Genomic DNA, 111,524 nt, shown 5'->3' with positions numbered 1-111,524 from the left:
CCCTGAGAAGTGCTTTGTCAAATGTGTTCCCAACGCTGGTGACTTTGGGGATGGGTTCTGTGAGGCAACCTGCAGCAAGCACACCACCAAACAATGCAACTGGAAGAAGGCCTTTGGCGGTAAGAACAAATGTTGGAAATAAACTGTGGTCCTGGCATGTGCATTCGGAAAGTATTCAGACCCCTTGACTTTTCCCACATTTTGTGACATTACAGCCTTATTCTAAAATGGATTGGAAAAAAATAGCTTTGCAGACATTTTTGCAAATGTATAAAACAAAAATAATGGAAATATCACATTCTATATGTTTTCAGACCCTTTACTCAGTACTTTGTTGAAGCACATTTGGCAGCGATTACAGCCTGGAGTCTTCTTGGGTATGACGCTGCAAGCTTGGCACACCTGTATTTGGGGAGTTTCCGATAGTTTTTTTGTGATCACTGGTCAGGTCTCATCGGGTCAGGAAAAACTCTGGGCCCTAATCATAATGGAATTTGAATAACTTTTTTTTTTTTGGGGGGGGGGGGTATTTTTGATTAAATACATGGTATTTCTTTCTAGCTAGAGGTGAAATAAACACACACCTATTAGGCCAGGTGCTGGCTAGCGGAGTGGAACACTTGAAAATAAAGGAGAGCCGCACACTCTAGGAGCTCAGATGCAAAAATGTAATGTCCAACATTTCGACAGACAAGCTGTCTTCATCAGGGTATTATGACAAACACTGACTCGTTTATATAGTGCCAAAAGACACACACGTGTCTGTAATCATGGCCGGGTGTGGCCTGATATCATTGGTTAATTCTCATATATTAAAATAGCATACAAAAACATAAATGGATAGTGTACGATCATAGATACAACTTGGCTACATAAGTCTACAAACATTTACAATATCAAAATCACAAGAATCACAAGGATGGTTTCAGATCAAAGTCTACGTTGAGACCGAAGAGAGCAAGGGTCTTTAAATTAAAGATCCAGGCAGCCTCTCGTTTTCACAGTAAATTATCGAGGTCACCCCTTCTTCTAGGGAGGGTGACATGTTCGATGCCAATAAAACGTAGAGACAGAATCGAGTGGTTTGCTTCCAAAAAGTGGGCTTCAACTGGGTAAGTTGAGTTTTCCCACCTAATGGTGCTACGATGCTCAGAGATTCGTACTTTTAATTTGCGCTTTGTTTTAGCCACATAATTTTTACCACAAGGACAAGTTATAAGATAAATACCTGCTCTAGTGGAGCACTTGATAACACCTTTGATTGGGATCTGTTTCCCTGTTTGGGGGTGTTCAAAGGATCTACATTTATAAGTGCCATTGCATTGAGCACAGCCATTACACCTGTAGTTTACATCCAGTAGGGGCGCAAATAGACGTTGTGCAGGGATATCTTGGGGTGGTAAATCAGAGTTTACTAATTGATCGCTGAGATTTCTGCCCAGCAAGAATAAGACCAAGTAGTCTAGCTGACTGCAAGTACAGGTTCACCAACTGGGGAGAGTATGACACAAACACCGGCACCAAGAGCCGGTCAGGAACCCTGAAGAAAGACCTGTTCAAGTTAGAGTTAGTTCAAGTTAGGCCACCATCTAGGTGACCAAGCCCTGCTCCTCCAGGCCGAAAGGGAAGGGAGGAAAAGGTAGGTTGGATCTCAATAGAGATCGGTAGCTTTCCACCTCGGGGGTGGTGATGGAATGTGACCGCATTAAGGCCGTGCGTAATTGGCCGACTCTGACCACGGTAAAGGAGGTGCAGAGGTTTTTGGGTTTTGCCAACTACTACCGGAGGTTTATCCAGGGTTTTGGCCAGGTAGCAGGTACCTCACTGCTGAAGGGGGACCCAGTGCGTTTGCGGTGGTCAGCAGAGGCGGACAGAGCTTTCAACAGGTTGAGGGCGCTGTTCATGGATGCACCCGTGTTGGCGCACCCGCACCCCTCTCTAGCATTTATAATGGAGGCTGATGCGTCCGAGGCTGGGGTGGGCGCCATGCTATCACAGCGCTCGGTACACCACCAAAACTCCGCCCCTGCGCTTTCTTTTCGAGGAAGCTCAGTCCAGCGGAGCGTAACTATGATGTGGGGGACCGGGAGTTGTAGCGGTGGTCAGGGCTCTGAAGGTGTGGAGACACTGGCTTGAGGGGCTAAGCACCCCTTTCTCATCTGGACCGACCACCAGAATCTGGAGTATATTCGGGCAGCTAGGAGACTGAACCCACGTCAGGCAAGGTGGGCCATGTTCTTCACCCGATTCCGTTTTACGTTGTCATATAGACCGGGCTCCCAGAACGTAAAGGCTGACGCACTGTCCCGCCTTTACGACACGAAGGATCGGTCCACCGAGCCTACTCCCATCCTTCCCGCCTCGAGGCTGATGGCACCAGTGGTATGGGAGGTGGACTCCGACATCGATCGGGTGTTACAGGCGGAGCCCGCGCCTCCTCAGTGTCCGGCTGTACGGAAGTACGTGCCACTTGGTGTCCGGGACCAACTGATTCGGTGGGATCACGTCCTACCCTCCTCGGGTCACCCTAGGGTGGCAAGGACAGTGGGGAGCCTCCGGGAGAGGTATTGGTGGCCCACCTTGGCTACGTTAGGGTTTATGTCTCTTCCTTTTCGGTATGCGCCCAGAGTAAGGCTCCTAGGCACCTTCCTAGAGGGAAGTTACAACCCCTCCCCGTTCCACAACAGCCATGGTCTCACCTATCCGTAGGTTTCCTGACCGATCTCCCCCGTCTCAGGGGAACAATACGGTTTTGGTGATTGTGGATCAGTTCTCTAAGTCCTGCCGTCTCCTCCCGCTTCCCGGTCTCCCTACAGCCCTACAAACTGCGGAGGCATTATTCACCCACGTATTGCCAGGACCGGCCAGGGGAGTGGGCGAGATACATCCCCTGGGCTGAGATGGCCCAGAACTCACTCCCCTACTCTTCTACTAACGTGTTCCCATTTCAGTGTGTGTCGGGGTACCAGCCAGTCCTGGCACCATGGCATCCGAGCCAGACCGAGGCTCCTGCGGTGGAGGAATGCGTGCAGTGCTCCAAGGAGACCTGGAGGGCCGTCCAGGAATCCCTCCAACAAGCCAGTGGACGGCAGAAAAGGAGTGCTGACCGCCACAGCAGTGAGGCTCTCGTGTTTGTACCGGAGGACAGGTTCTGGCTCTCGACCCGAAACCTACCCCTCCGCTTGCCCTGCCGGAAGCTGGGGCCGCAGTGTGTAGGGCCCTTCAAAGTCCTGAAGAGAATAAACGAGCTGTGTTATCAATTACAACTCCCTTCCTATTATCGTATTAACCCCTCGATTCATTCAGGCCGGTGGTAGCTGATCCCCTGCCCTCCTCCCCCTCTGGACATCGAGGGGTCCCCGGCATACACGATACGGGCCATTCTGGACTCGAGACGCCGGGTGAGGGGCATGCAGTACCTCGTGGACTGGGAGGGGTATGGTCCGGAGGAGAGGTGCTGGGTATTTTGGATCCGTCAATGTTGAGGGATTTCCATCACCTCCATCCGGATCGCCCTGCGCCTCACCCTCCAGGTCGACCTCGAGGCCGGTGTTGGCGCGCAGCTGGAGTCGGGGGGGGGTACTGTCACGACTCCTACCGAAGGTGGCTCCCCTTCCCGTTCGGGTGGCGCCCGGCGGTCGTTGTCGCCGGCCTACTAGCTGCCACTGATTCTTTCCTCCCCCTCCTTGTCTGTTTATTGGTTACACCTGTTATGTGTTGTGGTGATTAGTTGGGCTTTATTAGCCAGCCGGCCCGCCTGTTCTTTGTGCGGGATTGTTTGTGTGACATTTGTGCATGTTTGAGACAAACTTGTTTTTTCCTGTTCGTGGGTTTTGCTGGACTGTTTTAGTCCCCGTGTTTGGGGCATTTGTTTTTGTGAGCGCCCAGTGTCTCGTGGGGTGGCCTATGTTCACCGTGTGTGCATTAAAAAGCACTACCTTGAACTCTCTGTGTCCTGCGCCTGACTTCGCACCCACTACACCCAGATCGTTACACAAGCAAGACATTCATCAGCATTTCTCTGATTACGTTCCTCAATTGAGTCAAAAAATATATATATTCCAGGAGGACCATGAGCTATTGTTATCGATAAGTTGTCTGATTCATAATTTTCACTTCGAATGGAAGTAGAGGGACTTTTGTCAGAGGTTGCTTGTTGTGAGCGCTGAGGAAACTTTATGGACTTGGCCAGATAATTCTGCATCTTTGTTGCATTCTTCACATATGATTTGGCACAATATTTGCAAATGTACACAGCTTCTCCTTCTACATTAGCTGCAGTGAAATGTCTCTACACATCAGATAGTGCCCGAGCTGCAGAGTTCCTCTGTGGAGATGGGAGAATCTTCCAGAAGAACAACCATCTCTGCAGCACTCCAGCAATTATGCCTTTATGGTAGAGTGGCCAGATGGAAGCCACTCCTCAGTAAAAGGCACATGACAGCCTGCTTGGACCATGATAAATAAGATTCTCTGGTCTGATGAAACCAAGATTGAACTCTTTGGCCTGAATGCCAAGCGTCACATCTGGAGGAAACCTGACACCATCCCTAGGATGAAGTATGGTGATGGCAGCATCATATAGTGGGGAAGTTTTTCAGAGGCAGGGACTGGGAGACTAGTCAGGATCAAGGGAAAGAGGGAAAGATGAACGGAGAAAAGTACAGAGGGATCATTGATGTTGATGAAAACCTGCTCCAGAGCACTCAGGACCTCATACTGGGGTGAAAGTTCACCTTCCAACAGGACAACGACTCTAAGCACACAGCCAAGACAATGCAGGAGTGGCTTCGGGACAAGTCTCTGAATGTCTTTGAGTGGCCCAGCCAGAGCCCGGTCTTGATTCTGATTGAACATCTCTGGAGAGACCTGAAAATAGCTGTCCAGAGGTGCTCCCCATCCAACCTGACCAAGCTTGAGAGGATCTGCAGAGAAGAATGGGAGAAACTCTCCAAATACAGGTGTAACAAGCTTGTAGTGTCATACCCAATAACTCAAATCAAATCAAATTTTATTTGTCACATACACATGGTTAGCAGATGTTAATGCGAGTTTAGCGCAATGCTTGTGCTTCTAGTTCCGACCATGCAGTAATATCTAACAAGTAATCTAACCTAACAATTTCACAACAACTACCTTATACACACAAGTGTAAAGGAATGAATAAGAATATGTACATAATGAATGAGCGATGGCCGAACGGCATAGGCAAGATGCAGTAGATGGTATAGAGTACAGTATATACATATGAGATGAGTAATGTAGGGTATGTAAACATTATATAACGTGGCATTGTTTAAAGTGGCTAGTGATACATTTATTACATAAATGTTTTCATTATTAAAGTGGCTAGAGATGAGTCAGTATGTTGGCAGCAGCCACTCAATGTTAGTGATGGCTGTTTAACAGTCTGAAGGCCTTGAGATAGCTGTTTTTCAGTCTCTAGGTCAGTCTCTTGGTCCCCGCTTTGATGCACCTGTACTGACCTCGCCTTCAGGATGATAGAAGGGTGAACAGGCAGTGGCTCGGGTGATTGTTGTCACATGTTGTTCTTTTTTTTTACGGCCTTTCAAATTTTTCCTGTTTGCCAGGTTCTGAACAAAGGGATGCAAGGTCCTGAACAGTAGCGGCATTCCTTGGTATCAATCCAATCCCTCTCTCAATCTCAAGGATAGATTTATCCATTCCACAACTGATAATGATTTTAGTCATGTCTACTCTTCTTTAAATTTTATGGAATTTATTTTAAAAGGTTAAGGGTTATCTTATATATTTTTTTGTATACTGAATAAAAATATAAATGCAAGTGTTGGTCCCATGTTTCTTGAGCTAAAATAAAAGATCCCAGAAATGTTCCTTACACATAAAAAGCTTATTTCTCTCAAATGTTTTGCACAAATTTGTTTATATCCCTGTTAGTGAGCTTTTCTGCTAAACTATGATAATCCATACACCTGACAGGTGTGGCATATTAAGAAGCTGATTAAACAGCATATTCATTACACAGGTGCACCTTGCGCTGGGAACAATAAAAGGCCAAAATGCGCAGTTTTACCACACAACACAATGCCACAGATGTCGCAATTGTTGAGGGAGCGTACAATTGGCATTCTAACTGCAGGAATGTCCACCAGACCTGTTGCCAGAGAATTGAATGTTAATTTCTCTACCATAAGCCGTCTTCAAAGTCATTTTAGAGAATTTGGCAATACGTCCAATCGGTCTCACAACCGCAAACCACCAGCCTAGAACCTCCACATCTGGTTTCTTCACCTGCAGTATCGTCTGAGACAGCTGATGAAACTGTGGGTTTGCACAACGGAAGAATTTCTGCACAAACTGTCAGAAACAGTGAGGATATCCTGAGGCCCATTGTCATGCCATTCATCTGCCACCATCACCTCATGTTTCAGAATGATAATGCATGGCCCCATATCGCAAGGATCTGTACACAATTCCTGAAAGCTGAAAATGTCCCATGGCCTGCATACTCACCAGACATGTCACCCATTGAGCATATTTGGGATGGTGCCAGAGGGGTGTTTCCTCCCATCGTACCAGTCCCTCTCTGTGATGCCACCCCCTACAGGTTTGAGACACTCAATGCAGAGTCTGGCTGCTGCCTGTTTGTAGATATTGATGAGTGAATATCTGTCATCTGCCATCGATGACCACTAAGGGCGGAAGAGGACCTGGTGGTAAGGACTTGCACTTCCTCATCCTCTTCTGCTGCCTGGAGGAGGATGAGGACAATGACAGGTCTCCCTCCCCTTTCCCTGAAAGAGTGGGTGAAGGTCCTCAGGGTAGCCATCCAAAATGTTGGCCCATGAGGTCTCCCCACATGGCATGCAAATGAGATATCTCTGTATTTAATTTTCTACAAATTTGCTAAAATATCTACAAACATGTTTTCACTTTGTCATTATGGGGTATTGAGTGTAGATGGGTTAGAAACTAAATCAAATGAATCCACTTTGAATTGAGACTGATTGCAGCTGAGGTTGCTCGATCTGATGTTGGCCTACAGCACCGTTTGCAGTGATTTGAGTGAACATTCCATAATCTAGTATCAGTAATTCATGATTTTATATTTTGTAAGAAATGGCAGTATATCTTCATCACAATATTACATCATCACAAACAAAAGCAAGAGGCATATAGAATTGTCAGCAGACAGAGGAACGGCATTATTTTAACATTATACAGTTGTTACAAAGGATTGGCTTAGTACAGCTTAGGCTTTGGATGTCATACCTTTTAATGTGCTGCTTTGAAACATTTTATTCAATTTTTGATACTATTTTACATAGACAATTATCTTCGTAGTCCATCAATCAAATGCATCTTCCTTAAATAATCAAATGTTCTATTACATATTATAATAGATTAGCTCACATCATCCTCACTTCAACACCTGTGTTTCTGTACTGACACCTCAGTAGGTTCTTGAAGGTCTTTCTGAAGGTGACATTACACAGTGCATAGCACGCTGGGTTGACTGTGCTGTTGATATAACACAGCCAGTAGCCCATGGTCCACGCTGTGTCTGGGACGCAGAAGTGACAGTAGGTGCCAATGATGGCCATGACGCTATAAGGAGTCCAGGTGAGAATGAAGGCCAGGAGAATAGCAAAAATAGTCTTGGTCACTTTCCTCTCCCTCGCTACAAACCTTCTCCTCTTCACCTGGGTCTTACTGAAGCTGGGAAATGGGGAAAACATTTTTCTGAGCTGACTAGTTGTATTGGAGCCATTAAGGATAGAGCTTGGCTGGGAGACCTTGGTAGCAGAGCTGTTCTTATCCCCTGTGCGATTGAACGTGACCCTACTGTTGGACCATCTGCAGTCTTGGTTAATCTCACTAGGTAATTGGTCTAGAGCGGGGGTAACATCTGAAGTGGGGATGACATTATTGTTGGCCTGCTCTGTAGAGTCTTTCAGGGCCTTGATAATCCCCTGCTTAGCGCAGACACTCGTCTCTGCTTCGATGGAAATGGCCAAGTCGCTCTTTGGCTCAGTGTCTGTCTGGGTTGAGACGCAGCTCCTCTTCAGATGGCAGCTTTGTTTCGGTCGTCCACTAGAGGTCCTCGCTCTGCTACTATGCAGCTCTGCAGTGAGGCGACTGCGGCTGGCAAAGGAGATCCGGGTGTACAGGACAATCATGATGACCGCTGGCAGGTAGAATGCAGATAGCGTCATCCCCAGTGTAACCGAGGGTTTGGACAGGAGCTGGATGTAGCACTCCCCATCAGGGACGATCCGTTTGCCGACGAAGGACTGCCAGAAGAGGATGGCCGGGGCCCAAAGGAACAGAGACAGGAGCCAGGCTGCTGCGATCATCAGCCCAGCCAGTCTGGTGGTCCGCCTGGATGGGTAGGTCAATGGTCGGGTCACGCAGAAGTAGCGGTCGAAGCAGATGATCAGGAGGTTCATAACCGAAGCGTTGCTGACCACGTAGTCCAAGGCCAACCACAGGTCACAGATGACCGCACCCAGGGGCCAGTAGCCCTTGACGATATAGAGGGTGTAGAGGTTCATGGAGAGCAGACCGATGATGAGGTCAGCACACGCCAGGCTGAACAGGAAGTAGTTGTTGACTGTCTGGAGGTGGCGATTGACTTTGATTGACAGCATCACCAGGACGTTGCCCAGGACAGTGATGAAGCTGAGCGAGCCGGTCACTATGACGATGAGGATCAGTTCAGCAGTGGTGTAACGGTAGCCTGGTCTCCCATAAGCTCCATAGGAGTGGTTGCCGTAGGGATGGACCCAGCTGACGTTGTTTTCCATATCAGATGAAGACACTTGATGAAAACAAATAAACAAAAAATTGAATACCTAAGGTTGCATTTGAAGATTTTTGATCAAATATCTTATCCGAAAAATGGTTACAATGTCCTCTATTCAATTTTAATTGCCCATCCAGAATTTTCACAAAGCAACACCTTTTGTACTTGTAATTCTTAGATTAATAATAATTAATAGATTATCCTCAAAAGGAAGGGAATTGCATTGTAATATACACTGCTATGTATTTTTATTCTATGGTCTATGTTGAGATATAAATATATAACCTATGCCTATCAAAAGCTAATGTGGAGAAATGTTTTACGCATTGCTAAAGGGGAATTCAAATGTAATTTTCCAAGTTGGATCAGGTGAAGTATGCTTGCCGAATGAAAAACAAACTTGTGCATTAGAAGTTGTCATACTGTTTGTATTCATGAGGGTTACATATTTTACAGGAATTAACTGATGAACTTACCCCTCAAATTAGAAGAAAGACTCTCGAAATCTTCAGTGTAATTTAAAGCAAATGTCCAGTCCTAACAAAAATCACACAGACTTAAATTACAAATTGGGCTGCCTGTAGTCCCACCGTCCCAGTCTGCAAGCATCTTCCCAACCAATCCACAAGTGATTTACACACAGCATTAGCATCTTCACGAACATCTGTATGGTCTACCAGCCTTATGGCTGATGTTCTCAATTAGGTCCACTCAAGTCTCCTTGCAGTAAAAGACTGGCAACACCTAGTAACGTCACAGATCTCGACATGTTTCCATGCAATAAGGATGGGCCTCCCCTCGAAGCCGGATTCATCTTGAGGTGTCTTCCTTTCAGGGAGTGTTTCCTGGTCACTGTTCATCTCTGCTTCTGTTCGCTCTAGGCCAGGTCACTGTACAAGCACTTTTTGTGACAACTGCTGATTTAAAGGGTTTTACATTTAATTGATTGAATAACACCACAGTATAGAGACAGTACAAATGTTTTCTGTTTCTTCTAGTGCAGCCTGTTTTCTGAATTTCAGCACAACCTTCAATGGATAGCTACACAATATAGTCACTGCAAATGACATCATGGATGTATTTACTAATCAACGCAATGGTCCAAACCAACTACCAGATCCCTGAATAACACACGCCTTAGTGAAGTTTTTCATTTTCATTTGCCTTTTTTCATTGTCAACATTACATAGGATCTTCGGTGTTCCCATATGTGATATATAGCGCTTATTGGATTTGCACTGTAATCTCAATACATTTTAAAAGAACAGAAAATCTTCATCACGTCAGAAACATTTGAGACAATTGATAAGAGGTTAGGGGGAGAGACAGCAGTCAAGACTATATCCAAAGTCAAATCATACAGATAGATACTACAGTAGATACTGCACCTTATCTGGTATCCTTTTCTTCACCATTACTGACCTGAGGACTGTTAAGAGAAACAGTATAGAGAAAACCTAGAGTCCTTTCACTGGTCAGTGGTCATGAAAGAAAGAAGATAAGGAATGTATGTTTATTAAGTATTGCGACAGCAACTGTATGCCATCAACCCTCCACATTAGCCTCCTGGACAATTGAATACTGTCCTCAATATACTGTAGTTATGCGTGATGTTTCGACCAAGCTTAGTTTGTTTCTAGTTTTAATATGCAGCATAGGTCTTCTGTGAAAGAAGTTGAACAAGTAGCTGATTGAAGAAGCACAGGTGGACATTTTTGACATATAACAAAAATGTATATCAAATCTATATTAAATCAACCATCCAAACATAGGAAGATAAGCTTAAGTAGGGTGTCCAATCATTGTCGCTATCAAAATCTGTTCAAAAGTTATAGGGTTTTTATCCTTGTAGGATGGCCAAGATTAGGGTGACAAAAATCAATGGATGCCAGAGGAAAAAATGAGTAGTTAAAAAAAATCTGGAAAACAGCATTGCGTTAGCTAGGCTGAATGCCGTGCGACAATTACTGCAAACTGACAGGCTCATGGCTGATCTTATCATCTTTCTTCTCGAATCCGGAGGACATAAAACAATATTGAGGTAAGATTAATCGATTTTAAGACATGTAGTATTTTCATATTTTAACATACTCTTTTCATATTAACACGAAATTTGTTTTTTTCCCAAAAAATGTATCAGAAAAACAACCGTATCTCTGTGAAATGTCAACAAAGCACTGTATCGCAAACTTTAGATTTTCAATTTGTGTCATGTTAATTTTGCGACCCGCGGAAACAACTGCAGAAGACCACCACAACACTTCAAAAGTCGCTGCCAGAAGCGGCACCGCTGTTCGTGCTCCGTGTTTATTAAAGGTTGTATTAATTTACCAAATGTTAATATATTTGAAAAAAAAAACCCACTGAACGATTCAGAACATGAATAATAGTATTTGTCTTGGTAAAATGTATTTTATAACGTAATTGATATTTCATCAGCAAAGCCTGTTTTCACCCACTCTGGGTAAGGAATAAGACTGATAATTCGTCATTGACAGCAAGTATGACAGAGTATGTCATATGACAGCAAGTCACAGTTTGACTACATACTAGCAACAACAGTTTTAGTAGATTAAGAATAAGTAGTAGCAGGAACTATTGTAAACCATATCTGCACTGAGCTCTGACTCACATGGTTTAAAAACAATCAAAACGAGGCTCACAAACAGCCTAGAGACTGTGAAATACAGTGGCCCCAAGGTTGTGAAAGACAAATTGATCGAAAACCAAGGCCTACATATTAAACATGCTTGGGACAATGCTGTTATCACTGTCAAGCAAAATATATTTTATCTGTGGGAAAAACTGGGTTTGTATCTGTATGTTTCACACAAACTGCATATCAGAGACCACTCCACACGTGCCTTAACACGAAGACTATGGATAGTAAAAAATGATAATATTCATAATATACACTGAACAAATATATAAACACAATGTGTAAAGTCTTGGTCCCAAGTTTCATGAGCTGAAATAAACGATCCTAGAAATTTTCCATATGCAACAAAAAGCTTAATTTCTCTAATTTTGTGCACAAATTTGTTTACACCCCTGTTGAGAATGTATCCTTTGCCAAAATAATCCATCCACCTGACAAGTGTGCTATATCAAGAAGCTGATTAAAGAGCATGATCATTACACAGGTGCACCTTGTGCTGGGGACACTAAAATGTGCAGTTTTGTCACACAACGCCACAGGTGTCAAGTTTTGAGGGAGTGTGCAATTGGCATGCTGACTGCAGGAATGGCCAACAGAGCTGTTGCCAGATAATTGAATGTTCATTTCTCTACCATAAGTTGCCTCCAATGTCATTTTAGAGAATTTGGCAGTACATCCAACCAGCCTCACAACCGCAGACCACGTGTATGGTGTTGTGTGGGTGAGCGGTTTGCTGATGTCAATGTTGTGAACAGAGTGCCCCATGGTGGCGGTGGGGTTATGGTAAAGGCAGCCATAAGCTACAGACAACAAACACAGCATTTTATTTATGGCAATTTAAAAGCACAGAGATACCGTTACAAGATCTTGAGGCCCATTTTCATACCATTCATCCTCCACCATCACCCATTGAGCATGTTTTGGATGCTCTGGATCGAGATGTACAACAGCGTGTTCCAGTTCCTGCCAATATCCAGCAATTTCACACAGCCATTGAATGGGAGTGGGACAACATTCCACAGGCCACAATCAGCAGCCTGATCAACTGTATGCGAAGGAGATGTCGCGCTGCTCGAGGCAAATGGTGGTCACACCAGGTACTGACAGGTTTTCCTGATCCACACCCCTACCTTTCAGGTACAGTATCGGTGACCAAGAAACTCATATCTGTATTCCTATTCATGTGAAATGGGCCTAATGAATTTTTCTATTGACTAATTTCCTTAAATGAACTGTAACTCAGTAAAATCTTTGAAATGGTTGCATTTATATTTTGGTTCAGTATAAATACAAAACAAGTAGAGGGACCATTGCAGACTGCATTCTTCCTTTTAGTTGTGAGGAATGCAATCCGTCACTTTAAAAAGGCATAAACTCCCTCAAGATCCAATGTGGTGCTCCACAGGGAACGATTCTTTGACCTCCACTTCGAGTTGAAATGAATGCTCTACCAAACACAAGTGGTACAGAGGGACCATTGCACTTGTTAAGCTTAAATCAGCAGTATTTCCCCACTTATAAACATGCATCTCTGCAGTCTGGATGATGAAAACTTGATTTGTTTGAAGAAACACTCGCAGCTAAAAGGTAGCGCCATGTATCAAACGAGTTCATACTAATGCTATGTTAGATACACTTGAATTCCACAGAAATCAAACCTCCTTGCCATATAAGAGATGTAGAATTATCGATTCACTTTAAGAATAGGATTTGTTCACTGTGGGTAAAGCACACAATGAACCTATAGATGACACTGGTTATTTTAGGTATTCAATACCGCAGGTCATAGCTATGGAACTTACCTGTAGTTTTTTCATTAAAGAAATAATACGATTTCCATCTCTTCACAGAACTGTTACATGTTTTGTCAACAAATCTCTTTAATTACACCACAGAAAAGTCAAAGCCAATGAAGTGAACAAACTTGATAGTTTGATATAGTTGTTTTGTAATATTAGGCGAGACAGTTTACCTTTGTATACCATTGATTTGCACTGTTAAATGTGTAGTTGTGGACCTACAGCATGTGTGTCATTCAGGGTGAGGGACATATGGGAGAAGTGATGCTCTTTCACACAAAACAGACACATGAACAGACAACTTTTGTTTCTTCTTTTTAAATCTTCTCTAATCAAGTAAAGCCAGGAGGAGCATTCAGATAGTTCAACAGTTATTTTTCACCTGCCAGGCAATTTGACTTTTTTCTAATCAGTAAGACAGTTTTCATACATGCAACAAACAGCTTGCTTAGAGCCGCACACAGCAAAAAAACAAAAAAAAACAGGGCACTCTCCATTCGCTCCTTTCATTAGGTCCTGTACTCTCAATATGGCATTTTCAGCTAATGTTCATTAACCCCTTCTCCCCTCCCCCCAAGAAATCCAAATCCCACCAACTTAAACTATCAATATAAGAACCCTACAAAGCGATACAAAATGTGAATAGCTAAGCATTATGGGTCATTTTAAAAATAAAAGTTAAATGGGCCATTCTTTCTCTCGCCTTTAAGCACCCGACGCGGTCATGGGGCTTTAGTGAAATGATATGCTAAGGACACTGCCTGTCACAATAGGCCAGATGTACCTCTGACGACATTACAGTACAAAACCATTAAAAATGAATGGTGATCAAGAAGTCAAGTTCAAAATAAAAAAATGACTGGTTCAGCAGGGGGACAGGTTGAGATTACAATCGAAAGCTCTCGACCCTGACGTACCAAACCACACCATAAGGGCAGAGTAACTAAGAGAGATTCTACATATACCAGCCTTCTGGCCCACACATACATACAGACACACACAGAACAGCTCTTCTTCAATGCTTCTGAAGCACTGGGTGTGTCGGTGCTGGGGTTTGACTGAAGACGCTCAGTGAAGACACTCCTCATTGACAGACAGCTATGGATAAGCCAATCCAGCTAGCCCCCTGCTCTCTCCCCCTCAGAGTCTTTGTGGGAAGGGGAGGGTCACTGTGCGTAATTCAAGTCAACAGTCAGGTTTGTTTTACTGAATCCTAAATGGTAACTACTCGTCTCTCACGGGGTCCCTGGAGCAACAGTGGCAAGTGCAGGCGACAGGGGGCTCTAGGTCTGGTCTGGTTCCGGGGGATGGTCTCCATCACACTTTTAGGCCGGAGGGGTGGGGGTTTGTGGAGTGTGTGACCAGGGAACAGATAGTAAACAAGTCCTGACCCGAACCTCACCGCTCACCATACACACCTCGACACCAAACAGTCACTCTAGTGCAACAGGAGAGGAATGACGGTGCTGCTTTTCAGCATGACAAGCCAGGCAAGATGGCTGGCTAATGCTTCCCCAAACAGATGTGGGAGTTTGAGTTTGTTTGTCCTTCAATGCTGATTTGTCTGTATTTTGCTAGACTTTTGTACTGATGGCGTTCCCTTTTTTTGTCAGGAAACAATGCAGCATTATTGAAAACATGCAGTAGAATAGTACAGTATCAATAGTCAGAAATGATCGATTAGACATTAACATTACATCCACCATTTTGTATACATCCACCATATCCTGCTTGAACTTGAAGCAATAGGGGAGTCTTAACTTTGAATCAGATGCTCTGTACACTTGGGGCCTGATGGGTAATATGGACAACAATTCTTTTGAGGGGACCTCTCTGACATAGTCAATCTACACTGAACAAAAATATAAACGCAACATGTAAAGTGTTGGTCCCATGTTTCATGAGGTGAACTAAATCCCAGAAATGTTCCATATGCACAAATATCATATTGCTCTCAAATATTGTACACAAATGTGTTTATATCCATGGAAGTGACCATTTCTCCTTTGTCAAGATAATCTATCCACCTGACAGATGTGGCATATCAAGAAGCTGATTAAACAGCATGATCATTACACAGGTGCGCCTTGAGCTGGGGACAATGAAAGTCCACTAAAATGTGCAGTTGTCACACAACACAATGCCACAGATGTCTCAAGTTGAGGGAGTGTGCAATTGGCACGCTGACTAAAGGAATGTCAACCAAAACTGTTGCCAGAGAATATAATGTTAATTTCTCTACCATAAGCTGTCGCCAATGTCGTTTTAGAGAATTTCGCAGTACGTCCAATCGGCCTCGCAACCACGCCAGCTCAGAACCTTCACATTCAGCTTTTTCCCCTGTGGGATCGTCTCAGGGGGTGGGGTACTGAGGAGTCTCTCTTTGTAATAAAGCCCTTTGGTGGGGAAAAACTCATTCTGATTGGCTGGGCCTAGCTGCCAAGTGGGTGGGCCTATGCCCTCCCAGGCCCACTCATGGCTGCGCCCCTGCACAGTCATGTGAAATCCATAGATTTGGGCCTAATTTATTTCAAGTGACTGATTTCCTTATATGAACTGTAACTCAGTAAAATATTTGACATTTTTGTATGTTGCATTTATATTTTTGTTCAGTATATAATAATAATAATAAAAAAAAACAGGCAGCTGAAGATTCTCTTGAAAGGCATGGCTTTAGTTATGCCACACGCATCTCATGATTCATACAACAATATGATTCTTTCCTCGCTATGCATTATCATCAAATTACAAATACACGTCCTACAACTTGGCAGCAAAAAGAAAAAAAAAGAAAAGAAAAAAAGCTTCCAAATATAGCAAACGCTATTTCACATCAAATCACATGGCACCAGAACGCTGCACACAGTGGAGAAACTGCCTGTTTCTTGTTGTTGTTTACAATTACCCTTACATGGCACTTTGAATGGAGTAACCTTGTCTATCGGTCACACCTATGCAAAGAGAAAGGACTGTAAAAAAAATCTCAGCATCGGTACCCCGGTGCTGGCACAATTCAAGTAAAAGCCTTTCTGACATGGAATGATCATACAACTAAGGTCCATTTTAAGTGCAGTGGAAGTGCACACCAATGCAGGGGGATCACAATGCCACTGATGGGTGCAGCATGGGGAGGGGGGGGGGGGGAGAGAGGAGGAGCTTATGTCCCTTATGTTCAGGGCTGGATACCCTGCCGAGTCTGAGCACCCATTCTTTGTGAGATAAGGCTTTGAGGAGAAGCGCACCAGCAAGACAGGGCCATACTGTTCCTTTATGCCGGGCGTACACTACACAACTTTCAACATCCAAACATCGCTGAGCCGCTCACATTGAACTACCGTCTTACCTGTAGTTTGTCTTGCCAACGTAGTGGTGCGCACACTAAACGATGTGGTACAAGACAAGATTCTTCACTTAGTCGTGAGGATTCTCGATACCACGCTGTCTGGCGAAAACAAGGTGATGTGATTAGATTGTTAACGCTGCTAGAACGAGCTGTGGCTCAAAGCATCCTCAAAGTTTATAGTCAGACATCCACGCTTGCCATAGAGTTGAAATATCTAGCCAATACATTTTGCTTGTGAACTTCATAGCGGTAACCATTTGACACTTTGGCTTTTAAGGCAAGTACAAACGCATACTAGCTAGCTAGTAGTAGTCGTCGTCGCTCCTGTTCGAGAATCTACACATTATGGTTGATGTGATACATCATCTCACTGGCTTCTACTCTGGCGAGCTCACATTGCCCTTTGCCGATCACCGTCCTCAAAACGCGTCATTACATATCACACTACAAGAGCATTACACAGTGCCAATAAAATCAAACATGTTTGAAAATATTGGGACGTCTTGGACAGTTCGAGTTGGCAACAACATGGTGATTTTGTCTCCGATCTCAAAAACTTGTCTGCGACAGCTAAATCGGGGGCCAAAAATCGTGTAGTGTACAACTCGGCTTTAGGGTTCGTGATACACCGTCTGTCGACCCAAAGCACTCACCCACTATCTGAGGGATTCTCTCCCTCTCCTGGGCAATAAGGGCCAAGTCACACAGAACTCTACCTGCTGTAAGGGTCACCTGGGTAACTATCTCTGTTGTTACTGCCGTTGTTGTTGTTATTATTGTTGCCATTTCTGCCGGTGCCAGAGGGGTAAGAGCCGCGAGAGGAAGAAGAGGAGGAGAAGAGCAGGGAGGAAGAGGGGCCTGGCTCAGAATCGTCCATTCGGCCGGCTCCTTCAAACACGTTGTCGATGTCCATGGCCATTGAGAGACTGGCCCCCTCACCCTCTGAGGCTAGGCCAGGGGGTTGTGGTTGAGAGAGGGAGGGCAGACCCCACACCTGGCCTGGGCGAGGCTCTGCGGGAGCAGGGGGGTGCTCCAGGCTGAGACACAGGGAGTTGAGGGGGCAAGCGGAAGGGGAGGCTGTAGAGGGGCCAGGGTCGGCCAGAATAGGGTCACTGCTGCTCGGCCGCTTGGCTGCAGCACCCGCCCCAGTCTGGGAGCCGCGGTGGATGCGGTGGCTGACAATAATGTTGTTGCCAAACCCACCCATGGAAGCCATGGTGGTGCTCTGCTCCCGCTGGACCACCGCCGTCATTCCGCCCTCTGCGATGAGCCGGCGGATCCGCGCCAGGGCGTCCTCTCCCGGGGCGTACTCTGGGGCCTCACCTGGGACAGAGGGAGGGAGGGAACGAGAGAAGATTGAGCGATGATAATTCATGCTTTCAAGCTGCAGATTGTGTGGCACGTCACCAAAAAAACGATGTAATGTAATGAAAACTTAATTAGCTCCAGGGAGGAAGTTAATATGTCAGTCTGCTGTTATTCCTTGAAAGCCCAGTGTTCAGTTCAGCTGGTTGGTGGAAGAGGGCGGTTATGAGGAAACGATGGAAACCATCGAGGGCCATAGGAAATGACTCCAAGAGGGGAGAAATTCAATTATGCCTGCCGAAATGTAATTTTGTCCCAGTTCCTAAACCCCTTTGACTCACTGTTGGACTGTCTGTCAAAGTGCGTACCTCTCTCACTCAGGGAGAGCGAGGTAGAGCTAGAGCTAGAGCTACGATTGTGAGATATGGCATATACATTTTATGTGATAAATTTGGGTCACCGGTTCCAATTTGATCTTTTCTGAGATCTCTGCCAACCAAGGAGGAAAGGAGCCAACCAAATCCCGCATCCCACTTTCAACGCAATTTGACATCATTCTACCTGGTGTGATCAGATCATTATGGAAAAATAGATCTACTAAAATGAGGGAAAGAGTGAGTCCACTTCATAGGATGACACATATGGGCTAAAAGGCTAATTAATTTAACAAATGTTTCATTAGAATGTAACTTTCTTACAGTAGCTAGTGAACATAACCTACATTTCTGTTGCACATATAATAGAAACCTGTACCAAGGCTATCGATTTATGCGCACTTTCCAATTTTTTATTGGGGTAGATCAAATATGCTATTATTACATTTATTATTTGCCTACATTTGCAAAATCGGTAGACTAATGACAATTTCATAAAATGATGCAGGGGATTTCGTTTGAAAGCCAGGGCCAAATTGCCTTCTCTCGAGTGAGCAAGACAATGTCTAATTTTATAAAATGAAAATGTTTGCAGCCAATATTCTTGCATCAAATACCCAACTCTGTGAAAGTTGTGTATTGATCGATCACACACACTCTACATAGGCGTACAGAGGCCCATTATCAGCAACCATCACTCCGGTATTCCAATGGCACATTGTGTTAGATAATCCAAGTTTATCATTTTAAAAGGCTAATTGATCATTAGAAAACCCTTATGCAATTATGTTAGCACAGCTGAAAACTGTTTTCCTGATTAAAGAAGCAATAAATTTGGCCTTTAGACTAGTTGAGTATCTGGAGCATCAGCATTTATGGGTTCGATTAAAGGCTCAAAATGGCCAGAAACTAGCACTTTCTTCTGAAACTCGTCAGTCTATTCTTGTTCTGAGAAATGAAGGCTATTCCATGCAAGAAATTGCTAAGAAACTGAAGATCTCGTTTAACGCTGTGCACTACTTCCTTCACAGAACAGCGCAAACTGGCTCTAACCAGACTAGAAAGAGGAGTGGGAAGCTCCGGTGCACAATCTAGCAAGAGGACAAGTACATTAGAAGCAGACGCCTCACAAGTCCTCAACTGGCAGCTTCATTAAGTAGTACCCGCAAAACACCAGTCTCAACATCAACAGTGAAGAGCCGTCTCTGGGATGCTGCCTTCTAGGCAGAGTTGCAAAGAAAATGCCATATATCTGACTGGCCAATAAAAAGAAAAGATTAAGATGGGCAAAAGAATACAGACACTGGACAGAGGAACTCTGCCTAAAAGGCCAGCATCCCAGAGTCGCCTCTTCACACACACACGCATATATATATTTTTATACATTTCCTTTATTACCCTCCAACCCACCACCAATTGGAGAAAACCCGTGAACAACAACACGTTAGGCCTGTAATTCCAGTTTATACATACATTTTATGGACACAGTCTATTTTAAAATAGTTATATTTTGTTTGTTTTTACTCCTGTTCTTCCCCTACCCTCAACCACTCCCATCTATTTCTGATGTCCATCTGATTTGATTTCTGTTTGCCATATCTTTCAAACTGTGCTCTTTCCCAAAACGTTCTTAATCTATATACACTACCGGTCAAAAATGTTAGACCGCCTACTCATTCAAGGGTTTTTCTTAATTTGTACTATTTTATACATTTTAGAATAATATTGAAGACATTACAACTATGAAACAACATATGGAATCATGTAGTAACCAAAAAAAGTGTTAAATCAAAATTTATTTGAGATTTTTCAAAGTAGCCATCCTTTGACTTGATGAAACTCTTGGCATACTCTCAACCAGCTTCACATGGAACGCTTTTCCAACAGTATTGAAGGAGTTCCCACATGTGCTGAGCACTTGTTGACTGCTTTTCCCTCACTCTGCAGACTCATCCCAAACCATCTCAATTTGGTTGAGGTCGGGGGATTGTGGAGGCCATGCCATCCGATGCAGCACTCCATCATTCTCTTTATTGGTCAAATAGCCCTTATATAGCCGGTAGGTGTTGGGTCATTGTCCTGTTAAAAAACAAATGATAGTCCCACTAAGCACAAACCAGATGGGATGACGTAACGCTGCAGAATGCTGTGTTAACCAGGCTGGTTAAGTGTGCCTTAAATTCTAAATAAATCAGTGTCACCAGCAAAGCACCCCCACACCATAACATCTCCTCCATGCTTTACGGTGAGAAATACACATGCAGAGATCATCTGTTCACCCACACCCATCTCACAAAGACAAAAAAATCTCACATTTGCACTCATCAGACCAAAGGACAAAATGTTACTTGACCTCAGTGAAGCATTTATTTGGACAGTAATTTCTGGGGGTGGTAACTAATGAACTTATCCTCTGCAGCAGAGGTAACTCTGGTCTTCCATTCCTGTGGCGGTCCTCATGAGAACCAGTTTCATCATAGCACTTGATGGTTTTTGTAACTGCACTTGAAGAAACAAACGTTTTTGAAATGTTCCTTATTGACTGACCTTCATGTCTTAAAGTAATGGACTGTCGTTTCTCTTTGCTTATTTGAGTTGTTCTTGCCATAATATGGACCTGGTCTTTGACCAAATAGGGATATCTTCTGTAAATTGTTTCAAGCTTCTATTCTGAAAAATGAGAGAGTAAGACGACTCTGAATGAGTAGACCCCAATGTGTCCCAGAGGTTTTTCATGCGCACGACCGAGAGCGCGCCTTTCTTGTTTACCTTTTATATTGACAAAGCTATTGTCCGGTTGAAATATGATCAATTATTTAGGCTAAAAACAACCTGAGGATTGATTATAAACATCGTTTGAAATGTTTCTACGAAATTTACGGATACTATTTGGATTTTTCATCTGCCTGTTGTGACTGCGTTTGAGCCTGTGGATTACTGAACAAAACGTGCGAACAGGGACTTTATCGAACAAAAAACATTTATTGAGTAAATGGGAGTCTTGTGAGTGCAACCATATGAAAATTATCAAAAGGTAAGTGATTAATTTTCTCTCTATTTCTGACTTGTGTAACTCCTCTATTCGGCTGGTAACTGTTTGTAATGATTTGTCTGCTGGGCGCTGTTCTCAGATAATCGCATGGTATGCTTTCACCGTAAAGCCTTTTTGAAATCTGACACCGTGGTTAACAAGAAGTTTATCTTTAAACCGATGTATAACACTTGTATGTTTTATGAATTTTTACAACAAGTATTTCTGTTTTTGAATTTGTGCAATTTCACTGGATGTTGGCCAAGTGGGACGAGTGAGGTTAATTGAAATGCATTCCAGGTGACTATCTCATGAAGCTGGTTGAAAGAATGCCAAGTGTACACAAAGCTGTCTTCAAGGCAAAGGGTGGCTATTTGAAGAATCTCAAATATAAAATGTATTTAGATTTGTTTAATACTTTTTTGGTTACTACATGATTCCATGTGTTATTTCGTAGTTGAGGTCTTCACTATTATTCTACAATGTAGAAAATAATAAAAAAAGAAAACCCTTGAATGAGTAGGTGTTCTAAAACTTTTGACTGGTAGTGTATGTTTTACATTAGTCTTGTTAGTGGTTATTTGTCCCAACCTTTAGCTCCATTCAACCCCTCCCGTCTCTCTCTTATCACCATTCATATTGGATTTCTATTTGCCATATATTTTTCAACTGTGCTGTTTCACAAAAAAACTATTTTGTCATTGTTTCTATAGATGGAAATTGAAAATGCTTTTTTTTATCTAAACATATATTATTGATCAATTCACTATGGACTTCTCAGATCGCCCAGTAGTGCTATCTGCAGGGTTAGCTCCGGCTAAATATTGCAATTCAGCTATTCCTGGACCTGTGACCAAAAACAAGCGACATATTTTTTTTAAATTTTACCTTTATTTAACCAGGCAAGTCAGTTAAGAACAAATTCTTATTTTCAATGACGGCCTGGGAACAGTGGGTTAACTGCCTGTTCAAGGGCAGAACGACAGATTTGTACCAAATTAACTAATGATTCGGCCTCTTCGCAGCAAAATCTGCAGAGCTGTGAATGTCCACCGTGTAAATAACATTCTATTGGTTGAAAGAATTTTGTATAATAATTTAAAATGTAAAAATTCAAAGTTTTGAATCTGGCGTTGTTTTGCATATCATTTCAAGTTCAAATCCCCGAGCTGACACGGTACAAATATGTCGTTCTGCCCCTGAACAGGCAGTTAAACCACTGTTCCTAGGCCGTCATTGAAAATAAGAATTTGTTCTTAACTGACTTGCCTGGTTAAATAAAAGGTTAAAAAAAATAATAAATAACTATGCACCATGGAATCAGTATGTTAAAAACCTCTTCCCAACTATTTTGCAATCTATATGGCACGGCTGTCATTTTTTGGGTCCTTAAATGAAACAGGTATACTTTTTATTATTCATCACAATTTTCATTAACCAATTATAGTATTTAATGCAGCACCAACAAACATGTTGATGGATGTGATTTTGACGCCTTTTCCGGTCACAACTTGCAGACTTGTTTACGTGTCGCTGTGCATTTTGTTGTGCCAACCTTACTTTGCTACCTGACAACTTTACGGTTTTTACTTTTTATATTTTTGTTTTTTCCCCTCAACTTTTTTACTCTGGACGCTTTATCTGGACATGGTTCGTCAGGACCTCCACCAGCCAACCAGTAGTAACATTAACATGATGCTTTATCTGGACATGGTTCGTCAGGACCTCCACCAGCCAACCAGTAGTAACATTAACATGATGCTTTATCTGGACGTGGTTCTACATGACCTCCACTAGCCAACCAGTAGTAACATTAACATGATGCTTTATCTGGACATGGTTTGTCAGGACCTCCACCAGCCAACCAGTAGTAGCATTAACATGATGCTTTATCTGGACGTGGTTCATCAGGACCTCCACCAGCCAACCAGTAGTAACATTAACATGATGCTTTATCTGGACATGGTTCATCAGGACCTCCACCAGCCGAAGCAAAGTAGTAACATTAACATGATGCTTTATCTGGACATGGTTCGTCAGGACCTCCAACAGCCAACCAGTAGTAACATTAACATGATGCTTTATCTGGACATGGTTCGTCAGGACCTCCAACAGCCAACCAGTAGTAACATAGACATGATGCTTTATCTGGACACGGTTCATCAGGACCTCCACCAGCCAACCAGTAGTAACATTAACATGATGCTTTATCTGGACGTGGTTCGTCAGGACCTCCACCAGCCAACCAGTAGTAACATTAACATGATGCTTTATCTGGACATGGTTCGTCAGGACCTCCAACAGCCGGAGCTAAGTAGTAACATTAACATGATGCTTCATCTGGACGTGGTTCTACAGGACCTCCACCAGCCAACCAGTAGTAACATTAACATGATGCTTTATCTGGACATGGTTCTACAGGACCTCCACCAGCCAACCAGTAGAAACATTAACATGATGCTTTATCTGGACATGGTTCGTCAGGACCTCCAACAGCTGAAGCAAAGTAGTAACATTAACATGATGCTTTATCTGGACATGGTTCGTCAGGACCTCCACCAGCCAACCAGTAGTAACATTAACATGATGCTTTATCTGGACATGGTTCGTCAGGACCTCCACCAGCCAACCAGTAGTAACATTAACATGATGCTTTATCTGGACATGGTTCGTCAGGACCTCCACCAGCCAACCAGTAGTAACATTAACATGATGCTTTATCTGGACATGGTTCGTCAGGACCTCCACCAGCCAACCAGTAGTAACATTAACATGATGCTTTATCTGGACATGGTTCATCAGGACCTCCACCAGCATTAACATGAATCTGGACAAAGTAGTAACATTAACATGATGCTTTATCTGGACATGGTTCATCAGGACCTCCACCAGCCAACCAGTAGTAACATTAACATGATGCTTTATCTGGACGTGGTTCATCAGGACCTCCACCAGCCAACCAGTAGTAACATTAACATGATGCTTTATCTGGACATGGTTCGTCAGGACCTCCACCAGCCAACCAGTAGTAACATTAACATGATGCTTTATCTGGACATGGTTCGTCAGGACCTCCACCAGCCAACCAGTAGTAACATTAACATGATGCTTTATCTGGACATGGTTCATCAGGACCTCCAACAGCCGAAGCAAAGTAGTAACATTAACATGATGCTTTATCTGGACGTGGTTCTACAGGACCTCCACCAGCCAACCAGTAGTAACATTAACATGATGCTTTATCTGGACATGGTTCTACAGGACCTCCACCAGCCAACCAGTTAGTAACATTAACATGATGCTTTATCTGGACATGGTTCGTCAGGACCTCCAACAGCCGAAGCAAAGTAGTAACATTAACATGATGCTTTATCTGGACATGGTTCGTCAGGACCTCCACCAGACAACCAGTAGTAACATTAACATGATGCTTTATCTGGACATGGTTCGTCAGGACCTGCTTTATCTGGACCACCAGCCAACCAGTAGTAACATTAACATGATGCTTTATCTGGACATGGTTCGTCAGGACCTCCACCAGACAACCAGTAGTAACATTAACATGATGCTTTATCTGGACATGGTTCGTCAGGACCTCCACCAGCCAACCAGTAGTAACATTAACATGATGCTTTATCTGGACATGGTTCGTCAGGACCTCCAACAGCCGAAGCTAAGTAGTAACATTAACATGATGCTTCATCTGGACGTGGTTCTACAGGACCTCCACCAGCCAACCAGTAGTAACATTAACATGATGCTTTATCTGGACATGGTTCGTCAGGACCTCCACCAGCCAACCAGTAGTAACATTAACATGATGCTTTATCTGGACATGGTTCATCAGGACCTCCACCAGCCGAAGCAAAGTAGTAACATTAACATGATGCTTTATCTGGACATGGTTCATCAGGACCTCCACCAGCCAACCAGTAGTAACATTAACATGATGCTTTATCTGGACCTGGTTCGTCAGGACCTGGTTCATAGACATGATGCTTTAGGACCTCAGGACCTCCACCAGCCAACCAGTAGTAACATTAACATGATGCTTTATCTGGACATGGTTCTACAGGACCTCCACCAGCCAACCAGTAGTAACATAGACATGATGCTTTATCTGGACATGGTTCATCAGGACCTCCACCAGCCAACCAGTAGTAACATTAACATGATGCTTTATCTGGACATGGTTCTCAGGACCTCCACCAGCCAACCAGTTAGTAACATTAACATGATGCTTTATCTGGACATGGTTCGTCAGGACCTCCAACAGCCGAAGCAAAGTAGTAACATTAACATGATGCTTTATCTGGACATGGTTCGTCAGGACCTCCACCAGCCAACCAGTAGTAACATTAACATGATGCTTTATCTGGACATGGTTCGTCAGGACCTCCACCAGCCAACCAGTAGTAACATTAACATGATGCTTTATCTGGACATGGTTCAGGACCTCCACCAGTCAGGACCATTAACATGATGCCTGGACATGGTTCGTCAGCCAACCAGTAGTAACATTAACATGATGCTTTATCTGGACATGGTTCGTCAGGACCTCCAACAGCCGAAGCTAAGTAGTAACATTAACATGATGCTTCATCTGGACGTGGTTCTACAGGACCTCCACCAGCCAACCAGTAGTAACATTAACATGATGCTTTATCTGGACCTGGTTCGTCAGGACCTCCACCAGCCAACCAGTAGTAACATTAACATGATGCTTTATCTGGACGTGGTTCTACAGGACCTCCACCAGCCAACCAGTAGTAACATTAACATGATGCTTTATCTGGACATGGTTCATCAGGACCTCCACCAGCCAACCAGTAGTAACATTAACATGATGCTTTATCTGGACATGGTTCGTCAGGACCTCCACCAGCCAACCAGTTAGTAACATTAACATGATGCTTTATCTGGACATGGTTCGTCAAGACCTCCAACAGCCGAAGCAAAGTAGTAACATTAACATGATGCTTTATCTGGACATGGTTCGTCAGGACCTCCACCAGCCAACCAGTAGTAACATTAACATGATGCTTTATCTGGACATGGTTCGTCAGGACCTCCACCAGCCAACCAGTAGTAACATTAACATGATGCTTTATCTGGACATGGTTCGTCAGGACCTCCACCAGCCAACCAGTAGTAACATTAACATGATGCTTTATCTGGACATGGTTTGTCAGGACCTCCAACAGCCGAAGCTAAGTAGTAACATTAACATGATGCTTCATCTGGACGTGGTTCTACAGGACCTCCACCAGCCAACCAGTAGTAACATTAACATGATGCTTTATCTGGACATGGTTCATCAGGACCTCCAACAGCCGAAGCAAAGTAGTAACATTAACATGTTGCCTTCTAATTGCAGTCGCTGTACTCCTAATATACAGGAGAACGATCGCCTTACGGCGAGGATAGCTGTGCTACTAGCCCAGCTTCAGACGCAATCGTTAGGCAAGGGTCATTTCAGTGTAGGAAAGGATGAAACGGCGTCTGTGCCACCAGAAAGTACAGATAGTAACGTTAGTATAAATCCCCTCGCACGGTCCCCGCAGCCGGACAACTTTCTCACGGTTTCTGGAGGGAAATGCTGTAGGAATGCTCAACCGGTGTCGCTCATTCAGCCGACAGAAACTTTCAACTGGTTTTCCCCATTAAGCAACGAGTAGGAGTCAGAGGCCGAGCCTTCTCTTGTCTCTACTCCTCTCGTTACGGGTTCTGAGACGCCGAAGCTTCCCACCATTAGCTCTGACAAACTGAAAACTCTGGTCATTGGCGACACCGTTACCCGCAGTATTAGACTTAAAACGAAACATCCAGCGATCATACACTGTTTACCAGGGGGCAGGGCTACCGACGTCAAGGCTAATCTGAAGATGGTGCTGGCTAAAGCTAAAACTGGCGAGTGTAGACAGTATAGAGATATTGTTATCCACGTCGGCACCAACGATGTTAGGATGAAACAGTCAGATCACCAAGCGCAACATAGCTTCAGCGTGTAAATCAGCTAGAAAAATGTGTCGGCATCGAGTAATTGTCTCTGGCCCCCTCCCAGTTATGGGGAGTGATGAGCTCTACAGCAGTCTCACAACTCAATCGCTGGTTGAAAACGGTTTTCTGCCCCTCCCAAAAGATAGAATTTGTAGATAATTGGCCCCCTTTCTGGGACTCACCCACAAACAGGACCAAGCCTGACCTGCTGAGGAGTGACGGACTCCATCCTAGCTGGAGGGGTGCTCTCATCTTATCTACCAACATAGACAGGGCTCTAACTCCTCTAGCTCCACAATGAAATAGGGTGCAGGCCAGGCAGCAGGCTGTTAGCCAGCCTGCCAGCATAGTGGATTCTGCCACTAGCACAGTCAGTGTAGTCAGCTCAGCTATCCCCATTGAGACCATGTCTAGGTTGGCAATTATAGGCAATGAACTAATCACTCATCATAATCTTGATGTGATTGGCCTGACTGAAACATAGCTTAAGCCTGATGAATTTACTGTGTTAACTGAGGCCTCACCTCCTGGCTACACTAGTGACCATATCCCCCGTGCTTCCCGCAAAGGCGGAGGTGTTGCTAACATTTACAATAGCAAATTTCAATTTACATTTTTTTTTAAATGATGTTTTAATCTTTTGAGCTTCTAGTCATGAAATCTATGCAGCCTAATCAATCGCTTTTTATAGCTACTGTTTATAGGCCTCCTGGGCCATATACAGCGTTCCTCATTGAGTTCCCCGAATTCCTATTGGACCTTGTAGTCATAGCAGATAATATTCTAATCTTTGGTGATTTTAATATTCACATGGAAAAGTCCACAGACCCACTCCAAAAGGCTTTCGGAGCCATCATCGACTCAGTGGGTTTTGTCCAACATGTCTCTGGACCTACTCACTGTCACAGTCATACTCTGGACCTAGTTTTGTCTCATGGAATAAATGTTGTGGATCTTAATGTTTTTCCTCATAATCCTGGACTATCGGACCACCATTTTATTACGTTTGCAATTGCAACAAATAATCTGCTCAGACCCCAACCAAGGAACATCAAAAGTGATGCTATAAATAGATTCCTTGATGTCCTTCCAGACTCCCTCTGTCTACCCAAGGACAAAAATCAGTTAACCACCTAACTGAGGAACTTAATTTAACCTTGCGCAATACCCTAGATGCAGTTGCACCCCTAAAAAACTAAAAACATTTCTCATAAGAAACTAGCTCCCTGGTACACAGAAAATACCCGAGCTCTGAAGCAAGCTTCCAGATAATTGGAACGGAAATGGTGCCACACCAAACTGGAAGTCTTCCGACTAGCTTGGAAAGACAGTACCGTGCAGTAACGAAGAGCCCTTACTGCTGCTCGATCATCCTATTTTTCCAAGTTAATTGAGGAAAATAAGAACAATCCGAAATTCCTTTTTGATATGTCGCAAAGCTAACTAAAAAGCAGCATTCCCCAAGAGAGGATGGCTTTCACTTCAGCAGTAAAAAATTCATGAACTTCTTTGAGGAAAAGATCATGATTATTAGAAAGCAAATTACAGACTCCTCTTTAAATCTGCGTATTCCTTCAAAGCTCAGTTGTCATGAGTCTGCACAACACTGCCAGGACCTAGGATTAAGAGAGACACTCAAGTGTTTTAGCACTATATCTCTTGACACAATGATGGAAACAATCATGGCCTCTAAACCTTCAAGCTGCATACTGGACCCTATTCCAACTAAAGCACTGAAAGAGCTGCTTCCTGTGCTTGGCCCTCCTATGTTGAACATAATAAATGGCTCTCTATCCACCGGATGTGTACCAAACTCACTAAAAGTGGCAGTAATAAAGCCTCTCTTGAAAAAGCCAAACCTTGACCCAGAAAATATAAAAAACTAAAAATCGGCCTATATCGAATCTTCCATTCCTCTCAAAAATTTTAGAAAAGGCTGTTGCGCAGCAACTCACTGCCTTCCTGAAGACAATGTATCAGTCTGGTTTTAGACCCCATCATAGTACAGACTGAACTTGTGAAGGTGGTAAATGACCTTTTAATGGCATGAGACCATGTTAACTTTCACTGCTATGTGGATGACACACAGCTGTACATTTCAATGAAACATGGTGAAGCCCCAAAATTGCCCTCGCTAAAAGCATGTGTTTCAGACATAAGGAAGTGGACTGCTGCAAACTTTCTACTTTTAAACTCGGACAAAACAGAGATGCTTGTTCTAGGTCCCAAGAAACAAAGAGATCTTCTGTTGAATCTGACAATTACTCTTAATGGTTGTACAGTCATCTCAAATAAAACTGAAGGACCTCGGCGTTACTCTGGACCCTGATCTCTCTTTTGAAGAACATATCAAGACTGTTACAAGGACAGCTTTTTCCCCATCTACATAACATTGCAAAAATCAGAAACTTTCTGTCCAAAAATGCAGAAAAATGAATCCATGCTTTTGTCACTTCTAGGTTAGACTACTGCAATGCTTTACTTTCCGGCTACCCGGATAAAGCACTAAATAAACTTCAGTTAGTGCTAAATACGGCTGCTGGAATCCTGACTAGAACCTAAACATTTGATCATATTACTCCAGTGCTAGCCTCCCTACACTGGCTTCCTGTCAAGGCAAGGGCTGATTTCAAGGTTTTACTGCTAACCTACAAAGCATTACATGGGCTTGCTCCTACCTCTCTCTCTGATTAAATCCTGCTGTACATACCTACACATACCTAGACGCAGGCCTCCTAATTGTCCTTAGAATTTCTAAGCAAACAGCTCGAGACAGGGCTTTGTCCTATAGAGCTCCATTTTTATGGAATGGTCTGCCTACCCATGTGAGAGACGCAAACTCGGTCTCAACCTTTAAGTCTTTACTGAAGACTCATTTCTTCAGTGGGTCATATGATTGAGTGTAGTCTGGCCCAGGAGTGTGAAGGTGAACGGAAAGGCTCTGGAGCAAGGAACCGCCCTTGCTGTCTCTGCCTGGCCGGTTCCCCTCTTTCCACTGGGATTCTCTGCTTCTAACCCTATTACAGGGGCTGAGTCACTGGCTTACTGGTGCTCTTTCATGCCGTCCCTAGGAGGGGTGCGCCACTTGAGTGGGTTGAGTCACTGATGTGATCTTCCTGTCTGGGTTGGCGCCCCCCCTTGGGTTGTGCCGTGGCGAAGATCTTTGTGGGCTATACTCGGCCTCGTCTCAGGATGGTAAGTTGGTGGTTGAAGATATCCCTCTAGTGGTGTGGGGGCTGTGCTTTGGCAAAGTGGGTGGGGTTATATCCTTCCTGTTTGGCCCAGTCCGGGGTTGTCATCGGATGGGGCCACAGTGTCTCCTGACCCCTCCTGTCTCAGCCTCCAGTATTTATGCTGCAGTAGTTTGTGTCGGGGGGCTAGGGTCAGTTTGTTATATCTGGAGTACTTCTCCTGTCCTATCCGGTGTCCTGTGTGAATTTAAGTACTCACTCACTCACTCACTCACTCACTCACTCACTCACTCACTCACTCACTCACTCGACCTGAGCCGTAGGACCATGCCTCAGGACTACCTGACATGATGACTCCTTGCTGTCCCCAGTCCACCTGGCCGTGCTGCTGCTCCAGTTTCAACTGTTCTGCCTGTGATTATTATTATTTGACCATGCTGGTCATTTATGAACATTTGAACATCTTGGCCATGTTCTGTTATAATCTCCACCCTGCACAGCCAGAAGAGGACTGGCCACCCCACATAGCCTGGTTCCTCTCTAGGTTCCTTCCTAGGTTTTGGCCTTTCTAGGGAGTTTTTCCTAGCCACCGTGCTTCTACACCCGCATTGCTTGCTGTTTGGGGTTTTAGGCTGGGTTTCTGTACAGCACTTTGAGATATCAGCTGATGTACGAAGGGCTTTATAAATAAATTTGATTTGATGTTCCATATTTTTCCCCCCTTCCACTTTTGTGGTAATGCTGCAGTAAGTTGGTTGTAATTTTGGGTAGAGCAGACATTTCCATATGTTTTTGTTAGCTGCATGTGTGACATAACTCCACCAGTCATATTTATAATATAATTTACGAAGATAACCTTTCATTTTTCAAAAAAATAAATATATTTAGTATATTTGAGGTTTACCACAATATTTGTTGTATTGTTTGTTCTGTCTTTTCTGATGGATTAAATTAAAATTGCAACCAAGCCATTTGTTTTAAAAATAGCGATATTTGGGAGATGATTTCCTTTTCAAATAACTTAAAAAGTGATCTTTGTAATCTGAATAAAGGGAAAATGGCCTTTCTTGAACATAGGGTTAGACATTCTTACTAATTTGCTAGAGAACCAGTTCATATTTAAGTATACATTCTGTATGACTGAAGCCATTAGTGAGAGGTCTAATGCTTTTACAGTTAATCATTTCTGCCCTCCGAATTCATATTCATTATATAAATAGGCCTGTTGAATTTCTGGCTTACCGTTCCAAATAAAATATATTTTTTTCTCAATAAAAAAAAAACGGTTTGCTAGGTATAGGCAAGACCATAAGCAAAGAGGTAAACTGGGATATGACTAAAGAGTATTTACCTTTCCATGATAGTAAGATCTAATGTATTTCTATTGAAATGTATTGGAGTGAGATCATCTCTCTCTTTCGGTATGTATACCCGAGTATGTCCACATCCCAATCAGAAAAAGTTATTGGTAAAATACACAGTAATGTAAAAGTTGTATTTATTAGTGATCCAATACATAATATAGTAAGTACACTTCTCATAATTTGGTTGTAATCCAGAGAGTTTAGAAAAAATATTTTGATCCTCTATGAGGCTGTGGAGGTATCCAAGTTGTGGATTTAAAAGGAAAAAAATGAATCAGCGTACAATGACACCTTTGTTTTTAAGCCCCGTCTTTCTAATCCCTTGATAGTGTTGGATCTGATTTTAATAACTAACATTTCGATGGCCATAATAAATAGATATGCCAATAGTAGACAACCTTGTTTTACTCCAACAGTTTAATACTTTGAGAAGTAGCCATTAATTTACACCTAGGGTTACTGTACATGATTTGAACCCATTTTAGAAGATATTCTAAAATCTTTTAGAAGATATTCTCCAAAATTGGAATGTTTACATACAATAAGTTGACTGTGCCTTTAAACAGCTTGTAAAATTCCAGAAAATGGTGTTATGGCTTTAGAGGCTTCTGATAGGCTAATTGACATCATTTGAGTCAATTGGAGGTGTACCTGTGGATGTATTTCACGGCCTACCTTCAAACTCAGGGCCTCTTTGCTTGACATCATGGGAAAATCAAAAGAAAATCAGCCAAGACCTCATAAAACAAATTGTAGACCACAAGTAGAGTGAGAGGCCTTGAAATACATCCACAGGTACACCTCCAATTGACTCAAATTATGTCAATTAGCCTATCAGAAGCTGGAATTGTGATAAAGTGAATTACAAGTGAAATAATCTGTCTGTTAACAATTGCTGGAAAAAGGACTTGTGTCATGCACAAATGAGATGTCCTAACCGACTTGCCAAAACTATAGTTTGTTAACAAGACATTTGTGGAGTGGTTGAAAAACGAGTTTTAATGACGCCAACGTAAGTGTATGTAAACTTCCGACTTCACCTGTATGAGTCTTTCTATCTATCTGCAGTCGTACTTTATCAAAAGCCTTTGAGTAAACTATTAAAAGCAGGTCTGGTTTCCCAGATTTTGCATAGTGTTCCATTGTTTCCAGTACTTGCCATATTATCATCCATGTATCGTCCATTTAAAAAACCTGTCTGATAAGAATGAATAATCTCCGACAATACCTTTTTAATTCTATGCGCTATACATTTTGCATCACAACACTGAAGGGTAAGGAGCCTCCAATTTAAAAAAAAATGGACAGGATCTTTATATATCCCACTTGTATCCTGTTTCAGTAATAATGAAATCAGACCTTGTTGAGTGTCTGATAACCACTCCTATGTAAATGGTAGACTAAAACATTCTAATAACAGTCATCTGAGTATATCAAGAAAGGCTTGATATACCTCAACTGGTATGCCATCCAGCCCTGGAGTTTAAGGCTTTAATTGCATCTAGAAGATCCTCCTCTGTAATTTGGCCTTCGCCTGAGTCTTTCTGTATGGCTGTTAACTTTACATTATTAATATGAAAACAAATCCATACAATTAGCTTCGGTTAGAGGAGATGGAGGAGAAACAAAAACATATGCTTAAAGTACTTTGCTTCCTCTTTCAAAATATACATTTGGTGAATCTTGGGTGGCTCCATCATTTGTAACAAGTTTCAGTAAATTATTTTTGGTAGCATTTCTATGTTAAAGATCAAACAATAATTTGGTGCACCTTTCCCCATATTCTATCAGGTTTGCTTTATTATTATAATATATTACACTTGATCTTTGTTGAATAAGTTCCACCATTTCTTTTTCCTCTAAACTATTCTGAGCCTTTTTATTGCTATCCGTTTTCTTCGACCTTCTATTTCCTTTGTTAATATAGACTCCTTTATAGACTCCTTTGCCTAAATTGCTTTCATTTTAGAGACGAGTACTGAATTGCATGGCCTCTAAAAACACATTTTAAAGTGCCCCATACAATAAGCGGATTTGCTGTACCTATGTTCGATTTTTTTTTTTTTTTATAGAAATATCTCTGTCCTAGTTAAAAAGAAGTTATCATCCAATAAGCTTTAATTACATTTCCAATATCCTCGCCCACGTGGAAATGTAGTAATGTATGTGCCAATTATCGGATGGTCCGACCGCATTCTATCCCCTATCAACACTAACTTTTGGTGCCAACGAGAATGACATAAGAAAGTAGTCAAGACGACTAGCTGAATTGAGCCTCCGCTATGTATATCTCATTAGGTCAGGATATTAAACCTCCTCCATGTATATCTCACTAGGTCAGGATATTAAACCTCCTCCATGTATATCTCACTAGGTCAGGATATTAAACCTCCTCCATGTATATCTCACTAGGTCAGGATATTAAACCCCCTCCATGTATATCACACTAGGTCAGGGTATTAAACCTCCTCCATGTACATCTCACTAGGTCAGTGTATTAAACCTCCATGTACATCTCACTAGGTCAGGATATTAAACCTCAATGTATACCTCAACACGGTCAGGATATTAAACCTCCATTTATATCTCACTAGGTCAGGATATTAAACCTCCTCCATGTATATCTCACTTGGTCAGGGTATTAAACCTCCTCCATGTACATCTCACTAGGTCAGGATATTAAACCTCGATGTATACCTCACAAGGTCAGGATATTAAACCTCCATTTATATCTCACTAGGTCAGGATATTAAACCTCCTCCATGTATATATCTCACTATGTCAGAATATTTAAGCTTCCATATATCCACTAGTTCCAATATATCCATGACATTGATGATTTCATTAAGTGCCTCAGGGTGATAGTTTGTAGTGCGATTTCCTTTACGGTCCATTGAGGTATTTAAAACAGTATTATAATAAAAGTCTTGTATTTCTTGCAGGGTTGATCATTTATTATATACATTTTCAAAGAAGCGTGGATCATCAATATTTGGTCCATAAAGGTTCATGGGCCATCTCTGTTTATGGTCCAATAACATATTTAAATCATCCATCTACAGAGGCTTGCAAAAGTATTCACCCCCCTTGGCATTTTTCCTATTTTGTTGCCTTATAACCTGGAATTAAAAAAAAAATTGTGTGGGGGGGGAGGAGGATATAAAACAGGTTTCCCCTCAAGAATTTCACTGTATTTAGAGCCATCCATCATTCCTTCAATTCTGACCAGTTTCCCAGTCCCTGCCGATGGGAAAAACATCCCCATGATGCTGCCACCATGCTTCACTGTGTTTTCAGGTTAATGAGAAGAGTTGTGTTTGTGCCATATAGTGTTTTCCTTGATAGCCAAAAAGCTCAATTTTAGTCTCATCGGACCAGAGTATCTTTTTCCATATGTTTGGGAATTCTCCCACATGCCTTTTGGCGAACACCAAACGTGTTTGCTCATTTTTTTCTTTAAGCAATGGCTTTTTTCTGGCCACTCTTCTGTAAAGCCCAGCTCTTTGGAGTGTACAGCTTAAAGTGGTCCTATGGACAGATACTCCAATCTCCGCTGTGGAGCTTTGCCGGTCCTTCAGGGTTATCTTTGGTCTCTTTGTTGTCTCTCTGATTAATGCCCTCCTTGCCTGGTCCCTGAGTTTTGGTGGGCGGCCCTCTCTTGGCAGGTGCCGTATTCTATCCACTTTGTCCCTGACCTGTTTGGAGAGCTCCTTGGTCTTCATGGTGCCGCTTGCTTGGTGGTGCCACGTGCTTAGTGGTGTTGTAGACTCTGGGGCCTTTCAGAACAGGTGTATATATACACTGAGATCATGTAACAGATCATGTGACACTTAAATAAAATCCACTTGTGTGCAATCTAACTAATTATGTGACTTCTGAAGGTAATTGGTTGCACCAGATCTTATTTAGGGGCTTCATAGCAAAGGGGGTAAATACATATGCACGTACCACTTTTCCGTTTTATAATTTTTTGAAGTAATTTTTAAAATTTCACTTCACCAATTTGGACTATTTTGTGTATGTCCATTACATGAAATACAAATAAAAATCCATTTAAATTACAGGTTGTAATGCAACAAAATTGGGGAAAAAACAGCAAAGCTGTGTGAATACTTTTGCAAAGCACTACCATAAGGATCGGTTTGGACAATTTGCACATTCGAATCAAAATTACTTACTTAATTTGGAGTTTCTTTGCCCATGGGAGAAGTATATTTTACCCCCCAGTCCACACAACTTTATCTAAAATTGTTGAATTAGTTTCCTGTAAACAATAGATATTACTTTCCTTCTCTTTGAGCCAGGTAAATATTATTATTCTTTTCTTATTATCTGTTAAGCCGTCACAATTATTTATTTATTATTATTTAAAAACGGTTTTACCCATTTTTCTCCCCAATTTTGTGGTATCCAATCGGTCGTAACAGCCTTGTCCCGTCGCTGCAACTCCCGTACGGACTCGGGAGAGGCGAAGATCGATAGCCGCACGCCTCCGAAACACGACCCAGCCAAGCCGCACTGCTTCTTGACACAATGCCCGCTCAACCCGGAAGCCAGCCGCACCATTGTGTCAGAAGAAACACCGTACACCTGGCGACTGTGTCAGGTAGCCATGACAGCATTTATAATAAGAACGCTTGTGACCACACACACACATCTAAATATTGCACTTGGGGAAAAAACATCAGAGTAGAATGAAACAAACAGGCATTCTATTTTTGCTTTATTATCGTGGCCACTATAGTAGACATCGATCAAGTCGATCAAGCACAAGGCTACGTGTGCAAAAATAACATTCACTGTGTAAAAAAATGGAATAATCTCCCCTCACTCACACAAGTGTTAATGTCAAGTTCAACACAACAAAAGCAGTATATTTGGGCTACACTGCACATTATTACATTGTACACTTTCTGCCTGTGGATATCTGTTCTACAATGTGCCAGCAGAGCTTGATACCCTTTGTTGACATAATTGGTTTCTTTGAGGCAGAGAGTACGCCTGGCATATCCCTTTTTATTCATCGTGGGTTCTTCTCCATTATCGCAGCTCCTTTGTCACTCATTTCAAGGTTCTCCTTCAACTCCTTTATATCCTTACTGACTAATTCAAGTATGCCCAGTTTGTCATCTATCAACTTCAACAGATCGCGTTACACACTTACCAGACCCAGTGGTGAAAAGCATAAATGGTTTGTGTTTTTTGGAGATTGAGTCCCCACGCCATGTTTGAGTGTTGCTAGTTTTCGTAATTTTTGTCGACACATTTCTCTAGCCTTCGGATTAGTTTTGTGTTATTATCCAGATTAAATGTTATTACCAATCAGTATATGAAGTGCTAATATTTAAGTCTAACTTACTGATATTGAATATTACGTTCTTATCTTAAGGCGACTTGCACCGCTGTGTTCAGTACGCCATCTGATACTATTGTATTTGTTGCACGAGCAGTAACTCCATGGTCTGATGTTTCCTCCTTGCTTGGCAGAGAGCTCAGAAAATATCCAAATTGCGAACCCACGACCCAAATGTATCACACGTTAAAAAAAGAAGGTATATGCCATATATCACAATCGATTGGGCTTCCTGAATTAGTCTTATTTTCAGAGTTGCACTATTCCACTGGGGGGCTGCAAAACCTGGTGACGTAGCTCTCGCTGTACCGCGCACTTTGACAGACCACCCAACAATGAGTCGCCGTTATTCCCCATTTACATCAAATTAACACCCCATCATGCTTAGGGTCATGTATAAAAATCCTAGTTGCACATTATTTTGGCTACCTTGGCTAGAACAGATCTCAGTGAAAGAGGGGTCTCGAAGAAGCATAGGGGGTTTAAAAGGGTGTGTGTCTCAGTCACTAGATCTCAACCCTATTGAACTCTAATGGGAGATTCTGGAGAGGCACCTGAGTGTTTTCCACCACCATCAACAAAACACCAAATTATAGAATTTGTGGAAGAACTGTGCTGCACCCCCCCCCCAATAGAGTTCCAGACACTTGCAAACTCTATGCTAAGGTGTACTGAAGCTGTTCTGGGGGCTCATGGCTGCCCAACGCCCTATAAAGACACTATTGGCGTGTCATTTATTTTGGCAGTTACCTGTGATGGATTCTGGGTACTAACGCCTAAACTCTGGATAGGGTTAATTATCAGGTATCCTATTGAAATATTGGGTGCTTGGGTTTAGAAGGTCTACACCAGAAGTTAATGGTTATCTGTAGGAGGAAGGTATATAGTGTGTGCAATTAAGCTTGGAATGTACTGAGTGTAGGGAAAGTGATCACACGTGGCAGGTATTGATAAGAGATCAGGTCACGTTAAGGGAGAAATAAAACTATGGCCCGTTTCTCTTTGTGTCCTGCCTAGCAGTAAAGACAAAATGTTTGTTCAGATGTGTAGGAGGAGACTCAGCCTTGGAGGAAGGGTTAAATATCAGTGCTTGTGTGAAAAGGTTGTATCGATCCTCTGGGAAGAATAAACTTGGTTGAGCTTTCAAAGTGTCCGTTGAGTTTTTACTCAATTAGAATTAGAACCTAACGACTGTGTCTTTCACGGATTCTCTCCTCTGCAAAACAGACAGTTGAGACAGCCCTTCCTGACCATGTACCGTCATTAGTCATATAAAAACTAGAGGGCCTTTGCACCCCGCCTGGAGATCATTGTAGTGGAAAACATGCTGTAAAACCATATAGAAGGTACAATAAGAGGCATTGTGACAGGGTTGGAGTCAATTCCATTTCAATTCAGGAAGTACACTGAAATTCCAATTCCTTATGCTTTTCAATGAGTAACATTTCGAATTGGGTTTACTTTCTGAATTGGCTGGAATTGACCCCAACCCTGCTTTATGGCATTATAAAAAGTGAGGGTAGTAGGTGGGACTGGGAGGATTACCGGTATTAGCGGTAGAGGTGCCGGCTTCTGTTGAGGCGTCCCCCAGGGAACTGTCCTCGATCTGGCTGGTTTGTGGCTGCTCGAGGCTCCCTTTGGCCTCGCGGCTCGTGGACGGGAGCTCTTGGCGGACTTCTGAGATAGTGAGAGAGAAAACATTGATACATTAACATTTCATCAAAAAAACTGCAACACGAAACTGCACAGTAAGTTAGATGAGACATACATTGGTTGAAGGTTAATATCTATGTTAAATACAAAATAATACTTTACAGCTGACTCTTAATTGAATGTAAATGGGTCTTTGAGAACGATCTGATTGGATCTCAGTGTTTCTTTGTCACACATGGAGCCAATGAGAAGTCGGCGGCAGGTGGCCTAGCGGTTAGAACATTGAGCCAGTAACCAAAAGTTTGCTAGTTCGAATCCCTAAGCCGACAAGGTGAAAACTCTGTCGATGTGCCCTTGAGCAAGGCACCCTTATTGCTCCAGGGTTCCTGTTGGGTGTATCTGAGGGAGATGGGAAATGCAAAACAAACATTCCATACGTGTGTATAATACACACTTGAAACAGAACAAATATAGGCACCCACCTAATGATTATTATTAGAGCCTGACCAATATATTTTTGGGTCCGATACAGACTACGGAGAAAGTCAGAGTTCTAATTTAGCTAGCTAGCTACTCATCTCATCATGGATGATAGACTGTCTTGATTTTTGCAGATTGCATATTTGAAAAGAAACAAAATAACCCCACTAGCTAACATAATAGGCCCAGACAGTGACATATATATTTTTGTATCAAGGACGAGTGTTCACTTTGGCGCATGTCCAGTGTTAACACACAAGTAGAACATAATGCTAGCTAGCTAAGCTAACTGCCTTGCTGGCTAGATAACTAAACTCACTACCCTGCTGCTGGCTTGCTTGTCATCTAACGTTAACTACGTGAGAATGTGATGAGGACAAGGCTGCTTGCTTGGTGAAGCGTACTTCTGATTATTTACTTACTCAAATGCACTGCCTGTGGCAAGCTACTCACCGTCAAAGCACCATAAATACTCTTGCTCACATTGCGACATAAGGTTGAATGATGTTCAGGTAACGATTTCAATTTTTTTCTTTTAATTACTGCAAAAGGGCGGATTTATTTTATTTAACCCTTATTTTATCAGGTAAGTTGACTGAGAACACATTCTCATTTACAGCAAAGACTTGGGGAATAGTTACATGGAAGAGGGGGTATGAATGAGCCAATTGTAAGCTGGTAACTACATGCCTAGAATGATCAGAGATCAAATTACAGTCCATTTGGGAAAGTATTTAATTATCCCCCCATAACGACAAAGCAAAAACAGTATATTTTTTTTAAATGTCACATTTACATACAGTACCAGTCAAAAGTTGACAAACCTACTTATTCTAGGGTTTCTTAATGTTTTTACTATTTTCTACATTGTAGAATAGTGAAGACTTTCACAACTATGAAATAACATATCGAATCATGTAGTAACCAAAAATATGTTAAACAAATTAACATACATTTTACATTTGAGATTCTTCAAATAGCCACCTTTTGCCTTGGTGACAGTGTCGCACACTCTTGGCATTCTTTCAACCAGCTTCATGAGGAATGCTTTTCCAACAGTCTTGGAGTTCCCGCACATGCTTGACTCCTACTCTGCATCTCACAAAGACACAGCGTTTGGAAGGAAAAAATCTCAAATTTAAACTCAGACAAAAAGGATAGATTCCCACCGGTCTAATGTCAATTGCTTGTGTTGCTTGGCCCAAGCAAGTCTCTTGTTATTGGTCTCCTTTAGTAGTGGTTTCTTTGCAGAAATTCAACCATGAAGGCCTGATTCACACAGTCTCCTCTGAACAGTTGATGTTGAGATGTGTCTGTTACTTGAACTCTGTGAAGCATTTGTTTGGGCTGCAATTTCTGAGGCTGGTAACTCTAATGAACTTATCCTCTGCAGCAGAGGTAACTCTGGGTCTTCCATTCCTGTGGCAGTCCTAATGAGAGACAGTTTCATTATAGCGTTCAATGGTTTTTGTGACTGCGCTTTTAAAGTTCTTGAAATTTTCCGTATTTACAGACGTTCATGTCTTAAAGTAATGATGGATTGTCATTTCCCTTTGTTTATTTGAGCTGTTCTTGCCATAATATGGACATGGTCTTTTATCAAATAGGGCCATCTTCTGTATACCGCCCTGTCTTATCACAACGGATTGGTTCAAATGCATTGAGGAAAGAAATTCCAGAAATTAACAAGGCACACCTGTTAATTGAACTGCATTCCAGGTGACTACCTTGTGAAGCTGGTTGAGAGAATGCCAACAGTATGCAAAGCTGTCATCAAAGCAAAGGGTAGCTATTTGAAGAATCTCAAATATAAAATGTATTTTGATGTATTTAACACTTCTTTGGTTACTACAGGATTCCACATGGGTTATTTCATATTATTGATGTCTTCACTATTATTCAACAATGTAGAAAATAGTAAAAATAAAGAAAAACCCTTGAATGAGTAAGTGTATCCAAACTTATGACTGGTACTGTAAGTATTCAGACCCTTTACTCAGTACTTTGTTGAAGCACCTTTGACAGCAATTACAGCCTCGAGTCTTCATGGGTATAACACTTGGCACACCTGTATTTGGGGATTTTCTCCCATTCTTCTCTGCAGATCCTCAAGTCCTGTCAGGTTGGATGGGGCGTGTTGCGGAACAGCTATTTTCAGGTCTCACCAGAGACAGATTTGCTCTGAAGCCACTCCTGCGTTGTCTTGGCTGTGTGCTTAAGGTCTCTGTCCTGTTGGAAGGTGAACCTTCGCCCCCAGTCTGAGGTCCTGAGTGCTCTGGAGCAGGTTTTCATCAAGGATCTCTCCGTACATCTTTCCCTCGATCCTGACTAGTCTCCCAGTCCCCGCCACTGAAAAACATCCTCACAGGATGATAATGCCACTACCATGCTTCACTGTAGGAATGATGGCAGTTTTCCTCCAGTCATGACGCTTGGCATTCGGCCAAAGAGTTCAATCATGGTTTCATCAGACCAGAGACAATCTTCAGGTGCCTTTTGGCAAACTAAGCGGGCTGTTATGTGCCTTCTACGGAGGAGTTGCTTCTATCTGGCTACTATACCATAAAGGCCTGATTGGTGGAGTGCTACAGAGATGGTTGTCCTTCTGGAAGGTTCTACCATCTCCACAACTCTGGAGCTCTGTCAGAGTGACCTTCTGTTTTTTCGTCACCACCTTGACCAAGGCCCTTCTCCCCCGATTGCTCAGTTTGGCTGGGCAGCCAGCTCTAGGAAGAGGCTCGGTGGTTCCAAACGTCTTCCATTTAAGAATGATGGAGGCCACTGTGTTCTTGGGGACCTTCAATGCTGCAGACACATTTTGGTACCCTTCCCCCAGATCTGTGCCTTGACACAATCCTGCCTTGGAGCTCTACAGACAATTCCTTTGACCTCATGGCTTGGTTTCTGCTCTGACATGCACTGTCAACTGTGGGACCTTATATAGACAGGTGCGTGCCTTTCCAAATAATGTCAAATCAATTGAATTTACCACAGGTGGACTCCAATCAAGTTGTAGAAACATCAAGGATGATCAATGGAAACAGGGTATGCCTGAGCTCAATTTCAAGTCTCATAGCAAAAAGGGCTGAATACTTATGTAAACAAGGCATATGTATTTTTAATACATTTTCAAAGATATCTTTATAACCTGTTTTCAATGTCATTATGTAGTATTGTGTGTAGATTGATGAGGAACTACATTTTGGATTAAGGCGGTAACGTAACAAAATTAGGAAAAGGTCAATGGGTCTGAATACTTTCCGAATGCACTGTATTTGTTCATTCTAGGTATATAATATTGACGCTTTATCTGTGGAATGAAGACATACATTTACACTGCCGTTCAAAAGTTTGGGGTCACTTAGAAATGTCCTTGTTTTTGAAAGAAAAGCAAATTTTTTTGTCCATTAAAATAACATCAAATTGATCGGGAGTACAGTGTAGAAATGGTTAATGTTGTAAATGACTATTTTAGCTGGAAACGGCTACACTTTCCAGTCTACACTGTATTTCTGATTGATTGATGATATTTTAAATGGACAAAATAATTAGCTTTTCTTTCACAAACAAGAACATCTCTAAGTGACCCCAAACTTTTGAGCAGGAGTGTATTTCTGGGAAAGGCTAATATCGGCCTATAATATCAGTCAACAGATTTATCGGTTGGGCTCTAATTATTATTACTATGTCTCCTACCATAAGCAGCAGCGTGGGAGGTGCTGGGCCTGGGGAGGTCCCTCTCTGTCTGCGTCTCTGCGTTCTGCAGCTGGACGATGGGCGTTTGAGTGCCCTGTGAGTTCACAGAGGGGGCGGGGTGTCGGGGCTGGAGGCCAATGGCGTTCATGAGACCCATGTCTCTGTCAAGTCTCCAGCTGGAACGACTGGGGGCCCTTGGAGAAGACAAACACCACAGAGAAGATTGGCTGGACACTCATAACAGTTATGGGTTGTAAATTCTGGAACCTTCCCCCAAATTCCCCGGTTTTAAAATTTGAGGATTTCTGGAAAACCTGGGGATTTGGGATAAGTTTCCGAATTTTGCCACAGTTCAGTGCACACAGCGAGCAGGGTAAGAGAAAGGTGTCAACAACTCCTTCTGGGTCCTAGATTCCTCACCCTGGTCGATCTGTACTGCGGGTTCTGCTGGTTCCACCACTGCTGTTGACTGTGAATATGGGCTCTGAGCTTGCTTCGGCCGGGCTCTCTCCATCACTACGGTAGAACCTAGAGAACAGACAACATTTATCATCGGCGACGATGTCGTCATAATTGGATCTCTCCATAATGCTTTCACCATCGTTTCCTATGACCTAAAAGAGCTTATGGACATGAATAATGAATCGCCTCTACCCTCTGTTATATTGGTGAATGCACAATTGCTGGAAAATAAACTGGATGAGCTCCGTTCGAGACTATCCTATCAATGGGACATTAAGAACTGTAATATACTCTGCTTCTCCGAGTCATGACTGAACAGGGACATGGATAACACAAATCTAGCTGTTTTTTCCCCAATGCATCGCCAGGACAGAACGTCAGAGTCCGCTAAAATGGTGGGGTCTCTCTAACAACAGCTGGTGCGCAATCTCTAATATATAATCTCTATAATAGGAAGTCATGAAGTTCTGCTCGCCCAAGTTAGAATCCCTAATGATAAGCTGTAGACCATACTATTTACTAGGGCTGTCTCGGACCAAAAAAAATAATCTTAGTCAACCCGAAAGTAGTCGCTTTGTTTATAAAAGGTGTAGCCTATTTTTCCATTTATAGACACACCCTGTGTTTTAATAACATCAACTATATATGTATTGAGCTAGTCTGATGCATTCAGCTTACTGTTGGATGAAATAAGACAAATTACTCGAGAGCCAGAGATCAAGATACCCAGAAAAAAAAAACTACTGGCTTTGTCAGATTCTGACATTACTCTCCTGAAGTTGCTGGAAATAGGCTACACGCGGAGTTGGCAAGTTCTCATGTGGAATGCCAATGTATCTTACCATATCTACCATGCTTGACAATTATGTTTTTCATATACACATTTTATTGAAAGTTTAATTTGATTTATAATAACGTCTTCGTATCTCAAAACCATTGTCACGTGGTTAATCAAAATTCCATCCAATTCTAAATGAATATGATACAAACCTAAAAATATACAAACCTGACTTCTATTTCCATTGCCAACTATGTAAAAATATCCTATAAGGCCAACAAATAAAAACATTGCAGCCTGAAGGTAAATATCCTATAAATCACATTGGCTACGCATGGCCTGTCTGAAATCAATTTAAAACATTGCATCAACTATTAACTTGGGTCCGGCCTGAAGCTCCTTGCAACATATTCTGGGCCCTCAGCGTTTCCTGTGCCAGTGAGCTCGGGACAGACACAGCTGTAGGCTATTTGCACAAGGGATAACAAGTAATGAGGTAGGCCTATTTTATGACATTTCTACTGGATCAGAGCAAGACATTTTTCCCTTTCACGCTGAGTGGTTATCGAAAGGGAGAGAGCTGGAAAGATTTTTCAAAATCATTGAGAATGACTAACTCAATGTGATGTAAAAAAAAAAAAAAAACTGGTTTGCTTGCCGTTTGAGGTGAAGAAAACATTACTTAGAGAAGTTTCACAGCTCATTAGTGATGGCGCATTAACCAATCAGAAAAACTATAAAATCCTCAAATCAGCACATTTATATTCCTACATTTGAGGGCAGGCCAGGTAGCCTATAGGCCATCTTCTAGTGGGCGCTCTTACTCAACATTGACAGGAGTACTCGAAAGGAAAGACCATGACTATATTCACCAAACTTGGAAATGGAATAAAATAAGACCTTTCACAAGTGTAGCATAGGTTGTGCGCTCTGCAAACAACGTGTCCACTCCGACAATGAGAACAGTAAAATATTATTATTCCAGCCTATTGAATGAATTAACAAACAGTAACGTAACCAAACAAACATTGTAGATTATACATTATAGGAATTAACAGTAAAATATACTACTGGTAATATTTACTACATGACCAAAAGAATGTGGACACCTGCTCGAACATCTCATTCTGAAATCATAAGTATTAATATGGAGTTGGCCCCCCTTTGCTGCTATAACAGCCTCCACTCTTCTGGTAAGGCTTTCCACTAGATGTTGGAACATTGCCACATGGACTTGCTTCCATTAAGCAACAAGAGCATTAGTGAGGTTGGGCACGGATGTTAGGCAATTAGGCCAGGCTCGCAGTCTGTGTTCCAATTCATCCCAAAGGTGTTCGATGGGTTTGAAATCACACCGATTTCCACCGATGTTCAGTGGGTTCTTCCACACCGATTTCGACAAACCATTTCTGTATGGACCTCGCTTTGTGCATGGGGGGGGCATTGTCATGCTGAAACAGGGAAAGGGCCTTCCCCAAACTGCTGCCACAAAGTTGGAAGCACAGAATCATCTAGAATGCCAATGTATGCTGTAGCGTTAAGATTTCTCTTCACCCTAACTAGCCCGAACCACTGCTTCAGAGTCCAATGAATGGAGACGAGCTTCACACGGGTCCTGCCGACGCTTGGCATGGCGATTGTAGGCTTGTGTACGGCTGCTCGTCCATGGAAACCCATTTCAGGAACTCCCGACGAACAGTTCTTGTGCTTACGTTGCTTCCAGAGAAAGTTTGGAACTTGGTAGTGAGTGTTGCAACCAAAAACAGATCATTTTTACGTGCTACGCGCTTCAGCACTCGGCAGTCTCTTTCTGTGAGCTTGTGTGGCCTACCACTTCACAGCTGAGCCGTTGTTGAAACGTCTAGGAGCAACTTCACAATAACACCACTTACGGTTGACCAGGGAAGTTCTAGCAGGAAGAACTGACTTTTTGGAAAAAGGTGGCATCCTATGACGATGCCATGTTAAAAAGTCACTGAGCTCTTCAGTTAAACATTGGCAGTAGAATGGCCTGTCTATGGAGATTTCATGGTGGTGTGCTCAATTTTAAACACCTGTCTACCAGCATGTCACCTGTGCAACTACAGCAGGAATGGGCAACACCAGTCCTCCGGAGCCTGATAGGTATCACTCTTTTGCCCAAGCACCTGCTAACACACCTGACTCCAATAATCAACTAACCATGATCTTCAGTTTACAATACAATTAGTTTAAAATCAGCTGTGGTTGCTAGGGATGGGGAAAAGTATGACATCACTCTGGCCCCCGAGGACTGGAGTTGACCATAGAGGGACAAAAACTATAGATCACCTTTACTCCACACACAAACAAAGCTCTCCCCCACCCTCCATTTGGCAAATCAAACCATAACTTAATCCATCCGATTCCTGCTTACAAGCAAAAACTCAAAATTTGACGTACCAGTGACGTGCTCACCACAGAATTGGTCCGATGAAGCGGATGCTAAGCTATAGGACTGTTTCACTAGCACAGACTGGAATATGTTCCCGGGATTCATCCGACGGCATTGGAGTTTACCACATCAGTCACCGGCTTCATTAATAAGTGCATAGACGACGTTGTCCCAACAGTGACCATAAGTACATATCCCAGCCAGAAGGAATGGATTATAGGAAATATCTGCATTGAGCTAAAGGCTGGAGCTGCCTCTTTCAATGCGCAGGACGCGTATATGAAATCCAGCTACGCCCTACAATTAACCATCAAACAGGCAAAGCGTCAATACAGTACTAAGATGAATCCTACAGTACCGGCTCTGACGCTCGTCGGATGTGGCAGGGCTTGCAAACTATCCCGGATTGCGAAAGGGAAAACCAGCCGAGAGCTGCCCAGTGACGCGAGCCTACCAGACAAGCTAAATGCCTTCTATGTTCACTTTGAGGCAAGCAATACTGAACCATACGTGAGAGCACAAGCTGTTCTGGATGACTGTGACCACGCTCACCATAACCGATGTGAGTAAGACCTTTAAAACATTCACAAGGCCGCAGGGCCAGACTGATTAATAAGACGCGTACTCAAGAGCATGCGCTGACCAGCAGGCAAGTGTCTTCACTGGAATGTTCAACCTCTCTCTGATCCAGTCTGTAATACCTACATGTTTAAAGCAAACTACCATAGGTATTGTGCCTAAAACACAAAGGGACCCCGTCTAAATGACTACTGCTCCGTAGCACTCACATTTGCAGCCATGAAATATTTTGAAAGGCTGGTCATGTCTCACAACACCATCATCCCAGAAATCCTGGACCCACTCCCAATTCGCATACCGCCCCAACAGATCCGAACACAACCCCATTCACATCGATGAGTCTATAGTAGAGCAGGTCGAGAGCTTGAAGTTCCTCAGCATCCTCATCACTAAGGATCTATCATGGTCCAAACACACCAACACAGTCATGAAGAGGGCACGAAAACACCTCTTCCTTCTCGGTAAGCTGAAAAGATTTGGCAAGGGCCCTTAGATCCTCAAAAGATTGACTAGATGCATTTACTGCTTGGTATGGCAACTGCTCAGCATGCAACCGCAAGGCACTAGAGGGTAGTGCGTACGGCCAAGTAGATCACTGGGGCAGAACCCCCTGCCATCCAGGAACTCTATACCAGGTGGTGTCAGAGGAATGCACAAAAATTTGTCAAAGACTCCAGCCACCCAAGTCATAGTGTGTTCTCTCTTGTACCACATGGCAAGCAGCACCGGAGCGCCAAGTCTGTGACCAAAAAGCACCTGAACAGCTTCTACGCTGAAGCGATAAGACTGCTGAACAGTTAAATGGCTGCCAGGACAATTTATTATTTGTTTATCCATCCATCCTAATTGTTTTGCACTGATTGCCTTGCACTGGCTCGATGCCAGCATTTCCCAAACTCAGTCACTTGCACACCAAGGGGCACACATTTTGTTTTTTGCCCTAACACAACACAGCTGATTCAAATAATCATCAAGCTTTGATTATTTTAAATCAGCTGTGTAGTACTACAGCAAAAACAAAAATGTGCATCCCTTGGGGCCCAAATGACAGAGCTTGGGAAACGCTGCTCTACGGTACACCCACTAGACTCTAGCCACACACACACACTTTACATAGTTCTTTCTGAAAGTTTTCAGACCTCTCGCTATGAGGTGGAAGGAATTATCCACAGAGCTCAGAGACAGGATTGCGTCGAGGAACAGATCTGAGGAAGGTTACCAAAAAATATGTCTGCAGCATTGAAGGTCCCAAAGAACACAGTGGCCTCCATCATTCTTCAATAGAAGACATTTGAAACCACCAAGACTCTTCCTAGAACTGGCCGCCAAGCCAAACACCGCAATATGGGGAGAAGGGCCTTGGTCAGGGAGGTGACCAAGAACCCAATGGTCACTGACAGAGCTCTAGAGTACGTCTGTGGAGATGGGAAAAACTTCCAGAAGGACAACCATCTCTGCAGCACTCCACCAATCAGGCCTATATGGTAGAATGGCCAGACGGAAGCCACTCCTCAGTAAAAGGCACATGACAGCCCACTTGGAGTTTGCCAAAAGGCACCTGAAGACTCTCAGACCATGAGAAACAAGATTCTCTGGCCTGATGAAACCACTCTGTCCTGAATGCCAAGCGTCATGTCTGGAGAGAGCGTGGCATCATCCCTATGGTGAAGCATAGTGGTGGCAGCATCATGCTGTGGGGATGTTTATCAGCGACTGGGAGACTAGTCAGGATCGAGGGAAAGATGAACGGAGCAAAGCACCGAGTGATCCTTGATGAAAACCTGCTCCAGAGCGCTCAGGGCCTTAGACTGGGGTGATGATTCACCTTCCAACAGGACAACGACCCTAAGCACACAAACAAGACAACACAGGAGTGGCTTCGGGACAAGTCTCTGAATGTCCTTGAGCGGCCCAGCCAGAGCCCGGACTTGAACCCGATTGAGCATCTCTGGAGAGACCTGAAAATAGCTGTGCAGCAATGCTTCGCATCCAACCTGACAGAGGTTGAGAGGATCTGCAGAGAAGAATAGGAGAAACTCCCCAAATAGAGGTGTTCCAAGCTTGTAGTGTCATACACAAGAAGGCGTGAGGCTGTAAACGCTGTCAAAGGTACCTCAACATAGTACTAAGGATCTGAAAACCTGTACATTTGATTTATTAAAAACAATATATATATATATTAAATTAGCAATAATGTCTAAAAAAATGTTTTTGCTTTGACATTATGGGGTATAGTGTGTAGACTGATGAGGAATAAAAGCAATTTAAATCAACTTCAGAATAAGACTATCGTAACAGTGGAAAAAGTCAAGGGGTATGAATACTTTCCAAAGGCACTGTAAACTGCTGTTACTGTGTTAATTATAAATCCTGATTGCCTAGTCACTTTAAAACCTTACCCACATGTACAGAACCAGTCAAAAGTTTGGACACCTACTCATTCAAGGGATTTTCCAAATATTTAGTATATTGTAGAATAATAGTGAAGACATCACAACTATGAAATAACACATATGGAATCAGGTAGTAACAAAAAGTGTTCAATCAAAATATGTTATATTTGACATTCTTCAAAGTAGCCACCCATTGCCTTGACAGCTTTGCACACTCTTGGCATTCGCTCAACCAGCTTCACCTCAAATGCTTTTCCAACAGTCTTGGAGTTCACACATATGCTGATCACTTGTTGGCTGCTAAGCCCTTCACTCTGCGGTCCAACTCATCCAAAAACAATCTCAATTGGTAAGGTCGGGGGATTATGAAGGCCAGGTCATCTGATGCAGTACTCCATCACTCTCCTTCGTGGTCAAATAGCCCTTACACAGCCTGAAGGGTGGGATGGGTCATTGTCCTGTTGAAAAACAAGTGATCGGTGGGGCTAAGCGCAAAGCAGATGGGATGGCATATCGCTGCAGAATGCTGTGGTAGCCATGCTGGTTAAGTGTGCTTTGAATTAAAAAAAGAAATCAAAATCATGGACCGTGTCACCAGCAAAGCACCCCCACACCACACCTCCATTCTTCACGGTGGGAACCACACATGCGGAGATCATCCATTCACCTACTCCGCGTCTCACGAAGACCCGCGGTTGGAACCAAAAATCTCCAATTTGGACTCCAATCAGACCAAAAAGGACAGATTTCCACCGGTCTAATGTCAATTGCTCATGTTCCTTGGTGTCCTTTAGTAGTGGTTTCTTTGCAGCAATTTGACCATGAAGGCCTGATTCAGGCAGTCTCAACTGAACAGTTGATGTTGAGATGTGTCGGTTAAATGAACTCTTTGGAGCTTTTATTTGGGCTGCAATTTCTGAGGGTAGTAACTCTAAATGAACTTGTCCTCTGCAGCAGAGGTAACTCTGGGTCTTCCTTTCCTGTGGCGGTCCTCATGAGTGCCAGTTTCATCATCGCGCTTGATGGTTTTTGCGACTGCACTTGAAGGTGCTTTCAAAGTTCTTGAAATGTTCCGGATTGACTGACCTTCAAGTCGTAAAACTATTTGAGCCGTTCTTGCCATAATATGGACTTGGTATTTTATCAAATAGGGCCATCTTCTGTATATCACCCCTACCATGTCATAACACAACTGACTGGCTCAAACGCAAGGAAATACATTCTACAAATTTGCTTTTAAACAAAGCACACCTGTTAATTGAAATCGATTCCTGGTAACTACCTCATGAAGCTGGTTGAGAGAATGCTAAGAGTGTGCAAAGCTGTCAAGGCAAAGGGTGGCTACTTTGAAGCATCTGAAATATAACATTTATTTTGATTTGTTTAACCTCTTGAAACTCTGGGGGCGCTATTTCATTTTTGGATGAAAAGACGTGCCCGTTTTAAACAAGATATTTTGTCACAAAAAGATGCTCGACTATGCATATAATTGATAGCTTTGGAAAGAAAACACTGACGTTTCCAGAACTGCAAAGATATTCTCTGTGCGTGCCCTAGAACATGAGCTACAGGCAAAACCAAGATGAAACGGCATCCAGGAAATCAGCAGGATTTTTGAGGCTCCGTTTTCCATTGTCTCCTTATATGGCTGTGAATGCGAGAGGAATGAGCCTGCCCTTTCTGTCGTTTCCCCAAGGTGTCTGCAGCATTGTGACGTATTTGTAGGCATATCATTGGAAGATTGACCATAAGAGACCACATTTACCAGGTGTCCGCCCGGTGTCCTGCGCCGAAATTGGTGCGCAAACCTCAGCTGCAAGTATTTTTCCATGGAATTCTGAGAAGAAAGCAGGCTTCCACGAACGATATATCAATGAAGAGATATGTGAAAAAACACCTTGAGGATTGATTCCAAACAACGTTTGCCATGTTTCGGTCGATATTATGGAGTTAATTCGGAAAAAGTTTGACGTTGTTGGTGAATTTTCGGTTCGTTTCGGTAGCCAAATGTGATGTATAAAACGGAGCAATTTCTCCTACACAAAGACTTTCAGGAAAAACTGAACATTTGCTATGTAACTGAGAGTCTCCTCATTGAAAACATCCGAAGCTCTTCAAAGGTAAATGATTTTATTTATTTGGTTATCTGGTTTTTGTGAAAATGTTGCGTGCTAAATGCTACTCAAAATGCTAAGCTAGCTTAGCATACTCTTACACAAATTAGTGAATTGCTATGGTTCAAAAGCATATTTTGAAAATCTGAGATGACAGTGTTGTTAAGAAAAGGCTAAGCTTGAGAGCAGGCGCATTATTTTCATTTTATTTGCGATTTTCAGAAATCGTTAACGTTGCGTTATGCTAATGAGCCTGAGGCTTTATTCACGATCCCGGATCCGGGATGGGGAGTATCAAGAGGTTCTTTATGGTTACTAATAAAGAATACTAATAGAAAAAACCCCTGGAATGAGTAGGTGTCCAAACTTTTCACATTGACTCGGTACTGGAACTCCTTGTGAATAGCCTCGTTTGACTGTTTCACAGTTTTTAAACAAATATTTTTCTTTTTAACTCTGCACTGTTGAGAATGGGCTCTTAATGTTTTTCCTCATAGTCCTGGACTATCGGACCACCATTTTATTACGTTTGCAATTGCAACAAATAATCTGCTCAGACCCCAACCAAGGAACATCAAAAGTCGTGCTATAAATTCACAGACAACACAAAGATTCCTTGATGTCCTTCCAAACTCCCTCTGTCTATCCAATGACGCCAGAGGACAAAAATCAGTTAACCACCTAACTGAGGAACTCAATTTAACCTTGCGCAATACCCTAGATGCAGTTGCACCCCTAAAAACTAAAAACATTTCTCATAAGAAACTAGCTCCCTGGTACACAGAAAATACCCGAGCTCTGAAGCAAGCTTCCAGAAAATTGGAACGGAAATGGCGCCACACCAAACTGGAAGTCTTCCGACTAGCTTGGAAAGACAGTACCGTGCAGTAACGAAGAGCCCTTACTGCTGCTCGATCATCCTATTTTTCTAACTTAATTGAGGAAAATAAGAACAATCCGAAATTCCTTTTTGATACTGTCGCAAAACTAACTAAAAAGCAGCATTCCCCAAGAGAGGAAGACTTTCACTTTAGCAGTGATAAATTCATGAACTTCTTTGAGGAAAAAATTATGATTATTAGAAAGCAAATTACAGACTCCTCCTTAAATCAGCGTATTCCTTCAAAGCTCAGTTGTCTTTAGTCTGCACAACTCTGCCAGGACCTAGGATCAAGAGAGACGCTCAAGTGTTTTAGTACTATATCTCTTGACACAATGATGAAAATAATCATGGCCTCTAAACCTTCAAGCTGCATACTGGACCCTATTCCAACTAAACTACTGAAAGAGCTGCTTCCTGTGCTTGGCCCTCCTATGTTGAACATAATAAACGGCTCTCTATCCACCGGATGTGTACCAAACTCACTAAAAGTGACAGTAATAAAGCCTCTCTTGAAAAAGCCAAACCTTGACCCAGAAAATATAAAAAACTAAAATCGGCCTATATCGAATCTTCCATTCCTCTAAATTCTTTTAGAAAAGGCTGTTGCGCAGCAACTCACTGCCTTCCTGAAGACAAACAATGTATACGAAATGCTTCAGTCTGGTTTTAGACCCCATCATAGCACTGAGACGGCACTTGTGAAGGTGGTAAATAACATTTTAATGGCATCGGACCAAGGCTCTGCATCTGTCCTCGTGCTCCTAGACCTTAGTGCTGCTTTTGATCTCTAATAAAACTGTGAAGGACCTCGGCGTTACTCTGGACCCTGATCTCTCTTTTGAAGAACATATCAAGACCATTTCAAGGACAGCTTTTTTCCATCTATGTAACATTGCAAAAATCAGAAACTTTCTGTCCAAAAATGATGCAGAAAAATGAATCCATGCTTTTGTCACTTCTAGGTTAGACTACTGCAATGCTCTACTTTCCGGCTACCCGGATAAAGTACTAAATAAACTTCAGTTAGTGCTAAATACGGCTGCTAGAATCCTGACTAGAACCAACAAATTTGATCATATTACTCCAGTGCTAGCCTCCCTACACTGGCTTGCTGTCAAAGCAAGGGCTGATTTCAAGGTTTTACTGCTAACCTACAAAGCATTACATGGGCTTGCTCCTACCTATCTCTCTGATTTGGTCCTGCCGTACATACCTACACGTACGCTACGGTCACAAGACGCAGGCCTCCTAATTGCCCCTAGAATTTCTAAGCAAACAGCTGGAGGCAGGGCTTTGTCCTATAGAGCTCCATTTTTATGGAACGGTCTGCCTACCCATGTCAGAGACGCAAACTCGGTCTCAACCTTTAAGTCTTTACTGAAGACTCATCTCTTCAGTGGGTCATATGATTGAGTGTAGTCTGGCCCAGGAGTGGGAAGGTGAACGGAAAGGCTCTGGAGCAACGAACCGCCCTTGCTGTCTCTGCCTGGCCGGTTCCCCTCTTTCCACTGGGATTCTCTGCCTCTAACCCTATTACAGGGGAGAGTCACTGGCTTACTGGGGCACTCTCATGCCGTCCCTGGAAGGGGTGTGTCACCTGAGTGGGTTGATTCACTGATGTGGTCATCCTGTCTGGGTTGGCGCCCCCCCTTGGGTTGTGCCATGGCGGAGATCTTTGTGGGCTATACTCAGCTTTGTCTCAGGATGGTAAGTTGGTGGTTGAAGATATCCCTCTAGTGGTGTGGGGGCTGTGCTTTGGCAAAGTGGGTGGGGTTATATCCTTCCTGTTTGGCCCTGTCCGGGGGTGTCCTCGGATGGGGCCACAGTGTCTCCTGACCCCTCCTGTCTCAGCCTCCAGTATTTATGCTGCAGTAGTTTGTGTCGGGGGCTGGGGTCAGTTTGTTATATCTGGAGTACTTCTCCTGTCCAATTCGGTGTCCTGTGTGAATCTAAGTGTGCGTTCTCTAATTCTCTCCTTCTCTCTCTCTTTCTCAGAGGACCTGAGCCCTAGGACCATGCCCCAGTACTACCTGACATGATGACTCCTTGCTGTCCCCAGTCCACCTGGCTGTGCTGCTGCTCCAGTTTCAACTGTTCTGCCTTATTATTATTCGACCATGCTGGTCATTTATGAACATTTGAACATCTTGGCCATGTTCTGTTATAATCTCTACCCGGCACAGCCAGAAGTGGACTGGCCACCCCACATAGCCTGGTTCCTCTCTAGGTTTCTTCCTAGGTTTTGGCCTTTCTAGGGAGTTTTTCCTAACCACCGTGCTTCTACACCTGCATTGCTTGCTGTTTGGGGTTTTAGGCTGGGTTTCTGTACAGCACTTTGAGATTTCAGCTGATGTACGAAGGGCTATATAAATAAATTTGATTTGATCTTAAGTAAGCATTTCACTGTAAAGTCTACACCTGTTGTATTCGACGCATGTGACCAATAACATTTTATTTTGATCTCCACTGAGGGATTCCTTCATGTAATCACAGACAATGACCTCATTACAGACCAATAATTGACCCGCTCCAATCCAGAGGCTTCCTGTTTACACTGGCTATTAGAATAATCGAATCAAGAGACCAATCAAATTCAATTCGCCACCAGTGTTGGAGGTGGTGGTATGGAATACACTGAACTCATGATACCAGGAACACAAAGTGTATATTGAGGACTACAAAAACAAACAAGTCACCAATGCACCACCCCGATATCAGATATAAGATTTACAAAATGGTCACAGAGGAGCACTACTCACACGGGCCTGCAGATGACCAGGTCTCCTTTGTTGGTCCCGTAGGCCAGGCCCATCCCCGGGTCTGGAAGCCATCTGGCTGAATTGATGCTGACGTGCCGCCGCTGGTCCGGAGCCATAGGGTAAACCACGTTGAACACCATCTAGGGAACAATTGGAGAACCCAGACAAACAATCATAAACGTCCAACATCACTCCAGTGTCCCTGCACATTGTAAATATGGTATTGTAATTGGAACGGACACTGTATATAGTATCCTTACTTATTGTATTCATATTTCGTATGTTTTTTACATTTTTATACCAGAATGACTTTGTTATTGCATTGTTGGGTTTTGAGTTGGCAAGAAAGACATTTCACTGTACTTGTGACATTAAAACTTGAAACTAAACAAATGCACAATAAAGTGAACCCTTTGGGTATGGGTAAAAGCCATGTCCGCTAGTCGCGCTCCAAGTCCCTCTACAAACCTGGGTTGTGTTCATTAGACACCAAATAGACAAACGGGGAGGGATTACCTGGACTCATTTAATAATTTTCCAAAGGTTGCCATAGTGACCACCACCCCGGTAGTATCAATCTGTGGTACTACCCTTCTCCCTCACTGTTGACCTTCACGAACATACGTTCACATGTAACCAGCGAGCTGGTCTTTTCCCTGCATTAGGGGGGGTCTTTCTGTCTGTCTCACCCTGATGGAGGTCTCTCCACCGTGGGGCTGTTGCAGCCGGAACACTTGCGCCACCATGTGGTCGGTGGAGGGATGCAGCAGGATCCTGCGGGAGGCCAAGCCCACCATCACGTAACAGCCCATGGGAGACAGGCTCACCGAGATGGCATTGGGACCTGTGGGAGGATGGAAGACAAACGTTAAGACTGACAAGGTTTGGCAAGACTCTCCTAGGATATTATTGTACTGTAGTTACGGTTCACCATCTATAATATTCTGTTTAGTGCACCAATTTTACTAGATTCAATGTTTTAGATTCTCTAGTTCAGTTGTTTCCCAAACCTCTCCTCGACTACCTCCTACAGTTCGACTCATTTGATGTAGTCCACAACTAGCACAACCTTATTCAACGAATGAGATGATTAGGTTGACCAACTGAATCAAGTCTGCCATCACTGGATTACCTCAAATAAGTGGATTGGCCGGGGGCACTAAGGGGAGAGGTTTGGGAAACACTGCTATAGCTGTATCCTGAAGGTCAAGTCCCTGGCTGCAAGATGTCCTCTACTACGTGACAAGACTTACCAAATCTTTTGGTGTAGAGCACCTCCCCCAGGTTGTGAGGTGCCAAGGAGTACACAGCCAAGATGCCCTCATCAGGGAAGCCCCGCTGGCTGCTGGGTATGAACACGGCCAGGAGCTGCCCGTCCGCTGAGATGTCACAACTGGCATCGTTGTAGATCTTACAATTTGGCACCAGCACATTCACAGAGGCTGGAGGGGTGGCAACAGATATACACGACCAGGCAAACGTACACAATGTCAATAATACAGTAGACCTCTAAAGTAAACGCAATCAGAGCGGCAAACATAGCTGTTCAAACAATAGGAGAGCAGGGACCGGTTTAGGAGGATCTAAGGTTACAGAACTTTCAGACAGAAATGTATTGTGTGGAAATGATAAGATCGTCTGTCAGATAGAATAGGGAATTGTGTCGGCGTTGCAATGTTCTGAATGTTTTACATACCGTTGCTGATCTCAGGTAGATCGAACTTGGTGAAGTCCCACCACTGCAGCCGATAGGTGGTGTTGGCTATGTTGCTGGCCACCGCCGACTGGCCGTCCCCGATTGAGGCACCTGAGAGAAATTTGGTCAGTGGATAGGCTATTGGATGTGAAAGAGGAGTAGTGTCTACCACTATTGCAAATAACACAATAAAATGGATAACATTGAGATGTATGAGAGCAATCAAGTAGTTAGTTGTTGCCCACTTGAACTGTACTGGCTTGGATATTCTATTTTACACCTTGGTTCCACCAACAAAAATGGATGGGTAAATCAGGCCAGCGAAATACAGCAGTAGAGTGAAAAGGGCATTGCAGCGTACTCCTTTTACAGTGATCACATCCATACAGGACAATTCAACCACACTAAGCAGAGTGTACTCTAGTGAAACAATCTTGGTTAGTACCTGCTAGGACCCTGTTGACAGAAGAGTGGGTGGCCAGGCCAGGCTGTCCCCTCTCGTGGAAGATTCCAGCGTAGGGCAGGTACTCAGGCAAAAGAAACCGCCGAGGAACGAATCGCCCCAGTGAAGGCGCAGACATCCTGGCGTTGCGTGGTGTTCGGTGCCTCGTCCTGTCTCCGTTGTCACTGTTAAAACACACACAGCAGTTATTGGGAGAAAAAGAGGCTGTTGGGTGAAATGTGTGGTGAAGCTGAATGTTCAATGTAGGATGATTGTAATCCAGGCCTGGGCAATTATTTTCCATGGAGGGCCACAGAATATATTTTTGCCATCACAGGCCAGAATCACAGTACAGGATTATACATAATGTATATGACTGATAGATACATCTATCTGTGAATCATTATTAAACAATCAGCACCACTGAAATAACTCTTGTTAAAGGGTATGCACAAAAACACAAGAGAGAGAGAGATATTACATTTAAACTACTCAATCAGCGTGAGGAGTGAAGTCTCTGATGGGCATTGACTAGAGCAGTGAAGTCAGGTATAGTTTCTGACGTCGCTATGCACAGGATTGCTGAGAGTCAGTAAGAGATGATCTGTGCCTTGACTTGTTATGTTTCACCAGTGAAAATGCCTGTTCACCTACATAGGTTGACCCAAACAGTACAAACATCTGAGCATGACTCATAATCTTTGGAGAGTTTTGTTCATAGAGATGCATAGAACCGTGTCAGTGACATTGGAGAACTATTCAAAACAATCACTGCATCAGACTGAAGATCGATAAGCTCAAGTTGCATGTCAGTGGGAGCGTTATCCACGTTGAAGGTGAAAGGAGAGGAAACCAACAGCATGTCATTTTCCAACACTTTGAAATCCTCAAAACGACGAGAACTCACCGTTCAAAGCACACAGCAGCGATGTATACTTCTCCCGCTGGTCATCTGATAGGGAACAGACTAGTAGTGTCGGAAGGCGAGTGAGGTTGTTGACTTCTACTTGGCGGGTCAGGAGGGGTAATTTTCCCTTGAAGGCTTTGACAAGGCTGTACATCTGATGCAAAAAGGCCCTTCCCTTGTAGTTTGGAATTCAGTTCATTCACGAGGGACATGATGTCCACGGTGAAGGCAAAAATCAGCCAACCATTCTTTATCTTGCAGTTGAGGGAAATCCACATATTTTCATTTCATTTACAAAAACTCTTGACTTCAGGTTCCACACCCTTTTAAGCACCTTCCAACCTCAGCCATCTCACGTTTGTGTGGAAGGGGAAACCTGCTTGACCGACTCTCTTCAGACAGTGAGACAAACTGCCTGTGGTTTAAAGTCTTATGAAGTTTACCACTTTAGTGACTGTATCCACAAGGCTCATTTTCAGAACACATTTAGAGTACCTCCTGGTGAATAATCCAATGCAGGAAAATCATTTTCTGATCTGGTTTCAGCTCAGCTACTTGACTGCACTGAAGCAAGCTCCTCTGTAATTACAAAGTCTGGGATTATGTCTTGTAAAAATATCAACTGTGCCGTGTCACACGCATCACTGCTCTCATCCAGGGCCAAGGAGAAATAGGTGAAATCCTTTACCTTGTCTTTCAACTGTTGTTCCATATTCTCTGTGAGGTTCTCAACAAGCCACACCACTGTTCGTCTAGACAGGGAAACATTTTCAAAGAACTCTTTCTTGTCGAGGCAAAGTATTGCTGCAAAGTCAATTAAACATTCTTTAATGAAGCGGTGGGAGTTAAATCACTACACAAAGGCGAGTATTCATTGGGCTTTTAAGTTGAATAACAAATACAGAGTTCCTCTGTCCAGTGTCTGTGTTCTTTTGCCCATCTTAACCTTTTATTTTTATTGTCCAGTCTGAGATATGGCTTTTTCTTTGCAACTCTGCCTAGAAGGCCAGCATCCCGGAGTCGCCTCTTCACTGTTGACGTTGAGACAGGTGTTTTGCGGGTACTACTTAATGAAGCTGCCAGTTGAGGACTTGTGAGGTGTCTGCTTCTCAAACTAGACACTAATGTACTTGTCCTCTTGCTCAGTTGTGCACCAGGGCATCCCACTCTTTCTATTCTAGTTAGAGCCAGTATGCACTGTTCTGTGAAGGGAGTAGCACACAGCGATGTACGAGATCTTCAGTTTCTTGGAAATTTCTCACATGGAATAGCCTTCATTTCTCAGAACAAGAATAGACTGATGAGTTTCAGAAGAAAGGTCTTTGTTTCTGGCCATTTTGAGCCTGCAATCGAACCCACAAATGCTGATGATCCAGATACTCAACTAGTCTAAAGAAGGCCAGTTCTATTGCTTCTTTAAGCAGGGACAACAGTTTTCAGCTGTGCTAACAGCGATGATTGTTGATAATGGGCCTCTGAAAGCTTATGTAGATATTCCATTAAAAAAATATGAATATTATTATAAATATTTTTTTTAAATCAGCCGCTTCCAGCTACAATAGTCATTTACAACATTAACAATGTCTCCACTGTATTTCTGATCAATTTTAAAATCAATAAAAATGTTTTGCTTTTCTTTCAAAAACAAGGACATTTCTGAGTGACCCCAAACTTTTGAACGGTAGTGTATATATAGTGTAAGTCCACATCACACACCATTGGTTGTGTAGATCCACAAAAAAAAAATTCCTAAAAGGATGGCTTGGGACATCTCCTTATCCAATTATCTCAACAGAAATAAAAAAAATCCAAAAATTGGACAACCTCTACGGGATGGGTGTCCCTAAACCGGGACAGTTGTTGCTAACGTGCGCTAATGTGACAAGAATGACGTACACAACAGCCAACTTTCCGGGACATAGACCTGTCTTATATGGGCAAAAAGCTTAAATTCTTGTTAATGTAACTGCAGTGTCCAATTAACAGTAGCTATTACAGTGAAAAAATACCATGCTATTGTTTGAGGAGCACACTAAACATTTGTTTTTTATACATTCACCTCTGAAGGTAAATAATGTACTTTGTGTAATCTTGCTCTGATTTGTCATCCTGAGGGTCCCAGAGATAAAATGTAGCATAGTTTTGTTTGATAAAAAACATTTTTATATTCAAATGTAGGAACTCGGGTCTACAGTTTAACCGCACTGCTGTTTCTGGCTCCATACCCACCCCGCCAGGCCATCGAGATTTGTGAAAGTTAGTGTATAAGCTAATGATCCATCATGTATGACATTCCCTGGGAGCGTGTAAATTTTCATTTTTTATAACCATAGTATTTTTGTATGTTCTCTATAGTTATGTACTTGAAAATGTATCAATTGACCAATTCGGCACATTTCGGCAAACTCCTTGCAGACTTGATACAAAATAATGTAAGAGTAATGTAATTCTTCACTGGATCAGTCTGAAACTTTGCACACACTGCTGCCATCTGATGGTCAACATCTAAATTACACCTAGACTCCTATCCCAAAGTATGGCCTGTCCCTTGCATTTTTTTTTGTATCATCTTTTACCAGATCTAATATGTTATATTCTCCTACATTCATTTCACATTTCCACAAACTTGAAAGTGTTTCCTTTCAAAATAGTATCAAGAACAGAGCTACAGGCAGTTAGATTTGGGTTTGTCATTTTAGGTGAAGATTGAAAAAAAAAGGGTAAGATCCTTAAGAGTTTTTTAAGAGTAACTAATATCCCATTAAGGGGCCAGGATGGTTTGCACCAACTCACTCTAGCTCTTCAAAGTCCACATCACTGTTCTCCATTGCGGCCGAGGGGTTGCCGGCCGGGCTGTCCGAAGAGGAGGAGAGGGTCCTCAGGCGGTTCTGCTGGTAGCGCAGCGAACGCTGGCGGATACTGTCCCGCCTCGACAGGTACTGGATCATTCTCTGCGCGTAGTACGCAGCCGGGGACAACCTGCAGGAGAAACAGCTCTAGGGTTCATACTATACTGAACAAAACGCAACATGAAACAATTTCAAAGATTTTACTGACTTACAATTCATATATGGAAATCAGTCAATTTAAATAAAATAACTAGGTTCTAATCTATGGATTTCACATGACTGGGAATACAGATATGCATCTGTTGGACAGATACCTAAAAAAAAAAAAAAGTAGGGACATGGATATGCAAACCAGTCAGTATCTGGTGTGACCACCATTTGCCTCATGCAGCTCGACATCTCCTTCGCATAGAGTTGATCAGGCTGTTGATTGTGGCCTGTGGAATGTTGTCCTGTGTGAAGTTGCTGGATATTGGCGGGAACTGGATCACGCTGGCGTACACGTCGATCCAGAGCATCCTAAATATGCTCAGAGTTTACCACGGAGCACTCTGTTTACAACGTTGACATCAGCAAACCGCTCACCCAGACGACGCCATACACGTGGGTTGTGAGGCCGGTTGGACATCCTGCTTATTCTCTAAAACAACGTTGGAGGCGGCTTATGGTAGAGAAATTAACATTCAATTCTCTGGCAACAGCTCTGGTAGACATTCCTGCAGTCAGCATGCCAATTACACGCTCCCTCAAAACTTGCGAGATTGTGTGACAAAACTGCACATTTCCGAGTGGCCTTTTATTGTCCCTAGCACAAGGTGCACCTGTGTAATGATCATGCCGTTTAAAATCAGATGCTTGATAGGACACACCTGTCAAGTGGATGTATTATCTTAGCCTAACAGGGATGTAAACAAGATTTAAGAGAAATAAGGTTTGTGTGTACGGAAGATATCTGGGATCTTTTATTTCAGCTCATGAAACCAACACTACTTGTTCCGTTTATATATTTTTCAGTGTAGGTTGGCAAAATTACATGAACTTTCTCAAAATTCCTGAGTTTAAGAAATCCTCTAACTTGTATGTTTTGTTAAACCAGTGAACTTTTGGGAAAATATCTGGGATTTTCTCAACCTTACTTTAAACCGTCAACTTTGTTTCGACATAACCTCTAAGAAAACGGTGCACCTGGAGGGGTTTTATCCTGTCAAACACAGTACAAGTTCATTAGAGGTGAGATTGGTTTGGGGGCTTGTACCTGGCAGGGTCTGGGTAGATGGGGTGGTCTCTGGATCCTCCCATGTCGTAGCGGGAGAGAGAGAGGAGGGAGGACTCCAACAGCCTCCTGTGAACAAACACACCAAACAATGGATCAGCGTTTAATCTCCTCTACAAAAGGGAGTCCATTTGTTTTATACAACTATTTGGACAATATACAGTACCAGTCAAAAGTTAGGACATTCAAGGGTTTCTTTATTTTTTACTATTTTCTACATTGTAGAATAGTGAAGACATCCAAATAATAAAATAACACATACGGAATAATGAAGTAACCAAAAAAAAGTGTTCAAAATATATTTTATGAGATTCTTCAAAAGCAGCCCCCCTTTGCCTTGACAGATTTGCACTCTTGGCATTCTCTCCACCAGCTTCATGAGGAATGCTTTCCAACAGTCTTGAAGGAGTTTCCACATATGCTGATCACTTGTTGGCTGCTTTTCCTTCACTTTGCGGTCCAACTCATCCCAAACCACCTCAATTGGGTTGAGGTCGGGTTATTGTGTCGGCCAGATCGTCTGATACAGCACTACATCACTATCCATCCTTCTTGGTCAAATAGCTCTTACACAGTCTGGAGGTGTGTTGGGTCATTTTCCTGTTGAAATACAAATGATAGTCCCACTAAACGCAAACCAGATGGGATGGCGTATCGCTGCAGAATGCTGTTGTAGCTTTGCAGGTTAAGTGTGCTTTGAACTCTAAATAAATCAAAGACAGTGTTGCCAGCAAAGCACCCCCACACCATCACACCTCCATGCTTCACAGTGGGAACTACACATGTAGAGATCATGTGTTTACCTACTCTGCGTCTCATAAAGACACGGCTGTCGGAACCCAAAATCTCAAATGTGGACTCAACAGACCAAAGGACAGATTTCCACCTGTCTAATGTCCATTGCTCGTGTTTCTTGGCTCAAGCAAGTCTCTTCTTATTGGTGTCCTTTAGTAGTGGTTTCTTAGCAGCAATTCGACCATGAAGGCCTGATTCACGCAGTCTCCTCAACAGTTGATGTTGAGATGGGTCTGTTTCTTGAACTCTGTTAAGCATTTATTTGGGCTGCAATTTCTGAGTTAACTCTAATGAACTTATCCTTTGCACCAGAGGTAACTCTGGGTTTTCCTTTCCTGTGGTGGTCCTCACGAGAGCCAGTTTCATCATAGCGCTTGATGGTTTTTGCGACTGCACTTGAAGGTGCTTTCAAAGTTCTTGAAATGTTCCGGATTGACTGAACTTCATGTCTTAAAATGTATTTGTGCCGATCTTGCCATAATATGGACTTAGTATTTTATCAAATAGGGCCATCTTCTGTATACCACCCCTACCATGTCACAACACAACTAATTGGCTCAAATGCATTAATGAAAGAATTAACAAGGCACACCTGTTAATTGAAATGCATTCCAGGTGACTACCTCATGAAGCTGGCTGAGAGAATACCAAGAGTATTCAAAGCTGTCAAGGCAAAGGGTGGCTACTTTGAAGAATCTCAAATATAAACACTTTTTTGGTTACTACATGATTCCATGTGTTATTTAATAGTTTTTACTTATTATTTAACAATGTAGAAAACAGTAAAAATAAAGAATAACCTTGGAATGAGTAGGAAATACTGAGAAAAGCAGACCAGTAGTTACTTGCTGTAATGTTCTTATGTCAGAGAGGATCACTAGCTAAAGTGAGCAGAGTTGTGTTCAGTAGATAAAACTGAAAACTGTTTGAAACAGCGAGATACGATCCAAGCTCGTTCAATAAGAAACGTTCATTTTAAAACATATTGCTACGGTGTGCACTACTGACTACGACCCTGGACTGAGCAAAAAACACCCACTGTAGAGACTACCAAGGACTTTCTCATAACTCTACCTCCTCAGAGAGTCCTCGTCTGGGTTATCCACAGGCATTTCCTGGCTTAAGGCCTCTGGCGGTGCATCGGCAACGGTGGAGCGGCTGGAGGCGGCCTGGCGGTAGACGCGCTCCCACTGGCCCGTCTCCTGGTTGTACACCAGGCCCACCGTCTGCTCACCGGGCTGGGCAGTGGACGACGCAATGGTGGGGAAGGGCATGGCCGCACCATGAGGGCCTGGGGAGGGCTGCCGCTCGCTGGGCTCCGGGGGCTGGGTTACCCTCCTCTCCCTCTCTGGTGGCTGGGGTTGGGGCTCCCGCCTCTGTGGTGACACATGGGTCTCTTCATAGGCAGGGCTGGTTGGCTGCTGCCAGGGAGAGCTGGAGCCCTCCTGGGTGGAGACAGCGGAGGTGGACGAGGCTGGGCTGGTACGCTCCCAGCGTTGGGAGTCGTGGTTGAAGGTGAGCAAGTTGTGGCAGGCCCGGCAGCGGTTCAGTTGGCCCCGAGAGGAGTGAGACGCACTGGAGGGAGGGGGGTTGTTCTCGGCTGGGGTTGGTGGGGGCAGCTGGGGCTGATAGTGGGAGGAGGAAGGCCTGGGTCTCTCCGGGTCCATGTTGTTGTTGAGCAGCTCCTGCGTCTGCTCCTGGCCGCCCTCCCCTCCCCCGACGCCCCCCAGCGGCGACTCCAGGTCCTGCATGCGGTCAAACTCCATGAAGTAGCGGCTCAGGTTGCACTGGAGCACGTTGCGGAACGAGGTCGGGTTGCTGCGCGTGCCGTCCCAGAAAGGGTGGTGCCCGCTGCTGGTGCCCGCCCCTCCACCACCTCGCTGATTGGCCACGGGGCCAGAGCCCGGTTCAGAGCTTGACTGCGTGGGGAAACCCCGTCCCTCTGTGGCGGAAGTGTAGACAGGGGACTGGGAGGAGCCGTCCTGCTGCCGGAGCACTGACAGCAGGCTGACGGAGGACGAGCTTGTTCGGGGGGGCAGCATCCCACCCCCGACACCACCTACCCCGCTCACCCCACCTTCACTCCCTCCTGTTCTGCTCTCTGAGCCTCTCATGTTCAGCAGGCTGCGTGTCCAATCGGGTCCGGGCAGTGGGCGGGAGAGGGGTGGGTGGCTGGTGGGTGGTGGCGGAGGCTGCTGACTCAGGGGCGGGCTGGCCACGTGGGCGGTAGGCACGGCACGGTGCAGGGAGCTGCCGGCACTATAGTAGACCGTTGTGAAGGCAGAGGGCCGCTGTTGGGCCCCACTGGGCTCTGAAGGCTGTCGGGGCTCCGTACGGGCTGAGGAAAAGGTTGAGGCATGGGGGGCCGGCTGAGGGTGCTCAGGGAGGACCACAGGCCTGGAGGAGGGCCCCTCGCCCAGAGAGGGGCTGCGGTTGGCTGTGCAGCGGCTGCATAGGCACACCATGCCCAGGTGCTGGGTGCAGCCTGGGAAGGGCAGTCCACGGTCCTGAGAGGCTGGGTACTGGCCCAAAGGCATGCTGGGGGGCTCGCCGCTGCTCTCCCCGCCAGGGCGGGACGCATCCCCTCCGGCCTGCGCTCCCGAGGAGCGTGAGGAAAGGATGTGCAGGAAGTTGTGGAGGATCGGCGTGCGGCGTACAGGCTGGGAGGGCAGGAAGGAGCGCTGGCGGAAGTGGGGCATCTCTACACTGTCCATGGGGACCTCTGAGTCATCATCATTCTACAGGACATAATATGTTAGATATGAGGGTAGACATGTTGAATGTTTTAGTGTACAGTCATGTTTAAAAGGCTTTGAGAAGATTTCATTTCTAGACAGAAAACTATACGGTGTAGTGCAATTTTGTTGTGATAGGAGAAAAGAACTCACCTGCTGGTTGGAGGGGTTCACAGTAGCAGTCAGAAGATTGTGCCCCAAAGGATCAAATCTCACCAACCTAAAAGAGAAAACAGCAGAGCTTTCCATCAACTCAAATATATTCTAATCATAGCAATATCATATTATAATGACAACATTTACGTTACTGTGAAATTGTTCCATGTGAAAAAGAAAAATTGTTTCAACAATATTTTTTCCTGAAATCCAAATTATAGGAGGAAGGGAGGACCATCCTACTCAGTGAAAGTATATATATAAATAAAAGTTATCGTTTAGGTAAACTAAACTAAATATATTCAAATCACCAAATACCTGATTATTATTATTATTTTTAACTGTTTTTTTGGTCTAGCAGGAGGACAGCCATTTTTTCCATTCTCCTCTGGCTACATCGACTTCAATACAAAACCTAGGAGGCTCGTGCTCCTCACCCCCTTCCATTGACCTACATGGTAATTATGACGACTTCCGGAGGACCTCAAACCAATCAAAGTTTAGCAGTATGACTAACATGTCCATCCAATCAAAGGATCAGTGAATTAAACTAGTACTAGGGGTTGTGATTTTGAAGCTTAGGGAGTTGAGACAGTTTATAGTTGAGCGTTTTGGATTATTCCATTCAACTTTTGTGCATCTAGACCCGTCTTTTTGATGCGATCTTCATATTCTGATAGCAGAAGTTGCATTTAAGTCAAGTGTAGACTAGGTTTTCCAATGCCTCTCAAAGAAGGGCACTTATTGGTAAATGGGTCAAAATAAATTGAATATCCGTTTGAGCATGGTGAAGTTATTAACTACACTTTGGATGGTGTATTAATACACCCAGTCACTACAAAGATACAGGCGTCCTTCCTAACTCAGTTGCCGAGGAGGAAGGAAACCTCTCAGGGATTTCACCATGAGGCCAATGGTTACATTAAAACAGTAACAGAGTTTAATGGCTGTGATAGGAGAAATCTGAGGATGATCAACAATATTGTAGTTACTCCACAAGAATAACCTAAATGACAGTGTGAAAAGGAGGAAGCTTGTACATGGTCTACTTATTAGCTGCTCAACAAGACCTAGACTATCTGAATCAGATATGCTAAATTAGGGTTGAACTGAAAACCTACAGGACAGTAGATCTCCAGGAAGAGGGTTGGGCAGCCCTGTTGTACAGAATGCATCCTGTTTGCAATAAGCTACTAAAGTAAAACTGCCAAAAACAAAATAAATTATGTCTTGAATACAAAGCGTTATGTTCATATTTTCAAGCACAGCCGTGGCTGCATCAGGTTATGGTAATGCTTGTTATGGTAATGCCTGTCATTAGCAAGGACTAAGGATGCTTTTTGTATTATTAATTATACAAAAAGAAACAGAATAGTGCTAAGCACAGGCAATATACTAGAGGAAAACCTGGTTCAGTCAGACTACCAACAGCCTACATTCAAGTAGGACAATAACCTAAAACACAAGACCAAATATACACACGTTGCTTACCAAGACGACATTGAAAGTTCCTGAGTGGCCTAGTTACATTTTTAACTTCAATTGGGTTGAAAATCTATGGCAAGACATGCAATGAGCAACAACTTAACAGACAAATGTGCAAATATTGTATAATCCAGGTGTGCAAAGCTCTTATACACTTACCAAGACAAACATCACAGCTGTAATCTCCGCCAAAGGTGATTCTAAAAATGTATTGACTAAGGGGTGAGAATACCTATGTAAAATTTGATCTGTATTTCATTTTTCAAATAAATGCACACATTTCTAAAAACCATGTTTTCACTGTCATTATGGGATATTGTGTGCATATGGGTAAAAAAATACAAATTTAATTCAGGCTGTAACAAAATGTGGAATAAGTCAAGGGGTATGAATACTTTCTGAAGGCACTTTATATACATTGCATTCAGAAATTATTCCGACATTACGTTACAGCCTTATTCTAAAACGTAAAAATCCTGTCAATCTACACACAATAACAAAGGCAAAAAAAAAGCACCTTGAAGCACCTTTGACAGCGATTACAGCCTGGAGTTTTTTTTAGGTATAACACTACAAGCTTGGCACACCAGTATTTGGGGAGTTTCTCCCATTCTTCTCTGCAGATCCTCTCAAGCTCAGTCAGATTGGATGGGAAGCGTTGCTGCACAGCTATTTTCAGGTCTCCAGAGATGTTAGATCGGGTTCAAGTCCAGACTCTGGCTGGGCCACTCAAGGACATTGAGACTTGTCCCAAAGCCACTCCTGCATCGTCTTGGCTGCGTGCTTAGGGTCGTTGTCCTGTTGGAAGGTCACAGTCTGAGATCCTGAGCGCTCTGGAGAAGGTTTTTATCAAGTACCTCTGTACTTGCCCCATTCATCTTTCCATCGATCCTGACTGGTCTGCAGGCCCTGCCGCTAAAAAATCCCCACATCATGATGCTGCAACCCCACTTCACCATAGGGATGGTGCAAGGTTTCATCCAGACGTGACACTTGGCATTCAGGCCAAATAGTTCAATCTTGGTTTCATCAGATCAGAGAATCTTGTTTCTCATGGTCTGAGAGTCCTTTAGGTGCCTTTTGGCAAACTCCAGGCAGGCTGTCATGTGCCTTTTACTGAGGACTGGGTTCTGTCTGGCCATCCTACCACAAAGGCCTGATTGGTGGAGTGCTGTAGAGATGGTTGTCCTTCTGGAAGTTTCTCCCATGTCCACAGAGGAACTCTGGAGCTCTGTTAGAGCGACCATCAGGATCTTGCCCAGTTTGGCCAAGCGGCCAGCTCTAAGAAGAGTCTTGGTGGTTCCAAACTTGTTCCATTGAAGAATGATGGAGGGCACTATGTTCTTGGGGACCTTCAATGTTCCTCGGTGCTCAACGGACAATTCCTACGGACAATTCCAACTCATGGCTTGGTTTTCGCGCTGACATGCACTGTCAACCATGGGACCTTATATAAACAGATGTGTACCGTTCCAAATCATGTCCAATAAATTGAATTTCCTATAGGTGTACTCCAATCAAGTTGTAGAAACATCTAGGATGATCAATGGAAACAGGATGCACCAGAATATAAGAGAGTCTAGTAGCAAAGGGTCTGAATGCTTATGTAATTAAAGGCATGCTGTACATTTGCAAACATGTCTAAAAAACGCTTTCACCTTGTCATTATAGGGAATCGTGTGTAGATTGATCAATTTTAGAATAAGGCTGTAACTCAACAAAAATATGGGTCTGAATACTTTCCGAATGCTCTGTATGTATATACAGTTGAAGTCGGAAGTTTACTTACACTTAGGTTGGAGTCATTAAAACTTGTTTTTCAACCACTCCACAAAATGTTTTTGAACAAACTATTATTTGGGCAAGTCGGTTAGGACATCTACTTTGTGCATGACACAAGCAATTCTTCCAACAATTGTTTACAGACAGATTATTTCACTGTATCACAATTGCAGTGGGTCAGAAGTGTACATACACTAGGTTGACTGTGCCTTTAAACAGCTTGGGAAATTCCCGAAAATTATGTCATGGCTTTAGAAGCTTCTGATAGGCAAACTGACATCATTTGAGTCAATTGGAGGTGTACCTGTGGATGTATTTCAAGGCCTACCTTCAAACTCAGTGCCTCTTTGCTTGACATTATGGGAAAATCAAAATAAATCAGAAAAATACCTCCAGAAGTGTGGTTCATCCTTGGGAGCAATTTCCAAATGCCTGAAGGTACCATGTTCATCTGTATGAACAGTATACAGCCGTCATACCACTAAGGAAGGAGACGCATTCTGTCTCCTAGAGATGAATGTACTTTGATGCGAAAAAGTGCAAATCAATCCCAGAACAACATCAAAGGACATTGTGAAGATGCTGGAGGAAACAGGTACAAAATCTATATCCACAGTAAAGCGAGTCCTATATCGACATAACCTGAAAGGCCGCTCAGCAAGGAAGAAGCCACTGCTCCAAAACCGCCATTAAAAAAACAGACTACGGTTTGCAACTGCACATGGGGACAAAGATCGTACTTTTTGGAGAAATGTCCTCTGATCTGATGAAACAAAATTAGAACTGTTTGGCCATAATGACCATCGTTATGCTTGCAAGCCGAAGAACACCATCCCAACCAAGAAGCACAGGGGTGGCATCATCATGTTGTGGGTGTGCTTTGTTGCAGGAGGGACTGGTGCACTTCACAAAATAGATGGCATCATGAGGAAGGAAAATTATGTGGATATATTGAAGCAACATCTCAAGAAATCAGTCAGGAAGTTCAAGCTTGTTCGCAAATGGGTCTTCCAAATGGACAATGACCCCAAGCATACTTCCAAAGTTGCGGCAAAATGGCTTAAGGACAACAAAGTCAAAGTCAAGGAGTGGCCATCACAAATCCCTGGTCTCAATCCTATAGAAGTTGTGTTGGCAGAACTGAAAAAGCATGTGCGAGCAAAGAGGCCTACCAACCTGACTCAGTTTGACTCAAGTTAAACAATTTAAAGGCAATGCTACCAAATACTAATTGAGTCTATGTAAACTTCTGACCCACTGGGAATGTGATGAAAGAAATAAAAGCTAAAATAAATTATTCTGACATTTCACATTCCTAAGACAGGGAATTTTTACTAGGATTAAAATGTCAGGAATTGTGAAATATTGAGTTTAAATGTATTTGGCTAAGGTTTATGTAAACTTCCGACTTCAACTGTATCAGTGTTTCCGTTAGGAAAATGTGGCGCCAGACATTTGACCTGCAGCATGTTAATTTACTGAATCTATATGCATTGGGTGAGTAACCCGATTAGGGCGTCCACCCATGGTACTCAGAATGACAGCAAACATATAGATGATGGTAATTCATCTTAACAGCACATGCAACATCTTACCGAATACTGATGAGCAGTTTTAAGATGTTACAATAACTTTCCACGTTTACTTTCTCAGCCAGCAAGAGATTAATAAACAGCAAAACCACTACCCTATGTCAATCTGGTATCCCCAATAGTAGAAATGTTTACCTATTCTATTAGTCAGCTTGTGGAATGATAGAACCCAAATTCATACAACCAGTATACGAAACAAGTAAATAAAACGCAATGAGGCTGATGCAGCAGATCAGAAGGTTTAGATTAAAAATGTTGATAAACTATCTTCTTCACATTATATGCGCAGCAATGCGCATAAAGCAGTAAGCTAAGCACGATTGTTTGTTCCATTATGCAATTTGCTGGAAAACGCTGTTGTCAAAAGTGCACTGCACATGCAAGAGTTTTCATGTGACCTTTAAAATGTCAATATTTTCATCTACGGAAGATCTAAAGATGCAACAATTAGCATGGGTTGCTAATATGACTAGGATTGTGCCTTTGGCTACTTGATAATGAAAGGAAGTTGAAATCCAATATAACATGGAACAAACATGAGAGAAATAGGCTACTTGTTTCAATGACATATGGAGGTCTTTATAAAAATAAATTGCCTCAAAGTTGATAGAAATGGATTTTGGCTATAGGCTACTTTGAAGCAAGGTAAAACATGCCTCACAAAATGAAGTAAAACATTCCGGTTCCACACAATTAAGTATATATTTTCAAAATGCGTACTGCCTCCAGTTCACATTGCAAAGTGTGACGCGCTGAAGCCTACCGTTGCCTCATGCCTATGCACTTGAATGGCAAGCACACTTCGATTACCAGTTGAGAAATAAAAATAGTAGCTCTTTAAATTGTGGCCATCAACTGTTTTTAACATGTGATTGCATTTAGAGTGGTGCGCAATGACTGGGCACATAAAAGCATATTTCACTCCAGCAGCAACAGGAGCAGCAGCTCTCTCGCTGGCTGACAGATTTTCACTCAAACTAGGCTCTTTATCTGTATGCTGTACGCCTGTGATAAATAAGAATCATAAACGACCAAACAAAAACACACAAGCACCAATTTAATTATGCAAATTAACCTATAGAACAGAAAAGCATGACCGATCAAATGCATTTACATCGACTAACTGATATTTCTATCAATTAATAGGCTAAAAAGCATTATATTGTAATGGGCTTTTGTTATTCACCAGGACAATTGGCCGGCGCCAATTTTATTTATTGGCTTTTTATTCGTTTTTAAAATCACCCAAAAGCCAGCTATTACGGGCTAACTGCAACCCAGAGAGAGAGAGCAAAAGTATGTAGTATATATCCAGCCCTACATCAATCTCTATGGTCTCTCACCTGACTCTTTCAGTCTCGCTGCCGGTTTTGACCACGGCAAAGGGCTCGGGCCGGCTCCAGTCCCAGAAGTGGAGCTCGTTATTGGTGGCGATGAGGAGGAGCTGGGCAGTGGGGTGGAAGGCTAGCGAGGCAATGGCCACGTTGCTTTCCGTGAACCAGCTCTCACTGCCACCCTGCAGAAACAAACACAGGGGGATTTAATACAGAAAGAAACAAGTAGGATACGGAAACAGTGGATTCCTGTCAAATGGGTTTATCAACTAGACTACCAATAGCAACACAATGAAGATAGAAAAGTTTCCTTATGATGCCTGGAGTTGGACAGTGCCCTGGGGGACACCTCAACATTTACTTCTGGCGAAGACTGTGCTGTGTATACAAGTCTTACAATCTAACATAGTAAAAGAATATACCTATGCAACTTGGCAAGCGGACACCTGAAACTTGGGTCCTATTTATTTTAATAGGGGTCTGTCTGTGTTTAAGAGAAGGGACCACTTACATGCAGGTCCCAGATGCGGACCTCTCCGTCAAGGCACCCGGAGGCCACCAGACCTGGGATGGTAGGGTGAAAGGTCACGCACCAGGGCGTGCGGCGGTGGCCTACCAGCGAATGCAAGCACTTTCCAGTCTTCACCTCTGTGATGTAGATGTTGTGATTGACATGAGTGGAAGCCATGAGGGTCCTATCAAATTGGAGATAAGGGGGGTAGAGTAAATGTTACAGCTGCTATGCCGCTTAAGGAAGCCCAGCCTCAAATGCTCTCATGAATCCATTTGTGCGGCCGGGTCAGTTGAGTTCCTTACCGGTCTGGGCTGAAGGCCAACAGGAACGTCGAGCGAGGGCTGTCTGGCAGCTCCACTTTCTGTGTAAGGGCAACAAACATTGCTTAACGCCTTACATGGAGGCAGCACGCGCATTATTAAATGCACTAATCATAGTATAATTACATAAGTAAAAACAAATGTATTTTTGAATATAAGACTTGAGTGAAATTGTGATCATCAACTGCATATTATTAGGGATTTTAAAGAACAACTCCCAAAATAGACTATAAAGATAAGCACAGGGCATTGTTTCCATGGTGATGAGTTAAAAGCAATGGTATATTGACCCAGATCAAAATGCCTACTGCAGCAGGTGGGCAGTGAAAGTAGTGAGAGATTGATAGCCTACTACTACTCCATATCTGTTGAAACCAAAGCAGTTTTGACTAATCCTTTAACTGGGTTAGTGTGCTTCTTTGGCTTTTACCTGACTCTGCCATTTCATCCAGCGGACCTTCTCCTCCACCAGCTGCTGCAGCAGGCGCTTGGAGCCAAAGGCCTGTGAGCCGCGCTCCCGGCTGGACAGGATCCGCACAGAGTTCCTCTGATGACGAGAGGCCATGGTGGTTCTCCTCCCGTACGGGGCCGGGGCCACACCACCACTCTGCCACAGGCCTCTCTGGCTGGTCTAGAGACAGTCACTTCAGCTGCCGCCACTTGCTCGCCATGCAGACTCTAGGCTGGGGAGGAGAAAGAGAAAATGGGAAGAGAGGGCCAAGAACAGAAGATAGTAGTTTAGTTTTGGTTGGCATAGGTTTTGCACATGGAAGTAGTTCATGGTTGAAAAATGAGTTTCACAGATTACATTGAGGATCATGAGGGTGTGCTGTGTTGGCCTAGACATGATATAATCTGACAGCTAGAAGCAGCACTACCAGTGAGTGTTATAGAACTACACTGAACAAAAATATAAAATGCAGGACCTGCACAGCCAGCTTCTTCATCTGCGGGATTGTCTGAAACCAGCCACCTGGACAGCTGATGAAACTGAGGAGTATTTTTGTTTGTAATAAAGCCCATTTATGGGGAAAAACTGATTCTGATTGGCTGGGCCTGGTCCCCCGTGGCTGCACCCTTGCCTAATCGTGAAATCCATACATTAGGGCCTAATGAATACATTGAAATTGACCAATTTCCTTATATGAACTAAAACTCAGTAAAATCTTTGAAGTTGTTGCATGTTGTGTTTATATTTTTCTTAAGTACATTTAGGGGATCGGTACTAAAATATCCGTGTCCTTAAATAAGAACATCTAAGCTTGCAGCTCTCTGGCTGGCCTACATGTGCAGCCAAAGTCAAGATCTCACATCTGGAAGGTTGCCAAAAATGTTGCACTCTTAAAATGTAGTCATATTTTGGTCACAAATTGGCAAAACACCACAGGCAATGCAAAACAGCACTGCTTTGCACCCTCTTAACAAGCCTTGTTTAACTTGGGCTTGGATAACCAAAGGCATTTTAAACGAGGGGAAAATTTCTCCAACACTCGAGTGGGCGATTTTCCAGTAAACAAAGATGACCAACAAGAGTCATATTAGAAACACACAATACTTGGCAGGCAGGTGCCACATTATTTTAAACCATGACGGATGGGCCTAATTGCAATTCTAAGTAAGACAGACGTCCAAACCGGATTCAAACACGGATCATCACTGCGGTATGCAATTTTCATCAAGTTGCTTTCCAGAACGCCAATGAGTGGTGTTTCATAAGCTGTCCCTGTGGCTTGACTTAGCTCTACATTACAATCTAAGAAGAAACTGAGTGTAAGTCTATGGTGCAGAGTCACAAAGAGACTCTGAAAAGCCTGTATGTTGTCAAAAAGTACCCGAATACACAACACCACAAGCACATTATTATGCAACTATGTTATTGCAACTCCAATGCTGTTATTCTAAGAATGCAAAGTGATAACAACCATGTCATATTCATAGAACTATTTATTGAATTAGCTGTGTAGTGGGCAAAAATGTGCACCCCTTGGGGTCCCCAAGAACAAGTTTGGGAAACGTTGATTAGGTTAACACTCAGGTGCACAAAGCATTAGGAACACCTGCTCTTTCCATGACAGACTGACCAGGTGAATGCCATGATCCCTTATTGATGTCACCTGTTAAATCCACCTCAATCAGTGTAGATGAAGGAGAGGAGACAGGTTAAAGGATTGTGTATCATTCAGTTCAGAGGGTGAATAGACAAGACAAAATATTTAAATGCCTTTGAACGGGGTATGGTAGTGTCTGCCAGGCGCACCGATGTGTGTGTCAAGAACTGCTGGATTTTTCAGGCTCAACAGCTTCCCGTGTGTATCAAGAATGGTCCACCACCCAAAGGACATCCAGCCAACTTGACAACTGTGGGAAGCATTGGAGTCAACATTCCTGTGGAACGCTTTCGATACATTGGGGCATGGACTCTACCTCGAATTGCGTCTGTTCTGAGGGCAAAGGTGTTCCTCATGTTTTGTACACTCAGTGTATGTCCATATTCATAGACTGCTGAAATTAAGTCATACTAGGTGGCTGACAAACAGCTTGAGTTTACCATACAATGTTACCTAGCTACGATAACTTCAAATAAGAAATAGGATTTTGGCAAACTGATTAATATAGCTAGTTAGCTAAAACCACTGCCTTACAGGTTAACAGGTTAAGTAAATAACGTTAGCTTGATAGCTAACTCAAGAAAATGCGTCTGAAACAGCTACGACTAATCAGCTGGCTAGTTAACATTAGCGAATTGGCAAGCTAGTTAACCAGCTAACGTTAGCCAAATAAACATGTAGCCAACATTAGCTCACATTTGCTAGTAACGTTAGTAGCTATCTATAAAACTACGTAGCTAACGTTAACATTCGGTAGGCAAACCACCAAGAACCAACCAGAAACCCAGCTAATGGTACCGGCAAATGTTTTCATAGCTATAGTAACGTTGGTTAATTTGTCAGTGTAGCTACCCAACGAACCCCGATAGCTTGCTAGGTTATCCCGCTAAACTTGGTAACTAGCCAATAGAAAAAAACTTGCTATTAAGTTGGTTAATGTTAGTTATTTGGAAAATCGCTAATCCTTGCAGCCAGTCCCGGATACTGTATTAGCATAACTAGTGCGCTAACTAGCTACTGTATAGAACAAAGCCGACGATACAACGTTAGATATGAGACATAACAAAAAACAAACTGCTTATATTCTGCAGAATCAGCTAACGACTGAGTCAAGAGGCCATTGCCTACCTTTCTTTCTTGTATTCTTGTTGAAATGTGTCATCATAGGCGTAGCTAACTGTTAGCGTAGCAAGCAAAAATGTACGGCAAGTACGAGCTTGCTACACTTGTCTTAGCCTTGACACATTAATGAATTGACCAATATCAATCTATGATAATTGCGATTGAACACATTCATATCCTCTAAATCTATTTCATCATATTATCGTGGCATAGAGCAAATTCATTGTGCTAGCTATCCGTCTACTGCGTAGCTAGCTTCCCAGAGATGTGTGTCGTGAACAACATTTTAGCGTGAGCAACAATAGTGGAATCTGTGGTTCGCCTTCAATTTAAAAGTCCCCCATTGAAACGGATAAAAAGAATAGAGGAATCATGCCACTGTTGTACTAGATTAATCAGATCTTTCCAGCCCTGTTCATGGGGAGCTACCATCCAGTAGGTTTTCACTCCATCCCTAACTAACCGGATTCAGCTCATCAACCAGCTAACTATAGCAATTGGGTGCTCTAGATTAGGGTTGGAGCAAAAACCTACAGGACAATAGCTCTCCAGCAACAGGGTTAGAGAGCCCTAGACAAAATAATGATCTGTTGAATATAAACAATAATGGTCAAAAATATAAACGCAACATGAAACAATTAATGATTTTACTGAGTTACAGTTCATATAAGGAAATCAGTCAATTGAAATACATTTATTAGGCCTTAATCTATGTATTTCACATGACTGGGCATAGGCCCATCCAATTGGGTGCCATGCCCACCCACTGGAGAGCCAGGCCCAGCCAATCAGAATGAGTTTTTCCCCATAAAAGGGCTTTCTTACAGACAGAAATACTCCTCAGTTGTCCAGGTGGCTGGTTTCAGACGATCCCGCAGGTGAAGAAGCTGGATGTGAAGATCCTGGGCTGGTGTGGTTACACATGGTCGGCAGTTGTGAGGCTGGTTGGGCATACTGCCAAATTCTCAAAAATGACGTTGGAGGCGGCTTATGGTAGAGAAATGAGCATTCAATTCTCTGGCAACAGCTCTGGTGGACATTCCTGCAGTCAGAATGCCAATTGCACACTCCCTCAAACTTGAAACATCTGTGGCATTGTGTTGTGTGACAAAACTGCACATTTGAGTGGTGGTTTATTGTCCCCAGCACAAGGTGTACCTGTGTAATGATCACGCTGTTTAATCAGCTTCTTAATATGCCACACTTGTCAGGTGGATGGATGATCTTGGCAAAGGAGAAATGCTCACTAAAAGGGAAGTAAACACATCTGTGGACACCATTTCACAGAAATAAGCTTTTTGGGCATATGGGACATTTCTGGGATCTTTAATTTAATCTCATGAAACATGGGACCAACACTTTACATGTTGCATTTATAGATTTTTTTCAGTATAGATAAGCATCTGTTGAAATCACACAATGGATGTATTAGACTTCAGAATTGCTTTGGTGGCATAGGCTACTCAGGCCTAGAGCTCTGGTCAGCTGATTGTTCACCCGCACCCGCCCACAATTGCTAATAACCCACCCGTAACTGCCAGACTAGGCCCATATGTGATAAAGTGACAATCTGAGGCCCACACCCGAACCTAACCCCGCAAATATAGAAATGCGGTGTAGGCCACAGTCAGAGACAGTGGAATACTTTTTTGACAGGGGGTGCAGGATTCTTCTGCTGCTGCCTGATTTAGATATGTTTCTGCTTTATAATTTCCAACATTTTGGTAGGCTATTTGTTAGTCAACTTGTCCTTAATTAGATACATGCAGCTTCTCTTCTGTCATTAGGCTTATATGTTGCCCTAGAACAGTGTTTCCCACACTTTTTATAGTCCCGTACCCCTTCAAACATTCAACCTCCAGCTGCGTACTCTCTCTAGCACCAGGGTCAGCGCACTTTCAAATGTTGTTTTTTGCCATCATTGTAAGCCTGCCACACACACACTATACAATACATTTATTAATCATAAGAATGAGTGTTAGTTTTTGTCACTACCTGGCTCGTGGGAAGTGACAAAGAGCACTTATAGGACCAGGACACAAATAATAATAATCAATCATTTTGCTCTTTAGTTAACCATCTTACATATAGAACCTTTTTGTTCATTGAAAATTGTGAATAACTCACCACAGGTTAATGAGAAGGGTGTGCTTGAAAGGATGCACTTAACTCTGCAGTGTTGGGTTATATTGGAGAGAGTCTCAGTCTTAAATCATTTTCCACACACAGTCTGTGCCTGTATTTAGTTTTCATGCTAGTGGGGCCGAGAATTCACTCTCACATAGGTACGTGGTTGCAAAGGGCATCAGTGTCTTAGCGTGATTTGCCAAGGCAGGATACTCTAAAAGCAGCCCAATCCAGAAATCTGGCAGTGGCTTCTGATTAAATTACATTTTCACAGAACTGCTTGTTGCAATTTCATTGGAGCTCTGTTGTTCAGATATCGGTAAGTGGACTGGAGGCAGGGCATGAAAGGGATAACGAATCCAATTGTTTGTGTCATCCATTTCAGGAAAGTACCTGTGTAATTGCGCACCCAACTCACTCATGTGCTTCGCTATATCACATTTGACATTGTCCGTAAGCTTGAGTTCATTTGCACACAAAAAAATCATACAATGATGGAAAGACCTGTGTGTCGTCCTTGTTAATGCAGACAGAAAAGAGCTTCAACTTCTTAACCATAGCCTCAATATAGTTGTGGAGAGTCCCTGTAATCCTAGATTCAGGTGAGAAAAAACATCACCCAGATAGGCCAGTCGTGTGAGAAACTCGTCATCATGCAAGCGGTCAGGTAAGTGAAAATTATGTTCAGTAAAGAAAACTTTAAGCTCGTCTCTCAATAAAATAAAATGTGTCAATACTTTGCCCCTTGTTAACCAGTATGTTGTAAAAGCGTTACATGGTCGCTGCCCATATCATTGCATAGTGCTGAAAATACACAAAAGTTCAGAGGCCTTGCTTTATAAAAAGTTTACAATTTTCACTGTAGTGTCCAAAAATTATTTCAAGCTGCCAGGCATTCCCTTGGCAACAAGAGCCTCTCAGTGGATGCTGCAGTGTACGTACCCAAGCGGCTTCGGGAGAAACTACTTGCATGCATGTTACCACTCCACTATGTCTCGCTGTTATGGCTTTTGCGCCATCAGTACAGATACCAACATGAGCAGCAGCTACGTTTGGCTTCATACGGACAGTTAGTGGAACTGCTGAGAGATAGTAACAGTTACTGTGATTGGATGTTAATTATTTGACTAGGCTACCTGTATTTGACCTTGTGTTGTTATTTCGCTGAACACTAGATGGTTCAATTTTATTTTTGGCAGTGAAACGAGGCTACTCAGGAGAGAAAAAAAACCTCACCCTCACGTCAAATTAACTAAGTATTGTCTTCTGTTGAATTTATATAACATTCCAATCTTTTTTGGCATTTTCTAGTCCAATTGTGGCACGATTCCACTATTTTTATCCGTTTGCATCACGGACTTGTATTTTGAAGCTGAACCGCCGATTTCACTATTGTTGCTCACGACACACTTGTGTGTTCCAGAAAATGAAAATGCATACGGAACATTATGTAGGAAAAGGCAATTACAGTAAAGCCCTAACCCCAAAACAGTAATTTAACGTAGTAGGTGCCGTAAAACAAACGCCTGAAACTAGATTCCCTACATACTTGAGAAGAAGGAAAGCAACTGTCGGGGGAGGTTCTCTTCTGTACTGTTCAAACAACCCAGTAAATGTGGGGGAGTTAAATCGCCTTGTTAATTAAAGTCCAAAAGCAGAAGTCGTGTCACAGGCTCTCAACATTTCTCCTGAAAACCTTTACACCCGTTTGTTGGGGACTCGAGGCATCTGCGGACTCGGCAGCAAAAAAAAGGGGGGCATGGCTCGAAGGGATCCAGTTTTTGTAAAATTAACATCAAATTTGACTTTTCTTAGCAGGTTAGAGTAATTAAGCTAAGGTTAAGGAAATAGTTATGACTAGGGTTAGGTAAAATATTTTTTTTAAAGAACGTTAATTTGACAAAAGAAGGATTCCTTTCAGCCATGACCCAGCAAGGGTGAGCCGAAGATATTAACATTTTAGACATATCCAATGTCTGCAATGTTTTTGAATAACGTGATGACGATATCGCTGCTAGCGCTGCTCCCCTGTGCGCACCATTTACATAATAGTCGGAACTAGGAAACTCAGACATTTCAGAATTGCTGATTCGTTGAACACGGCACGTGTATAACTACAACCAGTTAGCAAGTCGGAAATTTCAGAGTTTCATAATTCAGACCAGCATAAAACCAGTAGATGGTGATAGCGCTGACGTCATCCACTAATTCATATGGAAAACTCCACATGGAGCATGAAACTGCAAGTATTTTAATTTGAAGCGCGCCATGCTGAATGGGGCTGAAAGGCACCAAAATAATCGCAAAGGATGATAGTGAAAGTGGCTGTAACTAGCAAAGGATCATGGTCGATGAATTCATTTTCATCCTACACGAGAGAGCCCCGTGCTTGGTCTGTGTTAGCATGTGGTCCTGTGTGATGACAAATGTAGTAGTCAGAATAGATCACTATTTAATGAAATATCTTGATTTGTAGCGATCTTAAAATAGTATATGTGGGGATCAAACTTGATCATAACAAACACATTTTAGAGCCCAAAACGTCTGTCTAAAAAAATGTTTGGCTGTTCTGGAGATCATAATTTACATAGGCTTTTTATGGGAGACCAGGGTTTTTGGCACCAGGAATATCATTTGTAAATGGGTGCTCCAGTGCCACTATTCATTTCAGCTTTATTATGACTTGACAGCAGTCAATAATCTGACTTTTTAAATGAAAAGAAACCAAATATTTCTTTACTACACTCTTATTTATATAAATTACACTTGTCAAACAGCTTTTGCTGAGAGGTGTGGGAGAGCTGTGCTCCGTTCTGTCCTATGGGCGCGTTCGAACAGATCACTGTTGTCAAGACATTGACCATCGTTGGTCACCGTTGGTCCTAATCTTTTAAAAGCCTCTCACATAGACACAAAATGCAATAGCAGCTGTGTCTGGTCTACTTAGGAAATTGACTTCCATTGAAACATACAAAAAATGAGGGAGTGGAGATGTCTCGCTTTCTCTTCTGTCTTTGACTACATGTCGTCTGTATGACATTTACAAAAATCATGTGATCAAAGGTCAATCAGTTTTTGATGAAGGTCGCCTTCAAGTCGCCGAAGTTGCTTTTCCACACAGATGATCCATTATATTGACCACATACTCTAGTGACCGCTCTAACAATGAAAATACATTTCTTTAAACATGGAAGGCAGTCGGGAAGAGGCAAGATCAGGTTGGACCATTCAAGTCAATGAGAGGGCAGATACGCGTGTATCACCCAGGACCAGGCACTAGGGATGTCACGTGCCGGGATCTCACGTGTCCTACTCATATCAGTACACTCGTGACTATCTGATCATGACGAAACATCTATTTGATCAAATAAGCCAAATGCGACTCTCATTGACTTCCATATAAGAACTTGCTTGGTGAGTGAAAAATATATAAAACGCCACCTGCTGGAGAAGACCGATTTAGGGCCCAGTTATCCCTCTCGCTTTACTCTGTTTTCACCAACTGCACCATGCAGCCATCCCTGCATTGTGGGAGGAATTATTTAAGTGTTTTTGTTTGACCCACGCTAACATGGCCAAATATGTGTCTGAAACAGCAACCAAACAAATATGCAATGCACTTTCCGAAGTGTGAAAGGCAGCAAGACGCAACATAGTCTGCTGGAAAACCACTTGAAGAGGAAACAGGAAACAACTTTGCCACGATTCTAAAGCCTTATTCACAATGCAGGCCTTAATGCTCAAGTCCATTTTGGACTACTAACTGTACAAACAGCATGTTACAAGTGACCAAATTGGATTTGTGTGTGTTCAAACAGCAATCATTTGCTGACAAGGCTATGCTAGTGTCATAGTAATGACGGGTGTGTGTGCAGTGCTGTAGGCTGATTGGCGGTTGTGATTCCTATGCTCAGATGTTATGTAGCAAGTTAAGGTGACAACAATGTCTGCCATGGAGGTTTCCCAGTTGCTTGGAATGTTTTAAATCATAGGGTAAGAAGACTTTAAAAGCCTCAATTGATAAGATGATCCAACTTTCAAAACGAGTCCTTTTTTTGGCTAGCCACAGCAGTCAACTAGCTAGTTAGATGGCTGTTTAGCATTCTAACACATTCACTCATTTGTTTGTAAACAATTAACAAGCTAGCTAGCTACCACATGTTCTTGACAAACTGTCAACAGAGTATCTAGCAAGCAACAAGATATGCCAAATAACAGTCTAAAAACCACTTGAGGGCAGATTTGAACATTCAGACAAGTCACAGGGCCAGGAATCAGATTTGTATCTGACTTCAAATGTCGCTTGAAATATCTGATTCCATGTGCTTTTTGGCTGTATATACGCAAATAGATAGGATTTCAGTTACTTCAAATTGCCAATGTGAACACGGCTTAAGAGTCATGGGTAACTGCATACATCTGAAAGTGGGCATGTCAAAAGAAGTGGGTGTATAGAAAGAGAATCATCTAATTGGGCATATTTGGAGTCTAAAGCTACAGGGGATAAATTAGAGTGATATCTGAGAACTCTCTCTCTAACCAATTAATTGTACACAAGGTCTTTTTTTCAGTTTGTCAGTGTGTGATATGGAGGCCTGTCAGAATAGAAATTACAGGATGATGTTATAATTCTGTTATTGCATCAAATGGTTGTTTTATGCAACAGAATAAGGGGTTGTTAGAACACTCATCTGTGTGTGTTCTACTGAGGAAGGGCCTCTGGTAGATTAAACACTGACAGAAGATTTACGATGTCTTTTGGGTGATAAAACCTAAAGAGACCACATTCCATAGCATGAGTTAATGTTTCTGTTCTATAAGGTACCAGGGAGAGATGACTCCAGGGCCAGACCCTGGTCTCTACACAACGAGAATTTTTTTTACAGCAGATACTGTCTGCTGTGAATTATAAGTATCTTTCATACTAATCTTAACCTTGTGACCCATTCCATACATCTGTTTGTCATGTAGCCTGAGGGGGGTGTATCTTGGCTATAAAAGACCTTTGTACTTTTGTCTCGGTCTCTCAACGAATCATCTGAGGGTGATTCGTCGACCTGCCATCTGTAAGGTCCTGGGTGTCGTGAGGGTGAAATCAGGCGCAGGAAAGCAGAGAGTTCAATAAAGTGCTTCTTTAATGCACACACGGTGAACCACGGTCCTCCCACTTTCGGGTGCTCAAACCAAATGCCCCAGACACAGGGAACGAAAACAGTCTAGCACTAAATACACAAACACGTACATCTAATGCAAACACCAGGGTTACAATAATCAATCCCGCACAAAGAACCAGGCGGGCCGGCTGACTAATAAAGCCTCACTAATTACAACCAACTCAAAACAGGTGTACTCAATAAACACATAAGGAGGGGGAGAAAATAATCAGTGGCAGCTAGTAGGCCGGTGACGACGACCGCCGAGCGCCACCCGAACGGGAAGAGGAGCCACCTTCGGTCGGAGTCGTGACACCATCATTAATTAATGTAGAGCACTCAATCGATTCACTTTATACGTGTGTGTTGTATTGACCTGCTCCCTTATTAATAAGTGAATAAAGATTTAGTTTAAGTGTATCTCTGACTTGTGTGATAAGTTTCTCTCCTCATTTAATAGTAAAACATGAACCACCACAAGTATAGAAACATTTATTTAGACATTAATAAAGACACTTTTAGAAACATGTTAACACTGCCATGTTGGTAAGGCTGGTCTCATAGACAAACCTTTTCACTCAGTCCCCCCTTCCAGCAATGTGGAATATCCGGCGCTTACTGTATTTCTATACATTTTGGTGGAGATTTTTTTTTGTAATTTCAAAGCCAATTTTCTAAAATTTTACATGTTTTGTTGTGGGGTGCAGAGACAATGTTGCAATTTTAAAGATAATTTCCTACAATTATAGACATTTTCCCATGTCTTATTTGTGTTCATGTGATATTTGAGTGACTCAAACATTACAATGAAATCAATCGGGTAAAGAACCTAGCTAAAACTTGGGCTTGACTTGGGCTAGTTGATCTGACATTTTTGAAGTTATAAATAGTTATAAATAAAAATAGTTATAAATAGCTATCTAAGGTATGCAATAAGTGACATGACAAGAGGAAAACTGATGATGCACTACCCAAATGCACTACCCAATTTCGAAATTCCACCTTGTACATTCTACTATTACAACTTTTGATGATGGTTTCAACTTCAAGTTTCAACTTCCTAAAAAAAAAATATATATATATATTATTATTATATTACCATATATACTGCCATCATCCCCGGTACAGTTGAAACCGTGAATCATCTGTGAAGAGCACGCTTCTCCAGTGTGCCAGTGGCCATTGAAGGTGAGTATTTGCCCTCAGAAGTTGGTTACGATGCTGAACTGTAGTCAGGTCAAGACTCTGGTGAGGATGATGATCACGCAGATGAGCTTCCTTGAGACGGTTTCTGACATTGCAGAAATGATTTGGTTGTGCTAACTCAAAGTTTCATCAGCTGTGCGTGCGGGTGGCTGATCTCAGACGATCCCGCAGGTGATGAAGCCGGATATGGTATGATATGATCGTGGGCTGGCGTGGTTAAACTTGGTCTGCGGTTGTGAGGCCGGTTGGACGTACTGCCAAATTCTCTAAAACGACATTGGAGGTGACTCATAGTAGAAAAATTAACATTAAATTCTCTGGCAACAGCTCTGGTGGACATTCCTGCAGTTAGCATGCCAATTGCACACTCCCTCAAAAATTGAGACATCTGTTACATTGTGTTGTGTGACAAAACTACACAATTTAGAGTGGCCTTTTATTGTCCCCAGCTCAATGTGTAATGATCATGCTGTTTAATCAGCTTCTTGATATGCCACACCTGTCAGTTGGATAGATTATCTTTGCAAAGGAGAAAACGCTCACTAACAGGAATGTAAACAAATTTATGCACAAGATTTCAGAGAAATAAGCTTTCTGTTTGATTGGAACATTTTTTTCTTCAGTTTATGAAACATGGGACCAACACTTTACATGTTGTGTTTATATTTTGGTCAGTATACATCTTCTTCTTTCCAGATTCCGGGACGCTCTTAAAGTGGTACACACAAATTAACCATCACGTGCGTGAGAAGCTATCAAAACTATGAACATATTTCAAATAAACCCTAATCTATAAAAAGCGTTTGTCAAAGAAAATACAGTAGATGGTTTGCTGTATGGATCAGATTAAGTGTATATATCCCATCAACGTTTGCCACAGTTCAAAAGGTTTGCGAAACACTGCTATTTAGCTGGCCAGTTTATTAGGTACACCCATCTAGTACCCTCCCCTCCCTCCAGAACAGCCTGAATTATTTGGGGCATGGATTATACAAATCAGAAACGTTCCACTGGGATGTTGGTCCATGCTGACGCGATGGCATCACGCAGTTGCTGCATATTGGACGACGGTACACCACCGCCACCAGCCTGGATGGGTCCATGGATTCATACTGCTTACGCCAAATCCTGACTCTGCTATCAGCATGCCACAACAGGAACCGGGATTTGTCGGACCAGGCAATGTTTTTTCCACTCCAGTATTGGTGATCCTCTGTTCACTGGTTTTTAGCTGATAAGAGTGGAATCCGGTGTGGTTGTTTGCTGCAATAGCCCATCAATGACAAGGACCGACGAGTTGTGCATTCTGAGATGCCGTTCTGCACACCACTGTTGTACTATGCCGTTATTTGCCTGTTGATGGCCGTCTGTTAGTTTGCACGATTCTAGCCATTCTCCTTTGACCACTGTCATCAACGAGCTGTTTTTGCCCACAGGACTGCCGCTGACTGGAGGTTTTTTGTTTGTCGCACAATTCTCAGTAAACCCTAGACAGCGACGTGCGTGAAAAGCCAAGCAGGCGGCTATTTCTGAGATACTGGATCCGGCGCACCTGGCAGTGACAATCATACCACGCTCAAAGTCGCTTAGGTCAATCGTTTTGCCCATTCTATCGTTCAATTCAACAGTAACTGAATCCCTTGATGCCTGTCTGTCTGCTTTATATAGCAAGCCATGGCCACGTGACTCACTGTCTGTAGGAGCGAGCCATCTTCATGAATTGGGTGGTGTACCTTATAAACTGTCCGGTAAGTTGTTTATACAAATGAATGTGATATTTGAGACTCACTAAGTGATTGTACAATGTACACACATTTTATTTCAGTTTGTGAGTGTGTGATATGGTGGTTGGAGGCATGTTTATTTCGATATTATAAAGCTTTTTTTCATACAAACAATGACAACACTGCCATGTTATGAGCCTTGCTGTTGGAAAACATTGCTTCAGTCCTTACCACTCAAACTAGCCCAATCATGTCGGATTTACGACTTCCCAGTTTCCCATGGGCATGTGAAGCCAGCATGAGCCTTGCCATGATGTTAGAAAACCACTACAGTGTCTGACTTTCGGCTGTCGCAGATGCCCCTTCCCCGACTTCACTCACAATTTTATTTTTATAGTCGTCTTAGTAAGGCTTACTGCTCGAACACACATTGGCTGCGTTTAGACAGGCAGAAAACACAGCCTATAAGAACTTCCTTTGGCTAGAGAACACCCCCAGAGGCAAAAGTTTCTGTATAGGCACACAAGCCCTTTTTTATGGAGGCTATGTAAAAGACTGCTCAAATAACTCACATATAGACACAATGTCTGAAAAACAATTCATTTTCTGCCCTGCATTTCATTTATTGCAGTTAGTTCCCCTAGAACCCCTTACACCATTCAGTGTGCAGGAAATAATTGTATAATTTCAACAAGGCAACAGGGGAAATCACATTGTTCACAAAATTATGCTTTAGACAGGTCTATACCGACAGACTTGTTTTGGATTGGCATTCTGGATAGTTTTATAGACTGTCGGATACAACAAATAAAACCATTACCACTTACAAATTACAGTGTTCTTATATAGATCCATATTCACATACTATAAATGTTTCTCGAACATTTAGTCACTGTTCGTAATATCATATAAACTGCTATGCTATGCATTTATAATAATCATAGTTTAGTTTATTCACGTTGTACAACATTGGCAGCTAAAAGCTGAATTGCAGTGAAACCTAAATAAACAAATACAATGAATAATAACAGAAATCTAAAATTAATATTTATAATTTAGCTATCAATAATACACTATTGAACAGAAATGTAAATCTACACTATTTACATGATGTAAATTACATACAGTGCCTTCAGAAATTATTCACACCCCTGTACATCCACATTTGGTTGTGTTACAAAGTGGGATTAAAATTGAAATAATAATTATTTTTGGTCAACAATTTAATCAAAATACTCCAATGTCAAAGTGAAAGAAAAAATACTAACATTTATAAAAACAAAATCACTAAATATTTTTACTAGATAATTATTCAACACGCTGACCCTGATGTTAGAATCACCTTTGGCAGAGATTACAGCAGTGAGTTTTTATGGGTAAGCCTCCAAGAGCATTGCACACCTGGATTGTACAATATTTGCAAAATATTCTTTCAGAAATGATTCAAGCTCTGTCAAGTTGGTTGCACCGTAACTAGGCCAATCAGGAACATTCAATGTTGTCATGGTAAGCAACTCCAGTGTATATTTGACCTTGTGTTTTAAGTTATTGTCCTGCTGAAAAGTGAATTTGTCTCCCAGTATCTTTTGGAAAGCAGAATGAACCAGGCTTTCCTCTATTTCTTTATCCTGAAAAAGTCCCCAGTCCTTAACGATTGCAAGCATACCCATAACATGATGCAGCCACCACTATGCTTGAAAATATGGAGAGTGATACACAGTAATCTGTTGTATTGGATTTGCCCCAAACATAAGACTTTGTATTCAGGACAAAAAGTTAATTACTTTGCCACATTGTTTACAGTATTACTTTAGTGCCTTGTTGTACATGCTTCATTCTTTTTACTCTGTCAATTAGGTTAGTATTGTGGAGTAACTAAAATTTTGTTGATCCATCCTCTTCAGTTTTATTTTATCACAGTCATTAAACTCTAACTGTTTTGAAGTCAACATTAGCCTCATGGTGAAGTCCCTGAGTTAGGAAGGACACTTGTATCTTTGTAGTGACTGGGTGTATTGATACACCATCCAAAGTGTAATTAATAACTTCACCATGCTCAAAGGGATACTCAATGTCTGTTTTTTATATTTTTACCCATCTACCAATAGGTGCCCTTCTTTGCGAGGCATTGGAAAACCTCCCTTGTCTTTGTGGTTGAATCTATGTTTGAAATTCACTGCTCGACTGAGGGACCTTACAGATAATTGTATTTGTGGGGTACAGAGATGAGTTAGTCATTCAAAAATCATGTGAAACACTATTATTGCACACAGTGAGTCCATGCAACTTGTTATGTGACTTGTTAAGCACATTTTTACTCCTGAATGTATTTAGGCGTGCCATGACAAAGGGTTGAAGATATTTCAGCTTTTCATTTTTAATACATTTGTGTAGGGCAGTGACAAAAAAAATACATCTAAATTGTATCCATTTTAAATTCAGGCTGTAATAAAAGAAAACGTGGAAAAGGTCAAGGGGTGTGAATACTTTCTGAAGGCACTTTAGTTACATAACATAGAATAGCTATACGTTTGATAAAATTGTAACGTAAGTTTGATATGTTCTATATTTCCTATAATAATGGACGTCTTACCCAGGATGCAGAACAATCGCTACATTACTTAGGCTTACCCATTTAACCCTTCCACCAAGGTGCATATTATGCTGTATTTTGTATCTTAACAACCTTCCATGAAGATTTAAGCAGAAACTTCAAATATATCTACTACAATACATCCAATACAGGCACTGCTCCTGAGTGGCGTAGTGGTCTAAGGCACTGCATCTCAGTGCTAGAGAACTCACTACAGACCCTGGTTCAATTCCAGGCTGTATCACAACTGGCCATGGTTTGGGTGGCGCACAATTGGCCCAGTGTTGTTTGGGGTAGGCTGTCATTGTAAATAAGAATTTGTTCTTAACTGACTTGTCTACTTTAAAAAAAACATCAGATCCATTGGCAACAACACATAGTTAAGACGTACATAAACTATTAACTGTGTATGGTGTGAACATAATTTCATTCTCTGTCACAATGTCTGCCATTTAGTATTTGTGCTTTGGAATATGTTTTGGTTTAAAGCAAGGTAGATCCATTTGAATACTAAATGTGATAGAATATACAGTATAAAGGCCCACATTATACTTCTTGACCAAGGCAAGCATTAAGGGCAGGCACGCCAATGGTCCTATCGGATCCTTTTTTATAGCACAACTAGTTGGCATGTTTTCAAGGATGGCGGTGTGTTTGAATTCAGAGGACCACTGGTTCGAGCCCAGTAAGGGGACAGGGACAGTGGAAGAAGCAAAGATGTTAGCAGCATACTGAGTGTCGGTTTCACATACTTGGGTTGGTAACGGCATAGTGCGGACAACCAGCCTGTATGGTACAGAAACTGTTGACATAGATCAGCACATAGGTGTGTGGATTTAGTTGAGGGTGCTGATGTCAGTCAGGAAAAATGTTGGACAGTCCTCAAAAGTTCTCCTTGTAGAAGTTGAATCCAAAGTGCTCACACTGGGCCTTGATGAGTTTAGCCAGTGCAGGGGCTCCACAGTAGAACACATGAACCTTCCCTTTCTTCTCCTCTGCCACTTTCTGGAACACCTGCGGTTGATACATGTGAAAGAAGAGGACAATGGACAGGACCCACAAGCTTGCATGTCACTGAATCACGACTCATTGCAGGTTTTTCCTGACCACCTAACCTGACCAGGGAAAAACTCAGGGCCCATATAGCCAACAACGAAATAAAGCAGAGGCACCCCATACCGATTTAGAAATGGTGCATCTCTTCAAGATTAGCTGAAAAATGCTCTATGAGCTTTATAATGGACAGGTACAGATATATACAGAGATACAGTTTGACATCCATACCTTCCCCCACTCTGGCCTCCCTGGCTGTGTGCGGGTGCGAAGGCCAGTGATGGAATCCCTCTTTTCCTTCTTGGCCAGGAGGTCTAGTGCCATCTGCAGGCCGATGGCCTTCATGTCATTCTTGCTGAGGGCAGAGGTCATGTACATGTGCATCTCCAAGAAGCGGCCTGAGGGTTCAAAAATCGAATCAAACTTTATTTAAAGTGCGTTTAAAATTGCAACCACTTTACAGTGAAAACAGTAATAAGATAGATAACTTAAACAAAAGGCATTTACACATGTGCCTTACACAGAGAAACACAGGAGTGGAACAAATGTTAGATTTGACGCCAAACACACAGTGGTGTTTCTCTTACAGAAGATCGTACTCTTCCTTTCTTTGTCCTCCCTCCATCTCTGTATCTTTCATTCCTCCCCTCACTTACCCTCTGGCTCTTCGTCAGCCTGATCCATCTCCAGTTTGGTCAGGAGGCTCACAAACCACTCAAATGATTTCTGGTCTCTGTTGATCCAGATAAAGTCAACCTGTAGGAGAACCACAAACCGAGTGTTTAACAAATGTTTACTATAACTAATATTTTTTTAGCCTGGTCCCAGATCTGTTCATGATGTCTTGCTGACTTGGCCACAGGAGTATGCAAGACTGCACTAACAGATCTGGGACCAGGCTAATAACTTCAAGCTTTCAGGCCCAATGGGCATCTGTCATCTGCAGTGGGTCTTACCTTCCTCAGTTTCATCTCACTGTCCTTGATGTTCTCACACCACGAGTAGCTGCAGTTGGGACAGTTCTGTTTCCTCATGCGATAGCTGAAATAGAAATCAGAAGTAAAAATGCAAAACTCAAAACTTTATTGCCCACACCAACCAAAGTTGTTAGGAAATTGACTTACAGCAGAATATGCAGGAACATTTTTAGTTACTAATGACCATAGTATTGGGCTAAGCTTTAACAAACATAGATATTGGCGCCATAATCATCATTGTAGGATTATAGCTTGCACCATAGCTCGGGTTACTTGGGTATTTCATTTGATGTATACTGTAAGACGGTTAGTGCTTCTAAATTCTCGGTGTTTCCATTCCAGGGCAACCTAGCATGTACTTACTGGTACATGATGCTCTGTAAGATGGAGGCGAAAGGTGTGATCCCAATACCGGCACCGATTAACACCGCGTGTTCAGAGGCAAAGATCTGTCTCGTCGGAGTTCCATAGGGCCCATCCACGAAGCACTGACAGACAGAGATACAGACACAGAGTACATTCAAACCTAATGTGAACGTCTAGATAGCTAATAAGAGAATGACATATCACCTTGATGGTATAATGCTTCATAACTTGTTATAAGCCTTTTATAATGTCTTAAAATAGGGTTAGTAATATGTTATGTATGCCTATGTACATTATCAACAATTAAATGTTACAGGAGCAGGTTGAAGTCAAACTCACTTTGACGTTGCAGAACCTGTGGTTTTCACTAAGCTTGGCTGTGGTCTATGTTGGTCGGGAGGAAAAACGGATGAATCGTCAGTTTTAAAATAAGTAATAAGATGTTATCATAATGCATTACAACAGTGACCCAAACTCCTGTACTGTCAGACCAGGGCCCACATTCCTAAAGCGTCTTAATGTAAAAGTGCTGATATTGGAACAGTTTTGCCTTTTAGATCAAAATAAATAAAATGATGTGGACATGGGGGACCTGGGCTCGTATTCTTAAAGCCTCTCAGAGTAGGAGTGCTGATCTAGGTTCAGGTCCCCTCCTTTCCATATAATCTAATTCATTATGATCTAAAAGGCAAAACTGATCCTAGATCAGAACTCCTGCCCTGAGATGCTTTATGAATATGGGCGATAGATTGCAAATGACTGTTTTATATCTTTACTCTTTTATATCATTATATCCTCTTAGTATGAATAGATCCTCAGAAACTGTTAGTAGTGTTAGGTTCAAGCTCTTTGTGTATGAGAAGTGTAATTATTTGGTGGATTGCAGTGGACTGTAGGAATGTGTCGTCCCATTTACTCAAGACTTCTCCTGATTGATAATGTTCTGTGATATGGACATAGGAGCATGGAGAAATCCTGGGTGATGAAAAAGTACTGAAGTACGTCTTTGTGGAAAGTGAGGGGGTAAGAGCTGAGGGTATAAGTTGACACTGCACTGTATTGAATATGCATTCAGCTGTACATCTTCGCTGAGTAAACATTTGAAACATCACTCAGAGTTTAGGCTCTTTTGTATGATAAATATCTTTATTCTATGTTGCATATCTTATAAGGGGCCCAGATCATACCTCTCTGAGCGGGGGGCCTTCTCCTCTCTCTGCTTGGTTCTGCTGGTCTGGGTTGGGCCCCTGTGGCCCTGGCCCTGGGCATGGTCCTGGCCCTGGTCTACACCCGTTTTGTCGATACAGGGTTAGCTCGATGGCATCGTCCTCGTTGGAGGCCACCGTCCCGTTGCAGTTCGCACATTTAAACAGCTCCTCCTGCAAGAAAATCTAATGATTTAGCCCACTCCCATATTTCAGGGTCCTACTTAATTGTATTGTTTTGACTTTGTGTATGTAGAATTGTATTGTATTGCTAACAGAGAGAATTATAAGTAGTGGGCGAAAAAGAAGGTAGAGAACCTGGGCCCTCCTCTGGTGCCGTCTGTCCTTCAGGCTGGCGCTCAGTCTCTTGGTGCTGACCACCTGGCTGTCTGGCTGCCTGAAGTACTCATATAGACGATTGGTCCACTGGCCCATGGAGCGGATATGCAACCACAGAGTATCTTTTCAGAAAGGGATGTGCAAGCGCAGACACACTCCATTGAGTTCTATGGAAATGTTCATGGATGTCAAAGCTGCAACTGGACCATGTGTATACGTTTGTAAGTTTAGTTTAATTTGGAGGCAGAAGTTGCCTAGAGGTTAGAGAGGCAGACCAGCAGCTGGAAGTTTGCTTGTTCAAGCCCCGGGCTGGGACACAGAACAATGGGAATGGAAAAGAACTGGCAGATGGAAAGCTGCTGGTGTCTGATCCCATGTACAATTGCTCTCCATCCTCTGAGGCTGACTTGTGGGCGTTAGGAACGGCAGAAGATAAATTCCCCTTCTAACTAATGAACAATAAAGTTACATTTTGTATTACATTCTAGTTTAGAGAGAGTGGGGAACTGGATGTAAACACAGTTTTTAGACAAACTGAGTGTACAATGTCTATATGAATGCATCTGCCACTATATTGAAGCTATTGTGCTTTATTACGGGCGACAGGTTCAGTACACATCATTGCATTCTTTACCAGAAAGTAGGCTGACCCTCTTTGAATACGTAGATCGATTCAATGCTCTCTTTTTATTTACAAAGCTCTCTTTCATAAACTTCCGCCATACTTAACATCATTCAGACTGTATGAGTTAACATACTCGGTTTCAGGGGTGGCTAACTCTGGAGATCCCTTCGGTCTTCACAGTAGTGTGCCCTTTATGTAACTAGGCAATTCAGTTAAACACAAATTCTTCTTTACAATGACAGCCTACCCTGGCCAAACCTGGACAACGCAGGGCCAATTGTGTGCCGCCCTATGGGACTCCCAATAACGGACGGATGTGATACAGCCTGGATTTGAATCAGGGACTGTCGTGACACCTCAAGCACTGACACGCAGTGCCTTAGACCGCTGAGCCACCTGGGAGCCCAGATAGGTATATCTGCTTTTGGTTTCTTTGCACCCCATGTACTGTGTGGAACAATCTACAGAGTTCCCTGCAACTATATGTACTGGGTGCCTCTCGGGCAATTCAAATGGTTGATTAGGGACCTTTTTTTTCGAGGAATGTGATTGCTTCTCTTATTAAGTGTGTTTTGTGATCTTGTATATTTGCATTGGTCTCAGATGGGACTCCCTGCTAAAAGGTGAAATGAAAATAAAAACCTGGCTGCTCTGGGGCACTGCTGATGGTGAAAGGATGCCACTCATACTTTGCGATGTCTGGAATGTTGATGTAAACATAGTCCCCTGGTTTGAAGTGGAAAAACTGGGGCCGCTTGATTACCAGATGGGTCACCTGCAAGTAACAGACATTTTTCAACACTCTCAACGGGGGAAAACAAAAAATGGTCTCTGAACAAAAATGAAGACATGAACTACTAGGCTAACAGAGACATCTACACTCTGTCCACACTGCACAATGCTAGTTGACTTTTCTCGCCTATAGGAGGGTTGGTAGGTTGGAATAAGATGTATCATATTATGATCTAATATTTCAACAGCAGAGGTGTAGTCAAACTTCACTACGTGTTGAGCAGGGGTCAATACACAATAGTTAGATGTTGAAAAACACAAAAGTGAATAGATGTCCTCTTTAAGAAAAGTGATCGCTATTGGTATAACATCCAGATGGGCACCTTAGATGGCAGCAGGTTGACCTCCACGATGTAGAGGCCTCCCATGTGAGAAACAGCAACGCCCACTAGTTTCTCCAGCAGGAAGATCACACCAGGCACCACAAACCACTTCCAGAAGTTGGCACAGTGCACCACCAGCAAAGCCCACACCCACACATAGGACAGGTGGGACCAGTAGAACACCTGGGGAAACAACACACAGAAATATAAAAAATTGGAGTATTTGGGTGTAGCGATGGAGGGAGCTCGTGTACGTGAATGTACAGTGCCATGAAAAAGTATTTCACCCCTTTCTGATTTTCTCTATTTGTACATATTTGTGATAGTGAATGCTATCAAATCTTCAACCAAAACCTAATATTCGATAAAGAGAACTGACAAATAACAAAAAAAGAAAAACGTTTTTTAGACATTTTGCAAATGTACTGTATTACAAATAAAAACAGAAATACCTTATTTACATAAGTATTCAGGCCCTTTGCTATGAAACTCGAAATTTAGCTCAAGTGCATCCTGTTTCCATTGATCATCCTTGAGATGCTTCTACAACTTGAGTCCACCTGTGGTAATTTAATTTGATTTGACACGATTTGGAAAGGCACACACCTGTCTATATAAGGTCCCACAGTTGACAGTGCATGTCATAGAAAAAACCAAGCCATGAAGTTGTAGGAATTGTCCGTAGAGCACCAAGACAGGATCGTGTCGAGGCACAGATCTGGGAAAGGGTACCAAAAATGTCTGCAGCATTGAAGGTCACCATGAACACAGTGGCCTCCATCATTCTGAAATGGAAGATGTTTGGAACCACCCAGCTCTTCCTAGAGCTGGACGCCTGGCCAAACTGTGCAATTGGGGGACCAAGAACCCTATGGTCACTCTGACAGAGCTCCAGAGCTTCTCTATGGAGATGGGAGAATCTTCCAGAAGGACAACCCTCTCTGCAGCACTCCAACAATCAGGCCTTTATAGTAGAGTGGCCAAACGGAAGCCACTCCTCAGTAAAAGGCACATGATAGCCCACTTGGAGTTTGGCAAAAGGCATCTAAAGATTCTCAGACCATGAGAAACAAGAGTCTCTGGTCTGATGAAACCAAGATTGAACTATTTGGCCGTAATGCCAAGCGTCTCGTCTGGAAGAAACCTGGCACCATCCCTATGGTGAAGCATGGTGGTGGCGGCATCATGCGGTGGGGAGACTAGTTAGGATTGAGGGAAAGATGAACGGAGCAAGGTACAGAGAGATCCTTGATGAAAACCTGCTCCAGAGCACTCAGAACCTCAGGCTGGGGTGAAGGTTCACCTTCCAACAGGACAATAACCCTAAGCACACAGCCAAGACCACGCAGGAGTGGCTTTGGGACAAGTCTCTGAATGTCCTTGAGTGGCCCAGCCAGATCCCAGACTTGAACACGATCGGACATCTATGGAGAGACCTGAAAATAGCTGTGCAGCTATGCTCCCCATCCAACCCCACAGAACTTGAGAGGATATGCAGAGAAGAATGGGAGAAACTCCCCAAACACAGGTGTGCCAAGCTAGTAGTGTCATACCCAAGAAGACTTGAGGCTGTAATCACTGTCAAAGGTGCTTCAACAAAGTACTGAGTAAAGTGTCTGAATACTTATTTAAATGTGGGAACAGACTCACAAAATGTTAATAAATTGGAGCTGATTTGCTGGTGTTTTTAATCTTTTATGTCCAAATAAAATGGTTTGCCAGTTGGGGAACCCTGGTGTATACCGTACATAAGACTAATAATACTTCAAAGTTTGTATATGAGCACCTGCTAAATTACTAGCGAGATTGTCAACTGTACCTCAAAATGTCCGCTGCGGCGGACAAAGGTGCTGGAACAGACCACCATTAGACAGATCATGATCTGTAGCACCATGCCGGTAAGGGATGCAGAGCCCTGCACCCAGCCAATTCCTGGCCGAGTAGTGAAAAGGTGCTCCCACAGGCTGTAACTGCTGTTCTGAGATAGGCGTACTGAAGGAGGAAACAAAGACCATGTTACTGTAAAAACACTTTGTGGAAACTGCTGATGTAAAAAGAGGTTTATAAAGAAATGTGATCGATCAGTTGAAAGCCACAATACAGCACCATCTTAGACCAAGGGCAAGATTAGTCTAAACATAAACATGCTGTTATGTGTACCACAGAGGAGGCTGGGGGGAGGAGCTATAGGAGGACGGGCTCATTGTAATGGCTGGAATGGAATAAATGGAACAGTATCAAACACATCAAACAAATTACCATTCCATTAATTCCATTCCGGCATTAAAATGAGCACGTTCCACTATCGGTCCTCCCACCAGCCTCATCTGGTGTACCCTCCAGTCTAGAGACATCATTCAGGGATGCAAATATCAAAACATTAAATTGAAACCAATAAATGGGTTGGGTGTTTAGCAACAAAACCATCACATGCGCAACTATGGGGCAAAGCAGATGGGGTTGGCTTAGATTGTTAACAACATGTAAACTATATCTTGTCTCCAAATGTTTATTAAAAACATAAATACATTTGCACAATGCACAAATACATAATTACTGTTGTTGGTTACCTAGCTAACGAATTTGAGCCATATTATTTAGTGTTGACATGAAATAAGTCAAAACACCTCAAAACAAGACATGGTATCAAGAACAAGATACAACTAGCGTAAACGAGCCACCTACGATTCCCCACATGGCATCTTCTTGTAATTGTTGCTATCTATCTGACCGTTCAAAATCATAACAAAGCATGATTAGTTTTCGTGACTTTGTCAGTCAACCCATCTATAGAAAAAATATGTGTTTAGGTGAGGTAATAAGTAGTGATATGGGAAACATTGATGTGTACTCAGTCTTATTAAACACATTTGGCATTCTAATTATAGCCAAAATATAGTACCAGTCAAAAGTTTGGACACACCTACTCATTTTTTAATTTTTTATTTTTTTTATTTCACCTTTATTTAACCAGGTAGGCTAGTTGAGAACAAGTTCTCATTTGCAACTGCGACCTGGCCAAGATAAAGCATAGCAGTGTGAACAGACAACACAGTGTTACACATTGAGTAAACAATAAACAAGTCAATAACACAGTAGAAAAAAAGGGTCTATATACATTGTGTGCAAAAGGCATGAGGAGGTAGGCAAATAATTATAATTTTGCAGATTAACACTGGAGTGATAAATGATCAGATGGTCATGTACAGGTAGAGATATTGATGTGCAAAAGAGCAGAAAAGTATTTACCAATAAGACTATGTACAGCTGCAGCGATCGGTTAGCTGCTCAGATAGCAGATGTTTGAAGTTGGTGAGAGAGATAAAAGTCTCCAACATAAGCGATTTCTGCAATTCGTTCCAGTCACAGGCAGCAGAAAACTGGAACAAAAGGCGGCCAAATGAGGTGTTGGCTTTATGGATGATCAGTGAGATACACCTGCTGGAGCGCGTGCTACGGGTGGGTGTTGCCATCGTGACCAGTGAACTGAGATAAGGCGGAGCTTTACCTAGCATGGACTTGTAGGTGACCTGGAACCAGTGGGTCTGGCGACGAATATGGAGCAAGGGCCAGTCGACTAGAGCATACAAGTCGCAGTGGTGGGTGGTATAAGGTGCTTTAGTGACAAAACGGATGGCACTGTGATAAACTGCATCCAGTTTGCTGAGTAGAGTGTTGGAAGCTATTTTGTAGATGACGTCGCCGAAGTCGAGGATCGGTAGGATAGTCAGTTTTACTTGGGTAAGTTTGGCGGCATGAGTGAAGGAGGCTTTGTTGCGGAATAGAAAGCCGATTCTGGATTTGATTTTCGATTGGAGATGTTTGATATGAGTCTGGAAGGAGAGTTTACAATAAAGCCAGACACCTAGGTACTTATAGATGTCCACATATTCAAGGTCGGAACCATCCAGGGTGGTGATACTAGTCATGCGTGCAGGTGCAGGCAGCGAACGGTTGAAAAGCATATATTTGGTTTTACTAGCGTTTAAGAGCAGTTGGAGGCCACGGAAGGAGTGCTGTATGGCATTGAAGCTTGTTTGGAGGTTAGATAGCACAGTGTCCAAGGACGGGCCGGAAGTATATAGAATGGTGTCGTCTGCGTAGAGGTGGATCAGGGAATCGCCTGCAGCAAGAGCAACATCATTGATATATACAGAGAAAAGAGTCGGCCCGGCTCATTCTTTATCTTTAATATTTTCTACATTGTAGAATTATAGTGAAGACATCAAAACTATGAAATAACACATATGGAATCATGCAGTAAACAAAAAAGTGTGAAACAAATCAAAATATATTTTAGATTTGAGATTCTTCAAAGTAGCCACCCTTTGCCTTGATGACAGGTTTGCATTCTCTCAATCAGCTTCACCTGGAATGCTTTTCCAACATTTTCGAAGGGGTCCCCATATATGCTGAGCACTTGTTGACTGCTTTTCCTTCACTCTGCAGTCCAACTCATCCCAAACCATCTACATTGGGTTGAGGTCGGTTGATTGTGGAGGCCAGGTCAACGGATGCAGCACTCCATCACTCTCCTACTTGGTCAAATAGCCCTTATATAGTCTGGAGGTGTGTTTTGGGTCTTTGTTCTGTTGAAAAACAAATAGTTCCACTAAGCGCAAACCAGATGGGATGGGTTTTCGTTGCAGAATGCTGTCGTAGCCATGCTGGTTAAGTGTGCCTTGAATTCTAATCACTGACAGTGTCAACAGCAAAGCACCCCCACACCATCACACCTCCTCCATGCTTCACGGTGGGAACCACACATGCATAGATCATCCATTCTCACAAAGACACGGCGGTTAGAACCAAAAATCGTCAGACCAAAGGACAGATTTCCAGCGGTCTTATGTCCATTGCTTGTGTTTCTTGGTCCAAGCAAGTCTCTTCTTATTATTGGTGTCCTTTAGTAGTGTTTTCTTTGCAGAAATTCAATCATGAAAGCCTGATTCACACAGTTTCCTCTTAACAGTTGATGTTGAGATGTGTCTGTTACTTGAACTCTGTGAAGCATTTATTTGGGCTGCAATCCGAGTTAACTCTAATGAACTTATCCTCTGCAGCAGAGGTAACTCCGGGTCTTCCATTCCTGTGATGGTCCTCATGAGAGCCAGTTTCATCATAGCGCTTGATGGTTTTTGCTACTGCCCTTGAATAACTTTCAAAGTTATTGACATTTTCTGGATTGACTGCCCTTCATGTCTTAAAGTAATGATGGACTGTCGTTTCTCTTTGCTTATTTGAGCTGTTCTTGCCATAATATGGACTTGGTCTTTTACCAAATAGGGCTATCTTCTGTATACCCCCCCTACCTTATTACAGCACAACCGATTGGCTCAAACACATTAAGAAGGAAAGAAATTCCACAAATTAACTTTTAATGCACACCTGTTAATTTAAATGCATTCCAGGTGACTTCCTCATGAAGCTGGATAAGCGACTGCCAAGAGTGTGCAAACCTGTCATCAAGGCAAAGGGTGGCTACTTTGAAGAATGTCAAATATAAAATATATTTTGATTTGTTTAACACTTTTTTTTGTTTTTTTTTGTGGTTACTACTATATGTGTTATTTCATAGTTGTGATCTCTTCTATTATTCTACAATGTAGAAAATAGTAAAAAATAAAGAAAAACCCTTGAATGAGTAGGTGTGTGCAAACTCTTGACTGGTACTGTATATACTACACTGAAACCCCGAAAAATGCAACATGAAGCAATTTCAAAGATTTTACTGAGTTACAGTTCATATAAGGAAATCAGTCAATTGAAATAAATACATAATTTATGGATTACCCGACTGGGAATGCAGATATGCATCTGCTGGTCACAGATACCTTAAAAAAAGTAGGGGTGTGGATAATAAAAACCAGTCAGTATCTGGGGTGACCACCATTTGCCTCATGCAGCGTGACAAATCTCCTTCACATAGAGTTGATCATGCTGTTGATTGTGGCCTGTTGAATGTTATTCCACTCCTCTTCAATGACTGTGAAGTTTATGGATATTTGCGGAAACTGGAAGACGCTGTCGTACACGTTGATCCAGAGCATCCCAAACATGCTCAAATGGTGACACGCTTGGTAAGTGGCAGATCTAGAACATTTTCAGGTTCCAGGAATTGTGTACAGATTCTTGCGACATGGGGCTGTGCATTATCATGCTGAAGGGTACACTTCTCCAACGTGCCAGTAAACATTGAAGGTGTGCATTTGCCCACTAAAGTCTGTTATGATGCCAAACTGTAGTCAGGTCAAGACATTGTTGAGGACGACGAGCACAGACACAGTTTGTGCAGAAATTCTGCAGATTTGCAAAGCCATAGTTTCATCAGCTGTCCGGGTGGTTGGTTTTGCACACTCTCTCAAAACTTGAGATATCTGTGGCATTGTGTTGTGTGACAAAACTGCACATTTTAGAGTGACCTTTTATTGTCCCCAGCACAAGGTGCACCTGTGTAATGATCATGCTGTTTAATCAGCTTCTTGATATGCCACACCTGTCAGGTAGATGGATTATCTTGGCAAAGGAGAAAGGCTCAACAACAGGGATGTTAACAAATTTGTGCACATGGAACATTTCTGGGGCCTTTTATTTCAGCTCATGAAACAATTGTCTCAAGGCTTAAAAATATTTTTGAGACTGGTTCACTGCATCTGGGAGAGGGAAGGTGTATAACATGTGAGTGATTGTGGTTTAGAGCGTGTGTGTTCCTTCGTACCAAAGTTCATGAAGTGGGCAGTGGTGTGCACGGTGGAGAAGGTGACAATGGCGTAGCCCACCATCTGATGCAGCAGGATGTTCTGGTCCAGAGGCAGCACCCTCACCACCCAAGTGGCCCGCAGCCAGGTCAAACAGCGCCGCAGCATTAGCACCTACACGCATTCACATGTAAACACGTATACACACACACACATACACCGATACACAGACACAGTCAATGCAGAAAGTCTAGTGTTGCTTAGGGAAATGTCACAGCTGCGTGTCGATGTCTACCTCTTAACACCAATACCATCATGAAGGACTTCGCCGAAAACGTGCTGGTTTAAATAGATTGACGTATGAAGCAAACATTTATTGTCCTTACCGAGAGTTGCTGAATATCTCCATCTCTATCCACCAAACCACATTCACCCCCTCCCTCCCCCACTTCCCCACTAACTCCCTCACCATGACAAAGGTACAGTTAAAGTTGAGGCACTGGCCGCAGCCCTTGGCCACCATGTACCAGAATCCCCCCTCTGCGTTCTTCAGCATGGCGGTGATGAACAGCAGCAGGTTGAGGCAAGTGTAGGCGCACAGAAAGAGGAGCTTCCGGCTGTTGTTGTGCCAGTACGCCGGCGTCAGGTAGCGCGGGGTATGCCGCCCCTTCTTCTGCTCCAGGCCGGGAGGCTTCAGCCAGTTGGCAGCGCTAGGTGGTGGAGGAAATGGAGGGCCCATATTTACAAAGAGTTTCAGAATAGGAGTGCTGATCTAGGCTCTAGGCACTTCGTCTGTGGTAAAGATCATTCTTTGGGGACATATTGACTATGTCGCTGAGATACAGAGTTGGAGAACAGACACGGGACTACATAAAATGTCACAGGGCAAAATCTTATGCGTGTACGGACGTGTGAGCCTTCCTTATATTTTGCATGTTTGATACATTCTGGGCCTGTTCCCTGACAAAAATGAAGCATATTCTTAAACTTTTTAGTCCAGGGCTGGGCTTCATTTGTGTCTGGGAAACCGCCCCCCGTGTTTAAATATGTTAGCTGTGCCTTGAGACCTGATGGTGAGGTTCTCCATAACCTCGGGGAAGTTCTCCAGCTCGGCCTTGAGCTCCTCGAAGGTGATGGAGCCGCTGTTGTCCTTGTCAGCCGACTCGAACAGAGCCAGGGTCAGGTCGTCCAGTTTCTCCTCTGGCAGGGAGATGGCGCTCTCGCGCAGGCACGACTTGAGCACCGTGCGCAGCTCGTCTGGGTCAATCGAGCCACTGCCTGCAGGCCAAGAGAAATCCTTGTCAATAGTCTGTTGCAAGGTGATGAAAATATAGGCAGCTAAGTTACACGCAATAAACTGCACGTCCTAAAGGTGAGACAATGTGTGGAGGTTTCACTGACCATTCTCATACATCGGTTTATATAGCATATCAAAAAAAGTGTAGATGTTTTATTTCACTGTGTGTTTTAATGGTGGATAATGCACACATTTTGTCTTCACAAGTAACACTTGCAAGCTTGGTCACAGATCTATGTGTGTCGTCTTGCCATCTCCTGGTCACTGGCAATTGTCAAGATTGCACAAACAGATCTGGCACTAGGCTAAACACATACCATCGACGTCATAGACCTGAAAGAGGAAGCGGAGCTTGTCCGTCTCGCTGCCATGGATCAGCAGGTCCAGAGCCTCCAGCAGCTCATCCAGACTGATGGTTTTGCTACCGTCAGAGTCAAACAGCGCAAAGAACCGCTCTGCAAAGAAAGACTGCAGAAACACACACAGAATCACACAGCACTGACTTCTATGGACAAAGTAAGTAAAACTCACATACTGTACATAATCTGTGAAGGACAATCATTTAGAGTAAGTGGAAGTCAGACATTGAGACTGTTCATTCTTGGCGGCTATGTGAACCTTCACGTATTTGACGTTATTGCATTGTACCCCCTACCCATCCTACCCCGGCCCTATTTGAGCTTATTTGTCACAAAAGAAATGACCAACAAAATACATAAAACCTCCCCCAAAAAGTTTGGGGACAGTGACAAATCAGTTGACTCTTGAGCCCTGACTCACCTCCTTGACCTTGAGAGCCGTTTTGAACTCCTCCAGGTCAATTTCTTTGTCTTCTCCCGCGATGCTCTCAAACTGCTTGGTGACCCACTCCAGCCAGCGTGCATCCTCATCCAGACTCATGGTGCTGCTGGGATGGTAGCCTTCTACACTCACCACCACGCCTGCTGTAATGTCAACACACGAAATAACCTACATAAGGCCATGGCAAAAAGGGAGCTTTAAAGAGGGGGAGGCTATATGGACACGCCTGTTGTCCAAATTGATGAAGTATGTCGCACAGCTGAGAGTTGACTGTGAAGACAAATAAACTCAGTTCAGTCAGTTGTCCTGATCCAGTGGTGCTGATGAGCCCTTCACAGCTAGTTTATGATGGCTAGCTGGCAACAGCAGCATGGCGCTAATTACGACTTGTTAAAGAACGTGCTGTTTACTTCGATGGGCGAAATAACTTGTAGTATTGGTCTTCATCTGGATTTAGACACCATCTCCAATTTGTTCCATCCCACTTGATTTTTATTTAGAGCAGGACAGCAGCCTACATAAGAAATAACTTGTAATACTGAGAGTAACCATCTGGATGTCACTGTGATAGTCTACACTGCTCAACGGGGAGAGTTTGCGCTACAGTCAGGCAACACATCATGGGGCACAGTGTCCTTTAGCTCCTGCTTGCCTCAGTAAGGCGAGGGAAGTAGCTAGATAGTGTAGCCAATATCCGGCCAGGGTGATGGCTGAAGCCCATTTACTGCAGTGATTTTCAACAATTACACCGATAAAAATGTAAAGATTCTGTACACTCCCAAGTCCCAGCTTCGTCTCCACTTGACTCTCCCTGCATGACAAACATCATCAATTTGCGCACCAGGCGTGTCTGTATAGCCTCCCCCCTTTAAAGACAATTGCCGGGTTCAAGAGGATCAAAACCATATTATAAACCGGGTGGTTCGATCCCTGAATGCTGATTGGCTGACAGCTGTGGTATATCCGACCATATACCACTGGTATGACAAAACATTTATTTGTACTGCTCTAATTACGTTGGCAACCAGTTTATAATAGCAATAAGGCACTGTGGGGATTTGTGGTATATGGCCAATATCCAATGGCTAAGGCCTGTATCCAGGCGTTTCGTCATGCATAAGAACAGCCCTAAGCCATGGTATACTGGCCACATACCACACCCCTTTGGGCCTTATCGCTTAAATGCATCACGGGTAAATTGTGATTGACTGACCTACAAATAATATTGAGTAGTTATTTACAATGCAAGGGTTTTTGCAGATCAGTCCATCGTCAATCGCCGACACTATTGGCTCTAACCACTAGGCTACCCTGGAGTGGCAGGGTAGCCTAGTGGTTAGAGCATTGGGCTAGTTAACAGAAAGGTTGCAAGTTCACATCCCCAAGCTGACAAGGTACAAATCTGTTGTTCTGCCCCTGAACAGGCAGTCAACCCACTGTTCCTAGGCCATCATTGAAAATAAGAATTTGTTCTTAACTGACTTGCCTAGTAAAATAAAAATGTTTTTTTTTTTTAATATGTCGAACAAGACCAATGTGAAAGAACATTTCCAAGTCAGCTCAGTTTGGTTGAGGTCAGCGCAGTAATGTGAAAAGGGTAATCATTCGTGAGACATGGCTCTATAGAAAGAGTACAGCTCTGGAAAGAGCACAATGTGACTGAGGTTGCCAGGGGGATGTCAGAGCCTCTAATTAACGACTTGCATCCTGGTCATAAGTAAACCACTTATCCCTGTTGTGGAGTTGAATGAATCCCACTTCTTTACAACACACTGTAGATGGTCATTTGCAGTAGCAAGTTGACCTTGTAAAGGTAAAAAGTAGACTTGACTCCCAGGATCTGTTCAAAGTAAAAGTTTTAATACAGAGCTTTTCGGAGTACAGATAGTTATGTGAAAATGGAGAGGCTAATAGCACCAGAGACTAAGAAAATTTGGATAGCCCCAAAGCACAGTGGCTAAAGAGCAAATTATGCTTCTGAGTATCAAGATTGTATAGTCATTCTGAATGACGTAAACATGCATCATTACAGACGGTGGTGGATATGAAGCTGATACAACTATCAATTGAACAATGAGAACGGTGAGACATCTGTTACATTGTCATGTTTCCTACTGAGAGTAATGTCACAGATGAATGGGGAAACCTTTGGCGGTTAGTTATAATAATAATAAGCTTTGCTAATGTTGAAGAGTTTTAAGGTTGGATTGTCACGAGTTGAGGCCTAGAGTGTCCTGACATCGGATACATAGAATGGTGAAAGACAGGTATGTGTGAGTGCAATTCCACGGTAGCAGAGTGACACGAGACCCTATTTTACATCACCATCGGTTGAGACACAGCAAGCTCTTGAATACAGGGTGGGTGTCATGTTTTAGCTGATAAATGTACTAACATTTCAATATATTTGACATTTCTACTCTAATATGGTAGCACAAAGATGGTTGGAGATCCACACATTTGAAAATGTTGATTTGAATGGGAATATCAATTGGAAATTATACTGTAATCTGCCAAGAAATCATAGAAATATAGATAATAGAATAGACTTCCAATTTCAGTTGACATTCAACGGTGGGTTGACCTGTGGCCATCTTTGTGGTAATATTTGGAAGTCAAATGTTCTATTCAATATCAATTTCAATGACGTATCAGCTAAATTGCAGTGGTCTGACGGGATATGTCCATTCTATAAATTATATTTCTATGATTGAAATGCCAACCACCCTGTATTCAAGTATGCTATGGCTCAACCGATGGAGGGCACAACACAAGCACCTCATATTATGTAAAATAGGTACTAAGCTACAACATATGCACACATTTTATAGGAGTTTACCATTAAAGGTTAAAGAATTTCAAAATGTTTATAAAAAAATGTTTTTTCAAGAAATTATAAAATTGTTTGACAACACTCAAAATGTTTGACAATCTCCTAAATGTTTTGGCATTCAGGTCCAAAGAGTAACTTTCTGACAACTTTTGTGGAAATCAAAAGTGGTGTCGTCTAAAAGTTATTGAAATCAAATGCAATGAACCTGATGGAATAGGAGGAGGGACTTTGTATACAGTATTTGTTTGGCCATTTGTTATTATAGCAGCAACCGTTATAATACATGCATAATGCATAATACATACCATCATATATTTTGATGATCATCTTAAAAATGTTCACTGTAACGCAAACGTTTTTTTTTTAGCAAGGCCTATTATATCTCCAGTTCCTTTTGGCAATAACATTTACATTTACATTACATTTAAGTCATTTAGCAGACGCTCTTATCCAGAGCGACTTACAAATTGGTGAATTCACCTTCTGACATCCAGTGGAACAGCCACTTTACAATAGTGCATCTAAATCATTTAGGGGTGAGAAGGATTACTTTATCCTATCCTAGGTATTCCTTGAAGAGGTGTCATTAAAAAAAAAAAAAAAAAAAACACTGCTTAAAATCGTATAAGCCTGTATTGACGGGAAAGCATAGTATTACCTGCCTTATACCTTCACCAGTCATAATCATGCAATCTTTGCATAAGAAGTTGTGCTTACCTACAACACAGATAGTATTGACGCAGAAGCCTATGTCCAATTTTCTGAGCTGGTCAATGCTTTCAAGATGCACCTTTCTCAAGCATTGATATTTTTCTTCACTCATCCAAACGCAAACTCCCTGGTTGGCAGCCTGGCTTATTGTAGTGATGGTGGAGGGGACAAAAACAGGCAGCAGTGAGCCCTGATACCCAGCAGCTGTGTCTGACAGTCCCCTCCCCGCTGAGCAGCTTTCAGTACAGGCATCAACGCTTAGATAAAACGTTGTGTAATAGCAGTGGGTTGCCCTCATATCTCGGTATCAACATGCATGCGGGTTTTTACATACTGTGCTTAGTGTGATTGTGAAGCAACATTCTACCGTTATTGGTCATACTTCAATTACTTATTACTCATGTGGCTTTATTACTAGCCACACTTTAGATATTGTAGGAATGATTTCTGACTTGGTTATTAATGGGACTTGCGAAGAAAACGTCCCATTCGGAATATTTGTCATACTTCTTTTTCTTATTATTATTTGGAATGCAGCTGCTCCTACACCGTTTATTAAGCGAGAAAAGTAATTCAAACTTTAAAACACAAAGATCGGTCTGGAATAGTGTGCTCGGATAAAACTGTCTGATATCTGTTCATTCATTTTCATGACATTTCCTCAAGGCCCCATAGTGACATCGTCACTTCCAACATTCAATTCACTGTAAATGCAACAATACAACTTTGGACACAAATCAGCTACCTTGACCACTTTGCCACAACTGAGACACAAAGTTGAAGCGTATGAAATCTCTGTCTACTTCTCGGCTATTCAAATCTGAGGTTGGAAGAATTCCGATAAAAAGTTACAGTCGGCTTAGTAACCGCTTCAACTTTTTCTGTAACTTTTTGTAAACACCTGACATTTTTACCACTTCCCCAATGACTTAGAGGGTATGATATACTTGTCTACTTCTCTACTATTCAAATCTGTTCGTGAGATATCTACGGATGTAACGATACAGCTGTTTTAGTAACTGCGTTAACACGTTTTTACCCAACTTTTGACAAACAACTGCCGTTTTGACCACTCCCTCAACAAGACAGACAAAAGGCACTGCATCTCAGTGCAAGAGGCGCTACTACAGTCCCTGGTTTGAATCCAGGCTGCATCACATCCGGCCGTGATTGGGAATCCCATAGGGCGGCGCACAATTGGCCCAGCATCGTCCGAGTTTGGCCAGGGTAGGCCATCATTGTAAATAAGAATTTGTTCTTAACTGACTTGCCTAGTTAAATAAAGGTTAAAAAAACACAGCTCGTGTCTCATCATTGAGCAGCACTAACAGATCCATTACTATGGATACTCACAGACACAGAGGAGCATATGTGGCAGTGTAGGCAAAAAATATGAAGAAGGTGAGGCAGCCAAGGAAACTACTGACCACAACTACTGAACCACAACCACACAATTACTGACCACAACTACTGAGCACAACCACAAAACTAATGCCCACAAAAACGTGCATACAACTGAGACCCAAACTGGCCATTGTTTTATTTGAAAAGATATGGAGCTTTATAATGTCCACTTATGTACCTAGAATGCTGTATACTGTACAGTGCCTTGCAAAAGTATTCATCCCCCTTGGTGTTTTTCCTATTTTGTGGCATTACAACCTGTAATTTAAATATATTTTTATTTGAATTTCATGTAACGGACATACACAAACTAGTCCAAGTGAAATGAAAAAAAAAAACTTGTTTCAAGAAATGAAAAATTAAAAAACTGAAAAGTGCACGTGCATATGTATTCACCCCCTTTGCTATGAAGCCTGTTAATAAGATCTGGTGCAACCAGTTACCTTCAGAAGTCCCATAATTAGATAAATAAAGTCCACCTGTGTGCAATCTAAATGTCACATGATCTGTCACATGATCTCAGTATATATACATCTGTTCTGAAAGGGCCCAGAGTCTGCAACACCTCTAAGCAAGGGGCACCACCAAGCAAGCAGCACCATGAAGACCAAGGAGCTCTCTAAACAGGTCAGGGACAATGTTGTGGAGAAGTACAGATCAGGTTGGGTTATAAAAAAGTATCTGAAACTTTGAACATTCCATGGAGCACCACCAAAACTCATGGACCAGGCAAGGAGGGCATTAATTGGAGAGGCAACAAAGAGACCAAAGATAACCCTGAAGGAGCTGCAAAGCTCCACAGTGGATATGGGAGTATCTGTCCATAGGACCACTTTAAGCCGTACACTCCACAGAGGTGGGCTTTACGGAAGAGTGTCCAGAAAAAATGCAAACATGTTTGGTATTCACCAAAAGACACGTGGGAGATTCCCCAAACATATGGAAGAATATACTCTGGTCAGATGAGACTAAAATGTTGCTTTTTGGCCATCAAGGAAAACGCTATGTCTGGCACAAACCCAACTCTTCTAATCACCCCGAGAATACCATCCAAACAGTGAAGCATGGTGGTGGCAGCATCATGCTGTGGGGATGTTTTTCATCAGCATGGACTGTGAAACTGGTGGATGGCGCTAAATACAGGCAAATTCTTGAGGGAAACCTATTTCAGTCTTCCAGAGATTTGAGACTGGGACGGAGGTTCACCTTCCAGCAGGACAATGACCCTAAGCATACTGGTAAAGCAACACTCGAGCGGTTTACGGGGAACATTTAAATGTCTTGTCTAATGTCCATTGCTCGTGTTTCTTTTCCCAAGAAATTCTCTTCTTATTATTGGTGTCTTTTAGTAGTGGTTTATTTGCAGCAATTTGACCATGAATGCCTAATTCACCCAGACTGGGCTGCAATCTGATGTACAATTAATTCTAATTAACTTATTCTCTGCAGCAGAGGTAACTCTGGGGTCTTCCTTTCCTGTGGCGGTCGTCTTGAGAGCCAGTTTCATCATAGTACTTGATGGTTGTTGCAACAGCACTTGAAGAACTTTGAAAGTTTGTGTAATATTCCACATTGACTGACCTTTAAGTAATCTTTAAGTAATGATAAACTGCCATTTTTCTTTGCTTATTTGAGCTGTTCAATTGGCTCAAACATGTTAAGGAAAGAAATTCCACAAATTAAATTTTAACAAGTCACGCCTGATAATTGAAATGCATTCCAGATGACTACCTCATGAAGCTGGTTGAGAGAATGCCAAGAGTGTGCAACGCTGTCGTCAAGGCAAAGGGTGGCTACTTTGAAGAATCTAAAATATATATATTTTAACACTTTTTTTTTGGTTGCTACATGATTCCATGTGTGTTATTTAATAGTTTTAATGTATTCACTATGATTCTATAATGTAGAGAAAAAAGAAATACCCTTGAATGAGTAGGTGTGTCCATACTTTTGACTGGTACTGTGTGTGTATTTAACAAAACAAGTCGAGCTTTGCCCCACCTGCCCTGAATGACGGGTTACCACTGGCTGTAGCGTTAAGTTTTCCCTTCACTGGAACTAAGGGGCTGAAACCCGAACCATGAAAAACAGTCCCAGACCATTATACCTCTTCCACCAAACTTTACAGTTGGCACTATGCATTCGGGCAAGTAACGTTCTCCTGGCATCCTCCAACCCAGATTGGTCTGTCGGACTACCAGATGGTGAGGCGTGATTCATTACTCCAGAGAACATGTTTTCCACTGCTCCAGAGTCCAATGGCGAGCTTTACATCAGCGCATGGTGATATTAGACTTGTGTGCGGCTGCTCGGCCATGGAAGCACATTTCATGAAGCTTCCAATGAACAGTTCTTGTGCTGATGTTGTTTCCAGAGGCAGTTTTGAACTCGGTTGTGAGTGTTGTAACCGAGGACAGACGATTATTACACACGATGCACTTCAGCTCTCGTTGTGTGAGTTCGTGTGGCCTCCCACTTCGTGGCTGAGCTGTTGTTGCTCCTAGACGTTTCCACTTCACAATAACAGCACTTACAGCTGACCAGGGCAGCTCAAGCAGGGCAGAAATTTGACGAACTTACTTGTTGGAAAGGTGGCATCCTTTGACGGTGCCACATTTGAAAGTCACTGAGCTCTTCAGTAAGGCCACACAGCCATGCAATCTGTGGAGATCTGTGGAGATTTTATACACCTGTCAGCAACAGGTGTGACTGAAATAACTGAATCCACTAATTTAAAAAGGGGTGTCCACATACCTTTGTATACATAGTG

The 111,524-nt window shown here is 42.8% G+C and overlaps 3 protein-coding genes across 3 annotated transcripts; all 3 read right to left on the bottom strand.

The window, feature by feature from the left end:
* Positions 1 to 7,391: 7,391 nt before the first annotated feature.
* On the bottom strand, positions 7,392 to 8,648 carry chrm4b (cholinergic receptor, muscarinic 4b). The gene is made up of 2 exons (XM_064929064.1): positions 7,924 to 8,648; positions 7,392 to 7,791 (listed from the first exon to the last, which is right to left on the bottom strand). Exons 1-2 carry the CDS (start codon positions 8,631 to 8,633, stop codon positions 7,392 to 7,394), a joined length of 1,110 nt encoding a protein of 369 aa, XP_064785136.1. The 5' UTR covers positions 8,634 to 8,648.
* Positions 8,649 to 13,309: 4,661 nt separating this feature from the next.
* On the bottom strand, positions 13,310 to 76,801 carry ambra1b (autophagy/beclin-1 regulator 1b). Its single transcript, XM_064930497.1, has 18 exons — positions 76,534 to 76,801; positions 73,728 to 73,980; positions 73,280 to 73,338; positions 72,975 to 73,158; positions 72,473 to 72,645; positions 66,268 to 66,334; positions 64,454 to 66,117; positions 62,567 to 62,653; positions 61,256 to 61,441; positions 57,559 to 57,740; positions 57,114 to 57,224; positions 56,671 to 56,859; positions 56,107 to 56,261; positions 55,418 to 55,557; positions 43,457 to 43,564; positions 43,037 to 43,230; positions 38,753 to 38,884; positions 13,310 to 17,912 (listed from the first exon to the last, which is right to left on the bottom strand). Exons 2-18 carry the CDS (start codon positions 73,860 to 73,862, stop codon positions 17,302 to 17,304), a joined length of 4,377 nt encoding a protein of 1,458 aa, XP_064786569.1. The 5' UTR covers positions 73,863 to 73,980; positions 76,534 to 76,801; the 3' UTR covers positions 13,310 to 17,301.
* A 10,005-nt stretch (positions 76,802 to 86,806) lies between these two features.
* nox5 (NADPH oxidase, EF-hand calcium binding domain 5) lies at positions 86,807 to 107,498 on the bottom strand. Its single transcript, XM_064930496.1, has 17 exons — positions 107,357 to 107,498; positions 103,786 to 103,949; positions 103,323 to 103,473; positions 102,776 to 102,986; positions 102,178 to 102,418; positions 101,729 to 101,882; positions 96,830 to 97,002; positions 95,011 to 95,193; positions 94,538 to 94,670; positions 93,250 to 93,392; positions 92,914 to 93,105; positions 92,066 to 92,110; positions 91,724 to 91,848; positions 91,340 to 91,424; positions 91,040 to 91,139; positions 90,615 to 90,781; positions 86,807 to 90,344 (listed from the first exon to the last, which is right to left on the bottom strand). The coding sequence occupies exons 1-17, from the start codon at positions 107,460 to 107,462 to the stop codon at positions 90,213 to 90,215; spliced, it is 2,505 nt and encodes an 834-aa protein (XP_064786568.1). The 5' UTR covers positions 107,463 to 107,498; the 3' UTR covers positions 86,807 to 90,212.
* Positions 107,499 to 111,524: the final 4,026 nt, after the last annotated feature.

Source organism: Oncorhynchus masou, chromosome 22 (assembly GCF_036934945.1).
Source record: "Oncorhynchus masou masou isolate Uvic2021 chromosome 22, UVic_Omas_1.1, whole genome shotgun sequence".
NCBI classification, from domain to species: domain Eukaryota; kingdom Metazoa; phylum Chordata; class Actinopteri; order Salmoniformes; family Salmonidae; genus Oncorhynchus; species Oncorhynchus masou.
Note: the sequence above shows the minus strand (reverse complement) of the source record. Positions and strands in the feature narration are given on the sequence as shown.

What these genes read in the sequence shown, in the direction of transcription:
- chrm4b (XM_064929064.1), bottom strand. Translation starts at nt 8,633, where the DNA reads ATGCTGTCAATCAAAGTCAATCGCCACCTCCAGACAGTCAACAACTAC. An exon ending in GCCCTGAAAGACTCTACAGA is followed by an intron (nt 7,792 to 7,923) that starts GCAGGCCAACAA and finishes GGATAAGAACAG; the next exon opens with CTCTGCTACCAAGGTCTCCC.
- ambra1b (XM_064930497.1), bottom strand. Translation starts at nt 73,862, where the DNA reads ATGGCCTCTCGTCATCAGAGGAACTCTGTGCGGATCCTGTCCAGCCGG. An exon ending in GCTCTACACCAAAAGATTTG is followed by an intron (nt 56,262 to 56,670) that starts GTAAGTCTTGTC and finishes ATCCTCCCACAG; the next exon opens with GTCCCAATGCCATCTCGGTG. An exon ending in CTCCCACGCTGCTGCTTATG is followed by an intron (nt 38,885 to 43,036) that starts GTAGGAGACATA and finishes TCACTATCTCAG; the next exon opens with AAGTCCGCCAAGAGCTCCCG.
- nox5 (XM_064930496.1), bottom strand. Translation starts at nt 107,462, where the DNA reads ATGAGTGAAGAAAAATATCAATGCTTGAGAAAGGTGCATCTTGAAAGC. An exon ending in GGCACCAGAGGAGGGCCCAG is followed by an intron (nt 93,106 to 93,249) that starts GTTCTCTACCTT and finishes ATTTTCTTGCAG; the next exon opens with GAGGAGCTGTTTAAATGTGC. An exon ending in ACAGGTTCTGCAACGTCAAA is followed by an intron (nt 91,849 to 92,065) that starts GTGAGTTTGACT and finishes TCTGTCTGTCAG; the next exon opens with TGCTTCGTGGATGGGCCCTA.